General features: G+C 41.3%; 2 protein-coding genes and 4 long non-coding RNA genes across 28 annotated transcripts; 4 read left to right on the top strand and 2 right to left on the bottom strand.

Moving 5' to 3' along the window:
- Positions 1-4,687: 4,687 nt before the first annotated feature.
- Positions 4,688-13,279, top strand: LOC111271052 (uncharacterized). 2 transcript variants are annotated; one of them, XR_015315153.1, is made up of 4 exons: positions 4,688-4,779; positions 5,865-6,053; positions 9,780-9,843; positions 11,200-13,279. It is a non-coding gene; the product is annotated as an uncharacterized LOC111271052 (long non-coding RNA). The 2 variants fall into 2 exon arrangements; XR_015315152.1 differs by lacking the exon at positions 11,200-13,279 and having other exon boundaries at positions 9,780-10,587.
- A 5,163-nt stretch (positions 13,280-18,442) lies between these two features.
- Positions 18,443-23,590, top strand: LOC111271053 (uncharacterized). Its single transcript, XR_002686623.2, has 3 exons — positions 18,443-19,647; positions 20,355-21,818; positions 22,695-23,590. It is a non-coding gene; the product is annotated as an uncharacterized LOC111271053 (long non-coding RNA).
- Positions 23,591-27,607: 4,017 nt separating this feature from the next.
- LOC111271051 (complement factor H) lies at positions 27,608-82,804 on the bottom strand. 19 transcript variants are annotated; one of them, XM_086972763.1, is made up of 5 exons: positions 79,169-82,804; positions 76,641-76,727; positions 75,619-75,696; positions 75,046-75,287; positions 27,608-31,925 (listed from the first exon to the last, which is right to left on the bottom strand). In XM_086972763.1, the coding sequence occupies exons 1-4, from the start codon at positions 79,221-79,223 to the stop codon at positions 75,151-75,153; spliced, it is 357 nt and encodes a 118-aa protein (XP_086828889.1). In that variant the 5' UTR covers positions 79,224-82,804; the 3' UTR covers positions 27,608-31,925; positions 75,046-75,150. The 19 variants fall into 19 exon arrangements, 14 of the variants coding, with proteins under 14 accessions (XP_086828889.1, XP_022707343.1, XP_022707344.1 ...); XM_086972762.1 differs by lacking the exon at positions 27,608-31,925 and adding an exon at positions 71,588-74,881; XM_086972759.1 differs by lacking the exons at positions 27,608-31,925; positions 76,641-76,727 and adding exons at positions 71,594-74,881; positions 77,510-77,920.
- LOC147752043 (uncharacterized) lies at positions 34,619-37,141 on the top strand. Its single transcript, XR_015315160.1, has 2 exons — positions 34,619-34,750; positions 35,575-37,141. It is a non-coding gene; the product is annotated as an uncharacterized LOC147752043 (long non-coding RNA).
- A 2,094-nt stretch (positions 82,805-84,898) lies between the features above and the next one.
- On the top strand, positions 84,899-93,467 carry gny (ALG6 alpha-1,3-glucosyltransferase garnysstan). 4 transcript variants are annotated; one of them, XM_022851615.2, is made up of 11 exons: positions 84,899-85,247; positions 86,868-87,101; positions 87,797-87,915; positions 88,203-88,368; positions 88,834-88,898; positions 89,154-89,307; positions 89,445-89,609; positions 90,035-90,220; positions 90,768-90,838; positions 91,261-91,471; positions 91,821-93,467. In XM_022851615.2, exons 2-11 carry the CDS (start codon positions 86,961-86,963, stop codon positions 92,046-92,048), a joined length of 1,506 nt encoding a protein of 501 aa, XP_022707350.1. In that variant the 5' UTR covers positions 84,899-85,247; positions 86,868-86,960; the 3' UTR covers positions 92,049-93,467. The 4 variants fall into 4 exon arrangements, with proteins under 4 accessions (XP_022707350.1, XP_022707355.1, XP_022707351.1 ...); XM_022851620.2 differs by having other exon boundaries at positions 86,865-87,101; XM_022851616.2 differs by having other exon boundaries at positions 84,899-85,454.
- LOC111271055 (uncharacterized) lies at positions 88,717-91,526 on the bottom strand. The gene is made up of 3 exons (XR_002686624.2): positions 91,387-91,526; positions 90,064-90,253; positions 88,717-89,316 (listed from the first exon to the last, which is right to left on the bottom strand). It is a non-coding gene; the product is annotated as an uncharacterized LOC111271055 (long non-coding RNA).
- Positions 93,468-103,516: the final 10,049 nt, after the last annotated feature.

Below are 103,516 nucleotides of genomic sequence, written 5' to 3'. Positions count from 1 at the left end.
ATAAAGTTGAAATAGATTTTGTAAGCGATCACGTAGTTTAAGATAATATCGTCAGAACTGTTGCAGGCTTAAACAGTTCGATGGAAATTAATCAGATTAATCAGGAACATACCGCGTAAGAGACTCATATATATAAGTAATTTTTAAGGTCACGCCTGTGTTCTTAATTTCGAATTTTTCGGTGTTCCGTTGTTTGTTGCCTGAAACGGCCAGTTGACATTCACGAATGAGTCAACATAGTCAAATAAGAATATATCCGATAATAGTGAATTCTACAGTCTAATTTCTCTTAATAGTAGATGGCCATATGCGTCATATACATAGTTATGGCAATATAGTCATTTCTATGACCGGTAGAAGGTCTTTTAATTGGATGAATTTTTAAACAAGGTGCGTGTAGCTGCAGCTATATGTTTTTTTCAATGACATTCAAAATAAGAAGTGAAAGGCATTTATCACTTGTTTTAAAATGTATAGTTTTATTCAAGAGTCAACTGTCAATGAACTGTAATCATGGCAGTGGAATGGAGGCGGTGCAAACTGTAAGCTTTTTCTCAAAATCGAGTAAATACAGGAACGCCAAGAGTTTATCCTATCCTTTCGGTACACCTGATTGCCGTCTAGTTTCGATGAAATCGAATATTAACAGATAGAAAAAAATGAGTAAAAATAGAACAAAGGAGGACGCATTAAATTTCCCATTAGCCGTCGTTAAATTGCATTGGCTGGTTCGTCTGTTGCCAAAAATGAACGAAATTTAACGAGAGTAAAACTTTTTAGGGGAAGCAACGATGGCGGACGATAATTTTCATTAATTTTTGACCTCGATTTTCGACCTGTTTGGCTGCATCGTTTCGTCCCTGCCGTCTCAATAGATTTTGCAGTAATAGAGTAGGATATCGTTGTATTAGCTATAGGCTTTACACTATAGCTATAGGCATCTGCCGGGTCCAATACTGACATTGAACAGACTCCCAAAATGGGTGTTATTTCTATACGCCAATGAAATATTTCGCTCTATTTAATCAGATGCTGTAGCATTGCACTATTTCAATTTATACTACGTGTAAACATATGCGGCACAATAACAGTGACTCCACCAATAAATCTTTATACGAAGATCAAATTAATGTTGAGAAAGATTGAAGACTAAGGCCAAACTCCCATATCAAGTTCTTGCTTCGGCAGTCAAACTTATCAATTTTACTATGAATTCACTGTGATTGAGTCAGGTATGCTTGGAAATCGGTACGACTGTTAGAATACGCTATACGTTGCCTTTTTAACCGGCAACAAGTGAAACATGACTTTGATATAAAAATAAGGTCATTTAAAAAAGATAATTGATTATTTCGATGACTGCGTGTATGCTATGTTTTCAGATCTGAACGCTTGGCTGCTTCGGGTGCTCTACTTCGTGTCAGAGCGCCGATCGTTTGAGGTCAGAAAAGCGAACTTGGCGTACACATTAAAACAAAGAGAAACGGGCCTTCCGTCAATGGGCTGAAAAATACCTAACCAACGACTGAACAACCTGCAGAAGATAAAACAATAAAATAAAATCTCAGCTCCGAGTGTAATCATTAAGTTTTAAGGACAACTACTCGAATTTGTTGAAACTGAAAAAAATGTTTACAGTGAAAAATCTGTTCAGGGAGGATTACCACTTTAGCAGTGACCCATGCGTTCGTAGAATTTGCCCAGTGGGCTTGCTATAGGACAGTTGTGTGCTTCAAATAAACATATTTCAATTAAAACGATTAAGGAGTCATCTTAAGTTCTACGTAAGTACGTTAAGTTAACTCAAATAAATTTCGGCTTCCAGATAATGATTCACGACTGCAGCCACGCTTTTTTTTCTAATTCGTTTCGATTTACACACAAAGCTACAGACAGACCGATCAATAATACCCGTAACCTGTTAAACGTCTTTCGTAACTCGCAATTAGATTATGTCCAGTTACCAGATAAATGTGATCACAGGACACGCGTTACCGTACCTGCTTTATATTTCTCAGCTATTGGCCAATAAGTACAAATTGCAGGTTTGCTCTTGAATATACGTGGCCTTTATCTCTTTCTTAAACTAGACCGATGTGGATAACTATTAAAGTTACCTAAGAGTCAACAGATTGAACTTCAGTATTGCGTATATGTAGATATTTCTTTTTCTAACTTTGTAGTAGGGTCAGGCCTTAGGAAAACGTCACACATTAAAAAGAAAATCCCACGTTCTGGACTATCGCAAGTAATGTAACATTATACATGTACGTTTATGTATGAAACTGTAATGTTAATATAGTTCTAATAATAACAACAATAATAATAAAAAACGACAGTGAGGCATTTGTTACCTTCCGTCCTCGTCAAAGGATTTCGCGTTACGCTAAGAAGTCGTGTGTCTGCAACCGCTTTTCATTCTGCTATTCCCTTTGCCCCTTTATCAAAATCTATTACGCGGCGCAGAAAAACGTGCGTTTATACGTGTATGTGTGTTTGCGTTGGAGTATCAAGCCCACGAGCGCTACAAGACCACGTTACCACTATAAAATACCGGCTGACACCAATGTCAGACAATTAGAAATCCGAGTCACCGCCCAGCCATTGTCTATCACCGATAACATAGCAGTAAACTACTATGAACGACGAGTGATTCTAGACACAAGTTCCCGATTGTCGCCGTCTAATAAAAGCCTTCATTGGTGATGGTGGCACGCCAGTCCATCAGGCGAGCCGAATGCATGAGTGCTATGGTACGTACAACAACGGCACTTGTCGCACCAACAAGCGTTGCAGCAAAGATGTGTTCTTATTGTCATTGTTCTTTACGTAGTAATAGTCCAACGGCGAAGCTACCATCTTTAGCGTCTCAGTACGTAATAGACCGTTCAAAACGTTGGAGAAATAACATCGCACAGACTAAAAGCTGGCGAGCCTCACATGCATTTCTGTATCCCCGCATGAAAAGAGACGATGTCACGCAATAGATGGTGGACACCCCCGCCCCCACCCCCCACCCGGCTTTCATGACTCGAGACATACTGGTTAGCTATTATAACTAAAAAAAAACAATTAAAATCAGTATCAGCATCAACGGCGTCAGCTATTAACACCGAGCATCGTCATTTAGGCTGTCTTCCATCCTTTCTGTCCCTGCGTCATTTAAATAGGCTTCTTCCTGCTGATCGATAATATTCCATAACTACATTTTCGTCTATTGATGTGTTTTCCAGTTAGCATTAGCTAGTGCAGTAAATACGCACACTGTATTTTGAACAAATAAACAAGTATATTATTAGTCTGCTTAAACAGGGGCAAACAAAACTTCCCGTTTTTTATTTTTCGCTTTCTTCCTAACTTAGCTTTTGGGTGCTGACGCAGCTAAAAGTAGCCATTGCCCACGTAACAATGGCGTTCTAAATGGGAACATTATGCGTTCATAGTTGGCTTCTGTCGGTGAGGAATGATGATTAAACATTGGGGAACGTTCAGGCCACATATATAAGGAAAGTGGTTCATATACGTGGAATACATGAAGCGTCTATGACAATCCTTCAACTGATCCTAACTTCGGTTAGTACACAGGATCGACTGTTGTACGAAAAAACTCAAATAACAGCCAAAATTATTAAACAAATTCTCTATATAGAGGCTTGGTCGTTAGGGAATGCATAAAACAGTCGTCAAGAAAATACAAACTAGATTGGAGGCTTAGGGTAAAATCCCACAGACAACATTGCATATCCACTCAATGCGAAGGTAAAACGAATTTGTGGGGGGTTCTTTGACTGGGGTTGGGAGAAGGCAAAGAGTTGCGTGTACTAAATCACATAGCCAACTACTAAGCCAACATTCAGTCAGTTTATATGACTCCAACCGCTCGATGGCCGACTTGCTTTTCAGCAGTTAAGGACGCTGAAATGTCCCGAATTTTTTCTTGTTAGTAATTCTGTTAGTGGTAATAGTAACGTAAAAAGTCTTTGCAAAGACCATAGAACGCTCAATAAAATCGACTTGTCCACGATCACCTGCGCGGAAGCGAACTCTTCTAGAATAATATCGATTAACAGATACCTTATGTTTTTGTTAAAGTTTTTTTAAATGAGGTAATAACCGGCAGCTGCTTACACCCGTAATGTCTCCCGTCAAGGACAATCTACCCCGTACAAATGATTTTAAACAAGAATTTAAGCGAGTGTCTCTCTCAGCTACTGCACTGAGCATCGTTAGAATAGGCACTTTGTTTTTATCGTAAGCTGATCGTGCTGCTAGAATCATTTTTGACGAGCAGTGTTGCAACCCCTTCTGAAGATGAGTGCTTTCGCAATCATCACTATTAATAATTTTGACTGCCCAAGCTTTTAATTTTGTTGAATTTCTAATCTCAGCTGTTGAAGCTGGCCGCCTTATCACTTGGCTATTTGAGCCTTTTGCCAGTAAAATTTGTCCTGTACAGAATCAAAGTAAGCCGCGCAAGTTTCAGCATTTCGGCAGTCTGCCAACCAAACCGTCCCGAAGTTCGTGTTTTGATGGCCGGCATCCGCAACTCTTTGTTTCCGGGCCGGACAGGCAGGGGTGACGACGCGGCGAGGTAGCTGCATTTGAATTTCTTCCCCCGAAAAAACCCACGTATGATTAGTACACGGTAAAACGATCTGTACTCCTTTTAACTGTGTGTGATAGTCGGATATGGAGCCTTACTTGTGTTGTAGTTTCAGTTCGACCGATTCTGATTCAAGTATCTGATGGTCAACAATGGATCAAAAATCTTCATTTGTGGTAACTGACCTTAATCATTTCAGTATTTACTGATGAGCGCTTCATTAACGAAGCCTAGTTGACGGTAATTATAAAAATAGTAATAATAATAATATTAATAACAATAATAATAATAGGCGTCAGTTAGCCGTTTGTCTGCAGCATAATTCTTCATTAACTAATTAGTGATCGTTACCGTTAAATATCTTCTGCCTCTTCTCGAATCTTCCTAATCTATAGCGAAAGTATATTTATAGGAGCTTAAGCTACGCGATAGCAACGGTAACTAAGATCAAGACGCATCTACCGTTTCGTTCCGGTACTTTTCTGCTTTTTTGTCGCTGTTACTGCTACAAATCGCTAGACCGCCGCAGTAGTAGAAAGCCGCAGTATATAGGTTCGAGTCTGTTAGATTGCAGTGTACTTCCGGATAAGCTCCCGTGAGTGAGTAACCCATTTCTCTGTAGGCTGTATGGGCGCTGAGGTTGCTAATCGAATGGGTCTATGCCATGCCCGTACGACGTTAGGGTCCATCGGCAAAGCTTTACATACGCTACTCTTTAGCGATTAACGCTAGCTAATTGATTAGGCCAATCTAGCGATTTGCCGCTTCCTTCATAACCAAATTAAAATCGTGTACGTTCACGTTATTTTTACGCTGTCCACTTATTGAACTTATTGGGCGAATTACACCGTTCACGTATTCTGACATGATCATGCCCTTTAAATCGTTGTTTTCTATTTCTATCGTCTATTTCTGACGGCGCCTATTTTCGTGCATACTTTTATTACTACTAGGATTTCGTCTCTCTGATAAGTGTTTTCTTTCAGTGTTTTAAACTGTAGCAAAAAAACAGGCTCTTGTAACTGAGTGAATCTCCCGTAGGCCCAAGCGACTTTCTAAACACCCTGTACACGCACACACAACGGAACTACTATATAAATATCGTAGTTCCATTGTCTTTTTTGCCAATGTTGTTTTATCTCGCATGATATTTTCTTTCTACCGGATGACGCAGAAACAGAAGAATATCCTCTGCGATGTTGCCCTGATTTGCTATATGAACGTTGGCATTAATTGTGTAATTGTTGCTTTGTTCTATTAGATGTATGTTAACAATAAAAAGAAAGCAACTGAAAATCCAGGCGGAGGGGACAAGGCGGGAAGGTGCATGTTTTCTCGGTAAGAGCGAGCCAAAAGAGAAAGCCCAGGAAGGACAACAGGACGTCTCCCTTCTTCTTTTCACTTCACCCGTCTGCTCATCACTGTTGCACAGGGACCGCACGCAACAACGGTGAGTTCGGCCATTGCATGTTGCTTTGTTTAATTATAACGTACCGAACCGCTGCTGTTATTAGGCGATGCCATTACTACGGCTATTCTGTTAATACTAGGCCTGTTATTAATTTCGTTACTATTATAACACTTGGACACCTCTCGCGTCAGTTTATATATGTATATAATTGCAACGTAATGTGACAGTGATATGGAAACCTATAATAATTGATTAGATTTGACTTCAGCTGCCATTTACTTAACTAATAATAAGAAATAAACCTCACATTAATTTAGCATTATTGTGAATTTACTGAAAACTTCTACAATCTTCTATCAGTTGACGTACGTTATGTTTCTTCATTACATAGTTGTTACACTACATAACAGCCGAACGCAACGTAACTTGATCTTTAAGTCTTTAACTGCTTCAAGTTACGATAAAGTTACGATCTTCTGAGTGTTTCGGGTGTCCGGACACTGGGCCAGCGATTTCTGTATACAGGCATTATCGACGATTTCAGCCACGATATTCAACGTTAGTGTATTCCACAGTCTAGCGGACACAGAAAACTGAGACCGAAAAGAATTGTCTATAGAGGTCTTCCACTTAGGATTTCTGGCCTACTAATAAACATCAGCTCGAGCGTAGTAGCACGCTAGTTTCCTGTGCCTACAAAAAGGCCACGTGATTCTTACGCGGGGTTACCGTCTTCGCCATGTGTAACTTCGAGTAAAAGTGATTCATTTACCTGCTTCTGGCCAAACTGCATTTGCTATGGAGCATCGCTAGCTGAGTAAGCTAGCCTTTTTTTTTTCTCAACTAAGTTCAATACCTGTCATTCTTTACTGACGCTAACCTACTAACTCAAAATTCTCAGACTGTCAGCAGCAGGTCGATAGCCGGAGATCTAAAAACATAGTAAAAACAATGCAGTCACCGACTAAACACGTACAAGCCTGTGCGGTTTTCTTGCCATTACGAATCAAAGTATTTTTTCCAAAAAGCTCCAATCGTCAAATTCAAGGAGTTCAGGCAAAGAGAAGCATATTGCCTTATTAGAAGGGTACACGAGCCATTCGATGTACGCTAGGGCAGCTGCCAGCCAAATTCCGTTGGGTCTGTTTTTGCCCGTCTAGTCCGTCGATGCTAATCTATTCTCCGAAATATTCCCATATAGATTCTGTATGTTCAGAGTAGAAGCTACTTTGTCACCTCTTGACTGTATTCGCACTTTGCCGCTGCCATAAACGGTCTAGCGCTCGTAAAACGCCGAAATCCCTATACGATGGTGAATCTTCTCGTCCAGTACATAGATTTCTACGAGGAAGCGCACTGATAAAGCGTTTGTATTCCACAACGGTAACGGCATTCCTGATGCTCATTGTAATTATATTAATTCGTTGGTGGGTTTGGCCTTATCGCAGTGAATTTTTCCTATCGTTCGTTCAATTACGACTTGTCTTTTAAAGGAGATTACTTACTACAACACTGAAGTGAACATGCACTTCATTCATCTATAGAAAGCTCTCAGTATGTAACTAGGGTTGACAATTTACTGAAATGTATACGTCTTCCAGCTGGAAGCCGTACTCGATGCCGAGATATCGGATATTTGTAAACTGGCAACCACCGTGTGTCTGGCGTCGATTTAACGAAAAGATCGCTCTTGAGTCATAAAATAGCCAGATTTACATCATACATCATTGTTTCGAGCTTTTCGTTAGCGTCTCACCAGCTGTACAATTCGTTTGAACATTCAAAGCGCCTTGTACACCATTACACAAATGATGGGCCCCATCACAGAGCAAACAACGGGGACTTTTGGGCATGATGAACCACGACCCGTCACCAGTGGGTATCACCTTGCCATTGAAACACTGTGTGAAGGTTCGAAAAACACTTTACCTATGGAAAACGAAATTTAGATGACAGAGAACCGATATGACAGCTTCAAGTAGGATCATCTAATCGCCTGTTTTTGCTCTCATTTTTCAAGGGATACTCAAAACTATGTATTGTTACCGTCCTGTTATTATAACTGCATAAATGTTGTTAGAACTTTAATTTGGTTCCAACTGACACAGCGGACAGCGCTTCTGAAAAGGGCTTGTGTCAACGTGTATGCGAAGAGCCACCTGCCGAGTCACGGCGTATTAGTTAACGCAGAAAATGGTTACCTGGTATAAGCAAGCGCAGTCTTATCCGTAACGCTCGGAAACATTCAATCCCTGCTTATAATAGGTATTTTATGATATAATAAAAAATATCTTGCTTTAGGGTCTACTTCGTGTGCGGATATTTCACTATGAAGATAAACGACCTTCTATACGACAAACGTCAGAATCTTAATGCCTGGTTGCAAAATTAATTTCTGTGACAGAGCATAACGTTTGCGGCAAAAAATGGTCACTACATCGTGAGCCCGCCGCGAGTCGAATTTAGTAAATGCCGAGTTACATGTATCATGTCTTTCATGCCTCTCAACAATGATACGAGCTCATCTGTCATGAACAGAATGTTAACAGATACTAATAGTTCCACGAATTTAGAGAACCCCTCACGCTCGCATATTTTGACGTTCATGTTATAGAATATGCCTGAATTGTGATTGGTCGACAAGGTACAATAGCAGACGCACGCACAAAGTAACTTCAAGTTATATGCTAGTATAAATAACTCTTTTTTTACCTGCGTAAGTTGTGCAAAATGTGGTGCTAACGGGATTTCAAGTAGCCAGTCCTACTCTTTTCAGCCACTGGTTTAGCCAAGTAAGTTACCACGTCGATTAATGGCCGAATCTAAATAAGAATTAAAATGCTGTTATCGCTCTCGTGCAAAATAAATACAATAGTGCCACCTTATTGAGGCTATGGTTTTATGCGGTCCTTTATATACCCCTATTCAACAACCGATGGCACGGAGGCCATGACTAATGGCTTCGGCCCTCCTACCTGATGTAAACAACAGGACCTCATTTAAGCGAATGCCAAACATTTTCATAGAACTAAATTCCAGTTGTGAGAAGGTCTCGTTATATTCGCCTGTTTCTACTGTTCTACAGCGACACTGGGCAGAGAGGTACGATATACTCTTTTCGTTGTCTTCTTTGAAGTCTTTATCGATAAATCTTCAAAAAAGCATTTGCAACTGGAGTGTGAGCCATTGAAATATTAGACAAGTTCTCGATCAACTACACTTCACTGCTGATAGTACTAACAGATATAGCATAACGCCATATTAGTTGTGGAACTGTGCAACGCTCGGTTCATGAACCTGGTAGTTTCTGTAAAATTGTCCTGCATCTTAATAATAACGCAATAAAGTTTGGCGTCAAACATGCCCAGTGTCTTAATGTGATCGTTTTGTACATAACTAATGTATGTGGCGTTTCTACGTCATTGTACTTAACCGGTGCGGGATTCTAAGTAAGAACAATGTGGAGAATCATAGGGAATTAGACGAAAAAGGACTAAAAAAATCCGGGCCCGAACCGATCAGGGTAAGTATAATAGGGTCAAGTTTTACCAAAATTAGAAAGAACTTGAGTGAACGTCCAATCAATAATAGCAACTATAATAGAAATGCGTCATCGAAGGACGAACTACAAGGTTAATTGCACGTCACGCCTTCGCCTGCCAGCAGGACTTACTAAACGCTTAGGAACATTTGTTAATTAATAACTTCAGCTCTATAATAAAATTGAGATGATGTATTTCAGTTATGAATTGCATTCAATTTCAGGCAAACTTCGATGGGCTGTTTGCCGTAGCGAGCGTGTGTCTCTCCGCTGCTCCTGGAACCAAAAGTAGGGCAATTCTTTTAGGATAAAACAGCAAACTCGGTACATTAAGCTAACATTTCGAAACCAAAATGAAATAAGCGATGTTACAATGAGTTCATACGAGACAAACCGCAGATAAAATCGACGGTTGGTCCCGTATCGCGAAAGTATCGATGAAGATTTTCATGAAGCAAAGTAGAAGATCATTACTAAGATTTAGATTTAAAGGGCCAGCAAATTCACGAGAATGGATTAAATGGCCATTTCTAACATATTTGGGTTTTTTTTTTTACACAGAAACTAGCGCTGGCTTTGAAGAGAAGGATATCAATTGTTTCAATCCAGATAAGTTTAAACAATTAGTTTTTTTTTGGTCTTTAGAATTTTTTTGTCCATTTTGAATTTACGAGACCTCTGACCTATTATCAACTTAAAAAATTTAGCTCCGTTGAAACATTTTGTGTATCACATATTTGAAGTACACTTGAATAAGCTTCTATGTACCAATACTGCTTGAAGCACGATTACCAGTAAACATTATTCGTACAGATGCACTGTTTTAAAATTAATTTATTAGTGGTTTATATCCTGAATCGCGACGAGTATGGCTATACCGAACAAACATGACCATCAGAAATGATACTTCTAATATGTGTAAGAGATTCCGTTGAAATATCTATTGTTTTTGTTTCGATACAGTGTTTATTAGAAACAAACCACAATAAACATTTCTAATATATATGGATATATATATATATATAGATATATATATATATATATATATGATTAGTCAAAAAATATTTGAAGGTAATAAAATAACACTGATTGATTCGGTCCGTCCCTCCGTAATAAGTTGAAAAAACGCTATTGATATAGAACGTTACCCCGTTAACAGGTAACGTTTTAGAGTAGATAATAGAAAATCTATGAGGACGGCTCAACTTTACGTGCTTATCATCACATGAGCAAATCTTTATTTTTGTTAAAACTACGGGACAATTACACTCGGGTACTTACTGTCTTATAATTGCCGAATAGCTTTAAATTAACTTTGCCCTAATTTGTATGTTTTCGCCAATCGTATAGGCTAAATATATGGTGACATTTGTATTTTGATTCGCTGCTTTATCTGGTTGATTCTATCACCAAATCCCTCGCATTGTCATTGTATCTGTGTCTTTTCTACGAGCGAATGCGCGCTCCCTTTGCCCCGTTCCGAAGTCAAACCGGCGGGAAATAACACTTTTTCAGCAAATTTATTTTTTGTCTCTATGAGCCCTATCGATACGAGAATGTATTTACCGCTGTACCCGAATAGTTTTTTCAATATGCTCGTTCTGTGATAGTACTTCGTAAATAATTGTTGTCTTCTTTGTCTAGTTCTATGTAATACTGCGTAGAAGCAGAGCTCGTATCCGTGTGGTGCTTCAATATCTACCATACGTCACGATTAATGGCGTTGCGGTGCCGTCAGAAGACTACAGCAACGTCGAATCAGTCTTCTGTCGGCCGAAAAATCAACGAAGGCCGATCCCTCATCGGCTCGAGGCACCAACCAAATGGTCGAACCGTACTGGTACTTTGCTTGCGAATTACATAATAATGGACCCGATAATAGCAGCAACACAAAAGCGTAATAATAATGATAATAATTCTACAGATGCAAAAAGAAGAAAGATGACCGCGTAAACAGAAGCCTGTAACGCTATCGACACTGAGAGACAGGATCTATCAGAACTATATATATATATATATAGATAAGTGCTTAGGGGTATGCGTATACAGGGGCATGAAAGCGATGCTGCATCGTATGCATATCCGCAAGGCGATGTGCAGCCATGAATCGTCTCCCGAAATGGGTTGCGAGGTACGTTTGTTTGTGTGGTTTTTCTCATTAACGGTTCTTTAAACGTAAAACATAATATGAACTTGGATTAATTAAGTCAAGCCGTAGAGATACGAGTGATTTAAGAAGTTGTCAAAGTTGAAAGCCATTAGAACACTAATAACCACACGACCCGCTCCCTGATGAGCTCTCGCGTCGGGTTAAGCGAATTGCACACAAGATGCATTGTATAATTGCATCTAAGCGTCTTTCGTGTTCTGCTAAACATGAAAACCATTTAGGAACAACTGCGAACATGCTGAACCGATCTATGTTTAGCAAAGCTTTCATGCGCCATACTAACAACTATATATATATATATGCCTTGTGTACAGTATAATATATATGGGTTGAAAAACAATGTACACTTAAGGTCGCTCGTCTAACAAATTCAACAGATTTCTTGTTACTGTTATATGTAAATATTGGGTCGATTACGTGATACCCAATTTCGCGGCGCCGAAACGTAAACCATGAGTGAGTTGGGTTACTAGCAGGTCGGCGAAGGTGGAAAGCATAGATTTATCAGAGTTACTGAGATTCGATTCGGTGACTCTCTGAGTATTTCGTAAATGGCTCTAGTTGATGTTTGTTGGCCTTGTTTTTCGTCTGCTATATAATCGAATTTGCTTATTTTGTGTGTGGAAAGGGAACGAGTTTTTAGTTTAACCTACTTTTTTATGCGGTTTGCCAAAACGTGCTTCACTTTATATGCTCAGGCTAACATAACAGGGTTAACTCTGTCGAGGCCGCTGCCTTTTTTACGCACAAAAAAGTCTATTATTAAAGCTTCGTCGTTAGTTCTGTTGGCGACGCCAGCAGAATTAAAAATTATGCCATACGTCGGCTCGGAGCAGTCTGATGGGGGTAACGGTTGGGAAAGGGGTATTTAGCTGACAATCACCGCCGCAAGTTGATGCAAAAGAAAATGCCTAACTATTAGCGCCAGCCACGAGGAAACGCAGTAAGCTAAACACAATGTTAGTTCATTTTAAATGTCAACAAGATCCGATACGATTCTGATTAGAGCAAACGAAAGAATGCCGTCGTTTCATCTCTGACTTATTTGACGACATATTTCTAAACAGGAATAAGTTAAGGAAGGAAAACAGTAATAACTTGGGTGCAAGATATATTTATAGTACATCAGAATTACACAGATTTTTGTGCGACTGTGAATGGAAACTCGGTAGAAGAAATACTTCGTGCGCAATAGCGCGGAAAATCGTGTCGTTGTACCAACTCAACAACAACACCATGACAGATCACGCTTGTTTCATACCCTGTGTTGAATATTGCCCCTGCTGTACACTCGCCGGTAGATCATAATTGTTGCGGCCAAACTTTTCACATGTCTCTTCAGAAATGCCCCTCTCGGCGATAACGCAGCACCTGACGTTCGTATGTTTGAAACGAGTACATAGGAAAAACATAAGCTATTTAATGTTGCGCCTGTGAACTCGTTAGGAGCAAAAACTGGATAATTCCTTTTCGTCGGTTCTTCGGACGCGAGAAAAATGGACTACTAAAGAGATAAAGACTTTACAATAAATACAACTCAATAAACAAAGTAATGATCGCATGAAGATAATTGGGCGCGCATTGATTCTAGCACTTCGTTCACCTTTAATTCACCACTGAGGATCCCAGTTAGCTAATAGTAGTCCAAGGGAGAAATGCATTTTTCCGCTCTCACAGCGTCTGTGTACATGCAGACATCGAAGTGGATGCAGTCCACAACAACGAATTGCTTCTAGCTGTTTGGGTACAAAACGATTTGGGCCCAGCTACGGCGACCCAGGGAAGACGAAGATCTCTTTTTTGATTTCGCCATTTCATCTTCGCTATTATTATTATTATAGTGACAACTTGCTCCGGCAGAAGCAGATATTGGTAAATTTTTCTATCTAGGTGGGCTCAATTTGATAGTGTAGCGATGCGGCCGATCCTTTCCACAGTAATCGGGGCAAAAAATGGTTGAGATTTTCATCTCGACAAAGTTTAGCTAAATGGGATAATGTATGGGCAATGTTGAAACTTGAAGCAGTGGCTTGTTTGCAAGTCTATTCCTATACGACACATGTGAATTGATGTTACTGAAAAGTTCTTAACTAGACCTGGCCTGTACCGGCAACCAAGTTTCATACCATATATATATATATATATATATATATCTTGGTTAGCAATGATAGATAATTTGTGGGACAAACTCGTCAATAAGTTTCTATAACTAGCTATATTACTATATAGTGGAATAGATTTAAGCGTACGACGTCGAAGGGGCCACAGCCGTCGGAAACTCAAGGCTAATGATAAATTGTGAAAGATAACTCTCATTTGATGTTGGCTGGCTCATTAGCTTAATTTGTCAGCCCAGCCCTGTAACAAAAAAGCAATCTTCTTCAAATGGGAAAACTAAACCAATGTGTAACTGAATTTATTTGTTATTGTCAGGACCCGCACCCGGCAAACTGCGTATCGTTGCTAAATATACATATGAAGCTAAATATACATATACAGGAAGTTCAAGTTCGGTCAAGATACCTCCCGCCAATGCCGTCAGAAAAATACAAGTCTTCCAATAACTCAGAGTCGAGCTGCTCATGTGGCGTTTTAGTACTTGCTATAACCATCCTACGAAGCCATCTACTCATCTGTACACTTCTATATACATCGGGTCGGCAAATCTTATCCGTAATCAAGTCTTTCTTACATTAGCTATGGATTATTTAGCAAGACTAAGAATGACATTTGCGCTTGGCGAACGTGTCGATCGAAGCATCTTTACGAGGTAATTTTCATAAATACAGCATGGTCTCGTTAGGTAAAAGTATACACATTTGATAGCAAGCGCTTCACATTCGCTCGGTGGGATTCACAAGTGGGCCGCCAACTTCGCTCTTTGGACGGTCCGGTAACTGAAAACCCGTAATCTGGTGTTGTTTATGTGACTGGGACACGCGGTCGATTTGAACGTAGCAATCTTGTAGTTTAAATTTAAAATCATTGCTAAGCCCTACCGGGATTCGCATGCAAGCATTTTTCCAGCTTAATTGAAGCTATCGATTTTACTGCTAGATCAGCCTGCCACGATTTCGTCCTGCCAATCAGTGCTATAACAAATTCTTGATTATTATAGTTTCGTGTAACTACTTCACTGAGAGCGGCTTCACCTAATATTCTCACCTTTACGTTTTACCAATTCAATACTAATTGTACGTAACGGCTGTCAGAAAGTGCCAATACAGGCCATAGTCACTTTGACCGAACTGAGCTTGTAAAGCCACTCTAGTCGTAAGTAACCATCTTTCTATCAGTCAGTAATAAATTCACTAGAAAATGAAAACAAAAGATCACTTGAGATCAGCATTTGTTTAGGATTCAATGTTAAGACAACAGGTTGTTGTTTCGATGAGATGTACTATCACAATGTGTTACAGCGAGCACCATTGTTTGCCGATACCCATATATGATGATATATATGATAATAAGTTCAGTTTCCTTTATAAGGCTTGATGACGCATGCACAAATGCCCTCCCAGTGGACCGTATCTCTATAAATACACAACAAATATAAATAAATCGAGATTAATGTGCTAATTAGGTGGCCTATTAGTTAGCGAATAAGCATATTGTTTCAAATAACTTTGTACAGTTAAATTCTCTCTCCGTTTTATTAGGCCAAAAATAGGCTGTGCACAGCCTTTTCAGTAAGAAACGCCTTCTATCATAACGATTGGATATACCACTTTTTTTCTATGGTCTTCTTGTATTCTATGTAGTCCATTTTGACGTATTGCCGTTGCAATAGTTATATTTTCTGCGGCGCATTATGCGTGGGTCGCCAAAAAACGCGAGGAGGAGGAGGAGGAGGAGGAGGAGAAACGCCAAAAATGAAGGAGCCACAGAGACGGACGCGTGGGGTCTCATCGAGATTAGCGGCAACAATCAATGTGCAATAAGGCGACAAAGTCCTATCGACATTATAACGTAACGATAAGGCCTTCAAGCCGCTTGCCTTAACTGGCCACGATGAAATCACTCCCAGTATCTTAGGTGCCAATAACGGACACACGGATGAGTGTATTGCGTCAGTACATATATATTAAATAATCGCAGTGTAATCTTATCGTTTCTATTCAGGAAACTGGTGTCCAATATGATATATATACCCTCACAGCGACAAAGATATATATATATATATATATAGAAAGTATAATAACCCACATAAAAGGCCATCTGGAATGATTTGATCCTTAATAGAATTTTCGGTTAGTGTGTGCAACTAAATGATGCCTGATACATCGATAGGCAATGCTATGGTACATATAACTGTACATAAAAGAAGCGTACATAAAATTTATTCGAACCTCGAATAAATATGAACGCATACTTCAATCCTTATCATATCATTTAGTAGTGTTTGAGTACAATCCTATGCTTTTTGGACTGGGCTACTTCACCAATGCTGTGCACAAAGAGCTTTCACTATTTTTTTTTTTTCTAAATCTTTGCCACGTTATTCGTAAAGCTATACCAAGTCGACATTATCAGCAATTTACCGTTGTATTTAGTTTCAAACGACGCTGCTAAAAAGATTGTCGAATAATATCATCCCAACGAAGGTTTCCGTGGGAATAATGGAATTTTCAACCAAGTTTTTTTGGGGTAGCAATAGTAACTAATCTGAAACATAGCAGGGCAGGAAAAGCAGCCCTAACAATGGCAAGTTCATCGGGATACATTTTCCAGCCCAATGAGCTAGCGGGCCTGCTCTATTTGTTTTATGCAGTGCGGGCGGTTTTTAAAAAACCACGTCGTCTGCAATGTTGCCTCAGTGGCGCCAAAGCATGTCGTCGCAGTAGCCTAACTGTTACGGCGAAAATTTCATTGACGCCCAAAAAAAAAAATAGCAATATAGGCGGCCAGCGGAATTCATTTATTGCACTAATATGTAAATACGGATATAGATGATGGCACGCCAATGACAGATAAGTGCGAATAACGAAGGCTTCGTATATGCAGACGGCTATCATTGCTAAGGCATTTTATCCTCTTCTATTGGTCGCGTTTCTATACAGATTATTGCCCATTTCATCTTCGAAAATTGTACGTACACCGTCGTTTTGTTCGAGGTCTATGTATATATATTGAACCTAAACAGATGCTTAGAGTGACATCTTCATCAAACGTCGTTCGGCTTCATTCAAATACAATGTTAACGTAATTCTGAACGTCGAACCCGAACTATTTTTATGTCAACGCAGTCTTACTATTGCATACGGGGTTGTCATAATAATAATAATAATTCTAGTTAGTCTAAAATTAGATAGAAAAGAAATACGGACACTTGTAAATTAGAGGAACACGTAGAGCAGTAGAAACTCCGCTGTGCATTAAGAGAAGACTAGAGGCGATTGAAGTTCAGCCTAACACTGTGTATATTCTTCCTCATCTGATTAGGGCTTGTTAAGATCTATATTTTTTTTTTATAGAAAAGCGTTCCTTTGCCAAAAAAAGATTGCCATATTGCCTTTAACCTATTTCCAACGTAGCGCTTATTAATAAACTGAGATAGCACTGTGATGAATTATGTCCGTAACGCCATTAACACTTGGTGGATTGCATCGGTTTCGTGGCGAATATACCTGCTCGCTTCCTGTGAGCATAAATCGGCAAAAAAATGTCATCATGTTCAGAGAATTATGGTAAGCATGAAGAATTTTGCAAAACATTTCATAGAGCTCAAGCGCGAAGATAATCAGTCTGTGGGCCTTGAACAAAGCCTGAGGCCTTCGGCCCCGTTCACATTCGTTTTCATGAGATTCAATTAATTCGATTAATTTATTCGATCAATTTAGCCCACCATTTAGTTAGAACCAATACAATATTGATGTACCACTGACCGTAACTAAAATCGTTCACAAACCTACTTTTAGTAGGCGCTGATATGTTAGCGTATATAGTCGGGTTTACTACAGTCTACAAAATATCAAGACAAGCCATCAAATAACTCATTTATTTATTTATTTATTTTGTCCTCTTTGCACAAGACTTGTGCAAATCTGTTTACTCGCCTTCTTATGATTGTGCCCACTTTGCAGTATTCGATGCCAATTAGTAATCGCGAACGGCTGCAATCTATCAACGCACGGCTCTATCGTTTCGTTGACTCGATAGGGCGAACAGTAATCTGCGAGCAGTAAAAGATCCCGCAAAGTTCAGCGTCGCGGGCCGGTAACGAGCCCTCAGATCTCTGCGTCACGCTGATGACATTTCGCGATGATCCTCAATCGACCAGCGACAACGCACGTCTCGATGTTTACTCGTTAACGCCGGGATTGGTGATCAACTGCCTCGGGCAGTGCTGCGGCCGCCATTCAAGCAAGATTTCTTCGGGGCCCCCCGCGCAGGACAAGGGACACTACGTTGTCACTAGCTCAGAGCACGCCGGCGAAACGAGCTGAATGATACGCGCAGCGGGGGCGAACACTAAGGCTGGTAGCTCATCAGCAGCCAGCTGACGTCAACAACAGCAGGAGCACTGACAGAAGGAAGCTTCATACCAATCAGTTGATGCTACACTCTGGAAGCAGAAACTACCATAATCCGATGTTGATCAAAAGATTGTGCTTCATTCGAACTATTGAAGAATTAATGATAGTGCATACGTGAAATGCTTAGAGTAATTGTGCCGGAGTAGCTTTGGTACTTGTTCTCAGAATACTTAAGTAAAAACATTGAGCCTTGCATTTCTTTTATGCCTGCAGAAAAAGGGTATCGATTGTTCTAGATATCAGAGCTGCGAGCTCTACTCGTATATGAGACAATTGAACTCCGCTTATTATTGAGCTGACTATTGGAAACGGTGTGGTTCATAGCAAGAATGCTAAACTTGGACAAGTTTTCTATTGTAGGCATTCTCACTGAAGTTACCGCGTCGATTAAGTCAAAAAAACATTTACGCGGAACAACTAGAAATGGAAAGTTAAACTTAGTCACACAAGTCATGTTATACCATGTAACACTATTATCATTCAGTTTTTAATTTTGTTAGTGCCCCCGAAGCCCATTACCACTTGTGGCATTTTTTTTAAATGAATATGTTGATCCGAATTACCACACTACATATGTAATATTCTCATTTGAATCACCGTTTTCATCAGTTGTGACAGCGTTAAACGTACTACATAAATGTACATGTAGCGGCTGTCAGTTTTCAACTGCCACCTGTCAAGCCTCAGCTACGTGCCGTGTTGTCGTACCACACCCTCACACACAACCTGTGGCAAGCGGACGGTACGACGTGGCGCCACGTAATTATCACCGCTTTAATTTCTCAGTCGACGATCACCCGGTGAGCAAAGATCTCAACTCGACTCGGTATACGGTACGGAACACGTTACGAGTGAATTATCGAACTGACACCCCCGCCGCTAATTCAGTCGGTGCTACGCGTCCACGTAATCTATCATCATCTTCTTTATATTGATAATTATGGAAAAAAGACGGGGAAATAAGCGGATGCACAGCGAGGAGCGCGGCCGTCTTACCGGTAAAATAAAAACAGAAAAAAAGGAGAGAAGTATGCGAGCGAAGCAAGGAAGTATGATGTGCTTCCATGCTATACAGTGGGTCAACCAAACGGATGAAGGAAAAATACGGCTGGCAGAGACGAGCGCTTCTTACTACTTGTCGTCGTGCCGCGCACCAAACTACAAAAGGCCGAGAGCAAGATCGGAGGGGGGCAGGAAACGGTTATACCAGGCCCGAACATGCTGAATAGCAGATACACTGGCCATCTATAGTCTGCCAATGACAGTCGCTCGATGTACAAACAATACTTGTTATCTGTCTAAGGAGTCTATGCACAGATAGTAAATCGACGAAAGACTTTAAGGATTCAGTCGGTTTAACGGTGGCAATATTAACTCCCAGTCATGGTAAGCTGTTCGCCAGTCTACTGATCGTAACGGAGCCTAGATTTCTTTTTATATGTATTGATATGGGTACATTAATTGGTGTAAGACTCAAACAGCTACAGAATTGATGACAGCAGGGGATCAGGTGCTTCCCTTTCTTTCACGCTCATTGTAAGACTCGCCGCGATGAGTTCAGCGATCGGCGCTCCACGAAGGGTTTCTTGATCGCTTTCAGTATGGTTTCATAGTCGGCTCATGTGACCCTGTCATGATTTAGAGTTTAATTCTTACAGAAAATTAATTCAGATTGTATGGCGTTTCAACGATTCTGCAAAGCGACGATTGGCGACAGCGATAGAGTACGCTAATTATCAACCTGATTAGGGACAGCCTGCCCTATTTTGTATTACCTAGTTTTGTCTACATAGAGCACGAAACACTTAACATGATAATAGGGATTCGATAAAGATAACGAACTACAAACCGAGTTCGTCATTGGACTAAGCTCCTATCTATCTGTTCTCGCTGAAGATGAGGACGCAAGTACCATGATATATGAAAGGACGTCCGTTATAGCATCTGTATCCTGAAACGAAACTCAAAACATACAACTGCTTCACAGTGAACTGATGTCAGCTATAGTGCGCTCACCCAACAAATAACTTTGATTGATAGGCGACAATTTCCTTTCCTTATAATTTTGTTCTTTTTTATTTTTTTCTTTTCAGTTCAGTACCTTCCGACTTCTACCATGCCCTGCGTCTCTCAACGGCTCAGCCAGTTAAGTTGCGCAGCTGAACTGACGGCACTCACCAAATGAAAGCTTTAAATATCCTGATGAAGTTACTGCCGATCTAAGGGCAGATAAGTAAGACGAATAAATAATAAGTTAAGCCACTATGGATGCCGGCCTGCTATGCTGGAATAGTTCTACGTGCCTTTCTTCCTGGAAAATATCCATAGTGTCGGCTTGCGTCTGATGTTTAAGCATCTCAGTTGCAGCGGCACAACCCCCTTCCGCATTTCCTAATTTCTAGTAAACTTCACATTGTTAGACAGATCGGGCATGTCTTATAGTGCAGTTAGGACTAATTCTAAATTAAAGATGTGTTCTTGTCTAATATAAATTGTGACATGGGTATAAATTATTTTCTTATATCTGATATTATATATAGTATTTGTAGAAATTCTTATTTTACGTAAAGACCTTTTGAAATCACAATTTTTATAGGAAGACCTTATTGTCAGGATAGCAGAGTGACTAATGTTTGCATTTCCATTAATAATGCAGAGGATGCACTAGAGGAACTTTTAAAAACTTTATACCGATGCTTCTCGGACATGAAAGCTCTATTAGAAAGTGAATCTCTAATAAACTACCGAACGTAGCATCTCCTGATTCTGTTCGTTCAGATTTTCATACCTCACATTGATCCTCCTATCAATGTTCTCTATAGTAATAATATGGTAGTAGAAATTTTTTCAGAGGACCGCGTATGTAGGATTGGCCGAATGTCGTCGATACTGATGATTCTATATAGGCGTAGTCATTTATATATCAACTACATGTATATACAAATAATAGAGACCGCTTGGCTCTAATATCGCCTTCGTACGCGTATTGGGATAATAGTCCGCTAACTGATATCAAACGGGCGCTGTTCACGTTCAACAGCCGCCATACGCAATAAACACAGTGTTCGTAGTAACTTCATTTTCCTGTGCCTCGACCCGAATACAAAAATCAATGTTCACCAACAACGACGACAACATAAGAATACGATTGTCTGTGCCACCCAACACATACTCATTATATGGGTGAGTACCAGAGCGCCGCCATCCAGGCGTAAACAAAGTATCTATACATAACACAAACTTTATCGAACACCCACTCGCTTTGGACGCTGCGCTGGGGGACCGATCTGTGTTCTTTTCGAAATTCTGCTCCGTCTGATCGCAGAGAAAAAAAAGAACAGCCTGTTAACGCCATGTTGTGGACATCCGACCGAGGGTCTCGTTGGGGATCGATGTAAATGAGATCAATCTTTGATATTGAATTGCTGACCAAAGTAGACAACAACAGGCACACCGACAGTTTTGCATTGAGTCCAAATAACAGCTAAACATTAGGTTCACGTTTTGGACTGGTGGAGGGAGAAAACGATTAATTATTATCGAAGGTTGATGAACCGGTGAGTAATAAGTGGCGATTACGGCTACAGTAAAGTAGACGTAGGCAGTTTTACCCATATACGTTGATCTATAACGCACTCTCCTAGAATCAAGTAGAACATTGCAAATTTTCGCAAGAAAAATAAATTAAATACGTTTGCGGAATTGAAGATTCAGCTTTATGAGAATTTTCATAGTAGAGTGAAACGTAAAATAGGTTAAAGTATCTTGAAGTGCCGAGCGATACGACAATGATGTACTAAAGTGACCTGCACGTGATCTAGCTCGCAAAGTCAGCGGTTAGGTTTTCCGTCATCGATACAGATGGCCCTTTCTTACGGCACCACCAGTCATACGTAAATAGATATTCCGAACAGATGCTGATTCCATATCAACAGCAAGTGGAGCTGACGTGGTAAATTTTCTGTTTTGCATTCACTATAGGATCGTGACGTCTGTAGCTTCGCTTTTATTTTTTCTGGCTTTACGTAGCTTTGCCTGGCCACCCAACTCGCAGAACGAGATCATAGTCCTCTTAATTTTTTTTCAAACTACAATCAAATTGTCAGTATTATTAGACAACTAACAGCTAGCATCTGTATTTACTCCGTCCTTGCGTGAGGGGGTACCGCATATATGTACCTCTATTTCAGTTTTGATCGTGGTTCATTGGGTCACAGCCGGGCCCAGCTATCTCGACAGTTTTTAGGTCTGCCTTACACAGTTGCCAAACGCTACGCCTGCCCCATTCGTAGAGACAGATAAGATAGACGCAATTACTTCGACTGAAGTAATATTAAAACCAAGCGAATAGATGAAGCATGTGCAAGCTAGGGGCACAGTGTGCATGGCAGTAAAAGCTTCTTGTCAAAAATTGCCTCTGTATTTTTTACCAGCTGCCTATAAATGTTGTCATCGTCGTCGTTGCCGCTGCCGCCGCGATGCGGACCCCTCACACAACAAAATGAGCGAAAAAGAATTCTGTTCATAGTGGACGGCGACAAGGACGATGAAGGTCAACGAATCGAAACGGCCAGAATGGACGCCAAACCTGCTGCCGCTGTTAAAACTTGTGGATTTGTTGACTTCGCGAGGTTCATCGGATGATCGATCAGCCTTTACCAGAACCTGCTGGAAAGTTGGACCAATGCGAACGTGAAAGACGTGTGACTGTCTATCCTAGACAGACCGCAGCTGCTGCTTAGCAAGAGGCGGCTGCGGTCAGCTGACCGGGTTGGCGTAGGCAGTAGGAGCAGTGGAGGTGATGACAGTAATGGTTTTTTTTTAAAAAGATTAAAAAAAGAACGACTTTTTAAAAAGATGACATATTTGTGGCGATCTCTAATTCCTGATGGTGGTACTGGTACGATCCTCATATCTGCGTCCCTTCACGCTCGACTGGACCGGCAGGAGCCTTTTCCATTTTGTCAAATTAACGATGATGAGATAAATAAACTGAATAGGTAACCGAATCAGCTTTTGCGCGCTCTCTTTTTCTCCTGCTGTTGGTAACGCCTGACTTGAATAGCGGCAACTGGTTAATTCCTGCTCGTCTCAGCCTATTTGCATTCCGTCCTTCATGAGGGCAAATCTCAACCGAGCACTGAGCTTTCTATAGCGTTGGACGCTATGCGTACCAGGCCGCGGTGCTTGGTCGATCAGGATAAGCAGTAAAACAATTAGAAACAGAAAAAGGGGGTAGACAGAGAGTTGGATCTAGAAGAGTAAGTGGCTTGGACAAAGAGCAAATGGCCACAAACGCTTACGACCCTCATCTTGATCACGCATTGCCATAACACGCCGCGCGCTTTTCTATGCATCTAATGACTTTCAATAAAGGCAACATATTACATCTTGCCGTGGCGTTTGAATAACACTGTTGTTGTTACTATTGCTTCTGTAATTGGAAATACTTACCGACGAATTGGAAAGAGGTGTCTAGGTTCGGTTAATGCCATCCCCTTGTGCGCACTTGAAAATAGGATTTTCAAGTGGATTTTTCTCAAGCTTTAGTGCTATTGTGAGACTGCATTGACCAGTCAGCTTCTGCAAACAGAGTGTATTGCTCAGCAGCTCCGATTCATCCGGGGCTTGCTTTGTTTGTTTGCTGCGAAAATGACTTTTTTTTTCCAATTGAAACACTTGCTATGCTCTGACAATTTACCGCTCGTGGTTACAATGAATTAATCTCGTAATAACTAAGAGGCAAACTACCACTGCATAGGTTTTCTTCTATAGGCTGTGCTCTCCTCGGTTATGGCGGGTTCCAGCCATAAGGACTTACGCATTAAGGTGGCAGCTTCACAATAATATCATCATATCAAAACTTGAATACGGCCGGTGAAAGCTAATCAACCACCATTTAAAACGATTTGCCCTGTATACTGTATACTTTCGTTGATAGAGATGGTTCTGGATTGCTTCTGTGATAGTCTACAAGCAAGGGGATCTCAGCGACATTGTCCAACAGCCGCACAAACAAACGGCATTAGGCACCGGCGTAAACGTGCCTCGTAATGCGCAAGGCCAGTATCGGCTCTCATGGCTAAGATGAAACGTTTTGTCAAATGCTCGTACACATTTATAGCTAAACTCTGTATGTCCTAAACGATCTGAACATAGTCGTAAAACGCTGTATTTACGTTACAGAACACGTACGTATATACTGTAACAGTTAATTTTAGTTGGCAGCCATCATAAATTCGTATGCAAACGGACGTTGCTAAAAATAAAAAAAAAACGTTTGGATAGCGACATGGAGAACAATAGGCTCTTATTGAATATATTATCTATAGAAAACGGAGACGTAATGCAATTTTCAGCCGAGCGAACGTACGTTTACGTGGCTTAGTCCATGAGTCGTTCGCATAGCAGCAACGTTTATGATAGCTGAAAAATATTAGGAAACTGTGTTTCGAATATTGACTTTGTTTACCCTAGTAACTTTCCAGTTCGTAACACGATCGACAAGAAATGCCCGAAAGGAGCTCCCGGCAACACTGTGCGAGTCCGTGTATTAGTCTGCCGTACCGTGGCACAATTCATTCGCGGCCAAAAATGATGCAGTAGTTCATGCTTGGGAAGGAAATGCTATACACATCTCGGCTTCTCGTCTGGCTCGACGATACGTCGGCGTAACGAACAGCGGAAGATAGCGAAGCGCTTATACGAATCCTAGTTGTTTTTTCTTTAATACGAGGTACATATTATAGACAGTTTTGCTATCACCGCTGAGTGAATTACGGTGCCCTAAGCGATGATAACATCGATGATAATGACTTTATACCAGCGGAACTTAGCCAGCGGTAGACGAGTGAATGAAGCGTCGACTGCATGCACTTCGATAGACTGGGACCACTTCGCAAGGAACAACTTGATCCTTCAGGTATGTATATACCTAGAATAATACTAGTAGAAGATTATTGTTAGGTTCTGAAGCAACTAATCATGACGCTGCGTGCTCACTCGCGCGCTTTTTGCTGTTGGTGCTAGCGCTGAAGATCGTGAAGCTGGCAACACAAAAGATTATCGTCATAAAGGATAAGTTGATGAGGAAAGGAAGTCAACAGTAGTATGCGAACGAATTGTATAAGCGGTAAACGAACGCGTGGACAAAAGCAGTACTGGCAGAATTTGTTACCGCCAAAATATAAATAGTTATATATGCAAATGGATCCCACTACTCCTGTTACTACTGGTGCTTTTCGTCGTCGGCGGTAGACGCGATCGGAGCACGACAAAAGCGGACGGAACAGCACGAATCGTCTGAAGACTGTCTAGCAGCCAGGCGCCGAGTGATTGGCTCGCTAGTTTTCTGGTTATCTGATTTACCAAAGCCGGATCGTTGGGATCTACCATCGAATAATACAAAATTTAAGCCGAACACGTAATAATTCATTTCGAATGGGCTCCCCGAACCTTTTTCAACTAATTAGACATCTGTATAATAGGTTGCTACTTATAAATAACGTTATGCGTCAGATTCTGTTTAAATCTGCTACGCACTTAAATATTGGAATCTAGCTTTGTGTAGAGAGTCCATAAATAATAATAAAATTTCCGTAAATTAAGGGTATGGCCATACTCGAATGTTTTACAACGTTGAATCGAAGCCGCTTATCGATAGAGGTAGCTATAGAGGAGAGCGTATGAAAGCCTTTGACTTTTCCTTTTATGTTTGTTCTTACACTTCATGCAATGGTAGACCGTAGAGGATTATGGCCACTTGGGGGTCACGATTTCGTTGTTTGGCAGATAGGGTTTTTTCAAGCGATTTTCCGGCCGACTTGAAAAAGAGTTCTCTTTAGGGAACGGAAATAGCTCCCTTTTTCCAAGAATCTGTTAATAAACTTCTTTAGAGGAGGGCACGTACCGCTGCAATCTTCCAGTTTTAACTATTGGACCGTACGCTCAAAGCAGATGTGCAAGCCTTCGAAAGCTTCGCTTCCGTTTCTTTGCCACCGCTGTTCTGCATGGCAGACGAAGAAGAAGCACAAGGAGTAACGGGAGCTTAAAGTTTTTGCCCGTTAGGGACACAATAATGGCCATCACCAATAGAAAATCATTAAGGGAAATTTTCAAATGTTTTTCTGTTTCTGTTTGCTGGACCCTAAAATAATGCGACAGTCATTCTAGATTTTATATAAAAACTTCGATAGTTGTATTATTAGATTCGCTTTGTCTATAGCTCAATGGAACAGACCGGTACGGTAGATTATTATTGAATTCCGATTAGAACCACTCAGTTTTTTAGTTCAACGATAATCAATGCCGATTGATAGGAGAATACATCTCCCATTTGGATCTAAGGCTGGTCAAACATTGTCATTCCTTGGATCGATAGAAAGACCTAGAATGAAGAGCCAAACTAGACTTCTATACGTCCGCCCGTTTCGCACGCTGATGATGCGAATACTATGATCTTTTTTAATCTTCCTTTGGATATTACTAGCTAGATTTCAGCTCTAAGGATTGGAGACTTGTGCTACCTGGACCCTATGAACGGTTCGACACAAAAGCTCTATTTAGCACTATCTTGATCCTATGTATTCTCGTATCATGGAGGTTTTTCTAAAAATTAAAGTATTGTTTGAAATTACTAACTCAATATAATGACTCTATATGGCGGCGTTAATAACAATAAGAAAATAGAGAAAGAGGTACAAAAATAGAATAGAAAAGAAAAACATCTAATCACAGTATTTATACACCGTCATTTGATAAATTACGACTGCTCGAAGGCGATCATCGATTCCAGATGTCGGAACTGCGGGGGCCGCCTTTCATGTCGGTACCGGCATCAACACTTAACGGTGGTAATGTTCCTTTTGTCGCGTCCAAGGTCCGCCTTTTTAGCTGCGGCGGCTGTTGAAGATTCCGACACGGACGCTCGTATTCTCTGGTCTTGTTTGTGCGCTTCTAACTTTGTACCCTATATGCGGAGACGGATGTAGAACGCTTTATACCTCTATAGGACTTTATCATTCGAACGATTTCGTAAATTTATAAAACGATGTTTAAGTTCACTTGTAACTGGATCTCTGAAGAGCATATCGAGGAGTTAAAAAACCCGTTCCTGCACCTTCGGAGCTGTCTGGCAGCCGCAAATCGGTGACACTCGATGGGCTTCGCTTAGCGAAAGAATGAGGTAAATTTATTTGGTAAGCGGATCAACATAAAAGCTCTGTTATTGATTAAAGTCGCACTGATTGCCATGCTAACAACGTGGACTTGATGCATGTAAGAAATTTTATATATATATATATATATGTACAGCACATAACGAACCTAGGATAAATGAAAACGATGATTTTTAAAGCAACCTTTGATAAGATTTGTTTATTCGCTTTTGCTCGTCCGTCCTATCTCACTCTCTCGGTTTTTGTCTATCGCTTACAATGAAGAGCAAATTCACTGAGATAAATCATCAACGATGAAGTCATCGTCCTTTCATAATGTGTTTCCGGCTTTAAGCTAGCTTCTTTCTTCGGCCGATGTGACCAGAAAATTGTATATATTCCTAAGACTACTAACGTGTATATATATATATATATATATATATATATATATATATATATATATATATAGATGCCCAGAACGCTCTCTGTTACTTCTCTGATTTCTTAGCGTATTTCAGAACGATCTATGCACGCGTCAATTAATACGAGAAAATAGTCGGAGCACAGACTGGGAACCTCACTAGCTACGAAGCAAACACTTACGTAACACACCCCCGATTTGTTCAAAATTGGTTTGTCTTGACACTGCCAAATTTTTCGTACATTTTTCAGACATCTTGAAAATTACCTATCCAAGATGCTCATTCGGTAAAGCCACACAAACATTCAACTTGCATATTACATCGATACATTTGCTATATAATGTTATTCCTTTCTGGACGTCTGTTGCCTAATTGGTTAATTTCAATACCATAAGTGATTATTTGTTTCGTGCTGCCTTGATGAGGTTTTCTTGTAGGAATGACCAGTTACTCTCTCAATAGGCTACATTGAAGTTGATAGTGGTACTTCGATTTCTGAAGGACTTCCATTTGGTTCGTGTCTTTAACGAGATATTTGATGTATGTGATATACACGCATCTAAATTCTATTTTCGTTCAAGAATATACTGTCATCGATGTACTATATGGACATTGATTGTTGTGGGTGTCAGCGTAGAAAAATGATGTTTTTTTTTTGGTGTTATTCAAAGGTCTGTTGCGTGTCCCTTAGTCGAACAGATTTGCCACACGTGTGCGCTCATTTTTAAAAGGAAAAAATCGATCGGCTGCATTATCGCTTCCTATTGTATGATTTCTATTATCATTAGTATTATTATTCACAGCCTCTTGTTGCTTTGTCGTGTGTCAGGTACATAAATAATACAGTTTATATACAAAGGGAATTTGTGGGTACAACAGGGTTTCGTCGCGAACCCTAACCCAATATTCTTTTCTCCTTTTGTTTGCTTGTCCTTAAGGTGCGCATATTGGGTGCTCATAGCGTGTAGACTGGTATCGAAAGCTCATTGGATAGAACACGTCGACTCATGAAAACTATGTGTTTCATTACGAACGCACCACGTCGTGCCCGTATGTTTGGAGCTCTGCATAGTGTTTTGTCTAACAGAAAATTTCGGATTTGGATAAAAATTTTCCGAGGTCTACAGTTAGATGGACCTAAGATAGTAGTACATCAGACAGGTTAAACAGCAGGTAAACCTATATATATCCTGAGAACAAGATATAAATATCATCGGACAATCAGGTGGCTGGTACCTCCATGCAATTATTTTTATTACGTATCTAGCAGACACAAAGGAACATAGAAAAAAGCTCACATCACAGCAAAATGTAAGTAAACAGTTAAATTGAGTCTAGCTGCAGCTGCTCATAGCGGCGCGTTATATCGGTAGTTCCCGCAATACATGTGCTGAATGACGTGCTTTTATTTGCGTTTTCAATTAAACGAAAACGAATTAAATTATCCCAACTTTTACTCGTACAATACCCGTATATCGTTTTTATTTACTCTCTGTATTTTGTAATCAAAAAAATATTTTTGCTGGAACGTTTTTGTTGATTGTAGCCATCACTGAATTTTCTTGACCACTGAAACATGGCTTTGGAATTGAGGAATGAAAGGCTAGTAATAGTTAATATATCCATCTGCTTATACGTGCCCGTGCGGGTATGGGGTTCGTTTTCGATCCATGCACGTCGGTTTGGCGTCAGCCGAAAGCAGCTGATTCAATCCACGTACGACGCCTCGTTCAGTGATGCCGGACGATGGTTGGCTTATCAGTCTCGGAAACAGAATAACGGGACCGGTCCTAAGGCTGTAATCCACTCTAATCCTGAGACCTCACAATGATAAATTGGTACGAAACGATTTGATCTCGAAACGCCAACACTTACTAGGAAACTCTCTTCGATCGATCGATCGATTGAGAGGACTCTTCGATCAAAAACCGAAGCAAACTCGGCCTCAGCCCTGTTCTCGGTATCGCCGATAAAGAAACGACTTGTCTATTGCATTGTAAACTAGATTCAAACAACCCGGCATTAAGTTATACTATATGAAGGTGTACTGTTCCAACCTGATTTGGTACTCATGCTAAAGGACTGTTCGAAGCAAGTATTGCAATCGCTTTTCCTATTCTCTGCCCATGGGCGCAAATCTCAGTTTGATTTTTTCTGGCCGTTTCGGCCGTGACACAGTTACACGAGGACTCTTAACATCGATACGGCGTCTTGGGGAGTGTCTGGGTCGCACACAATCTTTGCCGAAAAAGAAAGACCAAATAAAGTTCAACTCTATGAAAAATTACTGGCCTAAATCACAAGATACGCACCAGAGTGAGTCCTCTCGTCAAAACCCGTAGGAGCGATCGCTGCTGCGTTTGTGGATTAGATTTGAATGGTGGCGGAAGGTAAGTTTTTATTTAATCTGTATCTTTTGGGAAGGCTGCTCGTATAATGCTCAAGACGCTCCGACGACTCTTCGCGGTTGGTCGTCTTGTCTGCCAGTGTCTTTCCACGTGGCTCACTCTGACAACGATATATTTTAGCATGACAAGCGTTTATTTTGTGCCATAAGACGCTGTTGTACTTTTGTTTGCTCACTAGCTGGATAACTGGTAGGTTGATTATCGACGCGTCATTCACTAAATGGTGCTCCGTCCGTTGAAACTGACGCGTAAAAGAAAGTAAAAGAGTGGTTGTTGCCGCGTTTTCCCGACAGCGACTGTGGCCGTATCAAAAATTTCTCGTTGAACGATATCGCTGATGCGACCGACCGAGGCCACTGCGATATCGTTCGATTCGTAAAAACCGACTAGTGGCTAACGGACGCTGATGATGCCGAGAAATGGGCAAAAGGCTTTACATGTTGTTATGCTTTCTTATTTAACGTCAACAGACTACATGGGTCTTACAGTCTGCCTCACAAATCTGATAGGATATTTCAGGTTGATAAAAGAAAAAAAAATCGAAATATCGGCTACACAACCGGTTCCATATGAAATATATGCGGAAAGACAATGGTTAAAATGAAAAAACTAGAATAAAAATGGCCTTTGTTGACATTGCCGATAATCGTCCTGATCTTTGATGTCTTGAACTTCGTTGAAACAAGAGCAAATTGACATAAACTTGAATATAGTTACAAAACTATGGAAAACTAGTTTACGAATAATGGGATCCTATTAGCAAATAAAACAGGATAGTTGTCTGCGAATGGGTTATGCTGACCCAGCGTTTAGGGCAAATTTTGTATACTGCGCCCCTTAAGTTTTCTCCGTACTGCACGCAAGACGAGTCCTATTCCCGAGTTTTTTTGGCCTACGCATTCATTCGAACAGGCGCGGACCACCATCGACCTCACCAAGCCATTGCATGCACGTAACGGTTTACGCATCACACTGATGGACAAACAATTGACCTTATCTAACAGACGCACTAAATCGTTTTCGCTTGGTAACGCACGGCGCATCCCTCAGATATGTAACACGTCCGACGATTATATACCCTAACGTTGCATTTCTCTAATCTCTACCCTGAAATCGACAGTTGTTTGCCATCATATGATTTTATCTAATACACAATGCAAAATTTCTCAACTATTGACTTTGCTGATGCTAATAAAGCGAAACAGACTGATATAAATACCTATTTTCCGTTAACTGACTGTCGGAGTTCAGTCGTCGTTGCCTACGTAAATTGCTGCTGGAGGACCAGAGGTAACTGCCGTAAACAATTATGTTTTCGAACATGATCATCTTCCACTCGCCGCCGTCATCTGTCTGTCTTTAAATGTGTGTATGTAAAAAAAAATCACGTTTGTTTTAGCCCGATTTCAATTATATCCACTTTTGCGTTTAGATTTTTTAACAGAGATTTATGTACATGCATTTATATATGTGAAAGAGAATGTTCGTTGACGACAATACATATTATTTTTCTATTCGTTGAAAAAGACATTGATGTTGACTGAGTGGTCGGAGGTCTTCTCCGCCGACGTCGGACTGCCGCGGCGGATGGGCACGTGCGAACGCAACCTAACTTCGAATCAGGAGATGTAGTAGAGGTGCGTCGATACGTGACAAGTCACGATCGTCTTCCTTGTCATCTGAAAATTCAAAAAAAACGTTATCGCAACATTAGCACCTCTGGCCTAGAAAAAATTCTGTGCGTGTTTTTTCTTTAAGGTAAAAGCTACACGTTATTCATTTCACAATCCGACTACGACGGAATTTATTTTTTTTTTTATAGAACAGAAGTTATGCGGTACGGCGAATATAACGATCGTAAATACGAGAGCTAGAAACGGAAATCTGTTCTGATTAACCAGCTATTTCTCTACAACACATGCATGTGCCCGTACACCTATCTGGTAAGGATACCTACTAACCGGGTGAAGTTTTGATTTTTTCCTAGCCAATGACAGTATTTCCCGGGAATAAAATTATTCTATCAAAGATGTTTCTATCAACGTTTTTTTTTTATGTTTCTAACAACACTTTTGATGATAGCGTAACGCTTAGCTAATTGACGACAAGTAACGGACGTTATTCTGCGCGTACAACACGTATCAATGACAGGTAAAGAAATATGGAATCCTAACATAAATCAGTTCATGATAATGAAGGCTTCGCTAAATGGCTTCGATGAATTACTAAAATCTGATACACTGAAACATAAATACCTCTATAGTCGTCTGCTACGAAGGTCATCACTGGCAAAACAGTTTTTGTTTACCTCTGAAGAGATCACCGCAGTGACCTTACTATTAGCTCCTGTACTATTCTAGCTTTAACTATCGACGCATACATCGGCCTCGTGAAGTACTGCGTTTGATTTGTTTCCTTGCCAATATATTACGATAGTAATACCCATTTCGTAACGTATGCATGTTTAACAGGAATGAAGTGGATCGAATCAGAATATATATGCTTTGTACACTAGCAGTGATTCGTTCGATGTTTGAACTAGCAATAAATTCACATGTGTACCTTTCTTTTACAACGTACCATATTCTGTCACGTTGATTAAAACTGTTCAACTTATATTTGTGTACTCTGTACACCGGCATTCTTGCATTTTTTTTTGCCACGAGCTGTACAGATAGTAGAGCTCTCACGAATCATGTCTCGAACGAGAAACGTTCTTCTTGGAAAAATCATTTCGATGTGTTGCCATTACACCATGATATAATGCCGGACTAAACATTGTACTGACCCTTTTGTGCTTTGAACCGAAGTCCGCATGGGCAACACGCTTCCTTGAAACCCACTTGAGGCCCATATCTGTGCGGCAGACTTAATGATAATCGGACTCGCCCTATGTCTAGACAAACCATTCACTTAACCAGCAAAGCTCTGATAAAAACAATAGTGAACTTATCTGCTGTGTGTGTTGCTATTGTTGTTGTTGTTGTTGTTGTTGTTGCTGCCGTGCGGCCGACAGACGAAACGTGATTACGTGGTTCAATCACACGGATATCTCGTTAGTTTGGCACATGCACAAATAAGATGGAAGCTATTGCTATGATAATAACACCAACAATGGAATGACCAGCACGAAAAATGAATTTTCTCATCCAGACACAGTTCTTGTGACAGCAGCAGCAAAGAGGGCAGTACTAGATATGACACTTAATAGCTCCACAAATTCAGACTCGTCGATCACCGTATGTAAATTTACATATTGTTTGTTTCTCATGTCTCGTTTCATCAGCGCGTTGTATCACCAGATTTGCCGGCAAATCTGTCTAGTAGATATATTTCTAGTCAATCAAGTGGTTAGCATCAGTTATTATAATATTTCTATCATATTACGATCATTATTATTACGCCAATGTAATATTATATAATAATATAACAACACGACAACAATGCGTTGAGCAACGACCGATTTTCTCCGTCAAAATTCGTTTTTTATAAGTAAGGTACACTGCCGGCACGATACTGTTTCCTCTATTGCAGACGTCCTCGGCAGACTCGAACAACTTTGCAGCGGTCCTTCACGACGTCAATAGCGGCCGCTGAGAGCGCCTGTCGACTATTGAAATTCGCAAAAAATTATCACGCAAGGCGGCAACGATCACAGCAGCAGCAGCAGCAGCAGCAGCAGCAGCAGCAGCAGCAGCAGCAGCAACAGCAGCAGTAGCAGCAGCAGCAGTAGTAGTAGCAGCAGCAGCAGCAGCAGCAGCAGCAGCAGCAGGTGTCTCTTTGGTATCGAACCCGTTAGGTAGAGAAATGCTAGGCGCATCTAGAGCTCTGTACAGAAGCAGGCCTCCCTACACGCTGTGCCAAAAATTTCTATCACCGAAACCTCGAAAATTCTGGTGAAATCGCCTTCGCTCGTCTCTCTCGACGGCGCTGCTAATATTATTATAGCATTCTCTACCACCCACGATGCCTTGCGTCAGTGATGTTTCTTGGCCTACCGTTGACGTTTACGATGCTAAAGATACCACATCAACATCTGTACCCAGCTCGAATTTTTAGGCAACGTGTTAGTTTTTCATCATAGAAATGAGTGCGTTGAACGACGATAATCACTAGTTACCGACCATGAAGGAACATTCTGCGCTTGGTCAGTCCTCTGAGCCAGGCTCGTTGTAGATAAGTACTAGAATAAACATCTCTAAGTCGGTAGGCTCTTTCGCTCGCCGTCCGCATCGAGTCGTGTCCATGATTGACCAACCAGGTGGCGCCACTTAGTCGTCGAAAAGGGCCTCCTGGTTTTAGCTTTTGCCCGCCGAGCTGGTTCTTGACCGCAGCTGACAAGAGATTGAGAGACCGTCACACGAGATGTCAACATCAAGGAAAACCCCGAAAACGTCATTACAGTCAGTACCGTCGGTTTTCGAAATTCGTCGCAGCACCAGCAACGACTACTTCCTAACTCTGTCGATCCGCAATTGTGCCGACTTAAATCAGCGCTGGCTAAGTAATTATTTTTCTTCCCCTTCGCCTATGTCAGAAAGATCCGAATTATCGAGCAGAGATAACAAATATAAAAAACGCTGTGACAAAAAGAGAGCGAAATTTAACCCAGTAAAATGCGACATCTTAATAATATACAACTCTGTGCGAGTACGCGCGGGTAGCCACATTCAATGCAGCTGTGCTAGACTATGCTTCGAAGATGACAGAAATAGTGGGACTAAGCAAATGTGGAAGATTAATGCGGCCGCAGGCAGACGCTTCTATTGAGATAGCAATATACGCCCAGGACATGCAATGCTATTTTTTCCATAATTCGGCCAAAGGAGTCGGCTGGGCTTTGCGTACAGGGGCTAAACCGGAACTGTATTCCTGCAAATACACGTCTTGCTTGCGTGTACCCAGTGAACCAGCAACAGTTGCCGTAATGTTTGCTTTGCTATACAGCAGAAACAAATAGGTAATTTGCTTGTATTTCGTACCGATGTTGTATTTCGCTGGCGATCGAAAGGAACTGAAGACCTCCAGAGACGCAGGTAATAAAGCTAGCGTTATAACTATAAGGCCTAGCCATTGCACCAGCTGTGCTATAATAGTCATGTACCACAGCTCGTGCTTTTAAATAATCAAACTCGAATTTACTCCAGAATATCTGAACAGGGCACGATCCAGCTGCTGAATGAGGAAATTTAGGGTACACATTTGTTTTACGTCTTTTTATGAATAGTATCAGCAGTTCGAAATATATAGGTAAGGTCAAAAACTATTTTGTTACTAAATTTGATGACATAATGATAGCCAAAGCGTTCTATGTGCCGAGTATTGCAGGTTGTCGTGAAGACCTCGGCTATCGTAAGGTCTAAATATTAACAGCGACACCCGTCATCCACAATACACGCCCGCTGGCACGTGACATCAAACCCACTTCGAAAGGAAATAACACTTCAACAGTGTACATGAGCATATTTCTTTTCTCTAAGCCTTAACTATATATATTTTTTCACTTCATTACTTTTACATATATATATATATATATATATATATATATATATATATATATATGGTATCTTCGACAAGGTGACCGAAAGTGCCCTTGTAGAACGCTTGCTATATTAGGCAGAGTCAGCTTTGCCTACAGTATCGCTCATCAATCGATTTGTTTGTACCTGTGATATAACCACAATTAAACAATTCATAATAATAGTAAGTGGTAAGCCTTCATTGCTAAAGGATCCAGTCTAAGGGGAAAACGATACTGGAAAACTTCGCGTGATCACATCATAGAATAACAACAATCTCAGACGAATGTTACCAATGATGCTATTCTTCTATTGATCTGGTTTCTGTTAACACAAACATCTGGACAGTAATGTATGTCAAAGAATCAGTCTATCGTGGGTATTATAAGAGTGATAACTTTGTGTTTCGGTCGTCGCAGTATTATACCAGAAGAACGAATGACTTCTGATTTTTGTCATCTGTAGTCGACTTTATTATTACAATTATTGCTATTAATTAATCTTATCGTTACTACTCCCGTAGCGATGCCGTGACACAAGATTGTCTACATCCTTCCCTATTTTTCCTCCCTTCTTTCACACTTCGTCTAACGACAACAACATGCCGACGTAGAGAAAAGCCGAACATCTGTACCCCTATTTCTACCATTTGTTGGAACAGGTGGCGAAACGGTCTGTTTCTAACAGCACCACTAGCACTGCCATTACCATCATTAACACCGAAATGTCATGGTACGCCATTTCGGCCGCTAGATTGTTCACAAATCTGGAGACAAAGTTTTCTGAGAAAGCCCGAGAAAACCGATCCGCGAGCAAGCCAGATAAACAACCGAGACGTTCTGGTACTTTCAGAATACATTTACCTTTACTTAATGTTCGTAACTGCTTTTCTGATGGCAGCGTTGCGAATAGTTCTTTTATTTAGGGGCAAAAATGTGTCGTACGAATCGGGAAACTCCACCGACGACGATCAGAGGCTATGGAGGCAATCCGGCTCTTGTGGTGACGGAAACCGTTGATATCAGCGGCCTTTCTTTTTACAGACGACTTTGTGCGTGAAGCTCCCACAACAGGTTGCAAGTGTTCGGGCGGCAATAACGCTGTGGCTATCGGAAAAACTATAATGCATACAGAGATACGTCTGTGCCGTGCGCAAATTTTGCTCAAAATCAACAAAGAAAGTTCTCTGTCTTTTTCTTAGGCAAACGGGAAGATCTCAAATGAAATAATGACAAAGAAATAATTTTCTAGTTCGAAGCAAACTGTTTTATGATTTCCTAATGCGTAGTGAATCCCCTACCAATCGTTTTATATAGGACAATATATACTGTGGTGAGGAAATAAAAAATGTTCACAGAGGATTATTATAATCGCAAGGAAGTCCCGTTTTTCATCAATGGAAAAGTGTATGAGAATAATATAGTATATGATAGTGTGTGATAAACGCCTTATTAGACCGGATAATATTCAATTGCTTTGAAACGCATATACGTGTTGATCCCGTCTGCCAGGGTTATCGACATTTATGAGCTTGTAAATTTTCTTAACCGCGATGTTTACGTACATCGTTTGCTTCAATTTAGACATTGTTTCGATTATGTGAAACTGTAACATCAACCTAAATTCCCTTTGTCTATATACATACGCTAGACTAATCCGCTATGTTGCGGTTCTCCTGTGAGTTCCAGTAGGATACGTTTCCACATACAAACCTGCGCCTAGTATATCGGTGCATGTAATCGCTCAGGCACCATCATCATCATCATCACTGACCAGCTGGCCCTATCAGGAAAGATCTTTCTTGATCAATTTCTGTCATTCCTTCAATAGGACACGTGGCTTTGCCAAGGATCGAGTCGCTTCTGGCTGTGTTTTGCGCAGAGATTGAAATCAATTAACCGTTGACCGTGACGCTAACGAGGAAGGTAAAGAAGAAGCTAAAGAGGAAAGTTTGGTCCCGCAGCGTTGGTTTTTGTCGGGATCGATCAGAGCGGAGTTATCGTCGGTCCGTCCATCATCGTCTATAGTTAAACGCCGCTGCCGTCCAATTTCCCCTATATTAAACTACGCAGACCAATACTATTACTACCACTGCTATGTTATCATTCGACCGTCGCAGAAAAACTGTTCGTTTTTTGATCGTCTCTGTCTGGTCGTCGGTCGAGTGCGCGTGTGCTTGTAACGAATGCTGTCTGTGCTGTCAACGACACCTACATACTTGGATGACTGGCTGATTTATCAGCCTTACCAAGCGTTCACCCAACGAAGCTTCGCATTACTGCCATTAGAACTAATGGGACCTACCACTATTGTTGCTGTCGTTGTAAGAGGTAGTCGACATGAAGGTACTAGACAAGTATTAGCACCATGTCGTGGCATACCGCTATCAAAGGGTAGATCAGAGGACGATGCCATATTGAACAGACTGATAGATGGCTGCCAGCCAAACTCTGACACGGTTGCTTCACCGTCGATTACCTACCTACCTCTCTCGTTATGTTATCCTAAGTCACAAATTGCACCGCTTAACTTATGCTAGTTAGTACAGAACTTCGTATGCTACAACAAGCAATCTTTCCTACATTAGGTGCCGTGCGCCACTGCTGCTGATAATTGGTGCTGATGTTGTGTCCTTGCTACACGTCATTCGCAATAGAAGTTCGACCGTGTTATCATCTTAACGTTGGGTCTGATTGGGTAGCGGCAAGGTCCCTATGCCATTGCGATCATGTTATAGTTGATTTACCTGCCATATGTACTTCTGCTATTGTCCGTAGTCTATCAGGATCCGGCAGAAGTAAGACGGTCGGAGTTATGTTAGAAGTTCTCATGGACAGACGTATATTGAAACACATAAACCAACAAAGCGAACGCTGCATTTTCCAGAACTGCTAGTAGTCCAATGTAGTCCGCAACCGCGGTTTAGCTGGCTGCTAGCGAATGGTCAAAGTTCTTCTCCGCTCCCGCTCCCGCTCCCCCTCCCGCTCCCCCTCCCCCTCCCCCTTCCCCTCTCCTCTTTTTTCTTATGCATTGCAGATCATTGTTGTACCGTTACAGTCATAGAAAGCTATAGAAGACAAAATTTCGTACTTCAATTGATCCGATGACGACACGCTCACTCAAGAAGTTGTTTGCAGCTTTCACTCACCGTACGGCCACGGCAGATTCATTGATTTATCATTCTAATTGTTTTTAAAATGAACGAAAAATTCCGTATTGAGCATAACGGCGAGCCTTTCCCGTCTAAACAAACTTCCTAGATTAATTTCTGTCTATCGACACGAGTGTGCGCATCGCATTTATCTCTGACAGCAAGAAAGGACGCAGTTTGCGATATAGAAGCTCGAGTTCGAATCCACAAGCGGGCAAAAATCTTTGAAGAACCAACCGAACTTAGTTTCCTACCTATGAATGTAAAAGCTTAGTAAACCGGAACACACATCGAAAAAATGATGCGATCCCAATCTGTGCGCAGGAAACTATAGGCAGGAAACACAGCGTAGAAAGCATCTGGTGAAACGATTTATACTATGATTACTTTCACTAGTGAATACATGGTCGACGCTGCTATCCGGCTCACGGCACACCCATTTATGGCGCATCATCTCAGAGTCAGATATAGAGCAGTCTTGTCGAAGCTCGAGGACAAAAGGGCAGACTGGCAGACATCGTGAAGAAATCATCACCAAGTGATCGTGTAGCAAATTTCCAATGGGTTAGCGTTAATTTTTAGTTGTTAGCTAGGTCATTCTGATCATTTTTCCTGTCGAGAGGCGCTGTCTGAACGTCGTCTTCGCATCGACCGATGTTGTTTCTAATAATAAAGTCATGGTTAAATGGAATAACAGTGGCGTGCTGATGCGTTCCCAGAAAATTCAAAGCAGATAATGACTTGTCTAGCTATTTGTACAATTTCGTATCGAGCGCATAATACTTGTCAGTTATGTAGATAGAACTTCTGTTCTATACAGAGAAAGATACATTTAGCCGCGCTTTTCGTACCTGCATTAGCAGTAATGTAAAAAGAAGATAATATATCTACAGTTAGTTGGTTTTTCGTGTGACAAATACGAATTTCAATGATTCTTATTTATTCCGTAGGCATGTAAAATTGCTATGTTAGACGAAAAAAACAGAAATAATTTGATCATTTGAACCCTTTTATATTTCTTAGCGGTCGTGCTTAGGAAGTCATCATTGTCATTGCTTCTTTCGATGGAAGAATACATTTACCAGTCTGCCCATATGGAACGCTCAGTTTAGAGTCTGTCCATTTTATTCCAAACAATAATAACAACGTCGATCATAAATAAATGGATGGACAGACAGGGAAAGTGCTTTCGAAACAATGCAGGCGGCTGCCGTAACGGCCGCGCTCGATATAGTTCTTCTTTCCAGCGAAGCACTGTCATGACTCGACTAGAAGATGCCCCAGAAACATCTTCACCACCATCGTTGTTACCATCAACATCCTCACGAAATCCGAAATAAAGGGGTAACAAATGTACATACGGTGTGCCGGCAGACACTTACAAACACATAGACAGATGTCTGCGTGTTTCGTGCATACTACGCTAGTTGGTACGAAAGAGACGCAAAAAATGTCGACTAGATAACGCGCAAATGGGCAAACAGGCTGGTATTTGTTCTATGTCGATGGCATCGTCACCGTTGCACTTCGCACCAGTATGAAGAGAATCGGGAGCATGCAGACACAACTATATACAGGGAGTAATCATACCTGTGGTTCGTTCCGCTCTAGAGTCTCAGCAGCCAGCCAAACAGGTAGCTTCTTCAATAGTAATCACAATAACACAACAGCACTAATGGACAACGGGACAGACAGACTGCTCTGACGTGATCGCGTTAGCAGTAGCAGCAGAAGCTGCACACGCGACCGACCGCTGACGGGATCAGTGAATCTCAAAGGCACGAGCTTCGCCAGAAGCAAAGGTATACACACCAGACTTGCTCTGAAATGCTCTCCTTAGGCCTGGCCTCTCTTTTTTCTGTTTCAGTAACAGGGGAGCAGACTAGAGAAAATCCGAGTGAAAACTGTATCTGTTTTAGGCCTGAGCTCCAGACCTCTTCAAGCTATGCGTCGATCTGTGTTTTTATATGCATGCGTTTGATCTAGACCGAATCCCAAGGACAGTATGCACATTAGACATAGACACTGCAGTGTCGTGTTAATGCTTGCCGGTTATGCCGTACTCTTTCGCTCCTACTAACAGTGCCGCTTTGCAAATCATGGGTAGCGACGGTGTAGCGTGACGATGAAAGAAGCAACGACGAGGAGGCAGTGTCACGGACTTGGAGACCCAGCCACGCACGACACGCACACACACATACATACATAACAGGATCAGTAGCTGCTGCTGTTGCTACTGCACCAGACGCCATTCGAAATCGGTTACTACAATCACACACATTATGCTGGCCAGCAGACCCAAGCCCGGCTGTCGACGAGACGACGCAAGCGCAGCGTGCAATACATTCACGAATTTTCCACCATGCGCAACCCACGCGTACATGGCAAATGCCTTATGACGTTCCGCGATTCAACAGCAATAGTGATAGATACAACATTACAACGGTAAAAAGAAAGTAAGCAACCACAGCCAACAACTTTGCTGACGACATCGACAAAGGAGATGGTCCTCCAGTCAGCGACCTAACCTCTACCGCTGCTACAGCCATAATTATTATAGTGGGCAGTGGTGGTGCGAGCAACATCTGCTGAAGCTGGTTTTTGAGTGTGGCGCTTTTGCTGCCGTTTTCGTTACGCCGCTACGCGACGTTACGGCCGCGGGTCTACAACACAAGAGAACAAACCCTAGCAGAACCGAAATACTTTCTACGACTGCAAGATTGGCCATTGCTGTCGTATTTTTCATGGAGCTTCTATTCTGTCTGATCGGTGGCCGCTTTTCCAGTGTCTCCCTCATGACTAGCTGCCGCCGTGACGTCTAGGACAAGGAGCACTCGCAGCCATAGACGAGACAGGATGAACCCAAGATACATAAATATAACACGGAAAAAACGATGAAAGAAAAAATAAAGAGAAAGCGATCCGGAAGAACGGACAGAATTAGCACCGACTGCGGCTGCAGCAGCAGAAGAACCGGTCACTGTCATTATCGTCAGATAACCTGGTGATCGCAGAATGCGTCATCGGGCAGAAAATCACAACTAACAACAGTACTACTTCGAGGATGACAACAACAGCTGATCGTGCACCGGAATGTTGCCACTGAAGTACGGGCGGCGTGCGGTAAAGGCCGTTGGAAGATCAGACAGACGGCAGAACAGAGCAGAAGAAGTGAGTGGGGAAAAAAGGCGGTGGGACGATTCCAAAAGTGGGGATTATCTGATGATTCAGAAGATGACCAAAGATCGGGGACAAAAAACTTTCGTTCGACCCACCAAAAAAAAAAAGAAGAAAAAGCAGAAATCTTGTTTTATTGACGCAGGAAGAACAACGTTTGTCTGCAAAAGAGTACATAGGGCAATTGCGACTATTGCGAGTAAATTGTGACAAGCCTTATTCAATCAGAGTGAGAATCGCTTGAATATTGACAGAAACGACGATTGTGGTTATAGCAAAGCAGCCGAACGGTCAACGAAACTTAAGCCATTTTCATCAATGATCAGTTCGCCGTCTAAACTATGGTAACACTGGTATTTAGACTATGCTGGCTATTTATCTACTATCTTTATTATCGCTGGTGAGGTCCGTTCATCCGTCGGACCGACCGACCGACCGACCAACAGCGACATGCGTTTCGTTTCTAATCTAGGTCTACTACTTGGCCTGATCCACGTACACATCTAATAATAGATGTTGGTCGATAAACGGCTCGAGCTAGGAATATCGTTGGGACGTCTGCCAAAGGCTGGTCCGATTCATGGGTGTTCCGGAAGGAGGTCCAATCTTGCCCTCCATTACCTGTTAGCGATGTTTCTTAGGTACGCAGAATAGATCATAATATTCCATATCGTTATCAAGTACTGAAAAAACATGACGATCATGACTGTACACATGCGCATCTCTTGGTAAGTCGCCATACAATAACGGAGAGCGTCTGTCTGTTTTTCAAGATTCAGCGATGCGTTCGTATTGCAGATATATTTGATTCACAGCTCATCGCTTCCCTAAAAGACAACAGAGGTAATTGCATAGTAAAATGAGATCAAATGGTAGCGCTAGTTCTTACCTAAAATAGTACAATATTATAATGCCCTATACGTAAGTTCCCATTCACACGAGGCCAAGGTAAACAACCAGAGTGGGCATCGAACATTTTCCCGAAAATTACGCTATATTGTAAAATAACAATATAATACAAACACATTAGCACTAGTAAGTGCTAAGGTGAACTTACAACTATATAGAACAACGTGAAAGAGATCTACTGGTAATTAATTATAACACTACTAAGGATCGGTTCTCCCATCACGCAAAAACGTTTCTGATGTATTTATTATTTGCAACTTCCAGAACACTTATGCTTCTGTTTCTAAGTAGAGTATTATTGCGAATGGCTATTTATACTCACTAACTTATCAAACATACGAAAGCCCCATGGTTTTGAAATGCATAGGCCTACGAGAAATAGGTCCAGTGGAAAGGCTACGTATTGCACTGAGGCTATGCATAAGCCTGTTCTGGGGCTGCGAACTGTGTCAAGGCATTTGTCCTTTATAGAAAGATGCCATGTCCCCGAGCAACTCCGGGTATTGACTATAATCCCGTTATGTTACGTGCAAACTGATTAGTGAAATACTGTATTAGGTACCGAGTTTGTCGTCTTTGGAACTTGTATAGTCTTGAAATTGAATCCTAGAAAAAAAAACGATGAGTAATAAGTCCCGAATAGAATGAGCTCTGGCAATTGGGTCATTAGTAAAAGTAAGGACGACATACATTTCGATAGCGAGATTAGCCTGTCATCGTGCTTATACTGCTTTGCAACTGAATTGATTGAAGATTGGAGAAGTTATTTTTTTAATCAAGAATTGTATAGAATAATAGGAATACGATTTGTAAACAATGCTCCCAGAAAGGACACCATCAAGATCTCAAGTATGACTACACAGAATAAAGCTAGGAGGAAGGAAGCGCAAAGAAGAAAGGGGACTGCACAGGAGACTTGCGACGGTGATGGGTGATGACAAGGCCTCGTTGTCTGTCCGTTTACGCTGAATCATTCAGAGAGTCATTCAAGCTGCTCGATTAACGATGTTCTAGTTTGTTTGAGTAACAGCCCTAGTGCTGCTGCTGCAGCCGCCGCTGCTGTTACTATTGCAATGGCGTGTCCTGCTATATGCCTGACAATAGAATGTAATGGAAATAGCATTGCAATGTTCGCCATGGCACAGAACGCCGCATTCGTCTATTTGGCATAGCAGGAACAGCAATAGGTAAAAATGGCACAGCGAATCGGTTGATAGCGAACGGAATCGGACGAGAGCTGGAACGGGAGGTAGTCCCGGAAGGTCACGAAATAATAAAAACGGTAACGCGATTAGGCGCGCGTACTGAGAACCGAGCAGGTCAAGAAGCGCGTTGACTTGAAAGAGTTTCCAGCGTCGTCGCTGCTTTCATAGGAAGTCTATGATGGCTGGCCGACAGGACATGATCGTCTGCTAACCAACATTAGTATTACGTACGCTCATTCATTGGAACGCCGTCGACTGGCAATTATTGGTGAGGGACGTTTCGCTAGAAAGGTAAATATTTGCCATGAAAACGATGTAACATAACTGGCAATGATAGTGCCCAAGTTGACGACGCAGTAAAGTAAAGGCTAATTTATTTGAGTAAAGCATACCAATTAGAACCATACTGAGTCGTAAACTAAGACCTGTCTGAATCTGAAATGTTGTTCAAGTGTACATGTTTCCACCTTAGAACCACAGTATTACATCTCGAAGATATTTTCGTTTCTTGCAGTCCCTAGAGTGTTTTGCCGCCATGCGTGATATGTCAAACCGGAACCGGTAATCGAGTCAAGCGTATACGCGGTGCTTACGACGTCACATTTCGAGCGTGAGGTAGACGCACAGTAATCTTCATGACCTGACTAGGGCTTCGTTCATCCGATCACCGAAGTGGTGACACGACGATGCCATGTACTAACTATAATGATATGCGTATTTCGGTTCGGTTTCTACACTGCTAATTACAATACAAAATTATAGAAAAAAGTTTAAGCACCTCGAAGAATAGAGAATACTGATGGCATCAACACCAGACGGAATTTATTCTTCAATGACATTACGATAACATTGGAAGAAAGGTCACACTCGCATGGAAAAGCACAAATATCTCCCTTTAGAAAAACACTGTTAGGAGTCCGTAGAAAGTGTGGACTCAATCAAAAAATCAAAATTTCATCAAAAATTATAGAACCTAATCCACACAGATCAACCCGCTTGAATAAGGAGGCTTATTTAAACATCTAGTTGCCTTAGTAAAAAGTATTGATGATAACAGCTGAATAGTACCGAACGTAACATTTTCCGTCTGATAGCAGGTTAGTTTTCATTTGCGTCAAATTACGTCCAGAGGCGTAAATTTTCTACGTTATGCACCGCTAACAGGAAAAGCTGAGCGTCGCCATGATAAGGTATATGCTTGGCCGGATAATTGTACACAGACATTCATATGATCTAATCGCTAACCCAATATTCTACATCACGACCATTAGCGTCATAACTATCATTATGAACAAGGGAGACAGGAGCATACTATTATTAAGGGAACAAACAGTTGAAGACGACATCGTGCCACAGTGCCTTCACGAACGTCAAAATCACGCGGCTTGAAAGACTGCTTGGGAGACAACCGTTAAGCATTGCTGAACCAAATGAGGCGTCCTGCATATTTCAAACACGATGGTAAGGAAAACGGATGCGTCTCAACAGAACTTCGCTTTCTGTGGGTAGTTGAGCGGTCAAAGGGTCCAGACTGACTATAATCTCCCAGACAATGGCCGTACGGATCTGTGTTAGGAGGTAACGTCGTTAGCAAGTCGTAGCATGGACTTCGCTTCGTTACTCAGTGACCCATGCGCTTCGGAAAAATTAATCTTCTTCAGAAACAAGGTTTTGGTCTGCATCATTTACAGGCCACATTTATACGTTTCTTTGGCTTATCATATATATATATATATTTATTTATTTATTCGTCCTTCTTTTTCTATTCACCTTCTGTTCAATTCTATTTCGTTTTTATTCGCCTGTTCTATAATTCCTAGTTCTTTTTGTCATTTGTTCTCAAAAGGCAGCGAATGGCCGACGAGCAAAGGCTTTGCTGTCTTCGCCATAGAAGATGGATGACAGCTTGCATCCTTGCACATAGACGGTGAGGACCTCAACGCTATAATAGCATCTTTTCTTTCCGCCATTTGTTTTTCCACTACACAAACAACAACAACTTGTACTATGAAAACACCTGCAGCAATCATAGCGACCATCTCTCTACCTAATTCGTCTAGCGGTGCCAGCCCTCGCTATCCAGGGACAAGCGATCAACTAAGCAGCGGATAAGCCTCTGCTGACTACCACTACGGTCACGATGGTGACTTCTGTAACAGCGGGACCCGTTGTGTCGGCGGTGATCGTTTCGCTCTGTTCGGCCGAAAGCGAAACAGCAGGACAGTGTTCCGCTCTACGAGAATCCGGCTAAATAAGAGGAGGACGAAAAGAGGAAGGTGAAGCTGTACGGGACTGCCGCTTCTTCGTCGACTGGGAAATCTTCAGTTCATTTTTCCTTCGCCTTCTCCTCCTGTCGCTGAATAAAAACGAGGACATCGACACCGATTTCTAATGTGTTTCATCGACGGGTTTCGCCAGTATGTTGCCACCACTTCAAGCCTGGCGAGCGTATCCTCCTGTCGTTGACTTCGCAGATCGGTAGCAAAGGCCGGATAAGCAGCGCTTCAATCAAATGCTATCCACAGCTGCGTGACGATATGGACAGAACTCCGAGTAATAGACGAGAGGCAGGGCCGCGCGAAGGAACAACAGGGGGTACAAAAGTATCGGGAGCTTGCACATATGCCTCGCAAAGAGTATGAAAGGTTTATTATTATCGGTTATGAAGTACTATACTGGTGAAGATGGCACCAGTGTTACTGGTGACCTATGATTGGGTCATTGGCGCTAAGGTCCCGGCAGGACGAAGTAATCATACAATCAAACAGGGGCAGAACCTCAGCTGGACAACGACAGGACTGGTGGTGTTTCTAACGTCGTTCAAAAAAACCAGAAGAGACGAGCGCGTATAAAACACAACGGTGCCCCTGCGAGAAAACTACATCTGAATTATATGTGTATGTGTGTGTGTGTGTGTGTGTGTGTCTATGTGTGTAATGAATAAGCAAAAGGTCGACAGATCAAACAAATAAAATTAAGAAAAAGCGAATCCCCCTGTAGTCGTGTGTGAGCTGGACACGACTCTTTTTAGATACAGGGTAGTATTTGACACGTAAGCATCAACACTTAGATTCATATTGAGCTCAATGTCAAAAAATCGAACGAATTGACTTTTTTTTTTTTTTTTTTTTGTTAGTGACAGGGCCCAAGACCTCTGTGTTTTTTGGCCACTTACTCTTAGTGAGAAACTGGCAATGATTATTTTAGTTATCAGTCACTAGGCTGATTGCATGCTAGTTGTACGCAAGGCTAAAGGAAGTGTTTCAAAGGACGGCGTATTGAATTCTAATAGATGACGCTGAGATAGAAGTTGCAGTCCCCAGAATGCTAAGGACGCCCGTTAACTTGTCTATTTTGCTCTTATCTCTATAAACTTATTTGATTGAGCAGATTGACTTGAATCTCCTGTGTGCTATGGAAATATCTATCTAATATTCATATATCTTATTGTTAGGAAAAATTCATTTAATAATTATCATTATCAATACGATACGGACGTGATCGTTTAGAAGTCGTCCAAATACAGTTTAAAAAATTGTACATTGACAGCTCATTCATCAATGATCTTCACGCATGTCTTATTTTTATGGGCGTCGAAATCAACAGGTTTTTTGCTAGGATGATTTTGTAGTTCAGTTGTTTCGAGTTTCAAGCTTTTACCGACAACAAATTAGTATTCATATGTAGTATAATTTTGTATATTTTTTATAGTATAATTTTTGATAGTGTTTGAAAAGGAAACATTCAAAATGCGACGTGCTTGAATCGAGTGAGTTACTAGCGTGCATGCACGTACAATAGTTCGTGCGGTTGCGTACAGTATGATAGACGATGATCGGTCAAGTTCGCATTCAACTTTATTGATCGATCTAGAACTCTGGCTACAAACGTCGACAATGCGAATAGCACTCGTATCTAGTCCGTTCACCTTAGACAAATACTAACAAAAATGAGATCTTTTATATCTACCTCGTATTATATGTACAGACAGATATATCGACTTTGCCTTTACATATGCTTATCTAAGTGGCTTTGGCCGGTTATGTTTCCCGTAAATCTGTTAAGCCGGCTGTCCAATCAACGGCGCATCGCCTCTTCGGGTAAATAGCAGAGACGCAGAGGTGTCGTTCGGTGGTTCTGGATGAGAATAGGGCCGACGACGCTGGGGAAGTATTACGTGGCCCGGAGCAGCGATAGCTACACTCCTGTGTGCCAGACAGAAGCTGCTGGCTTCACCGGCAAGCAAGGGATTCAAAGCGCGCAGCGACCGTAGCAAGAACAAGTGCGAAGGCGCAGCTACGAAGAGTAAAAACGGAACGCAATGCGCACCCAGTTTTACTGGAGACGGCGGCGATGGCCCAGACGACAGCCGTACCCACCCGGCCACGCGTTCCTTGGAACACCGACGGATAGACCAATGTACTGGCTAGCGACAGGCAGGCAACCGCTGTTGCCTGTCTGTCTGTCTTCTGGTGATGCTGAAGTGGTAACAAGAACAACAACAACAACAACAACAACAACAGCAAAAACAAATGCCAACTTTTTTTCTAAAACGTAGCAACATACAGTCGTATAATAGGGACCGCTCCGATTGGGCAAAGCAACTTCGTCACTTTAACTTCTTCCAAAAAAAATAACTATCACAGGAGAAAAGTTCTATCACGTTTTTTTTGTCTCCTTACCAAACTTCGACTACACGCGTTTGTTCTATCTGGCAACAACAACCGGTTCTGATTGAAAAAACATACGATGATGATGGCCATAATTACGCCATTAGTAGAGATAGCAGTCACCATGATCATGCCCGGCATTAAGCCAATATTAGAGAGCAGCGAATGTCTATTCTGTTTCCTTTGTGCGTCTAATTGCACCGAGAGACGTCATTGGTTAAAGATGCCCTTGCAGCACAAGAAGGCATTTGTTCCATTACCCTTCTCCATCTCAGCATTACTACCAATCGAAAAGAATAGTAAGTTTAAATTAAGCGCGCTCAATATGATCGTAGTAACAACACCAACGGCAGCCACAACAGCGATCAAGACGACAATATGGCAGAGACTTATACTGAGCTATTTTCCCGCTTATCAACGTCCCATACAACAACGATCCTTCAATTCTCGACCACATATAATTATATAATATAACTATAGCAGTTCGGCTGGCAGTGAACGACAGGTAAAATTTAGCAGACCCTTATATTATAATATGTATGTAATAAAACAAATCTATATGATTTGATAGATAACTCAATGGCACTTACTTCTGATGACGGCGTTGTCGCGGGATAGACTGACTACCATTAATCACCGTTCGAAGTAATAGGTAAAAGTAAACGCCAGATGATAGATCTATATGGATAGGGACGCGCTCAAATCATGTGAATTTCACAATAGAAAATGTTTACGATAAGAATGGCGCTTAAGCAGCGTTCCTCAACGCAAACTACTACGCCCACAAGTGTTTCCGATGAAAATTTGTTGTTACGGTGTACAGCGCACCATTACTTGCACCTGTCAAGACATATATACAATGTCGAACAACTTATCTTTGCTGGCTCTTGCATAGGCAGAATTAAGTTCAAGTTAAGTAGTAGTAAAAAACAGCAACAAACAGTCCCCTCAAACACTGTGATCTTCCCAGCAAGCAAAAGTGTTTTACAGGAACGTGCGATGAACTCGACAAGACCGTTCCGTTCTAATTGACTTATATTTTATCATGACAGCAAGATTGGGTCAGCATGGTTCTACCCCACCGTCGTCGACCGACTGGTTAGTTCGTCCAATTAGATTGACCCAACTACAGAATTATGCAGAGGGAACACGCCTGCTTCTCGCAGTCTAGAAAATCAGCCCGTCTGTATTTTCTTGCTTTAAAACGCATGCGTACGTGTGTGTGGTAAATGGCTCTAAGTAGAGAATTGAAGCGGCACCGGCGGCAACAACAGCGACGATGGAAAGAATTTTTATTGTTTTCAAACGTTTCCTCACTTTAATAATTCAACGAGCGGCATGCACGAACTGTTCATCGTTCGTTGTGCGGAAGCAAACAAGATTTACACGCTTGTGCTTAGGGAAGCGTTCGAAACGCAAAGGCGTACTTTTTGTTTGGGGCGTCGGCACGCGGCGAATTTTTTCGCAGTATCTCCCTTCCCTCTATAACTTTGCCCCCGTGTAACATGTTCAACTCGACTTCGTTTTCTATTCCCTCTGCACAATCAGGTAATGTGCCTGACACCTGTTCAGGCCGAGCGAAGCAATAGCAAACGACTTTTTCATTTTTGAACATTACTTCCAACTTTACATACTGCTTGGATGGATAGATCGGTGGAGAACAGCTGCTCGCTCAGCAGAACTCATCCATACCCCGCACTAAATTCTGCACGAAAACAATATCTAGAAGGTGTACGAACGCGATGGACAGTCTATTCCTACGCTGAGTAGACATCGATTCTAATGGATGGCATTTTACACAGCTAATGAGGATGACCAACAGCGGAAAAATGAATTGAGATATATCAAAAGATCGACTCAAATAGCTAAAACAGGTCAGTACACGAACTTACGATTCATTTTGCATCGTTTAAGTGACTCTGAGATTCTTCCTGCTCGAAAGGCTTTCTATTCCAACGAAGTCGTCACATAATTGACACAATGAGGAGAGACGCCACCATTTACCGCCTGTAGCCAAGCAACAACGGCCATTGCTTATCGGGTACTTGAAACCAATTTGCCTAGAGATAGTCATTCCTGTCCGTGTGCGTTTAGCTTATTTTTACATTACTATCTGGTAACAGGGCGCACGCGACACTTACCGGATCTAAGAACTATACATGAACACGTATGCGACCGTAGAATAAAAACGTTGATGCCAGAAAGACTTAGTTGGCTTAACTCAAGGGCGACGCAACAACAGAGTGTCCCGCTAACAACAGCAGCAGCATAAGAGTAGGTAGGCTAAGACCATTACGGCCCAGCAAATTTCGGATGACTGGACCAGTTTCAGACAGGAAACTAAAGATGGCGGCGACGGCCGCTCCTGCGATGGCGGCAAATGAATATTTACAATGAGAAAAATTCGGAGAGCGTCCGGCTTGAAGATCGACGAAGGTCATTTAGTCATTGTATTCTAGCTGAAGTATATCAGAATATTTCTTTACTTTTCCCCATATCAGCAAAACAACCCGGTAGAATCTATTCGATATTACTGCTTTTACCGCCTCGATTTGACTCTGACCGTTCTTCTCTACTCCTATCATAGATAGATCAGCTTAAAATCTAATAGGAAATCCGCGTCCAGTTTGCGCGGTGTTTCAGATTCGCTAGCAGTCCTTTGCACTACAATGTCTCATCGTGAAATTTTTGGATATCATTTCCGACGGTAGCTATTGAACAGCCAGACTCTTACGCTTCTTTCGACACCGCTATATATTAGATTTAGATCTATCTTGTTCCAGGCGAGAGAAATTTAATTTCTGATCACGCGAATCAATTTGCTTTATAAGTGGTTTACATTATTATTTACTTTATAGTACTGCTGAAGTTGTTTATAGGGCATTGTATTGCTCTAGTCGTTATATGCCGCTCGCCCATACAAACCATTGCCACCATCTGGCCCCTGATTGTATAGTAATGTGTATATATTCCATACCTAAATACACAAAGGACATGATTATACCATACATAGCGATCTCACTCGACCAAAGTGGACTGAACCGAGTAGCTCCTAACAGCTTTAGTGCCATAAAGAAACGTTTGAATTGATACGTATGTAGTAAAGGTCGGTAAGAAAGAATGAATATCCATACCAACCCCACATGGAGGTACAGATCTCAGCATGCTGTACGCTACCTATCTGCTTTTCAGACACGTTCACTGTCTCTGAGTCACATGACAGATTCGTCGTACAGCGCCCGATGTAAGGCACAGAAATGGTTCAAAACGAATAGTAACAAATAGATGACAGAGCTTTGTTATGTGGTACATCGCTTTCGAAATTCTGCGGGTTCCACCCAATGGGTTCTTAATGCGCATCAAATATTTTATGTCCCAGTGGTAGCGCTCGTGGAATTATTGCGATTAGCAATACAAACGCAGGTTCACATTATCTACCAACTATGTAAAGCCACCGTTGACATCGGCTAGCCAGGTTATCATAAAATGTTTTTTGCTCATTATTTTTTATACATCGAATTTATGGACGTCGTTTTTTCAATGTGACATATAACAAATGGCTTGTTTTTTTTTATTCTCACAACTTTTCCAGTCGAATCATAGCAGTAGCTACGATACACGGTGAGCTAACAGATAAGCATCTAGTAGAAAATTGCTGGTAAGGATAAATTTTCAAGATGACTCAAAAACTACTATTTACTAGCAAAGATCTGGCGGCAATTTTCGAAAACACTGATTCTTCTGATATCAGAGTGAAGGTTTAGCTTATCTTTCACACAACCGGCTGGTTGTTATTAGCGGATACAGGGGGGTAACAAGCGGCTATGAAGCAAACAAATAAAAGTTGGCGGCATTTTTGATTTTTGATCGTTGCCGCTCTCACTCGTCTCTCCCCAAAGTGCTTTAGCAATATCAGAAAAGCTACAGCAAAAAAAAAAAGTAACGAAAAACAGCTCGTTATCGTGGTATTCAGTCGCCTTCTGGTAGCCGAGCCAGGTAAATTAACAAACATTTACCTGCTGCTCAGAAAAACACCTGCTTAGTTTGTAGAGGGATTAACTTTAATAAAATACACACACATACAGACGCAATTAAAAAAAAAAAGCCTTGTTATTATTGTTGTAAAAATATTTACTCTTTGGCCGTCGTGTGACTCTACCGTCACGAAACCGTACTATTTTAAGCTATTTCTAACCAAATAATGCACAATTAACATGCGATAGAACGGTGCACGCAGCGGTATCTTTGAAGACATTTTTTCGTACTTGTTTTTTTTTTCGGAACATGAAAGGCATGTCAGATATGTGAGATTTGGCTCGCCGAGATCTGTTACGAACAACGGGAAGATACAACATTTTGTAAACGCATCATCTTTAAGATGTGCCTGTTATTCTAACTATATCGTGTTCGACCAACGCTGAGTTCGTATCAAGGCTTGTAGTAGCCATAATGCAAATGTTACAATAGAATTCATCATTTGAGAGACTCTCCAAGAGACCATACGTCTCTGTCGTACCGCGTCATCGCAGGCGTCCGTACAACAGATTTATCAAATAGCGAAAACAGTCCTGGAAAACATACAAGGGTATTCATATGTATACAAGATGGCCTTCTAAGGTACATCGTATTTATGTGTCGCTGGCGGCAGTTGGAGCAGTAATCCCTTTTGGCTGCTGGCTTTCTTCAGCCAGAATCTTGATATGTCATGTTTTTATTATTAGTGTTTTTTTTTTTAATATATTTCCTATATCATTATTTGAGATGTATATTTAGTAAAGATATATGAATATGCATTTTAAGGCAACAACAATGTGTTCCAGTAAAAAACGCCTTAGCCAACGGGAGACACGACGTTCAGTGCGTATCATTGAATGTATTCGATGCACGTTCGTGCAAATCACCTTAGAAGAAAGCCAGCAAAAGATATGTACATAGTAACTGAGGAGCGTAACAACAGGGCCGGCAACGCGTCTTCAGCCCACGAACGAAGGAGGGCCGAATAAATAGAGAAGAGGACAAAACTGCCAAGAGCACAAAGGCGCCACATTACACTGAATAGACGAACGGCGGCTAGCTGGTTCTGAAATTTATTCATTCACGAACTCACGAAATCTACTTACGTATGAGTCGGTATGTTTATGCGTACATAGAGCGTCACCACCGGCAGCTCTGTTCATTCGTCGTTTAAGTGTTGCTAGATAACAGCATCGAGTAGCGATCGACCTCAAGCTAAAAATACAACGTCGTTCACTGGACTTGTGGAAATTTGCAATGCGACTTCGTAGTAAATACATGCAGATCATATATTTAAAAAGGACAACATCTGCAAAGCAAAAAAGCCGTCCAGAACAGGCTTAATACCAATAATAGGTAGTATCAGAAATCGGTAGCGACGGAAACGCAGCCAAGGTAGAGGCTCCTTGAGACATGATTGTAGGCATCATGCCAGAGCTATCCGACTCTCTAGCAGACTGATTTCCGTGATTCAGCTGAAAGTGAGAGACATTCGAGAATGAATCGAAACGCCCAGATAGACACGTGCGAACCCACGTACACAGACAGTCACAGCCTTGATGTTGTGAGATTAGGTTGCTGCTCACTGGCCGCTCGTACTGCTGCAAGCAGACGCGAACCTTTGAATACAGCATAAAGCAGGCCGAGCGAGGAAAAAGGAGAAGGAGACGCAGTTGGCAATGCCAGTCAGCCGCGAAGAAGACTCTCAGGGCATCAGCGGTAGCAAAAATCGCTCGGATCTCGTCTCAGATCTCTCGCCATCGTATCAAATTGATGCCATCTCTGCTTGCGGCTTGATTCGCGGTTCGCGAACCTATTCCTGCTGGAACGAATCGTTTCTCCGGTTCATTATTCAGGACGGGCGAATAACAGGACCAGCAATGGCGTACCCGTGGTACCGGCGAGGCATAAGGCAAACTCGGAGACGAGACACAAGCGGCTTTTTTGTTGTAGACTTCGTCCAGTTTTCCGCCAATAATATGAGAAGAAAGGATCTGTTGCGCTATCGATGTACATAAGGCCCTAAATAGACCTGTTCGCCCTCTTTCCTTCTAAAAAGGAGACGAATTAAGACAACAGTATAAGTACAAAAGGCAACAGTAAAATCCAGGCTGACGTAAACCTGGGATTAAAGCAGATTTATGCGATGATATTCTCATAGTGCAAAGTGACACTATTCAGCTTTGTTATGATCTTTTCAAGACGCATTCCCATAGCCAAGCTGTACCAATTAGACCCTTTCATATGCCCATCTCATTAGCTCAAAGGCGACAAATCTGCTCATTCATCTAAGTATATATGGTTTGTCCACAATGAAGCAGAACAGCGACGACGGCAGCAACAAGTCAGCTCTCGCTCTAGAAAAAAGAGGCACCCACAAGTCGAAAGTCGACAGCGCGAGTGGGTGTGGTGATCCGACGCCGACTCTCTGAGCGAGTGAGTGACTATCATTGGCATCTGTGGCCAACAGCGACCGTTAAGAAAGATCCGACAAACATTTATGCACCCACCAGACACACACATGCCAGATACAAAGATCCGACACTTGAATAGGACATATATAGAACGTCCATTTTGGCATCGGTGATCGTGGCCTGCGGCGGCCTCTGCGGCCACATCGGCACAAAATTCAACAAGCCTTCCTATCTCTATAAAATTCCCGTTTATTCTCTGCACTTCGTAGCTGAGGCAGGCCGAGCCTCTATTTTAGGATGACAGAGCTGCGGTTATTGCAGTAATAGCAAGTACTATAAGAAACGGTATAGAGCTATTTCCTAACACAGTCGCCGCATTAAATCAAAATATAGAGCCAGTAATTTTAAAAAATAATGCGATAATTATCGAATAGTAGGGAAGAAATTCAAAATTATAATTACGAAGCGGTGTAAGGAATCGGATAAGGATCGACAGTGCCATCCTTGGGTCGCTGTTTAGCTGTGTGGTCAATGACTGATATAATCTTTTAAAAATTTATATCGGTTAAATCTAACATCGATAGCGCGGCCCGATTTCAACAGAACCCATTTTTTTTTTTTTTTAGTAAACGAAACCTTACGAGGATTTTAAAACAGAATCCCTACTGACCCTTTAGTCGTATAAACTTGTGCATCAGTACAAATCTCATCAGTATTGACACTCAGGGAAGCTGAATAGCCAACGTTGCGCGACAATAACGTCCCTTTATTCTTTCCAGAAATTGTAAGTGTCCAAGTCTGTTACAAGTTCTTGGTATCAAAGGCTAAGAGATATATACACATATGAACAAGCCTCATTTACGAAGACCAGGTTACCAAGTTGTTATAGGCAGTTAAAAGCGCAACAAAAGCAACAGCTGCGGTAGCCTAGACGTTCAACGTAGCGTACATTCTTTACCGGGCGCGTCAACAATGGAACATGCAATAGGCCAAGCTTATTGTTTGTGCTTATAGAACAGTAACCAAATGACACATTCGTCTATTCAAATGTCTATAAATTGCCTCGTGAGCCTTGAAAATGTCAGTGGTGAAGCTGTTATTATCTGTACTATGATGATATTACTCAGCACCTATCTCAAATCACCCGTAACCCCGTCCTTAAATTTTGTCAACAGATCATATTCGTTGAAGTCAAATCACCTAACTTCTGACGTGCATCCGCACGTACGCATTTTGGTAGCCTTCGACGACAGCTGACCGGCTTAACTTATCCCACTCGTAGCTTCCGACCCGGTAACTAAACGAGAAAATATTCACAAGCGAAGCTTCCTGGCTTCTTCCTTCAGCAGTATGCTGAAGCAGGACGGGAATGTCTGCGGACTGCTCCCGGAGAGGCCTCCGTCACTCTCGAAATCGGCCCAGCTGTACGGTCATCCCAGGGTGGCCTCTTATTTCTTACCGCACATCGGGTTACAATCGCATAATGATAGAGCAAATAGTAAACAGACCACAGCGAAGGTCGGTGTGGAGGAAGCAGACGCGCGTTTTATGAGAGGCGTTTGTATGAGTACAAACGATCTTTGGAGAAAGGCTTAGTAACATTGAGTTGTACACATTAGTTAGTTAAAGTGAAATAGGCCGACTCTAAGGAATACTTCTATATCGTAGTCCGCATTCAGAATGTTCATTTAGAAAGACGTTTACCCTAACTGCTTAATTAAGGGGTAAACTGGACTTCTCTGCAAATTAATGCCATTTCTTAAAAAATCACGACAACACGTTTTTGTACGTTGTGCGTTGGCGTGGTATTGTATAACAATCGTGTCTTTGAAGTACAATAGTAACGCACGTACATGCACACAAAAACAGTCGGACATTTCTGCTATTATCTTACAGGTCTATTTAGGCCTAGTCGAAAATTAAAGTGGCCATCGTAGCATTGCATATAGATACCGCTGTTCGGAGCAGATCCGGTTCAGACCACGAGATGGCTCATAGCATGCCTACTTTGCCTAGCGCCTGCTGGCCGCTCTGATCTTCCCATACGAGGTTCGAACGGAGTGCCCCACGTTGTGAAGGTAAGGTTAGCGCTTGAAAAATATTCATTTTATGACCTATATTTAAGCGACTCCTAAAAACGATAGTAGCTAATGCGTTATAGAGTCAGTTGTCCCAACTGGATCTATTTGTAGAACATATGCGTTAAAAAAAATTGAGAAGTTCTTAAATAATAATTAATCGTAGGAGAACAATAGATGACACAAATTGGTTGTGTCATGTATCCAAAATTAAGTAATAAAAACATATCCGTTAAAAATATTTTAGCAATGCATGGGAATTTTACTGAAGTGTCTCATGACATAACCCGAAGTACACAGTTTTTCGGGTAACGATAAGAACGTCAACCGTCACTAAGCCATATTATTATTTTGGTGATATTCCTTACCTTTTTTTTTTTAATTCTATTCTTACTTCTCATCATTTGGCTGTTATCTTACAATGCCCAGTTTCATTAAGCGTTCCGCTTCACGCTGCGTCTGTCCATCGACAAGACTGAGGTGTCTCGATTCTTCGAGTGTTGCCCGTTCTCGGCGTCACTGTTCAACAGTAATGTCTTATCCACTTCCTGCTGTAGAGGCAAGGATCCTTTATGAGCTTTTTCCACGACGATTATGGCATCTACCACTATATATACATTCAGCACACAACTCTATCTGTTGTATATATACGAGAAGCCAAGAACCACTGAGCACTACGGTTACGATGACAGCAGCAGATTAGATTGTCCTCTGCGTTATTCGACTTGCGTCTCGGCGATCGTCTCACAACTACCGAGTGATGTTTCTGTCCTTTTCCAAAACGAATCCGGACGAATTTCTTGCTAGCGCTGGATTAGTGCAGAGACATGGCCCGCGCTGCAGTCAAGGCCGACGCGTTTGACTCGTCTAGCGCGCATCATCTGATCACCTTTAACTGTCGTCCCCTTGGCAATCGAATATGTGTCAGCTAGCAAATAGCAGCAGGTAGAACGAAGATGGCCAATAGGGATACTACAAGAAAATTTTTCGTCCTCGTTTCTCATGTCCCATTCAGCTTGAAGACATCATTGTTCCACTTCATCATGGGAAGCTTATCGTCTACTCGATACCACGGCCGGTAGACTGAACCGGTGGGTTGCTGGGGCCCAGAGAGTTTCATCTTTAGTCAAAAAATATAAGAGGCCAGTGTTAGCTGATGGGTAAGTGAAACTTCGTTTGCGCAGTCCACAAACAATAGCCTATTTTCCTACCCAAAGGTTGCATTCTCAATTCTCTCTAATTAGTGACCATAGATTTCAGCAGTGGATGTTCGGTGTCGGCGATAGAGTTGACGGGATCGCTTATTTTAGAGTGCTGTCAATACAAACGAGAGGCAACGCGTCGATCAGCTAGAAAATAGAAAAAAAAACACTTTCCTTTTTTTTGGGGAGAGCGTTAAACAATATTTCAGTAATTTCCTCAATAAGCTTTCATAGACTGCACGTAAATTATAATGAAATGGCGGGTTTTTTTCTCTGAATTGTTTAATTCAGAAATAAATATCAGTTTAACAATAGTAATTATGGAACTATTAGTAATTATAATATTTTAGCTATTGCTTTGTTCGTCAAAGGCAGATCTTTTACGTGTGCACACAATTTATCTCCATTTGGTTCTGTTTTGACGTGAATAAGACACTCTAGTCCTCTGTCCTTCTTCTATTATATGTAATGGGTAAATCCAGATAAGCTGACTTCGTGTTAATTAAAGCTTTCTGTAAATGTATACATTAACGTGTATATAGTAGCAACATGAGCGTCTACTAGATGGTCTAATAGATGGTTATATAAATATCGTTTATATACGTGTCAAGTGATCGATTTTGACAAGCACAGGAAGGAAAGCGGCCAAAAAAGTTTCAAGTCTTCGCTTGTTGCCCCTAGACGTTCGTGTGAAACAAAAGAAAAAATTATATTGTCTACATTTATATAGTAAAGACTGACTGTAAACAAACCTTCGGGTCGGTGTCCGGCTTTCCCGTTCTGGGCAAGAAAAGCTTTTAAAAGGCGTTTTTGAAATCTCTCAAGTAAATAATTGAGGTGTGGTTACACAGTACCGCAGCGGTCCAATTAAACATGGACAAAAAAGGCAGTCTTTGTTCTTCAGACCTACCTGCTATCATGTAACGTACCGTTTCTACATTCAATCAGTAACTGTCGAGACCCTCAAAACGATGGAAAGTACGCATAAAATAACAAACGATGAAAAGTCAAATAGAATAATACCAAACACGGGGTAGGCTCGAAAGTTGTTAGCCGAAAATCACACCGCTCATATCGTTCTATGCTGTTTGTCTGCGTTTATTTCTATTGTTTAGTTCTGCTATTGTCGTTATTGTGCTTAATAGTGATGATATTGTGAATCTTCTTCTCCGGTAAACTCTCTTCCTGTATGAAATTCGTACCGCATCGTACGCGCTCACTCGTCATGCTGGATCGTGGCAAACCGATGACGATCTTGTTTAATATCGCGTTTCTCAAACAGATCCACGGTCTGTCCACCTAACCGGCAACATAGACCATATGGTCGAATAGCCAGCTTCTATGGAGGAGTCTCATACCCGATCAAGCACTACCGCGGACTAATATTTCTCAGATATAACAGATCCTCGTCCGCCATTTGCTTGCTTAATTCATAGAAACGGCAATGGATGATAGGGTGTGAAGCATCCAAAACAACTCCAAACCAATTGGGTATGCATTGTCTGTGCTATAATGATAGTGATCGCCGTTGCTGTTAGATCGTTTTGTTATCGGGACACACGGATGGCCTATGTTTTGTGTTAATAGTAGTATGTATGCTTCGCAAAGCTCCACGTCCAGTTGTCTCGGATCGATCCAATTTTTCCATGTTCATTTCGTAAAGGCCTTGGCCATTCAGTCGGCCTTTCCTTTTCGTCATCCTTGTCACCCTGTTACCTCGCATTAACCTAATGCGTCGTATCAATGTCTTCGGATGCATAGACTATTAAACATGTCTGATCATCAGCTGATGATTCGGTTGCTAGCAGCCGGCCATTCTATTATTAGTTTTCTGCACTGACAACTATTTACTAGCAGGGCAATGGCTTCCAGTTACCTGCAAAATGGTGACGTACCGCTGTGGAAGTTCGACTTTCGAAAAAAACTTTATTATATATAAACCCTTCTGCCATAATTGTTTGCAGAGCTTCTGCAGGAGGCCGCGGAACTCCTGCAACAACTAGATGTTTCCCAAAGAGTTAGCTCGCGTCCATAAGAAATAATTGTGACGAATAAACACGCTTCCCTCTACTCGCGCCGAACCTGGGCTCTATACTGTTACCGCGCCGCTCGTTTCTAGGGCTGCCCATCTACAACTGTGTCGCTCCGGATCTAGTTATCTATCTATAAAATCTATTATACCTGTTTACCGGCTGTTCTTTACTACTGCCTGTACCGCGTGGTTCCGTTTGCCGTGTTCTGCTACAGCAGCGGTGGTGACTTTATATCAGTATTCGATTCCTCGGCCACGGCGTACAATGGCAGCGCCAAACCAACATCGTCGCCTTCGACCGACCGGAGGAGCGGTAAGATGGAGGTCTAAAACACCAACAGACTGATAAAAACAGCAAGAACAAGAATGGCTATGCTGAGCCCCGATGTGCAGACGACTATTGAGTCGTCAGCGAATTGTAGCCATAGAAGCTGTCGAGCGGCGGCGGTAACCAGCTTAACCCCTGTACTGATGCCGCTGGTGATGATGGCTGAGTGACGCGAGCTAGCTAACGTCGCCAGCCAGCCAGCCAGCCAGCCAGCCAACCATCCAGCCAGCCAGGGACGGAATATCGGACACAGTCAGCGGCAAACATAGCGATGAGCAGCCATATGAAAAGAACCGGAGGGCCAAGCCTGCGACGACGTCGACGAAACAGACCGGATGGGCTAAGGCAGCAATACGGCCAGCAGCAAGAAAGGCTGCGTCCTGAGTTGCTCGCTAGATTCTGTCTGGCTGGGGCCACAGAGCAGTGCTATAAGCCCCTGGCTGCAATCAACCTGCAAAATCTCGGCGGCTGGAGGTGGAGACCACACCGAAGCAATATAAACGAAAGAGGGGCGAATAGTACGCTAAGTCAAGAGCCCCAAACGCGCCTATGTTTATTTGCCTCCGGCAACACAGAAATTCAATGATAAATAAAAGATACGTAGAATTTTCTGTCTACATTTATACAAATAAACACACACGGTACGTTTGGATACGAAAGCAACCACACGAGCTGGTTGATTGTCAGGCAGTTTAGTTGTATAAATTAAAACGAATAGTTAATAGTGTTGAATGGCTATAAACATTTATCCAATACAGCAGCGTGACAGAACGCGAAATATACGTTGAGGCTTCATAAACAATAATAACAACTCCCGACTGAGTACAGAAAAAACTTTCAGCTTGAACTCCCGTAAAGCAATGTGCCGTATATGAAGGTAGGCGGATACGTGATTACTGGGAGCGACCGTAGACCAGCTGGAGGCCAGCCTATGAACTCGGGCGTTATGGGAGGCGTAATCTACCACCTGAATAGGTAGAGAACGACTGCTCTAGTAACTGCAATTTACCTGGGCAACAGTAGTTAATATCAAATAACTTGACTGAATGAACTACAACTGAAACTGACCGTCGTCGTATTACTTTTTTATGCTAAGTAAGTTGCAGGCCACACTTAAGCGACCACTGACCTAAAAACAAAAAGAAAAAAAGAGACCTTCAAAACTTCTTGCTGAAACCGGAAGGTGACGATCTTCATGAAAATCAAGCACCTTTTTCCCATGCTTTCACGCTAAAATTATAGTAGCACTAAAAGTAGATAACGCAGTACAAACGCCCTAAACTTGCATTCGCCGAGCAAAAATTGGACAAAAGTCGATGCTTGATAGATAATAACGATTGTTGATTAATTGATCAGCGACAACGCATGCGTGGACGTGTTAGTAATGCCAGAGGATTACGAAAGGATATAATTTTGATCTGGTGCCACTTCCCCGTCTGATGTAAGTCTGATGCGAGACTAGCTGTTAGGTACCATTCGGGCCTTAAGGACGAGAAGTTGATTGAGTTGACGTTAGTTTGCCTATGACAACAGCTGCTAGTTGAGTATACCTACGGGAGGGCTTCGTGGGGACACAACTTCTAGAACTACCCCACGAGACTCCTAGTGGGGCAGATTCTCGCTGCTAAAAAGGCAATTCCGAGGACTTGTTCATATGAAAGTAAATAGGTGAATAGGCCGCAAAGGAGTATACTGCATGCATATGAAAGCGAACAAGCTTCTCTAACGACCTCGGAATCGGGTAGGATTAGTTCCAAATTGGTGCTGACCCGTACAGGGAATGAAAATTACATTATTCATAACTATTACACGGCACGTCAGTCGATTGCCTGAGTCAAAATTTCTTCGTTATTGCAGTCGAAGCCTTGCATGTGCCCTGCTTCTGCTAGCGTCACTGTTGACCTACTGAAGTGACGTCATCCTGAATGACCGACACAGCGAGACACAAAGCACGTCGTTACCATATAATGCTTGCGTACTTATGGCTCGTGCACGCACGCGTCGCCGGCATCGACGTGACAGTATCGTCGTCATCAGATTACCGAAAACAATAACACCTTATCGCCGTAACGGAACGCCCCCAAAGTGGGGTTATTTTGTCATATTAACCCACCACCTTCGAACCGTTGCAAGCATCCGACTACATAATACACTGCACACACTCAGGATAGACGCGCTGAACGGGACGTTTCAGTTGTGACATGTGCATAACCACAGCACTGTAATTAGGCCAACAACTATTCTCCAATCAAGCATTACCAAAGTCTGCCAGTACCTCTCTTTCTGTGCAAACGGAACTACTATCCAATCAATACATGAACCGCTGCTGTTGGTACCATGAGTTAGGAAGAACCGAATCGACGCGATCTTCAAATGTCCGTGTTTTTGATCTTAGCTAGCACGTCTGCTGTACGCCTCTTATTTAATTATCTCTAAGGTATTGAGGGGAATAGCGTGTAACGGCGATATTCTCTTGACTATTTAATTACAGGTTAGTGGAGACATTTTCACCAGTTTTCGCTCGACGCCGGCCGCTAGAAATGTGTCTACCTATAAACAACTATTTGAAGCGAGGGCAATTTCCATAGCTACGCAAGACTGGAAAGAGTGCCCCGTTTCTTGTGTCAGCGTATCAGATCTGTTATATTAATGGGACTACTCTAGCGGGACAGGGAGACAATAGCAAAGCTTCCTTTGTCAGGCGCATGTCTGACTCACGAGAATAGGCACTCAATAACATTTGTTCGAAGCGAATGGAGAAAATGACCAAACTTCTAACTTACATTACTCACTGATCCTATTTCTCGTTTGTACTCTGTCCAATAAACGTTGTTTGAGCGCTTTTTCTACGTGCTGACTTACGTGATGACGGTCCAACGTCAGCAAGGGACTTTTGCGCATATCGATAATTGCGAGGATAGAATGACCGTTGGAGCCCCATAGAGTGAGATGAGTTAACGAGAAACCCATATTTTGTTGTTCTATTCGTTTAAAGCAGATGTATTGCATAAAGTAACATTGCAACAAAATACCTAACTACGTAAGTTGTCATTAGTTGAGCGACATTAGCTGGTCAGAGCAGTCGACGCACAGATATAGCATCTTCGACTATTTCGACGCCCCCCTGGCAGCCTGGTAAATGTCTCTCTCGGTGCTCAATGAGCCCCGCTAGAACAATTCTTTAAGTTGAACTTTATCGAAATTCCCTACAAGATGTTATTAGCAGCAGCTTAGCGGCACCCGTTAGCTAATAAAGCAAGCAGACAAAAACGAAGCCAATCAGATAGAGCAAGTAACGATCCGTAGCATCCGTACAAAGTGTCCAGCAGTTTCATAAAAATTCAGCTCTTCTAGACTGATCATGGACATCGGCAAGCTGACACGGTGGAAATCGGCTGAGAAGCTGCTCACCAGACGTCGACAGGTGGATGGTACGATGATGGCTCATTGAGGTGCCTACATTGGACCTTCCGGCCGGTATTTTCTCGGTTAGAGTCTAATAATGCGTAGTTGGCTCTAGCGTTTCGTTACCGGCATACAATCTGGTGAATAAACAACAGTTCGTTTTTACTACCGCCTTCGAATCTATCGTTTTTATATTTTCACTTATGCTGAAGTAAAACGTAGACACTTGTTTCTATGTGGGCAGTACGCTGGTACACTTAAATAGCAAATCTTATTACTCTTCTGTTGAAATCGAAAGGGTTCTGTCATGTTAAGTTTATCAAGTTCACAGGTCAGCGAGGGTCTTGCTCGTATCCCGGCAGTTATTGTCGTCCGAGATAGTACGATGTCAGCATAGCCACTGCAATAGCGTTCCAGTGGCCATCGGCTCCAATGCTGCTTTTTTTCTGCGTAATGTTGTCCTATTCTAAGAGCGATGACAGCAGCGGCATGACCTGCAACAGCTGTTCAAGACGGGACTTCCCTGTGAGCGAGTTAATGGCAACGAAGACAGTGATGGTGGGGAACAGACCCAACCAGATTGACGATACCAGATTTACTGACAGCGGGAACAGTCAAAGCTACATCAGCGCCGTAGTATCAACCGTACAAGTTGTAAGCAGTAGCAGTCGTAGCTACGCCACTATACGATACCACGTCCGTAGCCAGCTAGCTAGACGCGGCTAGTCGTGTTCGCCATCGTTGTAATTGCTCTTGGCAAAATAGCGGACAGCATGTCACGATTGGCCCAATAGACAGAGGATGACGACGCTGGCGGCCGGAGAATGGCTGTTCTTGCGGCAGTGGTCGTGATGGTTGCCTAACACCGCGGTGTGTACAGCATTCGTAGAATCTGCATGGGATGATGATGATGACGCCGGTGATAGTGGAGAGGAAAGCAAAAAGGAAAAAGAAGAGGAAAGCAAGCACACACACACACACAGGAAGACGTAAACAACGATAGACACTTGTCTGACCAGAATAGGCAGCATCAGCTGAATCGACATCGTTTGTAACTGGTTAGTTAGTTAGTACAGCAGCCATCGCCTGCGACCCAGCGTCAAGCAGGGGATCGCTAACCCTTGCGCTACCTGTGAAGTCGAGGTCTATCTGAATTATGACTATTACACCATAATTACACTAAAGAAATCGAATGAAACCCTTTGCTTTGTTGTGTTGAAAAGAGAATTTTAGCTTTTGTAGTTTGTGGAATTTTAACAGAATAAGCCGAACAGGGTAGAGGCGTCTGATTATATGGACGATCCGGGTAACCGAGAAGGTTCATTTGCGTACGAAACACGTTGAAGGTTTAATTTGGTGTGTCCACCTTCGTAGGGGATTGACTCGCACACACCCACATCCGCGCCCTATTACCCGTCCAGTTTTTATTACATATTATAGAAAACGAGGCAAATTCGCTTTTCGAACTGATTATTTGTTGTATGATATCCTTTTTCCGAGCATAATATACGCACAAACATTTATAAAATGCCCTTTTTTCAGCGAAAACACAGAGTTGTTCATAGGAAAGCTGAGGCAACAGGTTAACAAATGGATATCTAGCAGCATTTTTCTTCTCAGATGGCGTTACATGCTACCGGGACCGCCCGTACAAACAAATAAACCTTTAAAAATGGTCTAAGAAAAAGTCGGCTAACAGGCTAAGCCGCAAATCTATCCGGTCGAATGGCAAGTTTCATAGAACCATTTCATAGCACACAATACGCAACCTGCACTTACACTATCTCGATGCTTCAATGATAGGATTTCCTTTTTTTTTTTTTTCTCATGATATTTTAACCGCGCACTATTAAGCTAAGCTCTGCTGCAATAGGAAAATACTTAGTTGAACTTTTGTCTTTCATTCATTTGTCGCCCAATTGACACGCTTCATGCTACTTGCGTTTTTCGTCCCCAGCTTCTTATAGACACGAAGAAGGTTTTTCTTGGCGAGGGCTTCCGACCCGACGCTCGCTTATTTTGTCATGTCTTTTTCTTCGGCTACGACTGCTCGAACGGTTAGGGCTATTGCCTTTTCTGCTTCGTTGCCTATCACTTCTGTTCAAGTTCGGCGAGAACGTGTGTGTGATACTATACGAAGTTATGCTTTATTTTACGGCGGCATTGTCGACTGAGCGGCCAAAACCGACGACGAAAGCAAGAATTTTTTTTTTTTTTTTTCCACTTTTTGAACGTGTTTGTATGTGTGTGCACTTCGTGACGTCGCTTCTGTTGTTATGACCACTTTTAGGCCTAGTCGGTGTTATACTTTATTTAGGCGGTTTCACGCCAAAAGGATTGTGTTAGCAGGTGGTAAACACATAATAATTATGATTGCTTTATTACCGCCATTGAGCATCGGGACCCGGAGAGCTATCAAATAAAATTCGACAATATGTCGTGGCCGTTGTCGTCGTCATCATGATCGGAACGAGGATTTGGTGAAGACTGTCACAAAAAATGTTCTGCTCAACTGATGACAGAAATGTCGTCAGCAGCCCTCACAGAAAAAATTAGTAGAAGTTGGAGGCGCTCAAAATACCGATACGCCCCCCCCCCCCCCCCTTTCCACATGAATATATGACGCAATGAAACGACACAGCGTTCTTGCGATAATGCTCAACACGTACGCGGTTCTATTATTTGCATGCAAAAAGTGGTCCGTTCTCTAGCATTGAGGCACCCAATAACACATTCTTAAAGCGTATATCTAGCCAGTTCTTTACAAGCGCCAGCTGAACGCTTACTGAGAAATGCTCTTTTTGCGCGCTTCGGTGTTTTTGGCAGGCCTATAGACAAAAACATAGACAAATTATGATACTGTAATCATCCATTTCTAGTTCGTTTTCCGTCTGATATTATATGAATATAGATTTGATGTCTCGCTGAAATGGGCCATTTCGTGATTTGTCTAGTGGTGGCACAGATCTAAAATTTGCTAAAAAAAAAATCGCGATTTACTTCTGAGAGGGTATTTTTGTACTCCACCCAGTGCCTCGTAAACGTCTCTCCTTTGACAGAATCAACAATCTCTATTGCAAGATATCATATAATATATATGACACATTGTCCCGTCGCCTTTGAAGATGTTTACGCTAAGTCCCTAGACAAGGCGCTTCGACAATCGATCCTGCGTTTCCGAGCAATGACAACTGCGCCTGGTCTAGTTTCGAGGCACTGCCGTCGTTAGCGTTGCATAACTTGCTCCCTGTCATCAGTCGGTTGCCAACCATCAGTCCGATATCATTCGGTGAATCGTCTTAGACAAAAGGAACGACTTTTTTCTTTCGCCCTTCTGCCTCGCGTTCTGTCTTTCTTCATTCCCGCTTGTTTCCCCAGCAATAAACGAATGCCAAAAATCTACCGAAACAAGTAAAACAAACGTGAAAATGGATCTGAATCAAGCTCATACACACCAAGCGCAGTCGTGTGCGTACGTACGTACGTACGCACGCGTGCGCGCCTGTAATACGTAGAGGGTACGTTAATAGCTAGCCGAATTGGAAACAGTGGCCATTTAGATCGACGTAGTTCAATTGAAAAGAGCTGCTGCAGCAGCGCCAATAACAAGCAATTTTGGCTCGTTTCGGCTTTTTTTTTTCTACGTTTGTGCTTTTGTAATTTCGTGCTTTACCGCAGCGCTTTCCAACTGTCTTTTGCCATCCACTCAACGCTTGCCAAACCTAGAGCTGAGCGAAGATTTAGGGAACGAACTAGCTGGAGCCGCGGTAGACAGAATAGTGACGATTTCGATACCATTGTGTGTATCTGCGTGTTCGTCCATTGCGGGCGCATCGTTGACTGGCACCTAACGTAAAATGGAGTGTTCTGATTTCTTTTTTCTTCGCAGTTGTCAGCCACCAAAAGTCGCTCGATCTGTAGAAGTCGTATCAGCGGCGTCGCTTCAGACTACCCGGGCGTGGTCGTTCGACGCTCATTGGTTTTTTGCCTAGCAAATCATCGTCGGAATAGTAGAAGTACGAGTAAATGCTGTGATGATACTAGACGCAAGGATAGCCAATCAGTGATATCTGTATTGCGGCTGGCATTATAACAATAGGTACATTTGTCTCATAACTAACAATGATACGTTACGCGATAGTTCTAGTGACGACGCGGGCTACAGAAGCAGTAGCATTTATTCCAATTCAAGATAGTGCCACGTAATAATTAGTTGGCGTTAAGCATTGCTACATTTACATGTGAAAATCAATAGATTTCAGATTACTCATGTAGGCCGAATATGAGCATGGCCCAGGTCTAGCTCGTAAGTGCTACGTGGCCTATATAAACAATCTTATTGAATCGCAGTACGCTAACTGCTGTACTTCAGTTGACAAAAAGAGTCATTTGCAGAACGTACTAAGATTGAAACTAATTTTTTTCTACCAAAATCATAATTTTAGTGAAACAGACAGCATTTGTCGTTAGCATCGAATCGGATTCGATCGAATCAAGCTGCTACTCTAAGGCCTCGCAGGCCTTCTATCTAATCAAGCCGTTCAAGCAGAAGCGTAAATGGACGCATTCTGTATTGTTGTTCCTAATACAAAGTATTCCTCAACACTGCTGTCAGCTCACTGCCGACCAATCGTAACGAAACAAATAGCAAAATAAATACTCTTGGGGGCGGGGGGTGGGGTAAAGACGATGATGGCGGAGGTTTTTTGTACTTTGAACGACTACAATGGCCACGACCTCTACTGGGATTCCTGTAGATGCTGACAAGGATATTGGTGATAGCAGTGGCCTTGTGATTCTCTCTAGTGAAGTAGCGGCGACCATAAGCGGCGCTGTGCACGGAGTCTTACCTTTTTACTCAACAGAATTGAAAGAGGTAGCTAGGGCCGAATGCGATAGTAAATGTAACTCAGTGTTGGCGAACGCCGCATGCAGCCGGTTATCGCCTGTCGCGGGTGGATGGCCAGAATTTGAACGATTATTTCTGATCGTTTGTAAAATACAACGGATTTATATTTTGGAAACTCTTAAAAAAAACTACTCGGTTTTTGGGTTATCAAATATCTGTTCGATCAATCAGTAAGCTGGATGACGTCTCCTAGCCAATAGTACATATAATTAGATTCAATTAGCGGTGTGTATGAAGGCCAAAGGACTGAATTAGGCAACAGTAATTGGCAAACGTTGTTACACGACTCTGTTGGTTGGTTCCTACATGAGCATTTTTGTGCTAATTATGTCGTAAACTACCTACTTCTTGGACCCAGTTCAGCTGATGTCAATGACGCACTACGATAGTTAAAAAGCTCTGATACAGTGAAAAGATGTTGAAACGCAGCCATTAGACGATAACTCTATCATCGATCCTTTTGTATTCGCAGCGTTTAGTCGGCAACGGTTAATTTGGGATTGATGATCGAGCACGACCATTTCCTCAATCTTCCCTTGTCTGAATGCAATGAAACATACGCCTCTCATTAATAACTACTCGTTAAAAGGATGAATTTAAAGAATTTTTGGTCTATCGAAGACATCAACGGCAAAGTGTTTCAATTGGCAAAGATTTCCGGATTGTCCGCATTTTGCCCATCATTCCGGCTATGCATTGAATGTAATCGTTTTATCAATCAGCAACGGTAGCATTACGTTATCTATATGTAAATAGAGTGATCGGTTACCGCCCGAAGGATTCTATTTGAACAGCGCCAACGGACGAACAGTGATCGCTTATTCCTATGCGTATATCAAACTACAATTAGGCACGCTAGGACTTATTTCGTATAATTGACATATCGGAGTGAATACAAATATGGCAGATATTTTCACTTTATATATATATATATATATAAATATACTTCACAGAGTAAACATATATATGTCGCTACTAGGCTGAACGGAATCGAAAGTCTTTGTCCTTTTGGTACAACAGTGGGGATACCCTTGCAGAGAAGAAAAAAGACCCCCTGTATTTTTCGTTATAAGGCTAGTGCGTACGGTTTTTGTGGTCTTATGAAACCATTTACTCTGTGTGCCAGCTGGCGAACTCTGCCGCTGTTTGCCACGAAGACGTACATCATATATGCATGTTTGTACGGTTCTGCGTATCAATCGAGCTTTATTCTCATTGCTCATCATCGTATACACACGGTATTTTTTATGTCAGATGGCATGTTATCTGTATTCTATGGTAAGTATAGGGCGATCTTTGTCTCGCGCTGCGTCCATTCGCACGCAGTTATGTCTGCTACAGGTGACAGCGATCGTTGTGGTACCGCTAACGACTTGACTATCTACGAAGAAACTTTTCGCCGAAAGACATTGCTACCGGATGTCCAGTAACATATCTACAATATGTAGATGGTAGAAAAATGAAACGTCAGGACCGCTTCTCGTTACGTCAATTCACTCGATAGCGACGACCACAGGGAGAAAGCTGCCGATCAATATCCATGCGGACAACTCTTGGTCGTTGCAGTCCGACCTATCAGATGCCGCTAGTTTATTTGACTAAACGGCCGGGGCAACGGAGCACGCCCGCAGCTTCGTCCGTCTTTGTCTCGCTAATATTGCTCCCACAACAACAGGAGCAGTAGCGGCGGCACCATCTCACTAGCGCTAGGTCAAGCTTCAAACGGCGCGACTGTTGCCTGAACAACGAGAGACCAAAGACAGATACAAAAGATGTCCAAAGAAAAAAAGTTCCGCCACTACAGAGTCACCTACAATCACCGTGTGTGATCATCCTGTGTCAACCCCCGCGTCCCCTCACCATTGTGCGTGCTAAGACTTTTTTCTACCTTTATAAACAACAGCAACGAACGCGACAATGACGATCGATACTAGCACAATAACAATCACTGCAACACGCTGAAAGCTCTCGAATAGCCCTATAATGATAATCATCATTAACGAAGCTGGGTGTGTGTTGTGGATTCCGGCTTTTGATAAAAGTACAGAGATGATCCGACAATATGCTCTTCCTATGCGGCGCGATGCAGCGCGAAGACGATATTTAAGACTCAGCCAACATAGACACGCACGCATTGTGCCGTTTTGTCATTACGTGCCGTATAGATATTGGCTGGTAACTCGTGCTAACCCACAGTTTGGCATTTTCTGTGCACCCTACTTCCCTCCAGCGGACCGAGTACAGACAGCAGCAGATTGAAGCATTGTGCTTATGCTGTTGATGCACGAGTTAAGATCGCTTTCTTCCCATATATTGCCTAGTCGCTGTACAAGATTAATGTTCTTCTCATCGTTTTTGGCAGTCGTCTGAAACTGTTGTCGGCACGACGTCGATTCCCGACGGAACTCTGCTTGTTTTATATATAATAATACGTGATATCGACAACTCAGTGTTATATACTGACGCCACGCATCGCAGAATATACAAAAAGAACATGAAAAATCACTCTGAGTGAAAACCGCTAGCATCGTTTCCATTTGGTTGTTGTTATTATTATTGTTATTGTTGTTGTTGTTGTTGCTGCTGCTGCTGTTGCTGTTGCTGTCGACGTTTGTTTCTAATATTGCTGTTTATGAACAAAGGGAGTATGAGATAGGCGTCGTTTAGATGCCGTCACGGCGATTGGCATAGACAGTGCGCGCCCCTCGTGTTAGCACCTATAAGCTTCGTCCTTTTTCTTCACAGCTGATCCTTTTCTTCGCATTGTTCTGGTGCAGGAGATGGCAAAGTGGTCAACAATCCCACAATGACTACTACGACGGGCTGAAGGCTATGAAACATTAGCTTATTATTGGTCTATGCTGGTCCGTTAAAGGCTGCGCCTGCTACTGACGAAACACCCGAGATTCGCCAAGCGTCTTTTCTTCCATTTGCACGTTTGCTATTCGTTGCTATCGCCCATTCTAATGAGAATTCGAGTAAAAAGCATATACAGTCCGAGTCACAATACAATTACTATTTAGTTTTATTTAGAAATAAGAACCACCAGGATGGACAAATATCATTAATATTCTCTAGCAGATGAAAGCGATTTAGACATCAATATGTGATCACCCGCCATTATCGAGGTGATAGGCATTTTTTACCAATGGGAAAAAGCGCCTTTCCTAGGGAACGCTCCCTGCCGCTTCACGAAGGACCCTTCGAGTGAAAACTCATTGAATACAATAATTCTATTCAGGCATAAACTCGGTATGTAGTTGTAAGTCGTAGGAGTAGTAAGTTGTAGGAGTCATGTTTATGTTCGCATCAACGACATTAAAGTTTCGACTGTTTCAAGTGGGTCTTCGTGCTTATAATAAGAAACGTATTCAGTTAGAAGGCTCAGTGAACTAGGGAGTAACTGAGGACAATGATAATCATCTTTGAGTATAAAATAATTTCTTTCGCTCGAGGCAGACACAGTCAAGGCAAGCTAAAGACCTCCAAAAGTAAATACAAAATATTTTATACTATTCTATACAGGTCTAGAAGTTACATCCTCTTGTCCCTGTTGTCACAATACATTCACTGATGCACTTTTCTACCGAAAGTTGAGCTCAATTTTTGATTAGTTATGTTTTTTTTTAACAACTTCAGACACCTCTAGAACTTTGCAAGGTTTCTTATTTGAGTGCATGTACGCAAAGATAAGTGCTCAACACTTAACTTTGCACTTTTTCTCTACCTATTACCGTGCTGCATTTTATAATTTAATAGACAGTTGTAAAGTCTTCGTGTATTCGAAAGTGCCTTCTATTTTTTGTCGTAACTACTTATCTTATTTAATTCAGTGTTCGTTTATTTGTGTATAGTATACTATACGAAACTCTTACAGCGAAATTAGTGAAACGGTAACGGTTCGTAGATAAATCCGGTGACGATTTACGTATTTTGCAGGCGTCTACGGTCGCGGCTATGATACAAAGTGTATTCCTTTTGACCTGACCTTTGGCACATCCTGATTTCGTCAAGGATACACGTCTAGCTAGTCAGTGAACTGTTCCGACGGAGAAACGGTACAAGCTCTCCTATAGTTATCGCTCGTTGTGGGACGACAGTTGGCACATTTGGCTTAATGTAAATGTTTTATTGCACATCTCTTGACAAAATAGAATAGAACACGATTTTGACTCAGGTCCTTGTCTTACAAATAGCGCAAGTATGAAGACTTCTTTCCGTAGGCCGAGTTTATCCTGGCCATTATTAGATGACGACGATATATAGGAAGTCGAGCACTGCAGGTAGCTGCACGGCGACACGTATTCGCTTGGTATACCGGAGTAGAATAAAGGATGTCTTTTTTTTATGATGATCTTTCAAAATTTCAGACACCGCTGCTGGCTGAGGAAGTACGAACAAAAAAAAAGCTTGATAGGGAAGAAAATAGAAACGATACTTGAATGTATAGCTTTACGGCGTCTACGCAGCAGAAACAAGTAAGGACGAAGCGCCTGTCGAAATTCTACGCCGTGACCCTATCGAGTTGTTTCTATTTGCTTGCTGTTCTCGTACCAAGCTGGTCCCCGCCAAATTTTTGCCTCATGAGGATACGCAATAACAGTAAAATTCAGCGACGCTTATTCTATAGTTGTCGTCTCTGGTTGTATTTGTGAAAATGGGAACCGAGTTTCTGGATGACACGAAGCGCCTTGAAGTGGACAAGGATGCACACGTACGTCGATACTGACTGTTTCGACTCGAATCACAATTTCATTATACCTAGCCCCGCGCGACAAAAAATTTGTGTGGCAGCAAGAAAGATATCATTCAAACAAGCTATTGGTCGCAAGCATAGCGCATAGTAGAAGAATAGCTCTTTTGCGTGCAACGTTCGTTCGTAGGCAGCTACGTCCGCAAACGTTTAAAAAAGTAGGAACGTGTAACTTCAGCAGCAGCAGCAGCAGCAGCACAGTAGCGGTACCACCGACGTACGTTGATCAAACGCTTTTCGTCGTTGCACAGACCTGAGCAGATGGAAACCGCGAGAACATATTTGTGACAGACAAAAGTGTCACGGATGAAGTATTTTTGGCCCGGCGCCTAGCTGGGCAGCTTCGGCTCAAGATGCGTAATCAACCGGAAGTTACCGGAAGGTTAACAACCACAACTTGATAAGGACGAAGCTGTTTGATGTTTTAAATACATTCGCTAAAAAGTGGACTAAGTGATGTAATTAGTAGGAAAATCACGTATGTAATGATCAGCTGTAGTTAAAGCAATCGCAATAACCGAGTATATATACACTTCTTTTTATTAAGTAGAATCATGTTCTTTACATCGAAACGGGGTTCATCGCATTTCGGCAACTCGACCATACCTGTTTATACGCTTATTAAGTGATAAACACTGTACAACGTATCGTAGGACAGGGTGAATAAACGCGGCATACCGCTACCAGTGTATATATATATACATATAAGTAACACGTTAACGGTAAATCTGTATGGCGCATTAGAGCACAGGACGAACCAGTGGAATAGGTCGGCCACGTTTGTGATTTTTACCGGGCTGCGACTGGGGTGCGTGATCGCTACTCAGCACGTCAGAGGCTGCAGTAATTAGAATTGTTCCACTGTTTATCTTGAAGGCAAACAAGGGGGCAGTTAATAATTGCGATGTCTACAGCATCCGCCACGACAATTGCGCAGCAGCAATAATATAGGATGGATTAATAACACGAGATCGTCTTGTAAACCCAATGTAAGGCATAACGGTACAGCCGAGATATAATCGCAGCAGCGTACCTTTGATGCTAGTTGTCGCTATTACTGTCGTCATCACTATCAGCGAAGTTGTCACTCGGAGACAGCCATCAACCAGATGCGATGGCGACTGATGAAGCCGGATTTCTATATTCCGCGCGCACTATATACATAGCAATAGCAGTGGTTGGCCACTGGAGGGATTTGGCAAACCCCCTTTCGTTTCGCCACCGTCACAGCCGTAGTCGTCCCCCTAGCTGCCTTATAGACAGATAGACGAATTACTGGAAAAAAAAACCAGCAGCATTCATATGTATAGACATGTATAATTATGTACATTAAATGATAAAGTCGCAAATCGAATATATGTATAGACGCGTATTTCTTTGTTCATACAGTGCGTTTCGTATAGCTAATTCTGATAATAGGCTGGAGACGCCATTATAGAGATAGATACCTAAATTTGAAGCTCTGCCCCATCTACGGACGTTAACGAATTCTGATATGTATATATATATATATATATATATATATATATATATATATAGCAATCATACGAATATTAAATACAACTTCAAAGTGAAGCAACACCATTCATAAACTGTTTATATATACAAAGGAAATGATTTCGCTTGTTCTCCCTCTCTGGCCCACAAGCGTGCTCTTGCAGTCCTCTGGTTCGCGCAGTTGTTCCTGTAAATTGAGAATAGATCAAACGGTAATGATAAATTTTAAAAGTAAATGCATATATATCCGTGCCAGATGAGTAAGATGCGACGGTGACTCAAGTTTTGCTTCTTAGTCCGCTCTCAGAGTACAAAAAAGTTTGAACACTTTCTAAGAACATAATCGGCCGCTCCGCATCGATGGACAATTATCGCATTGATTACCGTTTATCGATTTGCCTTTTGCAACAAAAGAGAATTACCGCATGAGTTGCTCCGAACGATTCAAATGTAGAGTTATATCAGCTAATCGTTCTCCATTGCAGGATGATCTTTAGCGAGGCCGCAAGGAAAAAAACACTGATAATAGCCCCAAAACCTGATCCTTTAAGGCGAATATACACATGCAAATTGATTACAACTATCTCAAGCTGACACAATATAGTTACAAGGTCTATATATATATATGCGACTACATGATATCCGCGATATCAGTGCTATATCTATCGAAATCCTTGTTTCTTTGGCAGTGTAGTTCTTTCGCAACGAACATCTTGAGTGTGATAGTTCTTCGTTTCCGCATGCTTTGATTCCCAAAGCCTTGGTTCCCGTTGACTGCTTTAATCTTGATAAGTAACTGCTGTCGCTTAGTAAATCGTGTAGTCACGACAAGACCAGTCAACATGGGGGTCACTGCATGTAGGAGATAGCTCTTTTGATAGCAATAATCGGCCTGCACATTATACCTTGCAAATGGCTCTAGCAATTTTTGCAGTTCCCGGTAGGCGTGGTTTAACGCTATGGCGTAATAAGATATCTAAAAGAATCAGCCTTACGTTTCGAAGCTCCGCACGCTCGACATAAATAAGATTAGAAAACGTTCATTTTGTTTGTCCCCATTGAACCGAATATAACGTGTTCTTGAAAGACGGTTAACAACTTTTGAAAAATATAGGTTCTCCTATTGCCTACTTTTGCCTTCTGGGGCGGACCGATATTTCGATGGAACCTTGGCAGGCAAGGTCAATTTCGACCTTGAAAGCAATACCCTTGCACGGCCTGAAACGATCAATGGTACGATAGTAACAAATTAATTGGAATGGAAGCACGTGATAATTGACACTTGTTGCAAGGCAATAGAATCTAGTTAACCATAATGGAGTATCAGGGCGAAACAACGAAATAACAGAAGCGATGTGATCGCTCCGTTAATAATAATTGAACAGTAAATGGATAGGGTTCTAGCGAAGCGGAATGATTCGAAGACTCCAGTGCTTCACTAACAGAGGATGGCGAAGCACCTGCAGCCGAAACATTGTAATGGAACAACAACGACAACAATAGTGAGCAAGTAACACGGAACCACAATAAACAAGTTCGGCCTCAGAACTCAAACGCGGATGATGTGCGGGAAATCTACAAATAGATTATTGTACCTAGGCGTTTATAGGTAAAAGCGGACACGTGTCGTGCTCGTTTGCTGCTATCATTGCCACACTGGTCGGATGGCGACAGTCACTTGGTGCCTATATTTATTACTATTCGTATATTGTTATTGATATCATCACGATCAGTTTCGCCGACAACAAGCAGCAAAGGGAGCCAGCGTAGGATGTTGTAAGATAGCGAACTAACAAAAAAAAAAACAGTAAGACGCTAGCTGATGGAGGCGGCGGCGGCGGCGCGAAGTAGAACATTGTTGTCAAATGCTTTACCAATAACAAAGACTTACCAAAGACAGGCAATCAACATGAACAAAAGCTGACTGAACAAAACGGCAACAAACAGCTGTAATACTATTGACCTCTCTACTCGTTGCCTTTACGTTCGTATTCTATTACCTCACATCTCGCTCGTGGCCAATGATATGGTAGCGTTCTGACTATCATTGTCATCGTCGTTGTCTCTAAGTTTTGCCCCCCGAAGGCTCCTTGACTGAGTGGAAGCATCGCAGGTTCACGCTTGATCTAATAACATTCAATGAGTATAATGGACGTAACACTTTGCCCCCGACATCGTATATATTCGGTATTCACTATTGTTATCTCATATTATAATTATCTCATATATTTATAATTGTCAATGTAACTGTGAAAGAGGGACGCGCGTAGCCGATATATAACTATTGCTGCAGGATGATGATAACTGTATTGATCGATCGTGCATGTAGTAGACAGTGAGCTACGTTTGAGTCGGCATGCACGCGTTGACTCTCGTGCACGAACCGAGCGAGCGTAGCACCGCATCATTCCCTGTTCAAAACAAATCGTTGTCAGTGTAACGTGCAACGAACGCCAAACGACATATCTACCCATTGGACTCGAGCTGCATGCGTGTCTCCTCAACTTCGAGATCTATAAATGCGCCTATAGTTCATGGCCAAAGGCCTTCCTAAATTCTACATGCTACAGACAAGCATTAGCCGCAATGGCGCGAATCAATTTCGTTTATTCCGGCCCACCAACTGCGTGGTTGTATTATCATTACCAGAATATTCAGCTCAGCCGAACGATTGTTGGTCATGCGATCGCCGCTGGCCCGAACAACAGCAAACGAGTCAAAAGCCGCTTTATAATATTATATCCTTAAGGTACTTTGTTTGTATGTGCATGACGCGCACCAGCGAAACTCCCTATGTGATCTATTTTGTGTTCGCTTGAAAAGTGCTAAAACTAGATGCGTTCTTATCATACGAACGCAACAAAAACGAAGTCAGATTAACCCAGGAGATAGCGAGTGGGGCGCATTTTCAATGGGCTTCGCCGATATACCCACCGTTGCAAGTTTTACTAGCCCAACGAACTGTAATTTTTCATAGTCTTCGGCGAGCAACTCGCTTTGGCTAAAATATATATATATATGTGTATATATATATATATGTGTGTGTATATATATATACACACATATATATATACACATATATATATATATATATTGAAAGCAAAAGGGCTCTATTGCTAGCTAGGCATAAAAAAGGCAACGGTACGTGCCTCTAGTATATAATACAACATATTGTAACGCGTTTTCGACGTCAGAAACAGCGTAAAATCGATTAGCAGCTTAGCGAATCTAGAACACACTGAACTTCTCCAACTTATTAGAAAAGTCATTTGATTGAAACTGGAACTTAACAGCAGTTTACTAACAACAATGTTGCTTGTTGTTGTCAAAATAAGTAATCGCAACTTTGCTTTTCTAGCAACAGTAGTTTTTCGCATTAGATTCGTACAAGACACTGTGGTAATATCTGTCTACCTTGACTTAACTCATTTCTGTCGATAGTTTGGACGGCCGATACGTGCCGACATGAAGCCTACTTGGACTCGTAATATCGTTTTCTCTATATCTGATAGTTAGTACTAGCATGTTACCTCCAACTTGTAGGATTAGAGCAAATAAATATCTATTTTATTTACATTAAATAAGCTCTAATTGATGACCCTCAACTAAATTTAAACACTCGTTAGTTGAATGAATAGATATAGAAACATCATACTTACCATATTTTGAAGAAAAGCTGACCGACTTGTTAGTAATGTTTATCGCAGTAATCATATTTGTAGCGTTTTATATCCCTTTATGTTTCGTCTTCCCTTAATAGCCTCTGCTGTTTTGTGTTCCGTTTTCTATCCGTATCTCGTATCCTTATTGCCGAAGCCAGTACTGTTAACGAACTGCCGTTCGGTACCATAGTTGTGCAGCAGATGTTTTACATCAGCTGTCAGCTCTTCAGTGGAGTGTGATTCTTTGTTGTTACTGTGGTAGCTCTCTTAACAACTGCTGCGGCCACATAGGTCGTCTCTATATGCAGACATTTACAGACAAATCAACATGTTATGGACACAACCATAGCGAAGGTACGGTTTTTTCATTTCTGCCTAATCACGATCTTCCACTGCCTTCTTGCCCTTTTGCTGCTGCCTGCCGGACCAGAACTGATCCAGCGATGATTCTTGTGAATTTTATCCACCACTTGTTATCGGGCAGTTTGCTGGTGTTCGTATCGTCCGTAAAGCGCCATTTTTTGTTATTATAAAATAAGGTGTTTCAGGCGACAACAGCAGCAGCAGCAGCAGCAGCAAAATCGCGGTGGTTTCTTTGTACGCAAACGACCCAACGTCACTTATTTTCACACACAGATAGAAATAAGGTCACATTACTATAGTGACGTTACGGGAATAGGCTTGCGGTCGTGAGTGTAGTGGACCTGAGTATGGGCTACCGGCTCCGGAATCACGATCGGCTTCGTGCGTCGCAGATGCAGAAGCTCGTCAACATGCGACGTCTGATGCATGAGACGATTACGTTTAGGCGAGTCGCGCCGCAGATGGCACCAAATCAGTAGAACAATGAGCCCTACCAGCAAAATAAGGCCGCCGACGACATATCCTATCCACTGGTACTGCTTCCATTGACTGCTCGGTGTTCGAAGAACTTCACTACGCTCGCAGTGTGGCCATACCTCTGATTTTCGGACCGTCCATTTGTTGTTGACACAAAAAACCGTCTTGCTGCCTTTGAGCTCGTAGCCTTCGTTGCAATACGGCTCGATGTACTCGGGTGACAGCCGACGGAACGACCCGTTCTCGATCTCCGCTGCTTGCTTACATATCGATGGCTTACATGGAGTTGAGCTCATCTCCGGCTCCCATTGACCGTTTCTACAGGCGAAGGAATGCGTTTGATTGTCCGCTCGACATTTCACTATTAAACCTTCGTTGTCGGCAAAAATATCCTGACCTAACTTTGAGCGTTTCTCGTGTGACCCGGGGAGCACCTTATGGGAGCCCGCGCTGGGCTCGACTAACAGTCTACAAAAATTGTTGGGGATGCAACGAAAATTAGGCGGCCAATTCCACTCACCGTCAATACACTTCGCATATTGCGCCTGCTCAGTGGGTTTATAGTCATTTTGACATCGCAATCTGATTTGCTCCCCATTAAATATGGAAGTAAAGTTACCGAGGTGAGGGATCCGTTCGATTAATGAGGGCCAGTTACACGTCGTCAGTGTATTTACCGTATCCGCGAGGCCGGTTAGGAACGTCGAGACAAGCAATGCAGCCACTATTGTAAGCGGCAGTGCATGCCCCATTGCTGCACTTTATGATCTTCTTAACAGATATCTGTCACAATAAGTGATGACTGAGCTTCGACGGAATCGCCTCCAGTAAGTCGTTATGCGGCTACCTGATTGCGTTTTGCCGGTAGACTGACTATCAAAATATCATTCTTCTAGATTACTGGTGCGTGGATAAACAAGCGCTAAACTCATATACGATCTCCATACGAGGTTTTTACCTTCTAAACACTAACCGTTAACAAGTATGGATGAATTATAAAGCAACTAATTGATCAATGTCCGCGTTGCATTGCGTATCACCTGTTACTTATTTGTGAGTTAGTTACACGCTGACTATCCACTGCTACCGTAAATTTAAGATTTCCTTCTATGCAGAAGTAACTTTTTCTCGTTAAAGGCCTCGTTCGGAACCGATATATCTGCTCTGTTCCCTTGCAAGTAGCACAAAACCAAACCGCTACGTCAAGTCATCGTACTCCTTCGAAGAACAGGTTAAGTTATCCATTGGGTTCGTGTTCGTTCATGGCATTCAACGTTGCTGGGGGTACACGGTTACTGGTTAGTTTTTCTTCGTCACATAGGGGTGCGCAACACGACATCTGCCAAACTCACTCACGTAATCTTCGTCTCAATTCTTTGTTGTTATCCTATGTTATGTCAACACAATCTACGGAATAGAACAGATCACTTTTGCTTTCGTATCCACAACTAGCATAGTGTTCACAGCACTGGCTTTGTCTTTCAACAAAGAAACTACCACTGGGACATCTATATTCCGATATAATTATGATATATTATCTAAACATATAATCTCTCACCACTTCAGGTTAGTCCACTCGATAACCCACAACCCTGTCATTGTCTTCAGTAGTGAGGTTTACTGGAAGAATCTTGGCGCTGATCACTGGATTGCAAGGAAACTCTTTTGGCTTCGTCAACAGCCTTCGCTCAATTCTTCAAATTACAAACGATTTCAATTACGATTCGACGTGAGTGTGTCCTTGCGAGCATGAATTTATAACGGTTAATAACTGAAACAGGAGAGCTGCTCGTAGAAGTAAAGATCTGGGCAGAAATGCCCATCCGTTGTGGTCTTCACAATTAGCTGAAGCTGACCCTATCCGCTGTCGGTGTCATTTTCTACTTTTTGTCTGTGAAATTCACTTTTCCTTATTGGCTTGGCGTCGCGTATGTAACATATCGCGTGGACCAGGCAACTAACTAACGAATCAGCGATGAAACGCAGTCTGTGATTTATCTGGCTAAATCCGCTTCATTTTTGCTTATTGACGTCTTGTGCTATGAGATGGTTTGTTTTACATTGCCTAGTCGGTCTTCACTCAATTTTTCTAACTAATTCTTCCTTTTCGTTGCTTCGTACTCGTTGAACCCAGCCGATACAAAACGAACAAAATGATATGTTTCATTCAGCGTGCTTCGCCTCAATTTACTGCCGCCAGCTTCAGGCAACATCTGGTAACTTCAATTGGGTCGCATCTGTCTTTAGCAGACACCGGAGTGTCAACGAAAAGCCGTAACTCTTGCTCCCATGAACAAAAGTCTACTTAAACAACTTGGCCCGGTCACCAATTTCACTCACACAGATTCAGGCGCACCCCCGTACCTCTTCTTTTCGCGAAAGCCACTCCAAATCGCACAACTTCACCCGTCGAATTTGAAAGCGACATGAACCAGCCCGCGTAGAGGCGCTTGCCGCCGCGCTGCTACAACAGGCGCATCAGTAGGAGCCAGCCTCCCGCCAACCGGGAGAGGGTAATCGGCAACTTGTGGAGAGAAGGCCTGGGAGGCCCAGCAATAGCTGCCGACGAGAAAGAGAGAAACTGGTAACGTCCGCGGTAATCGGTTTGTTGTTACTGGTACTGCTGCCAATTGTCATTGGTGCCTCTATTGGAGGACGTACTGCTGGTGTATCCAGGACAGTGCCCCTTCGCTGCTGATTTTTAAGAGGAAGTGATTGTCGCGTCGTCTGCTACGACCTGTTGTATGGTTTACGGCGGGAAAAGACTGGACAGAATCGAAGTTTTAAACTGAATAAATGAATTTAGAAGGCTTCGTTAGTCTTTTTCTTACGAGATGTTACATAAAACCACATCATTGTCGCGTTGTTTTTTAGCGGAAGCTACATATAGAATCTAACGGAATATTTCGGGCCATATGTAGGGTGAAACGGGCATGGCAGATGTAATACTCACACAAATAATTTAGCCGCAGAAGACCTGCAATAATTTCTATCTCAAACACCAAGTGCATGACGACTCCATTGTGTAGCATAATAACAATTGTTGCTGCGAGGGATACAGCCATAGATTAGACATAGTTTTAATATCTTTGACTATAATTTGAAGATAATTCCAGTAAAACGAGTGTTACGCTAGTTCTAGAGACGACCCCGAGGTGTTCGCTTCCCATTTTATCAAAGCTAGTATTAGCATTGAAAAGGAATCTTTTGTAAAGTGAACAGCGACCCTTGGAATTACACAACAGAAACTTCACACGCCTTAGCCATTAAGGAATGTTGGTCTATCTTTTTGTTTCTTGTAAATTTTCAAAATCCACAAAATTAAGCATTCGTGGAAATTATTAAAATTGTCGAAAACGACAAAAGTAAAAATTGAAGATAAGGTTAACAATTATAGAGTAAATGGTTTGTCCATAACGCTTTACAGTTACGTCATAGTACTGAATGAGCTATAGACTTACGCAGACACATTCAAGTACAAATTACTCTGCACTGTGTGAACGAATGCGCGACAAATTGGAAAACCAACCACGGGTGTTTCGGTTAAGATTTACTAGAAGTCATGATTAGACACGGGCGCCTACATTAACACCTACCGAGATCAATTTGGATTTATTTCGTCAAAATATGTAATAGTATGCAATTTGCTTGACGGATGCGTTCAAAGTATCCGACAAGTGCAACGAAGTTATCGATTCGCTTGTAGCGATTCGGGTCATTGAAATAACACGAAATTGGTATTGTTTAGGATTAGTTCGCCTTTTTCGAAATTAAGAGAGGAACATTTCAATATCTAGAAATTCTCATCTACCATACTACTCAAAATAAATATGGGACAACATTTCAGGGACCGATCCTAATAGATGTGCTAGATGTATGTACGAATGGCAATTCCGTCTCGAAAATATTTTTTTTTTTTACAAAAATAGCTTTGAATTATTGAACGAAAGAACACGATGGTGGCTACGAGGTCTCCGGGAGAAACGGTTTTTTCACACTAGATCGATAAATCGATAGTTTTTTATAAACACTAATATATATGCACGAGAAGAGCAAACTTTTTCAAGGCTTATTTTATCAAGGGTTACGAACTCGTAAGATGTTTTCCAGAAAAAGAGGGCTCTACAGTATTGTAAAATGCCTATTTTTTAAAAAGGAATTACGCAGGAAAGTAACAGAGTTACTAAGTAACAATGCGATGAATTTATTGAATTAGTGTAACAGGGAAAACTACAAAGGGACAACACAGGCAACCGCCTTGAATTTTGGCCCGTACATACCGAGTAAACAAACGCAGAAAGGTTTAGGTTAATAAGTGTAGTTGGTCTCACCCCTCTGTAGTGTGTTTTTTAAGGAATTCATCTTGTTTATGCTTAAATGCCCCTTTAATCACTTTAATATAATATAAGGTATATAGTTTACAATTTTATGTTGAAATGTAACCTCTGCTATTATTTTTTTCCTCTGAGGCCTACATCGGGAGTAATCGTATCGAAGAAACGTGCGTCCCTATTTTTGTTTTTCTACCAATGAAAATTCAGTGTTGCCGGTGATCTAACGCGCGTTTAATTCTCGGTACGTACCTATGCTAACTTCGATATTAATAGCCTACCGGTCGACGCGGCTCAATAAACAACAGCTGATAATGCCGAAAAAGAATAGATATACGTGCGTAATTCAACCTACGTTATACTGGAAACCCACACACATTATGTAGCTCATACGGATGAAGCACATTAGAACCACACCAGTGTACACTAACCCTTCGCAGCTCAGCGAAAATCTGCACTAAGCCCATAACCGGTCTACTAAACTTACCGCACATTGCCATTCTGTTTCTGTGGATCGCAACAAAATTCATTCATCCAGTCAGGCAGCATCTTCTCGAGAGCGGGGCGATTAACCGGCATCGGAAACTGAGCTGACAGAAAGCACACATGGCAGGAAGTCCGATAGAGAACTACTGCCCTATTTGAAATTCTGTTACGGAGATGAGATGCTATGTGTTTATGGCTTCAATCAATTTTACCGTCCTATTTGTATCCTAAATGAATTATAATACTTCTCCTACATAGAGCCGAGTTTCAAACGAATATCTATAGAGACAATAAATGAAAGGAAACGTACGATCTGTAAAAATTTGTTCAAAGAACTGTTGAGAAGTGAGTGGGCCTGCGACGGCGCCTTGGAATAAGTGATTTTCTTTTAATGTTAAATTGCTGCGATATATACTCGTGTAAGTACAAAGGTGCTTGCGCATTCATAATGCGTTCGTACATGCTGTAGAAATCATGGAGAATAGTAACTGTTAACGATGTTAGGTTTGGCTTGTCGTGTGGGTACGAGAGAGGTTTTGAACCAGGAACCGTCGGTCGACTGCTGCAACGGTGCCGGACGTAGCATCTGAGCGCGATTTGTTTCAACGAAGGTGTCGTGAGACTTGGTTCGTGCACGAATCGTGTGACTCTGTATTCTATAAAGTTGCTAATACATCGTTTCTATCCATCAACTACAGAAAGAAAATATTATAACTAGTAATTTTTCTATGACAACGACAACAAATCGTCATAAGCGTTTACTGAATAATAAGAAAAATAACGAGCTGATATAACGAGCGGTATTTCGTATAAAAGTTGGGGGTTGGCATCTACGCAATAGTTATACAACTTTGGTCGGGTACCCCTATCAGCGAACACATCTTTTCAATGAAAAGCACATTATGTTGAGTTGGCCTGGGTAGCCTTTGCAGTAGCTGCAGTTGCCAACGAGCGTTTGTGAGTCGACCTAACAAATGAAACTAGGATGGAGAGCAGCAAAAATATCGCAAGCACAATCGTGAAGCTGAAAAATGAACCGAAAATAGTTATAAAAGCGATAAATTTCTTTGCTTTAATAATAGCAAATAATGGGACCTCTTGATAGCTGTCAGATGTAAGCTGCGTAGAAAAAAAACTCACAAAAAACAAAAATGACTTGCCTGTATTTTTTTTTATTTTATTTAAGCACTTTTCATTGAGACGTTTCTAATTATTTCGTTGTTTTTAAACGTGTATCATAGCGAACGCGTAAAACTGAATGTAAAACATAGAAAAGTATTTGAGGTTGCGCGTATCTTCCGAATAAAAGATTTCTAGTTTAATAAAAGAAAAAAATAACGATGTTTGATGAAATCATTCTTCTTTTCAAAGACATTTTAAATTTAAAGGGTTTATAGTAAAAATGCGTCTCCTGCATGCTAACATATATAAAGATTCGATGATCGCACTGCAAGTCACATCCCACGAGTCCTAATCTTCTAAGCCAACGACGGCTATCTTCACTCACAATGGGAAAACGATCAATTGTAATTTTGTCAGCAATTATGATTAGATAAGGGGTTGAATGTATAAGAAAGACGAGATATGATATAGTTCTTATGTTTGATTCCATATGGCACTTTTCGATTATATGTTGATCGAGAAGGAAGAAGAAAAAATTACTTTTTCGCATGGGACAAGGATATACGAAAGCACGAGATCTACGTGGATCTATACGTATAAGGATATACGAGAAAAACCAGATCAACTGTTCACACGAGCAGTTGTATGAATGCTCCAAGTGGGTGGGACTCTATTGCAGGACAGCTTGCTTTGCGTACTGGACAACGAATCACCAACACGCTAGTATTGTTTGCCACTATCGAGTTAGGATATGCGGCTTTGAGCTATTTGGTACCTGTCTTAACGATTTTATTCTATTCACATAATGTTTTAATAAATTCAAAATAGCTGCATTGAGAATTTCAAGACCTATCTGCACTAAAATCTGACAAATCAATAATTTTCATTTTTGTCTTCTCGTTCTTTGCTATAAGCAGTGTGAGCTGCTACCGGCTGCAGAGAGATTCAACTATCCGGGGAAATCGACGAACGGACGTTTCTGCAGATATATTTGTATTCAGCCCATACCTATGATGGAGCTGGACGTATTGTTATCGGCTGCGGTTATGTGGAGTATTCTTCTGCGGCTGTTAACATCACTGTTTCCGTACTCGGGTATGGGAAAGCCACCAATGTACGGGGATTTCGAGGCGCAACGGCACTGGATGGAGGTAAATAGCAAGTGAACTTTATCGCCATACTAAATCATGTATTTTATAACGATTCAACATTGAGACAATCCCCGCATTAAGTACGCTCACAAAAATATATTTAGGAGGTATTGCAAAGCCGAACTTCGTAGGCTTGAAGAGAAATACATCAGATGATTCGGGCATAGATCACGACACATTATGGGTTATAAAGTAGGTTCCAACGAAGCGTTATGAGACGGACTCCTTCATGACTAGGAAATAGTGAATAAGCATACACGTACTCTTGGAGGCTTAAATATTTATATCTTATTGTATAGACTTGACAAATCAATTACATAGTTGGTTCCGTTAGTCCGCTTCTACTGTATCATGTGTGAAGGCACTCAATGTATTTATAGCTTTGTTGATTAGAGACACTTCGGAGTTTCACTAACTGTATCTAGATAGATACAACTGGGATAAAAGATATAAGATTTTGCTCACAAATTGTGCAGTATCTATGTATCACAAAATCGTACCCTTCCTTGATAAGAAATCCTGTTGATTTATAATTGGAAATTCATGCATAATTAGGTATGTAACAAAAATGCCAACCAAGTAGGACTCAGCAATAAATCATAAAACACCCTTATTGCGCTTATACAAGACAGGAGATGATATTAAAGGATCCGTAATTTCCATTCTAATTTCTGTGTTTTTTTTACACGCTCCAGGTGACTACTCAGCTGCCGCTTAAGGAATGGTACGTGAATTCGACCCGGAACGATTTGATGTACTGGGGACTCGACTATCCTCCATTGACAGCGTACCATAGCTGGCTTTGTGGAAAAATGTAAGCAAAATTGTATTTGATAAACGTTTTTTTCTAGCTTGCTCAATCTGTCTAGGAAACCGTGATGCAATTGTATCATGAAGATAATATTTTTTTGACTTTTTCGGCGGCATGCATTTCGCCACGTATTATTAGTGCCGCAACTTCGGAATTAACTCAAGATAAGGTCTATACGTTTTTCCGAAGTAACTTATTCTACAAACAGCCAAATATGATAATACAAACAAGAACTTTGGTTGGGTGCTTTTAATTAGTTTCTTTTCTTTGTGTTTGATTCATCTATCCAGATCGGAGCAATTTAACTTGTCATGGACAGCGCTAAATTCGTCGCGAGGCCATGAAAGCCCTGAGCACAAACTGTTTATGCGATGGTCTGTTCTGGCTTCTGATTTCGTTGTCTTCTACCCTTCTGTTCTGTATTTTGGATCCCTCTACAACACGAAGTCAAAGATGGTATTAAGTTCGCGTTTACCTAGAGAGCATTATAGAATTCGCTTAGGTTCAATGAGGTAGGTCGCTACCAGACAAGGGTCTTGCAACCCTATATCAGGTAGTTGGCGCCCAGTAACCGCCCTTTATCCGCTGCTCAGAGTGTCATACAGAGATACTGAAAAACCTTCATTTAGAAAAAAACGGTAATAACGAACGGGGCAAGTTCGAGTTCACATAGGATATGTCCACTGTTAATCTGCTATGGAATTGAGTAGCTTTTTGAGCACTTTGCTTTGTCATCTGCCGCTCTCATCATATGGGCACTTTTCTAAGACCCACGCAAAGGGAATAAAAAGACTTATCAAGCAGTAAAAGTTATGTTATTATTATTATTATTATTATTATTATCAATAATATAGTCCATTTGCAAAGATTGTCGCTTTCTCTAAATGATTTTCTTCTTTTGGTCTATAACCCATTTTATAGGCAACAGCTATTTGGGCCCTACTGATCAACCCTGCTATGATCCTTGTTGACCATGGACATTTTCAGTAAGTGGATTACACAGATTATGAAATAGATATTGTGAGTTTCTTTTAGCTTACATCCTACTGTCAATGAATCTGGAGCATTCGTAAAACATCTTCATCAGGGAGGGCTTCTTTTCACAGATAACTTTCCAACTGAGGCTTGACTTACAAATGCCAATTATGACTTGAGCGGGAATGTCAGGGCCAAGTTATGAAATTAGATAGGGTACTCAAATGTGACCCAAGGCCATTCGTACGTTGATTGTCGTTTCACAGGTACAACGGTGTCTGCTTAGGCCTATTCGTGCTGACCGTGGCTTTAGCAAAGAGAGGGCGTTACGCTCTTGCAGCGATCGCCTTCAGTCTCTCTCTAAACTTCAAGCAAATAGCGCTCTATTTTGCTATGCCAGTCTTCATCCATCTACTTAAGGTATATTTCCTGTAATGCAAAAAACATATTTATTATATATGAAATCGCGATATCTAACTGACTATATTGTTGTGGCCCTGTTTTCTTTTGACTTAATTCATCATCACGCAAATTGTGGTGAACATAAACCTTTGCAGGCCTGTATTGTGCCCTCCCTGAATCTGAGTCGATTCTTGCATATCGCTATTGCAACGCTTGGAACGTTCGGAATTGTTTGGGTACCATTCGCGTGGTCTGGTGGTCAACAGTTAATTGAACAAATTCTTTACCGGATCTTTCCTCTTCAAAGAGGATTGTTTGAGGTAAGACATTTTTAGCCCTTTAGTCAGTTGATTCATTTTCGCATCCCACCATCATGAATTGAGTGGAAGTTGATTGTACAGCGAATGATACAATTCAGGCAAGCATTTTTTGCTCGCAGTATTTGTGCCGCTATTTAAGCGGTCTTCATAAAATTTCACAACCGTATTCGAATCAATAGATTTACTGGAATTATTCAAAGAAAATGCGTTTTCTGTAATCTTTATTGGTGTTATTAATTATTATTAATATCAACAGTTTTATTTTTACATTATTAAAACGCCTTTCATCCATATTAGATTGTTTATTATTAACATTATGATTATTATTCTAGTGTTACTTAATAGTAGTATGCCTAGCGCTGGCCTGTAGGTCTGATATCTTGGGACCTTTCTAACACCTAGCCTTGATTCCGTTCTCTTTTTAGGATAAGGTGGCAAACTTCTGGTATGTTACCTCTGTTTTGGTAAAATATAAGAAGTTGTTCAAGTCAGAGCGCTTGGTCCAGATAGCATTTGGTGCCACATTGTTTTTCTCGTTGCCATCCTGGATAATGCTGTGGGCACAGGGCAGGAATTCGCAGAAGAAGATCTGCAACTTTAAGCTTGCTCTGGTACGTCCTTGTTTCATGTCGAGTGACACGACCCTGTATGGAAGTTTTCAGTTTTTATTTTGCAGACAGTTATCAATACGTTTGTTTTAAACGATCAGTCTGCGGCCTGTAATATATATATATATATATATATATATATATATATATATATATATATAGAAAAACAGAACTCTCAAATATAGAACTAAATAATCCATCATGTTTAAAAGACGTACTTAGAAAACTCTTTTTCTGTATACAAAATAGAGAATATACTGTATCATATTTTAATTCTGCTTGTTAAATTGAATGATCGAGTCATGTTCGTGGCGGCGCTAGAACCTCCTGAATGTCGATCCTGGCAGTGCTCATTAACGAAAAAATTATCGTTATCTACACTCTAAGCAATGCCCAGTAGTTTACAACTGTAATATCCTTTTTTTATAATATATATATTATAAAAAAAAAAAATATATATATATATATATATATATATTAACTGTAATATTCGAATGGATATACGCAATGACTGATAAAGAACTTTTCGTTCTCATTCTACACCTTTCAGTTTAATACTTCAATGGCGTTCTTCTTGTTCTCATACCAAGTGCACGAGAAGTCCATACTCTTTCCTCTAATGTAAGTCTATGGTTTTTTCTTCACATGTTAATTTAGTACTAAAATTAGGCGTGGTAGAAAGCATCCCCTCAAACAAAACAACAACCACAGGCCGTATTTCAACTTTTACTGCAAGGTGTTGCTGTTATAGACTCATAACTGGCTCTTATGAGAGAATAGAATACTTGGTCCGATACTGATTATGTTCTGCTCTATACTAAAACAGTGTTACATATACTTGCGTATAAAACATCGTCTCATCAAAAGGTCAACGATGAGTATTATGGTGATCAAAATTAAATTTCAAATTTTTTAGTTACATATGCTTTGATCAGTTGATGCTTCAGTAGGCTAAAGTCAGATTGATTTAAAAAACCTATATATAATAGAAATGCTTGTAATTTTCGTTATAAACATTATCTTTTGTTGGGTTTTCATTGCAGGGCTTTATCGTTGATAACGAACGAATATCCAGAGTTTATGCTGTACTTTACTGGTATAGCTTGTTTCAGTCTTGCGCCATTGCTAGCAAAGGACGGTTTGCTTCTAGCCTATGGCTCATTACTTACGCAGACGTGTCTTCTCATACACAAGACCCATCTCGAAGGAATTGCCGAACGACGCTGGAATAGGTTCTATCTTCTACGTATTATGGTGCGTGTGTTTCTGAATAAACAAACTCTTGTGCAATTTTTCTTTTTTCGCAACCTTACTTCAGTTAGTAGATAAATTGGGTTCGTAAAAGGCAGTTCTTAGTTTAATAATTGTGCCCTTAAAGTATTGCGTCGTATTAGGCGTCTGCTACGCGATATTTGTTTACAAACAGCAAAACTGGTTTGGAAACGGATGTCATTTTGACATTAAAGCGACGTTCGGTTATTTTTCATCGTAAACATTGATTTGTGTAGATAAACCGAAAGTAAATAACAAGGCAAGCAATAATAGATATTATAACATAGAACAGCAAATAACAACAGCCTCGTCTTTTATTCACGTTTTACAGATGTTCTTATCGCTAATATCCGCCTGTCTGCTCCATTTAGCTGAAACATTTATAAGCCCACCTGCCAAATATCCTGAACTATTCGTACTTTTGAACTACGCGTTCAGTTTTGGCCATTTTGTATTATTTTATATCTATGGACACGTCGTGCAGTGGCGATACACCGGCGAAGCTTCTCATGCTGACTATACAGACAACCAGTATAAAATCAAAATGAAGGCTACTTAAATTGCCCACACAAAGGAAAAAATTGCACCAAAGATAATCAAAATTATATGGCTGACAAATCATTAGCTAGGTCGTCCAAAATTACAGGTTCGAAAACGCTCAGCCCGATCACCTAGGCACAGAGCATGAAAGGAATTTAATTTAATTGATGTTTGTAATACAGAGATTAGCGCAATGTTGAACACTAAACATGTCGAAGATGTCGGCTACAATGTCACCTATGAAAACTCACTTTAATGATACGAATTCAAATCCTAAAGAGATTACGCGTCGATAATGTGGCCGGTGATTGTCGTAATTGGAGCACGTAGGTGCAATAGGGCCTCCAGCCCTTTTTATTTGTTGCGTATCGCGTGGAGTGTTGAAGTCCACTATGGACGTTACAGTGAAGCTATTTTAAGGTAACAATGACTGAATTTTTAAAGTTCAACTGATATTTTTTTTATCAGACGATATTCGGTTTATTGAAATTGATTAAATTAAAATAAACATTTTGGTACAAGGAGTGCATTGTAAACGATCTTGCACATTCTAACCCAATGAATATTTAAATAATAGGTATTCATAACATTTTCGGAGCTGGAAGTACCGCCATGATACGATTATGCCCTTGACAGGCAACAGTTAGTCATGTTTTCAACAAAGCTTATAGTAGAGACAAAAGTATCGGCGAGGCTTTGTTAAAACTACGTATCAGCAATACTCTCAACTTAACTAATAATAGCCCAATTGAGACGCGTTTTAATCGATGCCGACCCAATGCTCGAAAACAGCTGCGGAAAAGAAAAATTACTACGGAGATACCTTGCTGGCTTGATTCAGACTTATTTAATGTTTTTACTGCTGCGTAGTAAGGCCAGAACTTAGAAATGGTGTGAAGTAAAAATCAATCTAGGGGGCGTATACGGGACGCGCCGTATTTCTGCTCAAGGCCAGTAAAACCTTCAAGATGCCTTATGCTTAGAAAAAGTGAGCTAAAGGTTTGAGAGAGTCGTATGTGTCTGGTGCCCGTTTGAAGCTATGGAAGCTTCTTCACAGAACGTGAATAAAGTCGTACCTGTTTGCATCGTTCGATGGAAAAGGATCGCCCATATCAAATGCTGTATTTTGTCTCTGTTTTTTGAACAAAAGCGACGAAATAAATGTACATATCTAAACAAATTCAGTTCAATCAGTTGTAAATGGGTATAGCACTTGTACTTAGTAGAGGAGGTACATATTCCTAATATGAAGCAGTAACCAAATGATGGACTGTGTTTATTCAGTGAATAAAATGATCTTAGATCATCTTAGAGATGTAATTATTGGCACGGAGTACAATCGGTTAGTTTAGTTTAAGAGTACAAATTAGAGATAATCTATTTAACGTTTTGTTATTATTTTATTTCCGGGAAAGAAATAAAGTGACGTTCTCCTCAATTAGCGTGTTTTTCCAACGTTATTTCACTTACACCAAACCTTCATTTAGCGTAAGGTAAGCTTGTGTGTATCTAGTGACAGGCTACATGTCGCAACATCGAATTTCGTTAGTGTAAGCCTATTTTCCTGAAAATAGCGTATTTTGCAACATTGCGTATTTTTGACAGCTTTTAATAACAGACCATGATAGTTTACTTCTTACGAACAAACCACCTTTACAATACTACCTATTTATCGTAATCTCATAAGAATGGCCTTAGGACCATCTGCACTTTCTGGGGTGATATTTCTGATCAATAGGAGTTTGATAATAAAAATATAGTTTTGATTTGTCCTGTGTAGTTAAATCAGATAGAATTCTAGATACCTAGATAGTGTTTTCCGCCTACCTTTATATAGTCTAATCTGCTGCAATTTAAAAACGGTTTATAAGAGACGACTTCTCTCTCTTTTTCGGTTACGTTTGTACGTATTGATCCACATCTCAAAACGCACGTCCTTCATTATATGTATAACGCTACCACCTTGATTTATCTTAAGCAAATTGAAGACGTTAGTTTTACAGGTTGCCACAGTCCGCACTTCAGCTGGAACAGCAAATGTGAGTATAGTATAAGCCCATCAAAAATATGCATTAGTTACATACAATAACGTACACGTAAAGCCAAAGTAAGGCACAGACAAAAGTGCAGCTAACTACTCTCCTACTTTATTTACACTGTTCTAGTTTTAGCTCTATATTTTAGTGTTAGTTTTCGTAAAATGGTTCACTTGAGGTCAACTATTTTTTTTTTTTTTATTATAATTTATAGAGAAAATAATTTCAGACGTAAATAAATATCAGGCTTTCTGTAGTGCTAGTGCACAGTCAATATAATAATTTTCATTTAACTGTTTGTAGTATTATATGTAGGATATGTATATTTCGGAATATAACTGTGTAAAATTTTCGTAGCTGCTACGAATTTTCGACGACATCTAATGGTTTTCGAGATTAAATGATGTACTGGTATTGTTCATTATCCGTGAAAATTCCGCCAATTTAGATGCCACTCGATGACAGCGCTGCAGCGCGAAGTTTCGTGTGTGTTCATTATTTACCTGTTGTAATTGTCCCATTTTGCTATTGATCGATATTACAAACAAACGCTTTTTCAAAATGTAACGTATACGTACGTACAGGACTCAGCAGGTGCAGCTATCACCCACCTATTATATGTATCAATATGAACATGGCTTCAGGATATTTTCGTAAAGACAAATTAATGTAAATAACAGACTTATATATATACATATATATATATATATATATTGCGTATACAAACATTGTTGTTTTGCTACGGGTATAATTTAGAAGGGGAAAATTTTGTACAAGGCAAAGCCGACCAACAGTCTATTCGTAGGGTTTTCGAATGGAGCAGAGAGCCACGATTCCCACCATCACGGTGATTGCTGCCAAGCTGGCTATTATCTGTGAGGTGTGTGAATGTTTGTTCTCTAAAAGCGGGATAGCGTGCAAATAACGTGCGGTCTGCGGTAGTTTATCAAAAAATTGGGACATAAACATAAGTGTTCAAAAAAGCATATTTCTTACCGTAGCGTGTAGCGGGTGTTTTTACAATGATAATACCTACTAATTACTAACAGTCTAAGTTAAATGCCCAGATTGGCTTTAATCAGTTATGTTTTTGCTATCCGAAATCGCGCGCTTTCTCGTGCTGGACGCTCCCGCTTGAAGCAGCGGCATCCTGAACGACAAAGCCGGACGTGAAGTTAACCTAGCCATTCTTTATACAGATTACCCAAAAAGTAGCCACAATTAATTTAAGAAATTATCTTTGTATTTTTTTCTGCCATTTTAAATAGATCACAACATTCAAATCGGCAAATTTCGATTGATCTACCACGGAACACATTGTGTTCTACTCACTGGAGTTTTAGCCCCAAAAAAAAGTATTTAAATTTGGATTGAGAAAGGTATAACTTAAGAGAAGTCTTGAAATATTTACTTTTTGACAACAAGTATTTCGAGGAGACAGGACTGACAGAACCAACACTGTCCATCCGCTCGAGGGTTAGGCAGTATTCCGATAAATTTGACATTGTTGTCGCTTATGATTGTTTTTTTTTTGTTAATAGTACCTGAAATAAATACGTATGCTCAACATATATAACTAGAATTTTGAAATTTATTTTTTCTAACTAAATCACTATGCATTCTAAATTGTATGCGTTGTTCATAATGCTTCTGGGAAGAAAAACAAGCCTAATAAATATTATTAGCATCATTATCGTTGTTTTTATCCATTACAATCTCCGTTTCATTTCTCCTATTATACTATATGTCTAAAATGTCGCCGGTTTAGTCACACGTATGCTGTGATATCAGCCGGTAAGGATTCGTTGACGATGCACACTTAACGTTTGGTGCCAGCTGAACATTGTATTGCAGGTTTTGAATATGTTAGTCTTTGATGTCGCGTCGCTTCTCGATCGCCCAAAATCACTGCCCGTTTAACTAATTATCATCACGGCAATTTCGTGCACTTTCGTTATCTTGAAGGACAAAACTGATTGCTTCGATTCGGTCTATATACAGTGAACACGTTACACCGGTTACGTGGGGCCTTACGTAAAAAAAGACTCTATTTCGAATAACGGCTTTTTTTTAAAGAGATTATAAAACCCTCGCCTCTTCTATCGGCTTCTCAGTCCCGGAGTAATGCAGGCCTTTTACGCTCGTTATAGTTACCTGAAACCCCCATATCATTATGTGTCAAAGTCCATATTTGACTCCAAACCTTTTACGCTCTCTAGATCAGGTTGTACCTTTCCCGGCCAGCTGCAGTTTACTGCGGCGCGAGATCCTAATCGTATCCATTCATCAGTTCAGTCCACCCTAGACATACTCGCAACCTATTATCATATCTGTTGTATTACACTATTCCAGTGACCTGACAGGCTTTCCGTCCCATTATAATGGCAATAGAAGGATGATGCAGAGGCTTTCCCAATGCTTCTCCGTATGCGTATAAGTTGAAGTAGCGAGAGATTGGAGGCACAGCCTTTAATAGTAAATATGCCATTAACTCAACAGCATAACAATCGCTCGCAGTGTCCTATGCGCAATAGCTAAAGAAATTGCAGGCTTCAGTGTACCCATTGAAGCCTACAATATTTTTGCACTTCCATTGTTTGTCCAGTTTTTGTCCATCCACACAGCATTAATAAGGATCGTAGAGAGCCGATATAGTGCTTATTTTAGTGTATAATACCTAAGGGGTCTCCAAAGTCCGCATGTACATCTAGTACCGTACTCTGTACCTACAGAACTATATAAAAGCGTTTCGATATACTTGAGAATGTAGTTTCGCTAACGACCTTGAAACGAAAACATGGGACACGTGTCCGATCCAGCTTGATTCAACAAAAACGGGTAAAGCAGAAAGGATCGAAGAGGAAGGCCAAACGAACTTGTAAACATAGTCATATCATCACGCGGTATTTAGAAGCGTCGGCCGTAGCGAATCGAGACGCCTTTACGAAATGAGGCTGTGTATTTGAGGATATTTCGAAAAACCCTAATCTTCCTGTACCTAAGAAGAGTAATCTTTACACATACAAACGCTCCGGAGATCTCCGTATCTCAGGTAGTCGAACAACGTGTACCATGTGCATATTTTTCGATAACAACTTTATTATGGCAAGGCATAGCCGACTTAATGTTGCACTAAATAAAATAGAGCATTCAAATTTTTGGCGCTAAATTTCCGATTGGTTTGATTAGCCATATTTCGAGGTAATTCTTGAACGACGTTCTAGGAAACGTTCAATCAGAGTAGAATATCTTGTTTATTCTCTTCGAAAGCCAATATCGTGTTTCTTTTAAAAGTAAGTAAAAAAAAACAAAAAGTATAAAAGTAGTATCTTATGCATCGACGTTTTCGCTTGGCGGCATCTACGACCCTGTGCCGTACAACACATTTTCGAATTTATAGTTAGGCACCTTCAAGTATACGAAAAAAATTAAAAGTTTTCTGCGCCTTAGGGAGTAAGCTAGAGTTTCGAACAATATCTGCCAATGGAGTGCAATAATGCAAAAGTAAATTAGCTTAAAAACACTGCATATAGTGTTCTTTTAAAAACAGCTGATTATCAAGAAAAATAGTGTTCGTTGCGTACGAGTTCTACAAAGGGGTACAAGCCACCGATCCGAATGTTTGTCTGTTTAGTCTCGTGTGTGTCTACGCATGTTATCTTGCCACACCTTATCTTAATCTGATTAGGAGACATCTAATAAAGCGACCTAGCACCTACTTACAGACAAAGTGGGTTTGTCCTAAGTAAAGCACTGCCAAAATCAATACGATATATCAGAGTTAAAAGAAGTAGAAACTCTTTTGAGCGCAATCGTTTTCGATAGGCGTGAGTTAGATATTTGTAGCTAGCTATCAATGAAAAACAAATGTATGCGGAAAGCAAGTTTCCCATATAAGTATATTGTGCAATTGAAAATCAATAGGCCTTATCTGCTACGGAGGCTAATCAAGAAGATCCAGTAATTTTGCTATAATATAAGAAACAAGCGTCCTTTGGCAGGCACAGGGCCACTCTGTAATGTATGACTAAATTTCAGTAACCTTCAAGGCATTTTTCCATTTACGGTAAATATTTCTCCAGCGTGCGAAACCTTGTTCCTTTTACTCTTCTCTTTGTTTTTTTGGATGTCACCGGAAGCTAGAGTGAATAACCAAAGGAGTTCGAGTAAATGCGCTTACTTTTGCCTGAGCCTTCGAAAAGCCTGTCATCTACTCAGTACTATACGCTAGGGTGGTTACACCAGCACATCTAGCCGGTGCTGTTTTGCAACCGAATGGAGATGTACTATACGAGAAAATTTGTTTGTCAATAGTTTTTCTGTTCCGAAACATCCCACTTGGAAGCAATTCATTATGAATCTATCATCCGTTTTGTGCGAAAGCATTTAATAAAAACGAAAATCTTAGCAGTATTAATAATTACGTACTTCATAAAATTTTAACGTACTTCTACGTTGCGAGTTTTACTTCCGGTAAAACCGCTTACCGCTTTCGGTTAGGTATCCTATCATACAGCCGGCGCCCATGCCTTGTTGACCGTCCTATCTCTAATTGCTTAATTCAGTTGTGCTAAGGAAGGCACTATCGATATAGAACATCGCACTGACCCTAAAGCAGCACTTGCTTGTTATAGTGGGCCTATGGCCTATGTATGTAGAAATAGAGCTTGATAGTGGTAACCGCTTGATGCGACTGAAAGTTGAATATCTTTTCTTAAACATGTGACGACTTCAATATGAGCGTGACCTGTGCTAAAGACTCGAACTGTTGTTATGGTCCGTGACTAACGACTCAGTTCTTCGAAATACAGCGCGAAGACTATAACCCATTTTTTAGTGGTGCAAAAAAAAAGTCTGTTTGATAAAATATGTCTCTAAGAGCACCGTAGTATTCTAACGAAACGTAACATATATCTTATGCTTCGATTTTTCCTAATGTATCACTTCACAGAACGTCCCTATGGTCAGGTAGCGTTACAATTTATTAATATAAATGGTACAATGCAGAAGAGTTTAGAATAGATGCTCCAAGAGATGACGGACTCGTTCAGCGCATGGAAACTGCAGTCAAATTGAAGAAAAACATTCAAATTAAACAGGGTTTCCGTAAAGGTTAAATACATGGTGCTTTTGGAAGTCTCAGTGCATCTACGCACACTTTTAAGTGTTAAAGACGAACACACGTGTACTCTATGCTATGATCGGTGATATATACAATAAATGGGACGATTTCGGGCAAACTTCCGCGAGTTAGCCAAACGTAATAGCTGTGCGAAGCTTTTGCGGTCATCAAGTACGTGAACGGTATCGCTGTTATTGTTTACGTGTTCGATTGACTGGAAAATAAAGTTTCATTAAAAGGATTGTGAATTGGTCTCCGTGGGTTTAAAGACAAACTGATTAACACAAATAGCCATAAGATAAGGTAGACTGCGAGGTCGGTGTCTCCGCTGAATCGTTCTGATAAGACATTCAACAGAGCCTATTGATGACGAAGTCAACTAATGCGTCCTACTGTACCAGGTAACCCCTGTTCCTATGTATAGATCGAGTTTTTCTACAGTCGAAATAGCAGAAACGACAGTTTATCTAGCAAAACCTTTTCTAAATTATTTCTTCTAAATTTCTATTGGATGTACTCTTTGTTCATTGAGAATAGATGGTGTAGCTGCGACCCAGGTCTCTAATGGTCCTATAAATAGAAAATTAAAAAATATCGGGAATTTTGCTTGATATTTTAATAAAACAGCCTTAATCAGGATAAGTCAATTAAATGTTTTAAATTTTATACTAACTAAATTAGCATTAAGTAATTATGCTGACCCGTTGAGTAGTGCATACAACCTTCGATCAGGTCTAGTCGCACCTAAATCCTAAATATTTAAATCAATCGTCTGGTAATGATAAAGAGTTGTTGATTTGATTATAGCTTCAGATTGCGCTCCTATAACTATCGTCTCAAAAAATGTAAAGCATATAAAAATAATTCTAACAGACGTAATCGAAGGAAATCGATTACCAGCTCACTCACCAGTTGACCCTTTAGGGCATAAGAAGCCCGGTAATCGTACGGACTTAGATTGAGGAATAAGCGGATTGAAGCCAATATTGGGTATTCCTTTGTCAAGGTCTGACCTTGTCATCAACTTGACTGATTGCGTACCTCCGATTGACGCTTCAGTGGTTCATGAATCTCTTGAGGAAGGCAAGGTAGCGGACAGTGTCGAATGTTTCATTTTCGGCGAATCTCTCATGGAAGCAAATGCCTCTGATATCCATTGTAAGTACAATCACCACCTTATGTCTGAACTTACTCGATATTGCTACCAAACTCGGTTTGTTTCTAGGGCAATACCATACCTTTGCTTAGCCCCTCTCAGGTTAGCGGTGGTGATTGAATGTCATGCCTCGTCCATGACGAAGGTATGCTCCAGATGTATTCTTTGTCAACAAATTACGCGTAGAATACACAACACGCATTTCCAACTGACCTGGGCCCAATTCATGAAAAATTAATTTCTTACTCATTTTTTGCAAGTTCAGTACTTGGGTTATACTTCTGTAACACATTACATGCAGAAGCGCTGCAGTACGCGTTCTTGAAACGCTTGCGTCGTACACATATTGCGCTTTCGCTTAAAGACTTCTGCCTAATGTCTTCAATAATCTTCGATGAATTGTCGCAGCGCCATGGCTTGCCAGGAACACAAAAATTAACATTGAGGGTTCATTTATCAGACTAAAAAATGCTTTTCGATCTGAACCTATTTCTCCTGAAGTAAATTCAAACAAGAATCTTGAAATATACAAGAGACGCGTAACGTCTAAGAAAGATAATTCTGGCTGGGATGTTCCGATCGTTTGCCCATTCTTTCGACTCGAGCCTATAGCCACTGCTTTCTGCAGCAATATTAAATGCTTTTAGAAGCTGTCTTTTGAGGGGCTTCGATGATGTTCGGATCAGAACTTCCTAACTAGAGCATGGAAGTCTATTTTCGTTGGGTCGTTCGAAATCGCGCATTGACTTCGCGCGACCAAAAATGCTCACAGTCTTAAGGTCATCGACGGCGTTTCTGGATCGGTCTCGGTAATGTTATGATTTTATCGTTTGTAGAACACGCTCTTTTTTTTAGCAGTTTCTTCGATTTGGTTGACTGCATTATTCTATGGCGAAAGTTTAAGCTGAATCTGTTCATGAATTAGTTGATTTTTAGCTCGTGCGTTCTCTATGTTCCGGACCTTCATATTTTTTCAATAGCCCTAAAGAAGGACGAAACGCATGTGATTGGGGCCAGCAAAAAAACGTCCGATCTATGCTAAGAAAAACCGTAATATTATTAGTAGCTCTTTTGTGGTCCGCATAAGATTTCAAGGGCGTTTCGCTTCAGAAGCAAACTTAGCTGTAAACTGCTCAGACCATAATTAAGGTCAGAAACAAGTAAGTTCACAGGTAGAACGAGTTCATCGCATGCCCTCATACCTTGGAGCTGGTCGGCATGAAATACCTTGATGAATTGTCGGCCTCCTCTTATGTCCGTAGTCGCCTAGCTGTGCAGTGTTCAAGGTACCAAATCCCACAGCATTTCTTTTTCTGAAAATAGTTTTTGTGTGTGTGTGTGTGAAAAAATACTGTGGGATTGCTGAAAAAGTCTTGCTGAAAGTGAAGGTCCAAAAGCTGCTATGGGCCTCCCTCCCGTCTACGACATGTACCTCACGATGAAATGAAAAGATTTATTTTTAGCTATTACCTTTCGATCCGATTTAATAGTAGTTTATTTCGGTCCAATAAGTTGGTTGTTGGTTTATTTCAAGGTTATGCTCCGCACGTATTTACAATGATAACCATTTATCATAATATTCAGTATTCATTTTAAATCTGCTCATATACTCGTACCTACTGTATAATAATAATAATAATACTTTCTATTACACACAAAGTTTTCTAATTATCCCAGATAATAGCATCAGTTATAATATGGTGGCTATTGCCGTCCTAATTTTTCTTCGCTGTTGTTCGCTTATCTTAGAATGGATGAAATAGACGACGGGTCAAAAAAACTTCCGCGACAGATGCACGGTAATTAATTTTCCATTAGCGCCAACATTGGGCAAAAATTCAATTGACGTTTTTGCGTGCCCTTTTCCTGTGCGTCACTCGCGATACGTGTAGCCCGCGTCATACTGCAGGTGGCGGAATCAACACTATGCTACTATCGTTGTCTTTGATCTACCTACCAAGAATTATATTGTAATAGTACCACATGAGTATATCGTAAGTTACGGTTTTTACATTTTGCTAGTGTTGATGTTAATTTAATCATCATCGACAGTAGCATTTCCGTTATCGCTATCGCTGCTCATTAGTAATAAGTGACCTAGGACCACGGACAAGAAAGGCCCTATATATATATATATATAGTTCCGCGTGCCTTTCTCCACTCCAAACAGCGGATGTACGACAATATGTTCTGTTACCGATGACACAAAAACATGCCCATTATTGAGGATACACTGTTATAAACAATTAGTAAATCACATATACAGCATAGATACCTAGATCTGTACATATCTGTGATTACTGTTATGAGGGAATTCAATGAAGAGGAATCAGATAGTGTGTGTGTCTATGCGTGTCTGTATGCTGTCGTTACAAGCGTAAGCTTATTCACTGCTAAAATATGGATCATTGCCCCACAAAGTACCCATTCGTTCGTTCATCCACCGATCAATTTTTCGGCTTCATCTGTACTTAGTCCATGTACGAAAGCGATTAGAACATAACTGATCTACGTATAGTATGTCAAACACTATCAGTGCTGATTTGCCTTTGCGGTCATTTCCACATATTCTTCTATAAGTCGCTTTACTTTACTCTACAAATACTGGTTTGCATTGCATTGTATTGCTTTGAGTTGATTATTATTATTATCATTGTTATCGTCACCACCATCAATGCTACTGTTACGTATTAAACTTAGTCCTTATTTACTAGGCCCTGCTTTTACTCTGAGGTTTCGGTTCGTCTGTGGCAGCTACTGCCTTCGTTCCGCTTCACAGAACGACAGACACCGAACGATGTTCACCGTCATCCAGTCGAAGAGCTTCGTCAGTCTGCGTCAAAATTTCTCGGTCATCTTGATGCGTTCGTATAGTGCCTATTTTTTTTTCCCATCATTGTCACTTGTTTATGCCGATGCTAACAGGTTACCGACAACCGTCGGCTAATCCTGATGTTGGACAGCAGTTCTATAAGCGTATCATTATAAATGTTTGCTGTTGTATAAGTTTGATCTTACTGCCATTTCTTTGTGAGTCGTCGCTGACGACGCATGTGAGGCAGGCCTTGCCGCGACTACTGGCATAATGGACCTATCTTTACTATAGTTTGTTCTCGTTCGTCTTATGCGGACAGCGAATGCTTGTTTAGAAGGGTTTTTGGGAATCGTCGAAA

Source organism: Varroa jacobsoni, unplaced genomic scaffold (assembly GCF_002532875.2).
Source record: "Varroa jacobsoni isolate VJ856 unplaced genomic scaffold, vjacob_1.0 contig00298, whole genome shotgun sequence".
NCBI lineage: Eukaryota > Metazoa > Arthropoda > Arachnida > Mesostigmata > Varroidae > Varroa > Varroa jacobsoni.
The sequence above is the reverse complement of the archived record's forward strand: the minus strand, read 5'-3'. Positions and strand labels throughout refer to the sequence as shown.

Bases quoted from the DNA above. Each gene is read 5' to 3' on its own strand.
- gny (XM_022851615.2), top strand. From the start codon at position 86,961: ATGATGGAGCTGGACGTATTGTTATCGGCTGCGGTTATGTGGAGTATT. The intron at 88,899-89,153 runs GTAAGTGGATTA...GTCGTTTCACAG, and splicing joins GTTGACCATGGACATTTTCA to GTACAACGGTGTCTGCTTAG. The intron at 91,472-91,820 runs GTGCGTGTGTTT...CACGTTTTACAG, and splicing joins TCTATCTTCTACGTATTATG to ATGTTCTTATCGCTAATATC.
- LOC111271051 (XM_022851608.2), bottom strand. From the start codon at position 80,763: ATGGGGCATGCACTGCCGCTTACAATAGTGGCTGCATTGCTTGTCTCG.